The sequence below is a fragment of the Pinus tabuliformis genome, chromosome Q, assembly GCF_031772625.1.
Source record: "Pinus tabuliformis cultivar Carrire ecotype Pingquan chromosome Q, CPIR1, whole genome shotgun sequence".
NCBI lineage: Eukaryota > Viridiplantae > Streptophyta > Pinopsida > Pinales > Pinaceae > Pinus > Pinus tabuliformis.
The window spans coordinates 568969441-569113619 of record NC_142296.1 but is presented as its reverse complement, the minus strand read 5'-3'; the positions used below and the strand labels follow the sequence as shown (position 1 = coordinate 569113619).

General features: G+C 38.4%; 2 protein-coding genes and 1 pseudogene across 2 annotated transcripts; 1 reads left to right on the top strand and 2 right to left on the bottom strand.

The window, feature by feature from the left end:
* Positions 1-33343: 33343 nt before the first annotated feature.
* LOC149220728 (uncharacterized) lies at positions 33344-35356 on the bottom strand. The gene is made up of 2 exons (XM_089387180.1): positions 34328-35356; positions 33344-34090 (listed from the first exon to the last, which is right to left on the bottom strand). Exons 1-2 carry the CDS (start codon positions 35354-35356, stop codon positions 33344-33346), a joined length of 1776 nt encoding a protein of 591 aa, XP_089243306.1.
* Positions 35357-36708: 1352 nt separating this feature from the next.
* Positions 36709-37263, bottom strand: LOC149220727 (uncharacterized). The gene has a single exon (XM_089387179.1). The coding sequence runs from the start codon at positions 37261-37263 to the stop codon at positions 36709-36711; it is 555 nt and encodes a 184-aa protein (XP_089243305.1).
* Positions 37264-39420: 2157 nt separating this feature from the next.
* Positions 39421-130921, top strand: LOC149220726 (putative serine/threonine-protein kinase At1g01540; annotated as a pseudogene).
* The last annotated feature ends 13258 nt before the right edge of the window (positions 130922-144179 follow it).

Sequence of the window (144179 nt, the reverse complement as noted above, 5' to 3'; positions counted from 1 at the left end):
GATCTCACCGATTGATGGAGAACAAGATCTAAGGACAGATCGGGATCAAATGGTTTAAACTGTCTCTATATGATTGATTATGTTTATTCTAGATCTATATACTGACGCATGTAATGATCTGAACTGGGTTTAACTTAAGTCTGAAATCGCTGCAAGTCATGATTGAATATTTATAGATCTGTACGCGGGTTGGATTTGGTGTAAGCGTGTATGTACGTAGGTTGAGTTCATTGTAGTAGCGTATACCATTTGAGCTATGATGTCTGAAGTTACAGATGGTTCTGACTGTTGATGAGTTCTGATGGTGTCAGTATTCTGCATATCTTGTTTGGTTGATTGTGTTTAGCTTCAGAATAGATGGATGAGAACTAATATTGGATCATGATCATAATGACTCATATTTATGAGATCTGATGGACTAGATTTGGGTGCTAACACATATATTATCCTTGTATATGTAATGATCTGGTTATGTCTGAAGTCAGGAAGTGCAGCGAAGTTATGAAGAGGTAATTAATGACATATACGCTGGTTCACCTTGATGAAGTGCGTATACACGCAGGTTCGTCACTTCCAAGTAGCATATGCACTCTAATGCATAATTTTGATGGTACAGTTGGTTCTGATTGTTGTTGCAGAGTTCTGTTGTCTGCTCTGTGTTCTGGTGACTGTGTTGTTGACAGGGTTTCAGTGTTTCAGTGATTCAAAAATTGATGATGCTAGTAGTGATTGTTTTGAGCTTCAATGATAGTTATGGGTCCAGTATGAAAATTGGATGAAACGTGGCCTTTCAGATTATGTGTTGTGCTTCAGGAGTATCCAGTCTGAAAATGTATGAAACATGGTACCCGGAGGAGAGAAGATTGTAGGCCGGCGCCTACGTACTAGTATCTTAGCTAGTACAAGAGCAAAGGGGGTTGGAGCTCCCTTCCAGGAGAGTCTGGAGAACGAGAGAAGGTTGTAGCCTTCTGCAGGTTGTAGCCTGCGTGCTGGTAAAGGACTGCACCAGTACATTGTAAAAGAAGTTTCTTAATAAAGGAAGATAGAAACGAATTGCAGCAGGTGGTTTTCACCCACATTGGGTTTCCACCTTATATCATGGTGTTCATGTGTGTTGCTTATGTGTGTTGATCTATCTGTTTTACTGCTACAATTGACTATTAATATGGCTAATAATGTTCTGATGCATCCATTGAAGATCATGTAACTAAATCATGAGTTTAATGGTCATACGCTAGTTGCAATAGACACAGTCGCGTATATATGCGGGTATACTTAACTGAGGTAGCGTATATGAATCTGAGTATGAAAATGAACAATTTTATTGATTAGATAATATTGATTCACCCCCCCTCTCAGTATTATTTCCAACAATTGGTATCAGAGCAGATCCTTTGGTAGAGGCTTGATCGCTTAAAGGAGATGCGTGGAACAATGGGAAAGAAGCTTAAGAAGAAAGCACATAAGCAGAAGAAGACATCTCAGAAGAACTATGCCAGTGGGAGAATCGATTGGGGATTAGGTGTAAGAAGCTCTTCAGATTCAAAATCAGATTCAGAATCATTTCAGAATGAAGATGAACTATCAGGTATGAATTTGCTATCCTCTGATGTTCCAGCTATCTATCCATTTGGAAAAGATGAAAGTGATAGCGAAACAACTGAATTTTCTCTTATGGGTGAACAAGAAAGATATCAAATAGAGGCAGAATTTAAAAGGCTTTCAGACAAAATCAGAGATCAACAAGATCTATTGAACAAAAGGGAATGTGACTTCAAAGAAGAAGCTACCAAACTAAAAGCCCAACTAGAGGAAGGAAACAAGGTAAGGAAACTATTCAAGGACAAATATCAAAAATTGTAGGATGAAGTAACATCACTAAGAGATGAAGTCAATGAAAGAAGCACAAACATTAAGAAACTCAGAGATAGATCCAGTTACTATGAAAGTCTTGAAGCCACGATCCGCTCACTAAAGGAAGATCTTGAAGAATCAAAGAAGCAGAATAAAGATCTACTCCAAGCTATTGAAAAATAGGTAAACAAAGTTATCAGCTTAAAATCTCAGCTGGAATGTGCCTTCAGAATTCGTCAAATGCAACAGGATCTGAATGAAGAACAAGAAAAGGAGATTCTCAAACTAAGGCATCAGTTGGAAGAAGGAAGGAAAGCTGAAGAAGACATGAAGAAGCAATGTCTAGAAAAGGAAGAACAACTTTAAGTTGAGGTAAATATCTTGAAAGGTAAATTAGAAGAAAAGGATAAACTGTTACGATTTCAAGATAATACTAAAGCCTTGGATGATATTCTTAGTAGTCAAAGGTCTCCTGCTATCAAGACTGGTCTTGGTTTTCATGAATCTGTTGAAGGTGAACCTAGTTCACAAGGTGAGGCAAGGAACTCTAAAGAGGTATCTAAAATGATCAACAAGGAGATAAGAGAGATAAGAGGTCAACCCCATCAACAATCAAGGAAAGAGATTCTTCAAAGAAAATCTTTTGCTCCTAACTATGGAAGTAATAGTCAGCCATTTACTCAGATGAATAATATTGAATGTTATGAATGTCATAATTTTGGACATGTTGCAGCTAGATGTAGAAGAAGAATGGTTCAAGATCATCACACAGAAAGATCATCACATTTCAGGTACTTTAATGGATATTGTTTTTCTTGCAATATGTTTGGTCACAAAGCTACCGATTGCTACAGGAGGAATATGAAAGATGTAAGATGTTATGCATGTAACAAGTTTGGACATATAGCAAAGGAATGCAGGAACAAAGGACAGAAATCACACCAAAAGGAGAAAACATCATCACACTTGAAGATATGGAAGAAGAAGTAAGTACAATCAGAAATATGTTGCACAACACAATGCACTGAGACACAACACAACACAGACATAACAGACTCAGGGGGAGCTAAAAGTGTAAAACTTCAGTGTCCTGAATCTCATATGCAAGCTTCTTAAAGGGAAGTCGCGTATATACGCGAGTTAGACACTAAAAAGTCGCGTATATGTTAGTATGAGGAAAAGCAGTGGGGACTGGCTCAGAAAAAGGATCTGATATGATTCAGTCCATTATTTGCTCTATCGGTTAATAGTTACAGTCTGCTGAGGATGTGTGGAAATGTCTTGATTCTTGTAAGATGTTTAGAAGTATTTTGATCCTAACTTGTTGATGATGATGTCTTGATGCTTATTGCTGATATATGCATGATCAGATCTAACAATAAACAGATGGCACAGGTTGAGGGGGAGCATATGCCTTTAATAATTCATTGTTGGCATTATGGTTAATAGTCCTTGGTGATGATGCCTATATGGCTAAATGATATATCTTGCTATGATGTGGTTATGAGTTGTCCATGATATGATTCTTGTGGTTACATGGTTGATGTTCAGATCATATTTGTGGATTGATTCTTAGATGGTGCATATATGATGCTTACATGGTGATCTTCATAAGGATAAGGAGAAGTACAAAGCTTGACTTCATTACTTGATGATGAGTCAGCCATATGCTACAGTTATAATGTAGGATTCCTATAGTTCTTGGATGAGAAGAAGTCTTGACAAATGATCTTGAGCTCAAGATACATAGTGCTGGATACATGCAAAGTTGCATTGTTGGAGACATGATGATGATGAGTTCTACCTATATGATGATAGGTTGATACTTACATATGTTGATTGATGCAGATATTCCCAAGTGATGATGATCTTGTTGATAAGATGGCTATGGTGTTTTGCACATCTGATATAATGTGAATGATTTTATGATGATGAGTTGTTATCTATCTGCAGACATACCCTGTCATAGGACATTTACAGGTTGTTGATCTGGAATTGGTTGTACGCGAGTTTCATTAGGAGTATCCGCGTATATACGCGTGTTTCTGTGGATACAGTCGCGTATATGTTGATTTGAAGGAAATCAGTGAGGCCAAGCTCTGGTTGAAGAAAGTCTGATATGGGTCTAACAGAGACCATCTGGTACAGATGGAACAGGCACAGAGGGAGAACATGATTGCTGGTCTAGATGTTGTTGACAGATGCTTATGGAGCAGATCATACATTGTGTATGATAGTTGCTAATGACTATCATGGTCTTATTTAGATGGTTGGTCTCATGAAAAGGTCATATCAAGACTCATGATGTAATAGTGTGTCTCTATCTATTGTAGTCATTTGATGAAATCTCTTCGAGTCACATGATGTAATTTGAAACCCCTCTTTGCATAAGAAGGATGATGAAATATTTCAGTCATGTATTTTATGGTGTCAAGGTCATGTAACGGCCTATTTTGGTTTCCCCACTATGCCTGGGATGAAGATGTAATGTTCTTGTTTTATCATGTGTAAATTTTTGAAGTATCCCCACTTGGTTGGGTGGATGATCCCCACTTGGTTGGGTGATGGATGTATGTATTGAGTCTTTTTGGTGATAGGAAGGTCTTTTATGATGTATAGAGTCATGTTCTTCTTGAAGAACATCTTTTGCAGATCTTGCCTACAGTCAGGGGGAGCATGAACAACACATTTCAGCAAGAGCAGAGCTTTCAGCATGTAGCATGGACAGATTGGTACACCCTGGCATATACAAAGGGAGCTCATTCAAAGAGTTTAGTAGGTACTCAGGGGGAGTATGAAAAGCGGAATGCTTATCTTGGAAAGAGAATATCTTGGTTCACCCTTTGCCCTTGATGTCAAAGGGGGAGAGTGATTTGGTGTTGTTGCCATCAAGTCCAAAGGGGGAGATTGTTGGCATTATGATGCATGTGTTATACATGATGGCAACCCTCTCATAGCAGAACATCTCACTTACATATAACTAGATCAATCTACAGATGTGAATAAATGCATGGGATGCAGGACAGATCAAAGGAATAAGAAAATCAAGTTCTAAGTGTGACAAGTTAGCTTTGCCATCAAGTCCAAAGGGGGAGATTGTTGGCATTATAAGACAAGTGTTGTCCTTGATGGAAAATCACACAGATGACAAATCATAGTGCAGAAGGTTAGCAGCAAGGAATTGATGATCAGACTACAAGTATGAAGAGAAAATACATATACGCAGGTTCATTGTGACCAAACCGCGTATACACGCAGGTTAAACGTTACAAAGGCGCGTATGCGTATACACGCACTTTCATGCAAGGAAAAGCACGTATATGTTGGAGAACTTACTCTTGGTCCGTGGTAGTTAGTCCTCGGTATTTGAACCTATGGTTTTGGACCATGGTATCTCGACAAGTGTGTTGATCCCAAGTATTGGGCCCTTGGTATTGATTTATTATGGTTTTGGACCGTGGTATTGAGCAAGGCCTAAGACTATAAAACGAGAAGAAGATCATTAGGAAAAGATCATTTGAAAAGACTAGAATATCTGATGAAGTATGAGATCCAGTGTGCAGGTTATGGGTTGATGATGCATTGCTTGATCTGAGCTAAGGAGGGATCTCACCGATTGATGGAGAACAAGATCTAAGGATAGATCGGGATCAAATGGTTTAAACTGTCTCTATATGATTGATTATGTTTATTCTAGATCTATATACTGATGCATGTAATGATCTGAACTGGGTTTAACTTAAGTCTGAAATCGCTGCAAGTCATGATTGAATATTTATAGATCTGTACGCGGGTTGGCTTTGGTGTAAGCGCGTATGTACGCAGGTTGAGTTCATTGTAGTAGCGTATACCATTTGAGCTATGATGTCTGAAGTTACAGATGGTTCTGACTGTTGATGAGTTCTGATGGTGTCAGTATTCTGCATATCTTGTTTGGTTGATTGTGTTTAGCTTCAGAATAGATGGATGAGAACTAATATTGGATCAGGATCATAATGACTCATATTTATGAGATCTGATGGACTAGATCTGGGTGCTAACACATATATTATCCTTGTATATGTAATGATCTGGTTATGTCTGAAGTCAGGAAGTGCAGCGAAGTTATGAAGAGGTAATTAATGACATATACGCTGGTTCACCTTGATGAAGTTGCATATACACGCAGGTTCGGCACTTCCAAGTAGCGTATGCACTCTGATGCATAATTTTGATGGTACAGTTGGTTCTGATTGTTGTTGCAGAGTTCTGTTGTCTGCTATGTGTTCTGGTGACTATGTTGTTGACAGGGTTTCAGTGTTTCAGTGATTCAGAAATTGATGATGCTAGTAGTGATTGTTTTGAGCTTCAATGATAGTTATGGGTCCAGTATGAAAATTGGATGAAACGTGGCCTTTCAGATTATGTGTTGTGCTTCAGGAGTATCCAGTCTGAAAATGTATGAAACGTGGTACCCGGAGGAGAGAAGATTGTAGGCCGGCGCCTACGTACTAGTATCTTAGCTAATACAAGAGCAAAGGGGGTTGGAGCTCCCTTCCAGGAGAGTCTGGAGAACGAGAGAAGGTTGTAGCCTTCTGCAGGTTGTAGCTTGCGTGCTGGTAAAGGACTGCACCAGTACATTGTAAAAGAAGTTTCTTAATAAAGGAAGATAGAAACGAATTGCAACAGGTGGTTTTCACCCACATTGGGTTTCCACCTTATATCATGGTGTTCATGTGTGTTGCTTATGTGTGTTGATCTATCTATTTTACTACTACAGTTGACTGTTAATATGGCTAATAATGTTCTGATGCATCCATTGAAGATCACGTAACTAAATCATGAGTTTAATGGTCATACGCTAGTTGCAATAGACACAGTCACGTATATACACGGTTATACTTAACTGAGGTAGCGTATATGAATCTGAGTATGAAAATGAAAAGTTTTATTGGTTAGATAATATTGATTCACCCCCCCTCTCAGTATTATTTCCAACAGCCTCACATGTTTCCTGACTTGCAACCATGTACTATGCTTATGCTAAGTTGAGTGCCACAGATCTCTGCTTCTTGCTGTATCAAGAAACCATTGTTGACCCAACATTAAAAATTCCTCCTGATGTGCTCTTCCTTTCTGATGGACTCCCCACCGAATATGCATTTGTGAAGCCTTCCAGATTCACTCCCTCTATCTATTTATACCAAAGACCAAACTTAGTAGTGCCTCTAAGGTATCTGAACACATGTTTTGATGCCTTCTAATACAGTTTGGTCAGCTTAACCATTGCTTGACTAAGCTAGTTAATTGCATAACACATGTTTGGTATTGTGTTCACCAAATACATAAGTGAACCCACAAGCTTCCTGTAAATGGTAGCCTCAACTAATTCACCTAAAGAAGCATCCTCTTTCCTCCAGTTTCCCATTAGAGGAGTCTCCATGGGTTTGCACCTGTCCATGTAGAACCTCTAAAGTATCTCGTTGGCATAGTTGCCTTGAGAGACAAACAGTTCCCCATCACCTTTCGATACTTCCAACCCAAGGAAGTAGTGCATGAGGCCCATGTCCTTCATCTCGAACTCTCTTAAAAGGTCCTCCTTGCAAGATATGATTAGCTATGCATCACCAGTAAGGATCAAGTCATCAACATATAAAACAATAATCAATAATTTACCTTCTACCACAATGTTATAGATGTTTGCATCTACTTCACTTTTGGTGAATTCGTTGAGATAGCTATTGATATTGGTGTACCAAACACGGGGTGCTTTCTTGAGTCCATACAACGCTCACTTGAGTCTGCACACATGGGACTCTCTGTTGAAGGTCTCAAACCCATCCAGCTACTCAATATACACCTACTTCTCAATAAATCCATTAAGGAATGTTGTTTACACATCTATCTGGTGGATATTCCACCCCATATGTGTTGATAGTGCTAGGATTGACCTGATGGATGAGTACCTTGCTACTAGAGCAAAGGTATCCTCATAGTCAGTTCCCTCAACCTAAGAGAACCCCTTGGCCATAAATCTGGCCTTTTGTTTCTATATGCTTCCGTTTTCTTCATGATTTACCTTGTAAATCCATCTCAATGTTTGGTTGTGTTATATTCTTTCCACGACTAGCCCACGTAGTTAACCAGGGGGTTAGGAGGGTGGCAGAGCCCCCCCTTCATTGCGCCGATTGCGTAGCGGGGGGGTCATAGAGGGTTTGAGGGGTGCAGGTAACCCCACTCTATGGGGTCCGGGGCAGCGCCCTTGAAAATTTTGGTTTTGGACCCTATGTTAGGTTGGGTGGACCCACCTATGGTTTTGTACATGATTTTCACACATGGTTTTGGATGCGATGGTTTTCGGTCCATGGTTTTGGACACGATGGTTTTCAGGCCATGGTATTGGATTTTTCAGCATGTATAAATATGTATTGTAACATTGAAAGGAACATAATTAAAAATCAAGCTAGTAGTCTCGGTTTTGGGATCCAAGGGAAAATCTCTGTGTATATGTGTTTTATGTGTTATGCTCTCACATTGTTTATTTTCTGTGTTTTAGAATTCGTATGCAGGTAATTTATGTATGGGGTTAAAACCTACATTTGGTATCAGAGCTGTTTTGGCTTCAAGGGGATGCCTTTTTTGCTGAGGGGTTTCGCTCGGGCCTGTGGTAGACCCCGTTCAGTGGGAGATCTGCAGGATTGATTTGGTGGTGAAAGAAGATGGCGAGCAATGGAAAGATAGAGATCGATAAATTTAATTGTCATAGTTTTGAGTTGTGGAAACTCAAGATGGAGGATCTGTTGGTGGATAAAGATCAGTGGATCACGGTAGATCCGGGTACTAAACCAATAGGAGTGTCTGATGAAGAATGGAAGAATTTGGATCGAAAGGCAAAGAGCACAATACAATTGTGTGTCTCAGATTCAGTGTTGCTACTTGTATCAGGGGAAGCTACAACGAAGGCTTTTTGGGACAAGTTAGGGACTTTATACCAATCTAAGTCTTTGGTGAATAAACTATTCCTACGGAAAAAGCTTTATAACCCGAGGATGAAAGATGGAGACTCGGTGACAGAGCATTTGAATGAGTTTAATACTATGGTAAGTCAGTTATTGTCTATTGATATCAAAATTTCAGATGAAGATAAGTGCATTAGTTTGTTGTGTTCTCTACCAGATTCGTGGGATAGTCTGGTTATTGCAATAGGTAGCAACGCAACTACCTTGCAGTTTGATGAAATAGTCTCATCCTTGCTAATGGAGGAGATGAGACGGAAAAATATGGAGAGCCAGAATGGTGATGCCTTGTCTGTATGAGGACGGTCCCAGAACATAAACAAAAATAAGTCATCGAGTGGGAGATCTAAATCTAGAGGGAGATCTAAATCTCCAGGAAAACTTGTAAAAGTGGTGTGCTGGAAATGCGGAAAGGAAGGGCACTACAAAAGGGAATTTAAATCTAAAGCTCCTGATAAAGGAAAGGGATCTGATGATGCTCCTTCTATAGAGGTGAAAACCACCTCAGATGAAGGTGGGGATGTGTACTTGGCTTCTTCAAGTACACATGTAGATCATGAGGCATAGTTGATTGACTCAGGTGCATCCTTTCACTTCACTCCCCATAGAGAGTGGTTCTGTGAGTATGAGAAATATGATGGTGGTGATGTCTTTTTGGGGGATGACAGGAAGGCTAGAATCGTTGGTTGCGGAAAAGTAAAGTTGAAGTTGCAAGGTGGAAGGGTTAGAACACTTCCGGGTGTTCTGCATATTTCTGCATTGGCTAGAAATCTGATTTCTATAAGAAAGTTGGATAATGCAGGTGTAAAAACAATGTTCGAGAAGGATACCTGCAAGACGGTTCGGGGAGCACTGGTATTGATGTGGGGAGTTCAGATTGGAACTCTGTACAAGCTGCAAGGTAGCACGGTTGTTGATGGGTGCAATAGTTCTATGGTTCCTGAAAGTGGAGCAGAAAATCTTGTGGTCTCTGAAGAGAAGACCATGCTGTGGCGTCAAAGGCTTGGACATATTGGAGAGAAGGGCCTTCAAATACTTCATGGTAAAGGTATGGTAGAAGGTATGAGTAATAGCTCCTGGATTTTGATTTCTGTGAAAATTGTGTATATGGGAAGCAGAATCGGGTGAGTTTCCCCTCTGGTGGTAAGAGGGCAAAACAGATATTAGAGCTTGTGCACAGTGATGTGTTTCGACCTGTGAAGGTTCCATAACTAGGTAAGTCTGTGTACTATGTATCATTTATAGATGACTTCTCAAGGAATAGATGGATATATTTCCTTAAGAAGAAATCTGAAGTCTTTGACAGGTTTAAAGAATTTAAGGCTCTGGTGGAAAACCAGACAGAAAAGAAGATAAAGGTGTTGAGGATAGATAATGGTGGAGAGTTTTGCAGTAAGGAATTTGAAGAATTCTGTAAGAAGTGTGGTATAGCATGACAAAAGACTACTCCATATACACCTCAGCAACATGGAGTTGCAAAAAGAATGAACAAGACGTTGATGGAAAGGGCAAGAAGCATGCTCAGTGGTGTCAGGTTAGGACATGAATTTTGGGCAGAGGCCGTGGAGATTGCATGTTACCTGGTCAACAGGTCACCTTCATCAGCATTGGAGGATAAGACTCCACAAGGGGTATGGCCTTGTAAGAAACACTCTCTTTCACATTTGAGGGTATTTGGATTTGATGCATATGTACATGTTCCAAAGGAGAAATGAACCAAGTTGGATAGTAAATATGAAAAGTGCATCTTTATTGGATATAGGGATGGTTTAAAGGGTTATAAACTTTGGAACCCAGTAACAAGGAAGGTTGTGTACAGTCGAGATGTGGTGTTTAGAGAGGTGAAAGATGTTATTAAACATGAAGTCCAACCAAAGGAACCTGCGAAGATAGAGTTTGAGCTAAAAGAGGAAGAATCAGACTCTACTACAGAGGAGGAATCAGAAGATGAAGAGCCACAAACTCTGGGTGTGAGAAGATCAGTTCGAGAAAGAAGGCAACCAGAAAGGTATACTCCATCTACTTTCTGTTCAAATTTTGCTTTATCTATTATTGATGATGATCCCATAACTGTGAAGGAAGGAAACGCATTGGCAGCAAATGGGTGTTCAAGAAGAAGACAAATGCAGAAGGAAAGGTGGAGAAATACAAAGCTCGGTTGGTAGCAAAAGGTTATTCCTAGGTGCCGGGAATTGATTTTGGTGATATTTTTTCTCCTGTTACCAAGGTAGCTTCTATTAGATTACTTTTATTTGTTGTTGCTACTTTTGATTTTGAGGTAGAATAGATGGATGTGAAGAAAATATTTCTTCACGGGGATCTGGAAGAGGAGATCTACGTGAAGCAACCTGAAGGCTTTGCAGTGAAGGGTAAGAAAGAACTGGTATGCAAGTTAAAGAAGACTTTGTATGGGTTAAAACAATCACCAAGGATGTGGTATCAGAAATTTGATACATTTATACGGGGACTTGGCTTCACTATAAGCAAAGAAGATCACTGTGTGTATTTTAAATTAGTTGGTGACCGTGTCATTTATCTAGTCTTGTATGTGGATGATATGTTGCTGGTTGGAAATGACAAAGAAATTATCCAGGATTTGAAGACCCAATTGTCCTCCGAATTCGACATGAAATATATTGGTGCTACAAACTATATTTTGGGCATGGAAATTAAAAGAGATCAGGAAAATAGGAAGATCTGGTTAAACCAGAGGAAGTATGTTGAGACAATATTGCAGAGGTTTAATATGTAGGATAGTAAACCGGTGAAGGTTCCTATTCCTGTAGGTGTAAAGTTATTTGTTGAACAGTGTCCCAAGACACAAGAAGAGGGAGAGGATATGTCCTGTGTTCCATATGCAAGTGCAGTCAGTAGCCTGATGTATGAGATGGTCTGTACTAGACCAGACATTGCACATGTAGTGGGAGTACTGAGCAAGTTTATGTCAAAACCAGGGAAGGAAAATTGGACAACAGTGAAGTGGGTTTTCAGTTATTTGCATGGCACTAGTGATTATGGTTTGTGCTACCAAGGAAGACCAACATTGGATGGAGTTTTGGATATCTGTGGCTTTGTTGATGCGGACTGGGCTGGAGATATGGATCAGAGAAGATCTACAAGTGGGTATGTGTTTAACCTATTTGGAGGTGTAGTCAGTTGGATGAGTAAGAAACAATCTATAGTGGCACTATCAACTACAGAGGCAGAATACATGGCAACCACTCATGCAAGCGAGGAAGCAGTTTGGTTGCAGAGATCATGTTCAAGTATGGGGTTAGTACAGGGAGCTATAAGGATAGACTGTGACAACCAAAGTGCAATTTTCTTGGCAAAGAACCCTGCTTACCATTCAAAGAAAAAGCACATTGATGTTCTGTATCACTTTGTGAGGGATATGATAGAAGACAAAAAGGTGTTGTTGGTAAAGGTGGACACTTTGAAGAATACTGCAGATGCATTGAAAAATATGTGAGCTTTGAGAAGTTCTCTTGGTGTAGAGAAGCAATGGGTGTTGCAGGGATGGATAAATGACTAAGCTCTCTTGTGGCCCACTGTGGAAAGAAAACAACAAGTGGGAGAATGTTGGGTTGTGTTATATTCTTTCCACGACTAGCCCACGTAGTTAACCGGGGGTTAGGAGGGGGGCGGAGCCCCCCCTTCGTTGCGCCAATTACACATGGTTTTGGACGAGATGGTTTTCGGTCCATGGTTTTGGACGTGATGGTTTTCGGTCCATGGTATTGGATGCTTCAGCGTGTATAAATATGTATTGTAACATTGAAAGGAACATAATGAAAAATCAAGCTGGTAGTCCCGATTTTTGGATCCAGGGGAAATCTCTGCGTATATGTGTTTTATGTGTTATGATCTCGCATTGTTTATTTTCTGTGTTTTAGAATTCGTATGCAGGTAATTTCTGTACAGGGTTAAAACCTACACTCAAACCAACCAGTGATTATTCTACTAGTCTTGGGACCACTTCCCAAACACTGTTTTTGACAATGGTATCATATTCCTCTACCATAACATTAACCCATATTAATTTCTCTACAACTTCCTCGAATGAGGATGGCTCAGTCTCTACAAACTCACTCATCAGAGACATGTAGCCAGTGTACCGATCTGGTGACCTCCTCTGCCTACGCTGTGATGTGGAAGCTCCCACATTCTCTCTAGAATCCTGCAATAATATGTCAGCTTACTTGGTTTTCTTCCTTCCTTCTCTGGATTTCTTTGCTTGAGTGGATGTCTACACTCTTTCCTCCTCTACTTGTGGCTGCTCCAGAACTTCTTGAGGTTCTTCCTTTGGAGCCAAAAGTTCCTGATGAGGCTACAACTGAAGCTCCCTCTCAAGATAACACCTACATACTGTCTTTGGAGATTTATATTTACAACTCTTTACATCATTTACATATATTCACATGTCACACTTTCACAATTGCGTGCCAAACGACTAAGGTTTTTTAAAAGAGAATTGCAATAAGATCAACCACTTTTTGTGGCTATGTGCAATTTCCTGATGCTTTTGCCACAAAAAAATTGGGCTTGGATTCTTTCCTTTTTTCTAGAGGGTAATATGCTTTCAATATCCAATACTGTCTTTCTTTGCACTTCTATTCCATTAGCAAATAGTTCCTGGCTCATTACTTCTCGAAACAACCCCAATGTGCTTGTGATTCCAATCAATCATGTTCATGATCAAGAATCCCAACTCATTTTCCTTGATCATCCAAACTCATTTTCCAACCTTCCCTTCTTCTCAGTCCCTTAGGAAATATGGTTACCCCTCTCCGTGCAGTATTTCACCTTCCAAGTTCAGGCATCCCCTTCTCTACTTCTCACTCCCTCAGGTGATCCATCCCTTGGCAAGGCTTCCTCACATCAGAAGGAGTTCAAATTGAAGGCATGTCCTTGCCTTCAAAGTCACCATACAGTCATAGCATGCTTCATGGTATTCGATTGAAATCATTGGTTAGAGTGTATCACAATGGCCCCATTCTTGAAATTTTTAATAATTGTGCCACTACACATTTGATGTCTTTCAACTACACTAATTATCTTGCAGTCAAGTCCCTCCACCCAATTGGGTGATTTCATGATTTCCTACATCATAGTACATATGACTCTATAAGTTCCATGATTAAGGAAATGCAATAATTTTAAATCATACCTCATTAGTGGCTCATTTATAAGGTGAACTTGGAATTCTCCTTTAATTCCTATCATAGCAACCCAGGTTATCTCATGACCCAACCATCATAAATCATATTATTGAATTTAAATTCACAAACAAAATCTTGAAAATCATGAAGTATTGATACTTATCTTGGTTTACTTCTTGATGTTTGCTTTGCATACACTGAATCAATAACCAATTAGGCAAGCACCCAACCTTCTCTTCACTTTGATCACGTATGCACACAAGATCGATTGCCCGTCGGCAAGCACCCAATTCCTTCTCTTCACTTTGATCATGTACACACACCAGATTGGTTTTCCGTCGACAAGCATCCAATGCCTTCTCTTCACTTTGATCATGTACACACACTAGATCAGTTTCCCATTGACAAGCATCTAGTGCCTTCTCTTCACTTTGATCATGTACACACACCAGATCATTTTCCTGTAAGCAAGCATCCAGTGCCTTCTCTTCACTTTGATAATGTACAAACACCAGATTGGTTTCCCGTCGGCAAACATCTAGTGCCTTCTCTTCACTTTGATCACCTACACACAACATATTAGTTTCTCGTTAGCAAGCATCTAGTGCCTTCTCTTCACTTTGATCACGTACACACACCAGATCAGTTGGCCATCGACAAGCATCCAGTGCATTCTCTTCACTTTGATCATGTACACAAATTAGATCGGTTGCCCCTCAGTAAGCATCCAATGCCTTCTCTTCACTTTGATCACATACACACACCATATTGGTTGCCTGTCGGTAAGCATCTAGTGCTTTCTCTTCACTGACTTAAAATTTATTAAGTGACTCATCGACGTCGAGATGAGCACTTAAGCCCAATCATAATTTGACGATTACGGGCACTACCACCTGGATAGTCTTATGTCGACAAGAATATTGTGTAGACACAAGTAGTCCCATACCTTTTTGTGTGGAAATACACAATATAATGCCCCAGGCAGTCCCATACATGTCTGTTCCGAACACTTTTACACATACACAACACACAAGCCTAGACAGTCCCATACTTGCTTGTCCTGACACATAAAAAAAGCACACTAGCCCATACAGTCCCATACCTACCTGTCCTGAACACATTGCACATCACACACTTATACACATGGTATGACACAATGCACATAATACATCTTTACCCCATTCCCATGCACAACACATGCACATGTACAACAAAAACACATATACACATAACATATCACATTACACAATATCACAATAATCTAGAGACCACCTTATCTCTCATGGTGTATTACCATGTTTCTATTAATCCAGAGACCACCTTGTCTCTCATAGCATATTACCATGTTTCTATTAATCTAGAGACCACCTTGTCTCTATGAATGTGAAGTGGGCCATACTGCCTCATTTGTTCTTCCTATGTTCTTAAACTTGACATGGCAATGGCGTAAGAGATATAGTCACATGATTATAATTTATTAGAATTCTCTTTTCTTCCCAATAAATTCCTCATCACAGTGGGAATTTTTTTTGTGTCGTCCATGTTCGCATCAAACAGGTCTACATAGTCCTTCCACAAGAAGAGTCTTTGAAAAAACCTCGTTAGATAAAATGGCATTCCTATGGGTATAAACATATACATCAATCAAAATGAGCATGTACACCATATACCACCATCCATTAGCATAATCATGGATGCACCATACAAGTATCCATCAGCATAATCACATATGCAATATATAGGTATCCATCAGCATAATCGCATATGCAATATACAAGTATCTATCAACATAGCCATGTATGTAGTATATAAGTACCCATCAACATAATCACATATGAATGTATAAGTATCCACCAACATAATCATGTATGTAGTATATAAGTACCTGCGTAGATATAGTCAAGAGTTAAGGGAACTCCCTTCTTGCCATTTTCCTGGCTGCAAATATCTCTTTCCATTATTCGAATGGACCCAACTAGCCCATTAAGTTGTTAAATCACTTAATCATGGCCACAATAGCCATTAGATTATGCTAAATAGGTCCACGGTTTAGATGGTTCCCTGCTTGAATCTAAGTATTCACTATACAAACTTTTCACACTGCTATTGTTTTCATTCTTACTTGTTGTTCTCTTCATGACCATTTCCCTATAGAATTCCATTCTACTTGGAACTTCACTCGGCATGTTCTCCTTCATGCATATCGAGAACTACCCTCTTTCAGGATTTTGTGGCCTTCCTGCCACTCCAATCTCCTTATTCCAAGATCCACAAGCATGCGATTCAAAATTTAAAGATTGAAAACCAATGCAAGAGGAAAAAAAAGGAAATTATTGCAAAAGGACATGAAATTCACCATAAAAGTAGTTCACAAAACAACAGGTAAAACAATGTCGTAAATAGGACCAAGACCAACATGATAATCAAGACCAAAACCAACATGATAGCCAAAAACAAAAACCAACATTGGCATGCACAAGTCTAAAACAAAATGATATCAAATTGAGAAGCAAATTAAGCCATAACACACAAGCGTAAAATAAACAGTCCCCAAATTCACTCCATCTCCATGAGTCCAATATTCATGGCACTTCCAGCCAACATACACACTTATAAATTAGAGCAGCTCATGAATTCTTTACCAGGCTAGCAACAACCTTGAAGCCTTATGTTCCCCAAAAGTTCATAGGGAATATCCCAACACACACACACACATGAGTCAAGGAGTTTGAGGTAGTGCCCCCTTATCCTTCTTGACATATTGTATTGTTGTTGGGTGTCCTTGTGGCTCATGTTATCACCCTAAAATTTTTGTTTCTAAGCTTTGGAAAGTTTGCCTTGTTTCTAGTCATAGTCTTATAGGTTTTGAGTCATCTCATCTCAATAGGTGTCATTCTCTTTTCCAAAAAAATAAAATTTCATAGCCTCATTCCATGTCCTAAAAGCCTCACCATGTGTTTTGACATCACTAAGATGCCAAAGGATTGGTGTTAGTCTTGGTCTAGTCTTTCCATGGTCACTTTAGTGTCTAATATTTAGAAAAGAGTCTTGTTGGTATGGTCAAATAGGGTCAACACTCCGTTCTTGCCCATCACTGGTCCCACATCACCTAAAATTCCATGTGTCAAACTTGTGTCAAGGTTTTCATAGTGAAAAACCAAAAATTTGCATTGGCTGCGCTACGAAATCAGGCATTCTGAACTAGGAGTTTTCGTAGCGCGCTATAAAACCCCTGAAGCAGCCTGTAAAAATCTTTGTTTTCTGCTTTTACTAGTCAACTTCCAGAAGGTCTCTTGAGCAACTGAGAACTCAATTTCAAAAAATGAAAGAGGCTTTTCTTTATAACATACTAAAATATAAAAACCTCTTTCAGATTCTTCAAATTCATTCTGATGTGGGAGTAATTTATGGTTAAAATTGCGCTACAAAACTGCTGAAAGGCAAGCTTTGTCTTCTGGTTTTAGTAGTCTTTTTCAAGATCAGTTTCTAGTTACAGGAAAAATTATTTTCGAATTATTAGGGAGGTTTCTCTTCATCAACTCTCCAGCTACAATAACCTATCTCACTTTATTCATAAATGTTTTCAGTTTGGAGATACTAAACTTTGTTTGGAACCCTAATTTCAGAAAACGGATTTTCCCTGTTTTACATGTGTTTTCCAAGGACAGATTTTGGACAGCTGGAGAAGTTTTTTTAAAAAAAAAGAGAAGTTTTGTTCTAGACAGCATGGGATACAAAAACCTCCTTTAGTTTAATAAAATATTTCATGGATGAGAATATAAAGGCTCTGTACCACGTGCCAATTTTCATGGATCCTAAACCTAAAAACAGAGAAACATGTTCCCTAATTTCTAGGGGTTGTCATCAGCAGTAAGGTGACAACGTGGGAGGCTTCATCAAATTTGACTACATGAGGTTGCAGCTGTCAAATAATGCTTTCATTTTTAGATAAGGATGTTGTAATCATAATGAGGAGTTACACTCCTAATTGTATTATGACTCTAGGACTGCTAGTTAGCTATCATTTGTATTTAGTAGTTTGTTTTATGGTTAGAATAGGAGTCACTCATAGAAAATTCGAATTCTCTTGATGAGTGATGAGGGAATACATGTTGTAAATGCTTTATACAGAGCAAGAGGTTGAATTAGCAAAGGGTTGGAGACTTTTTGGCTCAGCTACTGCTCTATGTGCAGAATGTGTATATTTTTAACCTAATGCAAAATTTCTACTTAGACAACTCAAGATTCATGAAGAGTTCTTGTATGTTCTTGTTTTGATGGCATCTTCCAATACTTACATTGTAATGGTGTTTACTTATGATACTCAGAATTCATTAATGATGCTCTGACTTCCTTCATAGATAAACTAACTGTGTTTCACTGTTTTATATTTGCATTTCTGCACTTGAACTCTATAATGCCTTGACTTCCATGCTAGGTAGAATGTTTTGGCTTCACTACTCAGGATTCAAAGAGAGTTTTTAATGTCCTATTGTTTCATGGCTTTCCTATTTCACTTACTTGTAGTGGTATGAATACATGTTACTTAGAACTCATCAATGATGCTCTAACTTCCTTCATGTATTTATAAATTTTTTTTCCTTGCATTGTATCTTTGTTCTGTTGATGTATAAAAACTATTTATGCCCTGACTTCACGTTAAGCTGATCTTGCTGTGGTACTGAAACATACTTTGACTCCATAGCCCAATGGTAGCCAACCTTCATCTTTCAACCTATAAACATATACAATCACAAACCATAGAGTTAGCCATCTATCCATATCTTTAATCAAAATCATTAACCCTTTGAGAGAGCCCTCTCAGGCTGAGGAGGCTAAGCCTTAGCTAAAAGATTGGTTTGAAATAGTTACACTGAGATAGTCTAATCAACAGCCTATCTGGGTCCTATTTTGGTGATAACATTTTGGTGCGTCTATCGGGAGCCTGAAGTCTATTCATTCCCGAAATCAAGAAACTGAACTTCTAAAGGTAGCAGGAGCTCAGACATCTTTTTGAGGCTGCAAAACTACCTTGGCGACTCCACACATCAAATAACAAATTAGAAGGTGACTCCACTGCTAGAATATCAGTAGCTTGATGAAGTTTCAAAATGAGTTCCATTGCAAGAATGAATGCCAGGTATGCCCCTATGAATCAGTCTCATTTCCCTGGTTTTCCAAATCCTATGCCAAAGGTTGATTGGTTAGGTGATCTTCCAATATTCAAAGATGAAAAGAAAGACAATGCTACTCTTCATTTGGTTAGGTTCCATATGCATGTACGCAGTCTTAAGGTTCAGTTCCCTGAAGATTGTCTCATGAGGATGTTTATGACCACTTTAGAAGGAAAAGCATGGTCTTGGTATAAAAGCTTGGAAAATGGTTCATTATATTCTCTTGCTGATTTCCATGATGTATTCTATGACATGTATAAAGAGTGTCATCCCTCCTTATTGCCGGTAAAAGATTGTTGTAAACATTCTACGAGTTTTATTCAATATTTGGAGGATTGTTACGATGATGATGAGTTTATGGATGAAGAAATTTTGGAGGTTCTTCATAACAATACATTTCAACACCAAGAAGAAAGTATAACATCCCATGAAATGCAACATGAAAATTAGCAGGGGTTTACTTATGAAAATCATATTACATCCTCCGAGATTGATGTAGAGATGCAACAAACTTGCCAGTCTTTTGATCATAAAGAGTATGAAAATGATTACAAACACCAAGAAGAAATGCTGGAAGAAATTTTTTATAACCCTCAGGCAGAGGAAAAGGTTGTTCATTTTTGTAATTCCTTGCAGCAGCTTACATCAAAGAATGATCATAATAATGAGGAAAATTACATTGTTTGTGGGAATCATTCAGAAAAGCAGTTGGATAGCATATCAAATAAATGTTGTGTAGCTGAGGATCAGTTGTTTGAAGATATAGAATGTTATGAGAATCATCAAACTAACCATGTGTTTTTTGACCCTATAGCTGACTACATGGAAAAGATTTACTATTCAGGCTTCTAGTTATATTTTCATCTTGAAGAACAGTTACACCTCATGTTGCCTTGGTTATTTCAGTATATGGTTTATTTTTGCTTCAACCATAGTCAAGAGATTCAAGTGCCAGATTAGATCGACAACTGGCTTCATTGGAAGTTTCATGTTCCTTGAGCTACAAGTGGAGATTGTAGTTGATAGGGTCGGTAGGAATGTGCAAATAAGCTCAGGGTAGGTTGATTGAGCATCTGTTTCAGTAGCTACAATATTGAATTCTTCTTTTAGAAATCATGAAAGGTTTAAGGAGCAAATTGGGCAAAAGTTCAGAGTTTTATTCTAAAAGATGGATAGCGGCACTGGAGATACAAGTTCTTGATATACCACAAGGGCAAACTATCCCTAGTGGAGCCACTATTATCACCCTAAAATTTTTGTTTCTAAGATTTGGAAAGTTTTCCTTGTTTCTAGTCAGATTCTTATAGGTTTTGAGTCATCTCATCTCAATAGGTGTCATTCTCTTTTCCAAAAAAAATAAAATTTCACAGCCTCATTCCATGTCCTAAAAGCCTCACCATGTGTTTTGACATCACTAGGATTCTAAAGGATTGGTGTTAGTCTTGGTCTAGTCTTTCCATGGTCGCTTTAGTGTCTAAGATTTAGAAAAGAGTCTTGTTGGTATGGTCAAATAGGGTCAACACTCTGTTCTTGCCCATCACTGGTCCCACATCACCTAAAATTCCATGTGTCAAACTTGTGTCAAGGTTTTCATAGTGCAAAACTCACTCTAGGTGTTTTCGTAGCACAAAACCAAAAATTTTCACTGGCTGCGCTACGAGATCAGGGATTCTGAACTAGGAGTTTCGTAGCGCGCTATGAAACCCCTGAAGCAACCTGTAAAAATCTCTGTTTTCTGCTTTTACTAGTCAACTTCCAGAAGGTCTCTTGAGCAACTGAGAACTCAATTTCAAAAAATGAAAGAGGATTTTCTTCCTAACATACTAAAATACAAAAACCTCTTTCAGTTTCTTCAAATTAGTTCTGAGGTGGGAGAAATTTATGGTTAAACTTGCACTACGAAACTGCTGAAAGTCAAGCTTTGTCTTCTGGTTTTAGCAGTCTTTTTCAAGATCCGTTTCTAGTTACAGGAAAAGGTATTTTCGAATTCTGAGGGAGGTTTCTCTTCATCAACTCTCTAGCTACAATTTTCTATCTCACTTTCTTCATAGGTGTTTTCAGTTGGGAGATACTAAACCTTTTTTGGAACCGTAATTTCAGAAAACGGATTTTCCCTGTTTTACACGTGTTTTCCAAGGACAGATTCTGGACATCTGGAGAAGTTTTTTAAAAAACCAAGAGAGGGTTTTGTTCTAGACAGCATGGGCTACAAAAACCTCCTTCAATTTCGTAAAATATGTCATAGATAAGAAGATAAAGGCTCTGTACCACGTGCCAATTTTCAAGGATCCTAAACCTAAAAACAGAGAAATATGTTCCCTAATTTCTAGGGTTTGTCATCAGCAGCAAAGTGAAAACGTGGGAGGCTTCATCAAATTCGACTTCATGAGGTTGCAGCTGTCAAATAATGCTTTCATGTTTAGATAAGTTTGTTGTAATCATAATAAGGAGTTACACTCCTAATTGTATTAGGACTTTAGGACTGCTAGTTAGCTGTCAATTGTATTTAATAGTTTGTTTTATGGTTAGAATAGGTGTCACTCATAGCAAATTCGAATTCTCTTGATGAGTGATGAGAGAATACATGTTGTAAATGCTTTATATAGAGCAAGAGGTCGAATTAGAAAAGGGTTGGAGACTTTTTGGCTTAGCTGCTGCTCTATGTGCAGGCTGTGTATATTTTTAACCTAATGCAAAATTTCTACTTAGACAACTCAATATTCATGAAGAGTTCTCGTATGTTCTTATTTTGATGGCATCTTCCAATACTTACATTGCAATGGTGTTTACTTATGATACTCAGAATTCATCAATGATGCTCTGACTTCCTTCATATATAAACTAACTGTGTTTCACTGTTTTATATTTGCATTTCTGCACTTGAACTCTATAATGCCTTGACTTCCATGCTAGGTAGAATGTTTTGGCTTCACTACTCAGGATTCAAAGAGAATTGTTAATGTCCTATTGTCTCATGGCTTTCCTCTTTCACTTACTTGCAGTGGTATGAATACATGTTACTTAGAACTCATCAATGATGCTCTAACTTCCTTCATGTATTTATAAATTGTGTTTCCTTACATTGTATCTTTGTTTTGTTGATGTATAAAAACTCTTTATGCCCTGACTTCATGTTAAGCTGATCTTGCTATGGTACTAAAACATACTTTGACTCCACAGCCCAATGGTAGCCAGCCTTCATCTTTCAACCTATAAACATATACAATCACAAACCATAGAGTTAGCCATCTATCCATATCTTTAATCAAAATCATTAACCCTTTGAGAGAGCCCTCTCAGGCTGAGGAGGCTAAGCTTTAGCTAAAAGATTGGTTTGAAATAGTTACAATGAGATAGTCTGATCAACAGCCTATCAGGGTCCTATTTTGGTGATAACAACTCACAAGGGTCATTTTTTCTCTTTCTCTTCCCATGGGGATAGTCCCTTTTCCGATGCTCTTCTCCACAACACCAATAGGAGAGTGTTCCCTTCTCCTTTTCAACCTCACGAGGCCTCCTGCTACTACCATCTTTCCTTTTAGAGGATTCAACTTGGTATTTCATTTTCCACAACTGCTTTTGCAACTCATCATTCTGCTCAATCGGTTCTTGTTGTTTCCTGGTGATTTTTCTAAGTTTTGCCCTGCATATTTTTAGCTCATCTTCTAGGTCCTTGAGCTTGACCTCCAAATTTCTGAGGGTTATTTTATTTTGGAGGGATATCCCTCTTTCTTTTTCTCGATGGGCTTGGTTCATATCCTACTGCACCATGCCACGATACATGTTTCTTTTGCTGCCACTGAGTCTTGTTATGTGCTACCACATACACTCAGTTGTTAGTTCATAAAATAAATTAACAACACATATTTCGGTTGTCATCCTTACCATGTTAGGCCAAGGATGTAATTCTGTAGCTGTGACACATCCTTAATATCATCATCAACCACATGTCATAAACTAGGACACCAGTTATCACATTCATAAGCTTGTTTTCAAAACTTAGCAATACATGTGTATTAACATTGTTTATAATCATCATTATACCAAAGCAAAAGGTATATTTCAGTCAATACCATTTAAAATCATCCTCCCCACTGAGGCTAATTTATTGTTTTTAATCAAATTCTTAGACACAATAACAATTTTACCTTCTTATTAGGTTCAACAAAAGCCATGGCATCTGCAACTTCAAAGGATCGGTTAGAAAAATATCAGGTTATATTGAAATTTATCATACTTGTCATGGATGCATTTGTTAGGTCCCTATACTACTAGTGTCACCCCTTATTGTTATTAGTACAACCCCCTTATTATATTGTTGTGCCCATGTAGTCCCCATATTGTTATTATTGTGCCCCATAGAAGCCCACTATTGTTATTATTGTGCCCTTACATTATTATTGTTATGTCAGCTCTTATTTATTATGATCCCTTAGACTCATATATATAGAAAGGAGGTCTTGTCATTTGTATCATCCAAGAATTGTTCATTTGTGTAATGTAAAGGAGGTTGCCCCCTCGAAGAGGCTTATTTCTAAGGCATTGATCTATCTTTTCTATCTTTTTGTGAGTTGGTTTCATAACATTTGGTATCAGGGCTTTGGATTCTAGGGTTTCACTACTCCAAACAGGTCATCGTGGTATTTTCGCTATAACTATTTTTCTGCGATGTTTCAAAAGCTACAAAAAACCCCATTTGAGAAGAAATCTTGCTAAACCGTGCGTCTAAATTTCAGATCTTGTCTCGCTACATTTTTGGAGATATGATCTAAGGAAGTTAGCATTTTTGCAAGCTCCAGAATTTCATCTAAAACAGGTCATCATGGTATATTTTCTATAACCTTTTCACTACGAAGTTTCAGAAGCTAAAGAAAACACCCATTTGAGAAGAAAGCATTTTGAATCTCGAATCCGAATTTCATATCTTGTCTCGCTATATTTTCGGATATATGATATGAGGAAGTTAGGGTTTTTGCAGAATCCCAAATTACATCCTAAACAGGTGACCTTGGGAAAATCGTCATAACTTTCTCTCTGAGCAACAAATTGAAATTTCATCAGAAGTTACAGAAAGAGGACGGACTGTAGTTTTCTATGCATAGTTTTTAGATCCAAAGGTCGAAAAAATGACAAGTGACACTAGTAGTATAGGGACCTAACATGGCTGTTACATTATTATTGTTATGTCAGATCTGATTATATTATGACCCCTTAGACTCCTATATATAGAAAGGAGGTCTTGTCATTTGTATCATCGAAGAATTGTTCATTTGTGTAATGTAAAGGAGGTTGCCCCCTCGAACAGGCTTATTTATAAGTGTCGATCTATCTTTTCTATCTTTTTGTGAGCTGGTTTCATAACAACATTATAGAACTTGCATGCACTCAAGTCAGCATGCACTCTGCTTATGCAAATGTTCAATAACTAACCATGATCCTTGTTGCTATAATAAATACCTATAGCCAAGTATATATTAATCACGTGGCTTCCTGAATGTTGTGCAACAACATACCTTTGATATCTTGAGGCATCTATATCATATACGAGCCATTGGGTCTTCCCATCCACTCAGTGTATACACACACGCACACACATATACCCAATGGTGGTAACCATGCCATGAAGCTCAAAAAATCACAAAATCATGCAAACTTTCACATGTACACATGTCTCAATTAGCTAGCATACATAAATAAAAAATTTCATAAATACACATAATGCCAACAACATAGGGAGTTTTCCCAAGGTTCCTTACATCATATTAAGGGTCACATACATATTTGTCCAAGCATAGAAGGCTCAACAAATGACCAACAATGATGATGCACTAAACAGTCACATACTCAACCATGCCACACAACTAGAGTACAATGTGAATGCATCAATCATGCACGACATAATCATTTACAACCTTCTTTTAACACCTAAACATTTTTTTTATTAATTTTTTTTTTTAAAAGAATCAGTATAAGGCCCTCCCCCTCGGGGAGTCCCTACTGCTACGTGATCGTGATAGAGTCCAATGATGGCTCTGACTTCCTGCTAATAATAAGCCCATCCAAGCCTAGTGTTGAACTTGGATGCTCTGATACCACTCTGTAACCTACCCAACACCTTTTGTCACCTCAAGGGATGGGATAATATTTTTTTCTTCTTTCCTATCATTCCTCTCCATTCACCTAGATGATTATCCTATTTAACCCTTTGTGGGCTGAATTCCTTTTGCTAATCACGTTGCATCATCAGTCTCATTTCTACGTGAAATAACCATAGGCCAGACATAAGGCCAGAGCTCCCAAGCCTGACACTTTTCTGTTCCCTTTATTATTTCCACCACGCCCCCAGTACCATTCTTTGCGAAGTGACCAAAGGCCGTGTACAATTAATGTGTAGATTCAATATTGCTCATGAAATTTACTAAATCACAAAAATTGAAGCTACTCTACTCATATGCAGAAGTTAATTCACCATATCAAAACCCCATCCAATCCTGCATAGTGGTAAAAATGCTTCTACTTTTCATAGTACCAGTGTGTATGTGTTCACTAGTTTCATTTCATTCTACAACCAGATGTGGAAAGTGGTCCATGATACTAACTTCCCTATGACATAAAACAAGAATCACAAACATGCAAAAGGAAACATCACACATGCACATAGATTTATCTAGGGGAAAAAACTGCTCAAAACCGCTTACTATATGTATTGCATTAATTAGAGAATAAAGAAGAAATAAATGTTTTCTCAAGGTTAAGCACATCCTGCAAGTGTATAATCTGTCCCTTTGCCTGACTGACTCAACCTTGCCTGACACTTAGCCAATTTCAAGCCTTCCTAAAATCGTATTTCCTTGCATTGTTTCCTTGGGAAATTGTCTCTATTTTTTAGGAATTTCACACTAAGGACTTGCACAATAGCCTTAGGTCAATCTTTGACTACATGCACCACTTATACACGTGGGAATATGCTACAACTGATAGGACACTACCTTGGAATATCCATCTCAAATAGGTAACTCAAATTATTTGCATGAAACAATTATTTTGGGCTAATTGATCACTGAGTGTGGTAGAAGTTCCACTTCCACAACTTGACTTCCACTAGTTCTTCTGACAATTATAACTAGTTAAACTGAAAATAGCTCAAATTATCTGAATTAGAATGCTACAAATTAGCAATCAATCATGTAGAACTGAACTCAAGTGTCTCCAGCTCAAATTTACTAAGTTAATTGAGTGACAAGAGCCATGTTACCTAAGTTAACTACCTCCAAGTATTTTATTGAAATAGAATTTCAAATTTTAATCTAGTTTGACCAAGGAAAAGTAAAAACTATATTTTCTTGCTGCATTTTCAACACTCCCTCTCAGCAATAAATGGATTATTAACTACCCCTATCCCGCACATGGGGAACTCGAATTTGCCTCTTGGCAAAGCCTTTGTCAGAATATCCACATCTTGTTCCTTTGTTGGAATGTACTACAACAACATAATCTGCCTCTACACACAATCTCATAGATGGTGATACCAGATGTCGATATCCTTGGATTGATCATGAAATATAGGATTCTCAGAGAGTTTGATACAACTCTGATTATCACAACAAATCATAGTAGGATCCATCATTTGACCAAATAACCCAACAAGAATTTTTCTCATCCAGAAAGCCTCACATGTTGCTTGACTTGCAGCCATGTACTATGCTTATGCTAAGTTGAGTGCCACAGATCTCTGCTTCTTGTTGTATCAAGAAGCTGTTGTTGAACCAACACTAAAAATTCCTCCTAATGTGCTCTTCCTTTCCGATGGACTCCCCACCGAATATGCATCTGTGAAGCCTTCCAGATTCACTCCCTCTATCTATTTGTAACAAAGACCAAACTTAGTAGTGCCTCTGAGGTATCTGAACACATGTTTTGATGCCTTCTAATATATTTTGGTCGGCTTAACCATTGCTTGACTAAGCTAGTTAACTGCATAACACATGTTTGGTCTTGTGTTCACCTAATACATAAGTGAACCCACAAGCTGCCTGTAAATGGTAGCCTCAACTACTTCACCTAAAGAAGCATCCTCTTTACTCTAGTTTCCCACTAGAGGAGTCTCCATGGGTTTGCACCTGTCCATGCAGAACCTCTGAAGTATCTCGTTGGCATACTTGCCCTGAGAGACAAACAGTTCCCCATCACCTTTCGATACTTCCAACCCAAGGAAGTAGTGCATGAGGCTCATGTCCTTCATCTCGAACTCTCTTACAAGGTCCTCCTTGCAAGATCTAATCAGCTGCTCATCACCAGTAGGGATCAAGTCATCAACATATAAAAAAATAATCAATAATTTAGCTTCTACCACAATGTGATAGATGTTTGCATCTACTTCACTTTTGGTGAAGTCATTGAGATAGCTATTGATCTTGGTGTACCAAACACGAGGTGCTTTCTTGAGTCCATACAACGCTCACTTGAGTCTACACACATGGGACTCTTTGTCGAAGGTCTCAAACCCTTCCAGCTACTCAATATACACCTACTTCTCAATAAATCCACTAAGGAATGTTGTTTACACATATATCTAGTGGATCTTCCACCCCATATGTACTGATAGTGCTAGAATTGACCTGATGGATGAGTACCTTGCTACTAGAGCAAAGGTCGCCTCACAGTCAATTCCCTCAACCTAAGAGAACCCCTTGGCCACAAATCTAGCCTTTTGTTTCTCCATGCTTCCGTCTGCTACATGATTTACCTTGTAAATCCATCTTGAACCAACCATTGATTATTTTGCTGGTCTTGGGACCACTTCCCAAACATTGTTTCTGACAATGGAATCATATTCCTCTACCATAACATTAACCCATATTGGTTTCTCTACAGCTTCCTCGAATGAGGATGGATCAGTCTCTACAAACTCACTTATCACCTCCTCTACCTGCGCTGTGATGTGGGTGCTTACACATTCTCTCTAGCATCTTGCAATAATATGTCAACTTCCCTAGTTTTCTTCCTTCGTTCTCTGGATTTCTTTGCTTGAGTGGATGTCTACACTCTTTCCTCCTCTACTTGTGGCTGCTCCACAACTTCTTGAGGTTCTTCCTTTGGAGCCAAAAGTTCCTGATCAGGCTACAACTGAAGCTCCCTCTCAAGACAACACCTACATACTATCCTTGGAGATTTATATTTACAGCTCTTTAAATCATTTACATATATTCACATGTCACACTTTCATAGCCGCATTCCAAACGACTAAGCAATTTTAAAAGAGAATTTCAATAAGATCAACCACTTTTTGTGGCTATGTGAAATTTCCTAATGCTTTTGCCACAAAAAATTGGGCTTGGATTCTTTCCTTTGTTCTAGAGGGTAGTATGCTTTCAATATCCAATACTATCTTTCTTTGCACTTCTATTCCATCAGCAAATAGTTCCTGGCTCATTGCTTCTCGAAACAATCCCAATGCACTTCTGATTCCAATCAATCATGTTCATGATAAAGAATCCCAACTCATTTTGCAACCTTCCCTTCTCCTCAGTCCATTAGGAAATATGGTTACCCCTCTCCGTGAAGTATTTCACCTTCCAAGTTCAAGCATCCCCTTCTCTACTTCTCAGTCCCTCAGGCGATTCATCCCTTGGCAAGGCTTCCTCACATTAGAAGGAGTTCAAATTCAAGGCATGTCCTTGCCTTCAAAGTCACCATACGGTCATAGCATGCTTCATGGTAATCAATTGACATCATTGGTTAGAGTATATCACAATGGCCCCACTCTTGAACTTTTTAATCATTGTGCCACTACACATTTGATGTCTTTCAACTACACTAATTATCTTGTAGCCAAGTCCCTCCACCCATTTGGGTGATTTCATGCTTTCCTGCATCATAGTACATATGACTCCATAAGTTCCATCATTAAGGAAATGCAATAATTTTAAATCATACCTCATTAGTGGCTCATTTATAAGGTGAACTTGGAATTATCCTTTAATTCCTATCACAACAACCCAGGTTAGCTCATGGACCAACCATCATAAATCAAATTATTGAATTTAAATTCACAAACAAAATCTTGAAAATCATGAAGTATTGATACTTATCTTGGTTTACTTCTTGATGTTTGCTTTGCATACGCTGAATCAATAATTGATCATGCAAGCACCCAATTCCTTCTCTTCACTTTGATCATGTATGCACACAAGATCAATTGCCTGTTGGCAAGCACCCAGTGCCTTCTCTTCACTTTGATCACGTACACACACCAGATCGGTTTTCCATCGACAAGCATCCAATGCCTTCTCTTCACTTTGATCACATACACACACTAGATCAGTTTTCCATTGACAAGCATCTAGTGCCTTCTCCTCACTTTGATCACATACACACACCAGATCGTTTTCTTGTAAGCAAGCATCCAGTGCCTTCTCTTCACTTTGATCATGTGCAAACACCAAATTGGTTTCCCATCGGCAAACATATAGTGCCTCCTCTTCACTTTGATCACATACACACAACATATAGTTTCCCATCAGCAAGCATCTAATCCCTTCTCTTCACTTTGATCATGTACACACACCAGATCAGTTGGCCATTGACAAGCATCTAATGCATTCTCTTCACTTTGATCACGTACACACACCAGATTGGTTGCCCCTCAGTAAGCATCCAGTGCCTTCTCTTCACTTTGATCACATACACACACCATATTGGTTGCCTGTCAGCAAGCATCTAGTGCCTTCTCTTCACTTTTACTTAAAATTTATTAAGTGACTCATCGACCTCAAGATGAGCACTTAAGCCCAATCATAATCTGATGATTATGGGCACTACCACCTGGGTAGTCTTCTGTCGACAGGAATATTGTGTAGGCCCAGGTAGTCCCATACCTGTCTGTGTGGCACTACACAATATAAGGCCCCAGACAGTCCCATACCTGTCTGTTCTGAACACTTTTACACATACACAACACACAGGCCTAGACAGTCCCATACCTGCTTGTCATGACACATAAACAAAACACACTAGCCCATACAGTCCCATATCTACCTGTCCTAAACACATTGCACATCACACACTTATACACATGGTATGAAAAAATGCATGTAATACATCTTTACCCCATTTCCACACACAACACATGCACATGTACAACAAAATCACATCTACACATAACATATCACATTACACAATATCAAAATAATCCAAAGACCACCTTATCTCTAATGGCGTATTACCATGTTTCTATTAATCCAGAGACCACCCTATCTCTCATGGCGTATTACCATGTTTCTATTAATCTAGAGACCACCTTGTCTCTATGAATGTGAACTGGGCCATACTGCCTCATTTGTTCTTCCCACGTTCTTAAACTTGACATGGCAATGGCGTAAGAGATATAGTCACATGATTATAATTTAGTAGAATTCTCTTTTCTTCCCAATAAATTCCTCATCATAGTGGGAATTCTTTTCATGTCGTCCATGTTCGCATCAAATAGGTCTACATAGTCCTTCTTCCACAAGAAGAGTCCTTAGAAAAACCCTGTTAGACAAAATGGCATTCCCATGGGTATAAACATATACATCAATCAACATGAGCATGTACGCCATATACCACCATCCATTAGCATAATCATGGATGCACCATACAAGTATCCATCAACATAATCACATATGCAATATATAAGTATCCATCAACATAATCATGTATGCAATATATAAGTATCCATCAACATAATCATGTATGTAGTATATAAGTACCCATCAACATAATCACATATGAAATATATAAGTATCCATCAACATAATCATGTATGTAGTATATAAGTACCTGTGTAGGTATAGTCAAGGGTTAAGAGAACTCCCTTCTTGCCATTTTCTTGGCTGCAAATATCTCTATCCATTATTCTCATGGACCCAACTAGCCCATTAGGTTGTTACATCACTTAATCATGGCCACAATAGCCATTAGCTTATGCCAAATAGGTCTAGGGTTTAGATGGTTCCTTGCTTGAAGCCAAGTATGCACCATACAACCTTTTCATACTGCTATTGTTTTCATTCTTACTTGTTGTTCTGTTCATGTCCATTTCCCTATAGAATTCCATTCTACTTGGAACTTCACTCGGCATGTTCTCCTTCATGCCTATTGATCACTACCCTCTTTTAGGATTTTGTGTCCTTCTTGCCACTCCAATCTCCTTATTCTGAGATCCACAAGCATGTGATTCGAAATTTAAAGATTGAAAACCAATTTAAGATGAAAACAAAGGCAGTTATTGCAAAAGGACATGAAATTCACCATAGCAGTAGTTCACAAAATAACAAGTAAAACAATCTCGTAAATAGCACCAATACCAACATGATAATCAAGACCAAAACTAACATGATAGCCAAAAACAAAAACCAACATTGGCATGCACAAGTCTGAAACAAAATGATATCAAATTGAGAAGCAAATAAATCCATAACACACAAGCATAAAATAAGAAGTCCCCAAATTCACTCCATCTCCATGAGTCCAATATTCATGGCACTTCCAGCCAACATACACACTTATAAATTAGAGCAGCTCATGGATTCTTTACTAGGCTAGCAGCAAACTTGAAGCCTTATGTTCCCCAAAAGTTCACAAGGAATCTCCCAACACACACACACACACACACACAGATGAGTCAAGGAGTTTGAGGTAGTGCCCCCTCCTCCTTCTCGGCATCTTGCATTGTTGTTGGGTGTCCCTGTGGCTCACAGGGGTCATTTGTTCTCTTTCTCTTCCCATGGGGATAGTCCCTTTTCCGATGTTGTTTTCCACAACACCAACAAGAGGGTGTTTCCTTCTCCTTTTCATCATCACGAGGCCTCCTGCTACTACCATCTTTCCTTTTAGATGATTCAACTTGGTATTTCATTTTCCACAACTGCTTTTGTGACTCATCTTCTACTCAATCGGTTCTTGTGATTTCCTGGTGATTTTTCTAACTTTCGCCTGCATATTTTTAGCTCATCTTCTAGGTCCTTGAGCTTGACCTCCAAATTTATGAGGGTTCTTTTCTTTTGGAGGGATGTACCTCTTTCTTTTTCTCGATGGGCTTGGTTCATATCCTACTACACCATGCCACAATACATGTTTCTTTTGCTACCATTGAGTCTTGTTATGTGCTGCCACATACACTCAGTTGTTAGTTCATAAAATAAATTAACAATGCATATTTCGGTTGTCATCCTTACCATGTTAGAGGAAAAGGATTTACTTTTGTAGCTGTGGCACATCCTTAATATCATCATCAAATACATGTCATAAACTAGTACACCTTTATCACATTCATAAGCTTGTTTTCAAAACTTAGCAACACATGTGTATTAACATTGTTTATAATCATCATTATGCCAAAGCAAAAGGTAGATTTCAATCAATACTATTTAAAATCATCCTCCCCACTGAGGCCACATTATTGTTTTTAATCAACTTCTTAGACACAAGAAGAATTCGACCTTCTTATTAGGGTCAACAAAAACCATGGCATTTGCAACTTCAAAGGATTGGTTAGAAAAATATCAGGTTATATTGACATTTATCATACTTGTCATGGATGCATTATAGAACCTGCATGCACTCAAGTTAGCACATTTCGTAACACTATCCTAGTCAGCATGCACTCTGCTTATGCAAATGTTCAATAACTAACCGTGATACTTGTTGCTATAATAAATACCTATAGCCAAGTATATATTAATCACTTGGCTTCCTGAACGCTGTGCAACAACATACCTTTGATCTCTTGAGGCACCTATATCATATACGAGCCATTGGGTGTTCCCATCCACTCAGTGTATACACACACACACATATACTCAATGGTGGTAACCATGGCATGCAGCTCAAACAATCATGGAATCATGCCAACTTTCTTTTTTTTTCCCTGAAAGAAAATTCATAATTTCATTGGTGAAATTACATGTTGTAGATGCCCATTGGCATATGCTGTATCGTGGCTGTCTATCCACTGTTATAAACTAAATATTTACAATGAGACCCCAAAGGGTGTACTGTGCAGGTCCAAGACCACAATAAAAAGTTCAAAAATTCACCCTCGTGGGTGTGTATGTGCTGTCCATATTTACAATCATTTGCTCATAAATAAGAAAACTGTATCAAAATTTCAAAAATTTCAAAAAACAAAATGCTGATAATTAGGGGCTATTGCCCCTCTGTAATCTCCCGTCGATGTATGGCCTGTGGAAGTAGTGATAGGTTCTGCAGGTGTATGTTCAGCGATCATCCACTCTCCTAGAGGGCGATGTGTCGCTTCTTTCGATAGCTTGTCTGCAGTTTCATTTCGTTCCCTGTAAATATGAGAGCAAGAAATCTGATCAAAGAATGTTTTGAAAAAAACAATTTCTTCCATAATAGATCTCAGAGAGTATGCATTACAGATAGCTGTGTTGTTAAACCAATCAGTCACAATCTTTGAGTCCCCAAAAATTTGTATGTTTCTGCATTGTTGCAGAATGGCAAAGTAAATCAGGTGGCGAAGAGATATCAGTTCAACATGATTATTTGTGCCCTGTCCCAATCCCATGCTAATATGGAAATAGTGTGTTTCTGTAAGGTAAAAACATATGCCTCCCCCACAGCCATGCTGCTGAGCAGCACCATCAAAATAGGCCCAAGGTATTGATTTGTTTATCTGTTCCTGTCTAATATTCCTAGGTCTTTTTTGGCTCTCATCATTTGGTAGTTCTTCAAAAGCAGCACAGATTTTCGGAGGGAGTAGGTTCCAGTTAACCGGCTTGTCTTCAAATATTATGATGTTTCGCTTGAGCCAGATGTGCCATGAGACCAGAAGGGGGAGGTTTCTTGTTTTTTCCACAGCAATACCCCACCAGTTGTCCCATGCCGTTATGATATCAGCACCCTGCCAACTCATATTCAGATTTAGAGTTAGTAGAACTTGTATCCATATGTTCCTGGTGGTCGGACATGAGAGAAAGAGATGCTGGGTCGTTTCCTCCTCTTGGTGGCAGAGGACACACTAGGTAGGTCCCAAAAAGGCCCTCTTTTTTAAATAGGATCCAGTGGGGATCTTATTTTCTAGAATATTCCACATCAACAGTCTGGTGCGCAGTGGGGCTTTTAATTTCCAAATTGATACCCACCAACTCCTTAAGGCCTCCAGTTTTGTATCTGCAATAATGGTATCATAGCCCTGCTTTGAAGAGTAGTGTCCGGATTTTGAGTGTGCCCATATGAGTTCATCCGCTTCATTCTTTAGTCTAACATGTGATTCTGTGAGTGCCTGAATGTAGTTTTGCCATGTTCTGTTCCATTCATTGGGGATGTTCCAGTTTTGTCCAGTCAGCCATGCTTGTGTAAGAAAAGTGGTGTTCTGTTGATCTCCTATCTGTTCAATATACATAATGCCTCTATTGTTTAAGTGATTTATCAGCCCATTTGGAAGCTGATGAGAGTTTCCACTTCCAGTCCAGGGATCAATTCCAATGCGAACTGATGCTCCATTTCCAATTTTCCATAACAGTCCATCCTTGATAATGGGAAGAGTATTAAGTATGGCCCTCCAGATCACCGAGATGCCTTTTCTGTTCCAGGTTGGACTTCTAATCCAGTCTATGATAGTTGATGGCCAAATGTATTTATGTAGGATAACCTCAGACCATAGACTTTTTTGCTTTAGTAATAACCAGCTCTGTTTTGCAGCCAAGGCTTGTGCAAAAGCAGGAAGAAGTTTAAGGCCCCAACCTCCCCATTTTTTTGGAGTGGCTATTCTGTTCCATTTAACCCAGGCAAAAGGTTTTCCCTCCTTTCTTCCATTCCAAAGAAATTTGCAATAGATTTGTTGAATTCTGTGGAGAACCCCTCTTGGAATCCAGGCCAGTGACATCCAGTAAACCGGGGTGGCTTCTAGGACTGATTTGATAAGAATTAATCTTCCTGCCCTAGAGAGGAACCTGTGACACCAGTAGTTTATTCTTTTCTCCACTTTTGTGATAAGCCAGGTCCAATCAATAATTTTGTACCCATCTGGTTTTAGCCTGAAGCCCAGATATTTGAGCCCCTCCATCAGCTCAGTAGTATGAAATGGAAATTTTTGTAGGGAGAGCAGTGATTCCTGTTGTGTACAATCAGATAGAGAGATGGTGGATTTATCTCGGTTAATTTCCATTCCGTTGCTCTGTAGAAGAGATTTAGAATCTCATACATTGATGTGGTGTCCAGAACACCACCACTCAAGAATATTAATATGTCATCCACAAATAGTAGGTGTGTCAGATTGAAATGATCCATAATTTTTAGTCCTCTGAGACCCCCTCTTCTTTTTTCTGAATCAATCAGCCGGCTCAATCCTTCCATAACTAAGAGGAATAGTAATGGTGATAATGGGAAGCCTTGCCTTATCCCTCTGTCAATATTAAAGGATGTAGTGGCTGACCCATTGATGAGTATGGCAAATGATACAGAGGAGATGCAACCCATGATCCAGTTGTTGAGAGCCGGGGGAAAACCCAAATGAGTGATTATCATTTTGATATATAACCAACTCACTTTGTCGAAAGCCTTTGATAGATCAATTTTGAGGGTAAGTCCCTTGAGTTTTTTGAGCTTAATGGAGTGTAGGGCTTCCTGGGCTGAGCCAATAGCATCCTGAATGTGTCTATGGTGGAGGAAAGCAAATTTCTCCTGAGAGATATGGTTGGATAAAATGGGCTTAATGCGGTTGGCTATGATTTTGGAGATAATTTTATACAGGCAGTTGCAAAGTGATATAGGATGGAAGTCATTAAAAGAGGTTGGTGAGTCAGTTTTAGGGATCAAGGCCAAGTAGGTGAAGTTTAGGGGAGGGTGGATGTGCCTAGTAATTCTACTTTCTTCAATGACCGCCAGCAGGTCCTGTCCCAGAAGCTCCAGAAAAGCAGTGTAGAATTCAACCGGCCAGCCATCCAGACCGGGACTCTTGTCCTTCTTGAACCATTTGAGTGTGCCCTCCAATTCCTCCATAGTGACAGGTTGTATCAGGTCTTCCACATCATCCGGATCAACAAACCTAGGGAAGTGTCCAGCCAGGTTAATGATGTCCGGGAGGGTGATGGCTGCCGGAGCAGTGAATTGATTTTTGAAATGAGTATTCCCCAACCTGGCTAATTGTGGGTGGGTAGAGGCCCATCCATCTTGTTCACAAGGTAGCTGCCAAATGGTGTTAGAGGCCTTCCTGCCATTGGAAAAATTGTGGAAAAACTTAGTATTTCCATCTCCAGCTTGTAGCCATATAGCCCTACTTTTCAGCCTCCACTGTTCTTCCTTTTCAAGAAGAATCTTTGCCTTTTGGTTTTCCAGATTTATCAGTTGGAGTTTTGTGTCATCTATTAAGTACCCAAGCCCCAATTCATTCGTGAGCTAGGCTATCTGCAATTCGATGTCCTTTAGGTTCTGTTCATCTCTCAATTTTTTCTGCTTAGACCATTCCTCTATGATAGTCCTGAGTTTCTTAAGTCGACCACATAAATCTGCTGCCATTCTCTACTCCCTGAGAGGGGGTTGTGCTCGCCAATATTCTGTTACCAGATTGATGTATTCCAGGTCTTTTAGGAATCCAGTAAAGAATTTGAAGGGGGCACGAGGCTTTTTGGAGGGGCCAGAGATTTGTAGATATATGGGGAGGTGATCAGATAGGCCTCCAGTACCAACCCATTGCCTGTATAAGGGTAGGGTACGGAGAAGATCTTCGTGAATCAAAAAGCGATCCAGTCTCTGACCCAGGGCAGCCTCACCCATTCTCCTGTTATGCCATGTGGGCATTTTCTTGTTCATGGGAACATCAACAAGTTTAAAAGTATCCAGTAGTGTGCTCATCTGGTCCGATATAGAGTCGATCTGAGAGTGATGTCCCCAAGATTCCTCCATACCCAATGAAAAATTTAAGTCACCACCAATAATGGTGGTGCCCGGGACAAGATTATGATCCAATAAGTTGTGCCAAAACTCAAGTCTGTTCTGGTTAGGAGCATATATGTTTATCACTTTTAACTGGATCCCCAGCTCACTTGCAAATAAATCCATACCAATGAAGCCCATACCGCCCCAGGATGAAATATGCTTGACAGTTTTAGGGTTGATTCCTATAGCTAGACCCCCAGATCTGCCAAACGCATCCAAACCCTGAAAATACCAGCCCGGTAGGATAGAGTGAAGGGTTCTGGTAATGATGTCAGATGAGCCAAGGGTTTCCTGAAGGAGAAGGATGTCACAATTGGAGCTGTGTAAAAGACGTTTTAGAGCCAATCTCTTTTTGGGGTTGGCTAGTCCCCTGCAGTTGTAGGAGAGCCAGATCATGGGGAAACAGGGATAGAGGGCTCAATTGCTCTAAGTGCCCTTTCAATAGTGGATTGTCGACCCCTCGCTACATCAGCCACCGCCGTCCTGATGGTTGTTTTGATCTTGGATGGGCACCCTCTGGTGGGCTTATTTTTGGTCCTTCTGGGGGAGTGGCCCAAACCAAAATGAGGAGATAATTGTCGAGATCTGGATCTGAGGTTGTAGGGATGAGATCTCACCCCAGATGGGGAGGATGTATGAGAAGGAGGAGTAGAATAACCCCGGAGGGAGGTAGGTGTAGTAGAGAATGTGGGGGGAGGGGGGAAAATGGAGCAAGGGATGGTGGGGATAAAACAGGGGGAGGTGGTAGGGGGTGTCATTGGTGAAAGCAAAGAAGTAAACATAACATCTGATAAAAGTATAGAGGTTATGGGAATAGATTCATTACCCGGATGAGGAGTCGCTTCCGCAGTAGATTTGGAGCGAGTCAGAGGAGGAGAGGTTGGAGTCTTTTGTCAATTTTTTGCCTTCTGTGTAGTCTCAATTGCAGCCTCAGGTGGTGCCTGTCCTTGTTGCTGGTCTCCCTTGTTCGGCTCCTCTGAGATATGATGTTTAGTCCCCCATGAGGTCTCTGTTGTCGCCGGTGAAAGTAGTGGACAGTCCTTGTATAGGTGACCCACTTTGTGGCACCTCCTACATCGGAATGGGACTCCTTCATAGTCCAGGAGCTGTCTGCGAGAGAAATGTCTCCTGTGAAGTGTGATTTTTTCTTCAAGTCCCTCCCTGGTATCAAGATGGACCAAAATCCTTGCCATAGTCATAATTCCGGTCTTTTCATAGGACTGATCGTGCTCAAGGTAAGTCCCCAATGCGTCGCCAATACGTTTGAAGACCTGAGGGGTCCAGTACTGCATGGGCAAACCAGGAAGTCTGACCCAAATAGGTCTTGCTCCCAACTGTTCACGCTCCGGGTCGAAAAGAGGATCCCATCTCTTAAGTAGTACAGGAGCAAGCTCTATATGCCAGTAGCGCGATAGTATAAAGTCCGTATACTCCTCCCTATGAAAGCGGAGGGCAAACCAACCTCTAGCCAAAACCCTAATCACTGGAAGTTCTTTCAACAAAGAACCCCAAATCTCCATGGTCCATTGACGCAGACGCTCCACCGAATAGTTCCTGCCTCGAACTCGTCCAACAAGAACCTTCCTCGCCGTGTCCATAGCGTCAGCCATAGGGACGTCTTCTCCAAAGGTCAAATTTATGTCTGTGTCCACCGCTCTGAGGCACCTGCCCTTTTTGGGCTTGTCCGTGCGACGGCCCGTGGGATGTTCTCTAAGTAAACTTCTGCACGCTTTCGAGGAGCCTTGCTGGGTAGATAATGTAGGTCTAGGGTTTGGTATGGGTGAACTGAAGCACCCAGATCTTATCGGAGAGTGAGGGTTGTAACTACACGAGCCTGGATGTGCGAAGGATTGAGCAGGGTGCGAGGGGTTTGAAGGGCCAGCTAGAGCGAAAGAGTAGGAGGGAGGGTTCAGAGGCATGGAAAGGTGCAGAAGATGAGTCAGGGGAGAGTCAAAGGTGGGCGAGGCCTGAAGACTGGTGCCGAGCATATTCAATGTGGCCGGAGAGAGTGGAGGGCATTCCAAACCGGGGATGTCTTCAACGATGACAGCAGGGGGGGGCCGTTTTCCGGTGGAGGGCGGGTGTTGCGGCACCTGAAGTGCAACTGTCATCCGAGGTGATTTTATCTGCCAGGGGCCCATGTCGGGTCTAGCTTGATGTGCCCAAATCTCCTGTTCTGGCATCGGGTCCTCCTCGTAGTCCACGAGGTCTTCTTCTACCATTGCTAACTGATAGTTATCTGACCTCCGTATAACCAGGGAATGGTAGACTACTGTGAAAACGATGTTCGCTAAAATGACGGACGATATTCCAAAACAAAAGACAACAACCGACAAGTCTGTTGTTCACGAGGTCAAAACAAATATTGTATTCATAAAACGTGGTCAGACCCGTGTGGTAAAACCTCCAGCGAAAACCATTTCCATTGCTGCGGGTAACAGGTCCAGGTCTCCATGGTAACCTAGGGTTCCGCCATTACACATGTCTCAATTAGCTATAATACATAAATACAAAATTTCATAAATACACATAATGCCAACAACATAGGGAGTTTTCCCAAGGTTCCTTGAATCATATTAAGGGTCACATACATATTTGTCCAAGCATAGAAGGCTCACCAAATGACCAACAATGATGATGCACTAAACAATCACATACTCAACCATGCCACACAACTAGAGTACAATGTGAATGCATCAATCATGCACGACATAATCATTTACAACCTTCTTTTAACACCTAAACATTTGTTTTATTATTATTATTTTTTAAAAGAATTAGTATAAGGCCCTCCCCCTCGGGGAGTCCCTACTGCTACTTGATCATGATAGAGTCCAATGATGGCTCTGACTTCCTGCTTGTAATAAGCCCATCCAAGCCCAGTGTTGAACTTGGATGCTCTGATACCACTCTGTAACCTACCCAACACCTTTTGTCACCTCAAGTGATGGGATAATATTCTTTTTGTTCTTTCCTCTCGTTCCTCTTCATTCACCTAGATGATTATCCTGTTTAACCCTTTGCGGGCTGAATTCCTTTCGCTAATCACGCTGCATCATCAGTCTCGTTTCTATGTGAAATAACCATAGGCCAGACACAAGGCCAGAGCTCCCAAGCCTGACACTTTTCTATTCCCTTTATTATTTCCACCACGTCCCTAGTTCCATTCTTTGCAAAGTGACTAAAGGCTGTGTACAATTAATGTGTAGATTCAATATTGCTCATGAAATTTACTAAATCACAAAACTTGAAGCTAATATACTCATATGTAGAAGTTAATTCACCATATATAACAAGAATCATAGACATGCAAAAGGAAACATCACACATGCACATAGATTTATCTAAGGGGAAAAAACTACTCAAAACCGCTTACTATATGTATTGCATTAATTAGAGAATAAAGAAGAAATACAATGTTTTCTCAAGGTTAAGCACATCCTGCAAGTGTATAATCTGTCCCTCTGCCTGATTGAATCAACCTCACCTAACACTTAGCCAATTTCAAGCCTTCCCAAAATCCTATTTCCTTGCGTTGTTTCCTTGGGAATTTGTCTCTATTTTTTAGGAATTTCACACCAAGGACTTGCACAATAGCCTTAGGTCAATCTCTGACTACATGCACCACTTGTACAGATGGGAATATGCTACAACTAATAGGACACTACCTTGGAATATCCATCTCAAATAGGTAACTCAAATTATTTGCATGAAACAATTATTTTGGGCTGATTGATCACTGAGTGTGGTTGAAGTTCCACTTCCACAACTTGACCTCCACTAGTTCTTCTGACAGTTAGAACTAGTTAAATTGAAATTAGCTCAAATTAACTGAAATAGAATGCTACAAATTAGCAATCAATTAGGTAGAAATGAACTCAAGTGTCTCCAGCTCAAATTTACTAAGTTAATTGAGTGACAAGAGCCATGTCACCTCAGTTAACTACCTCCAAGTATTTTGCTAAAATAGAAATTTTTATTTTAATCTAGTTTGACCAAGGCAAAGTCAAAACTATATTTTCTTGCTGCATTTTCAACACTCCCTCTCAGCAAGAAAGGGATTATCAACCACCCTATCCTGCACATGGGGAACTTGAATTTTCCTCTTGACAAAGCCTTTGTCAAAATATCTACATCTTGTTCCTCTGTTGGAATGTACTGCAACAACATAATCTGCCTCTGCACACAATATCGTAGATGGTGATACCAGATGCCAATATCCTTGGATTGATCATAAAATATAGGATTCTCAGAGAGTTTGATACAACTCCGATTATCACAACAAATCACAGTAGGATCCATCTACTGACCAAATAACCCAACAAGAATCTTTCTCATCTAGATAGCCTCACATGTTGCTTGACTTGCATCCATGTACTATGCTATTGCTAAGTTGAGTGCCACAGATCTCTGCTTCTTGCTGTATCAAGAAACCGTTGTTGACCCAACGTTAAAAATTCCTCCTGATGTGCTCTTCCTTTCCAATGGACTCCCAACCCAATATGCATCTATGAAGCCTTCCAGATTCACTCCCTCTGTCTGTTTGTACCAAATACCAAACTTAGTAGTGCCTCTGAGGTATCTGAACACATGTTTTGATGCCTTCTAATACAGTTTGGTCGGCTTAACCATTGCTTGACTAAGCTAGTTAACTGCATAACACATGTTTGGTCTTGTGTTCACCAAATACATAAGTGAACCCGCAAGATTCCTGTAAATGGTATCCTCAACTACTTCACCTAAAGAAGCATCCTCTTTCCTCCAATTTCCCACTAGAGGAGTCTCCATGGGTTTGCACCTGTCCATGCAGAACCTCTGAAGTATCTCGTTGGCATACTTTCCCTGAGAGACAAACAGTTCCCCATCACGTTTCCATATGTCCAACCCAAGGAAGTAGTGCATGAGGCCCATGTCCTTCATCTCAAACTCTCTTAGGAGGTCCTCCTTGCAAGATCTGATTAGATTCTCATCATCAGTAAGGATCAAGTCATCAACATATAAAACAATAATCAACAATTTAGCTTCTACCACAATGTGATAGATGTTTGCATCTACTTCACTTTTGGTGGATTCATTGAGATAGCTATTGATCTTGGTGTACCAAACACGAGGTGCTTTCTTGAGTCCATACAACACTCACTTGAGTCTGCACACATGGGACTCTCTGTCGAAGGTCTCAAACCCCTCTAGCTTCTCAATATACACCTACTTCTCAATAAATCCATTAAGGAATGTTGTTTACACATCTATCTAGTGGATCTTCCACCCCATATGTACTAATAGTGATAGAATTGACCTGATGGATGAGTACCTTGCTACTGGAGCAAAGGTCTCCTCATAGTCAATTCCCTCAACCTAAGAGAACCCCTTGGCCACAAATCTAGCCTTTTGTTTCTCTATGCTTCCGTATGATGCATGCTTTACCTTGTAAATCCATCTCGAACCAACCACTGATTTTTTTACTGGTCTTGGGACCACTTCCCAAACACTGTTTTTGACAATGGAATCATATTCCTCTACCATAACATTAACCCATATTGGTTTCTCTACAGCTTCCTCGAATGAGGATGGCTCAGTCTCTACAAACTCACTCATCAGAGCCATGTAGCCATTGTACCGATCCGGTGACCTCCTCTGCCTGCATTGTGATGTGGGTGCTCCCACATTCTCTCTAGCATCCTGCAATAAGATGTCAGCTTCCCTCGTTTTCTTCCTTCCTTCTCTAGATTTCTTTGCTTAATTGGATGTCTACACTCTTTCCTCCTCTACTTGTGGCTTCTCCACAACTTCTTGAGGTTCTTCCTTTGGAGCCAAAAGTTTCTGATCAGGCTACAACTGAAGCTCCCTCTCAAGATAACACCTCATTGCCTTCTCCTCATCAAATTTCACATCCCTTCTGACCACTGTAATCCTGAAAGATGGCAAGTACACACGATATTTGTGAGGTGTTTTTTTTTTTCCCCACAAATATTCCCAACTCTGATGTCGACTCTAGCTTTTTCCTTACTTCCTTGGAAACATGATAGTAAACTGATGATCTAAAGATCCTGAAGTCTGAAACAACTGGTTTCTTCCCTGAAAAATCTTCCTCTGTTGTACTCATGCCAAGAATCTTGTGAGGACTCCTGTTCTACAAATAGACCACTGTGTTGCATGCTTCATCCTACAAGTGCAGTGGTAGGCCTTGGTCATGCAACATTACCCTTGTTGCTTCCATAACACTTATGTTCTTCCTCTCAATGACCCCATTATGTTATGTGTTAGGGGGTGTTGTTGACTCCTGTTGAATGCCTTCCCTTGCACATAAATTTGTAAACTCATTTGACATGTACTCACCTCCGTTATTGCTCTTAAGAGCCTTCGCTTTCTTGCTAGTTTATTTTTTGACAAGTGCTTTAAATTCAACAAATTTGGAGAATGTATGGTCTTTCTTATGCATGAAGTAGATCCAAAACTTATGTGAGAAATCATTTACAAAGATAACATAATACCTGTTCTTGGAAGTGGAGGTTTTAGAGAAAGGTCCACAAACATCGAAGTGGATCCTTTCAAGGACTACATGTGCCTTGTTGTCCAAATCATTGAAGGTGGATTTTGTGTACTTCCCCAACATACACCCTTTGCATGTATCTCGCTACTCTAGAGCTCCTTTGGGGAGGCCTGTAGAAATATGTTGCACGATCTTCAAAGTACCATGACGTAAATGACCAAGTCTTCTATGCCATAATTCACTGACATATCAGCTCTGCACTTTCTCTGCTTTTGTGCTCAATGTTGCACAATCTTCCACATCTGATTTGTAGAGGTTCTTCACTCAAACCCCAATCTTCTTCACTTGTACCATGGCGATGTATCTCAGTAAAGCTTTCCCTTTGTTGAATATCAAATCGTAGCCATGGTCTTCCAACATAGCTACGAAAATTAGATTCTTCTTCAGACCCGATACAAACATCACATCCTTGAGCTTGAGAGGGGAGCCAAAATCCCTCTTAAAAGTAACTATACCAATACCGATCACGCTATACTTTCCATCATCTCCCATCTCAATGTGCATCTAGAGATCCTTCTCCTCCAAGTTACTGGAAAATTCTTTGTTCCACGTCATATGGAATGAGGCACCACTCTCTAGATACCACACACTACCCATCAGTCTGCTTTCCTCTAGCGGTCTTCTTCCTTGCCTTCTTGTGTGGACACTTCATTGCATAGTGCCTGAATTCATGACAATGAAAGCACTTGATTCTCGAAGAGTGTTTCTTCTTGCCTTCTTGGCTTGAATATTCTTTGGATGGGATTTATTCCCTTTCTTTCCTTTCCAACCAAGGCACAATTATCCTCATCCTCAACCTTGGATGGGGTATCATCTATGGTGCTCCACCTTATCTCCTCTTGTACCAAATTAGACCAAAGGCGTTCCCAATTTGGTAGCTTCTCCCTCCCATTCACCGAATCATGGTAGTTGTGCCAACCCTTGAGAAGGCCTAGAAGGGCTAGAATCACCAAATAATCCTCTGCTACATTAACACCAAATTGACCAAGTTCATTACGACACTGTGTGAACCTGCTCAAGTAATGTGGAATGGTCTCATTCCTCTGCATCTTTATATTTCGAAGCTTGTCCTTGAGTGCCAATTTCCCGTGGTCACTACTATTTTGGAACAAATTTGTCAGTGTTTTCCAAATTGCATACAAAGTATCTTTCCCATGGAGATTGGAGACAATATGCTCTCGTACTCCCTCCAATATGATCATCATCGTCTTGGAAACACACTTCTTCTAATTTGCTAGATTCTGAGCATCCATTGCTGCTGGTCTCAGAATATCATTATTAATGAATTCCTTCAACCCATTATCCTCCAATACTGTCTCAATGTGGTCCTTCCATGCAACACAATTCAAGCTTCCCTCAAGGGCATATTGGAGCCTTAGTCCATTGAAAGCCATCTTGTCAGTCTGGAAGAAAACTTGCAGCCTGATCTGCAACCTCGAACCTCCTGCAATAGCAACTTCAAAATCTCTTCTCTGCAGTGATTCCAACTCTGATACCATGTAGAAACTAATATGCAGATTGAATACTGTTCATGAAAATTACTAAATCACAATACTTGAAGCTACTCTACTAATATGCAAAAGTTAATTCACCATCTAAATCAAGAATCAAATACATGCAAAAGGAAACATCACACATGCACACATATTTATCTAGGGGAAAGCAACTGCTCAAAACCCCTTACTATCTGTATTGCATTAATCACAAAATGGAGAAGAAATACAATGCTTGCTCAAGATTGAGCACACCCTACAAGTGTATAGTCTATCCCTCTACCTGATGTACTGAACCTAGCTCGACACTTAGACAATTTCAAGCCTTCTTAAGTTCCTATTTCCTTGCGTTGTTCCCTTGGAAATTACCCCTATTTTTTAGGAATTTCACACCAAGGAATTTCATAGTAGCCTTAGGTCAATCTTTGACTGCATGCACCACCTGTACACATGGGAATATGCTACAACTAAAATTACACTGCCTTGGAATCTCCATCTCATCTGGGTAACTCAAATTCTCTACATGCAACAATTATTTTGGGTTGATTGATCAGTTAACTAGTTGATCACTGAGTGTGGTTGAAGTTCAACTTCCACAACTTGACTCCACTAGTTCTTCTGACAGTTAGAACTAGTTAAACTAACAATAACTCAAATGAACTAAAATAGATTGCTACACATTAGAAATTAATCATGTAGAATTGAGCTCAAGTGTTTCCAACTCGAATTTACTAAGTTAACTGGGTGACAAGAGCCATTCCGCCTGAGTTAACTACCTCCAAGTATTCTGCTGAAATAGAAATTCGAATTTTAATCTAGTTTGACCAAGGCAAAGTCAAAACTAGATTTTCTTGCTACATTTTCAACACTCCCTCTCAACAAGAAAGGGATTATCAACCACCCCTATCCTGCACCTGTGGAACTCAAATTTTCCTCTTGACAAAGCCTTTGTCAAAATATATGCATCTTGTTCCTTTGTCAGAATGTACTGCAACAACATAATCCACCTTTGCACACAATCTCGTAGATGGTGATACTGGATGTCGATATGCTTGGATCGATCATGAAATACAAGATTCTTAGAGAGTTTGATACAACTTTGATTATCACAATAAATCACAGTAGGATCCATCATCTAACCAAATAACCCAACAAGAATCTTTCTCATCTAGATAGCCTCACATGTTGCTTGACTTTCAGCCATGTACTATGCTTATGCTTAGTTGAGTGCCACAGATCTCTGCTTCTTGCTGTACCAAGAAAACGTTGTTGACCCATCACTAAAAATTCCTCCTCATGTGCTCTTCCTGTCTGATGCAATCCCCACCCAATCTACATTTGTGAAGCCTTCCAAATTCATTTCCTCTGTCCATTTGTACCAAAGACCAAACTGAGTAGTGCCTCTGAGGTATCTCAACACATGTTTTTCTGTCTTCCAATATAGTTTGGTCGGCTTAACCATTTCATCACTAAGATGGTTAACTGCATAACACATGTTTAGTTGTGTGTTCACCAAATACATAAGTGATGCCACAAGCTTCATGTAAATGGTAGCCTCAACTACCTCACCTGAAGTAACATCCTCTTTCCTCTAGTTTCCTACTAGGGGAGTCTCCACGGGTTTGCCTGTCCATGTAGAACCTTTTAAATATCTTGTTGGCATACTTTCCCTAAGAGAGAAATGGTTCCCCATCACCTTGCCATACTTCTAACCCTAGGAAGTAGTGCATTAGGCCCATGTCCTTCATCTCGAACTCTCTTTTAAGGTCCTCCTTGCAATATTTGATCAATTGTTCATCACCACTAAGGATCAAGTCATCAACATATAAAACAATAATCAATAATTTACCTTCTAAAATACTATGATAGAGGTTTGCATCTTCTTCACTTTTGGTGAAGCAAAAACTTGTGATATAGCTATTGATCCTTGTTTACCAAACACGGGGTGCTTGCTTGAGTCCATAAAACACTCGCTTGAGTCCATACAACACTCGCTTGAGTCTTCACACACGCGACTCTCCGTCAAAGGTCTCAAACCCCTCCGACTGCTCAATATACACCTCCTCCTTAATAACTCCATCGAGGAATGTTGTCTTCACATCCATCTAGTGGGTCTTCCACCCCATCTATGCCGACAATGCTAGAATTGACCTGATGGATGAGTACCTTGCTACTAGAGCAAAGGTATCCTCATAGTCAATTTCCTCAACCCGAGAGAACCCCTTGGCCAAAAATTTTGCCTTGTGTTCCTCTATGCTTCCATATGCTACATGCGTTACCTTGTAAAGCCATCTCGAACCAACCACTGATTTGTCTGTTGGTCTTGGGACCACTTCCCAAACATTTCTCTCACAATGGAATCATATTGCTCTACCATAAAATCAACCCATACTGGTTTCTCTACAACTTCCTTGAATGACGATGGCTCAATCTCTACAAGCTCACTCATTATATCCATGTAGCCAGTGTACCGATTTGGTGAATTCATCTACTTGCACTGTAATGTGGGTGCTCCCACATTCTCTCTAGCATCTTACAATAATCTATCTGCTTCCTTGGTTCACTTCCTCCCTTATTTGGATGTCTATGATTGAGTGGGTCTCCACTCTCTCCTCCTCTACTTGTCGTGGCTTCACAACTTCTTGAGGTTCTTCCTTTGGAGCCAAAAGTTCTTGATCAGGCTCCAACTAAAGCTCCCTCTCAAGAGAACACCTCATTTCCTTCTCCTCTTAAAATTTCACATCCCTTCTGACCATTATCATCCTGAGAGATGGAAAGTACACACGATATTTGTGAGGTGTTTCTGTGTACCCCACAAATATGTTTAACTCTGCTGTCAGATCTAGATTTTTCCTTGTTTCCTTGGAAACATGATAGTAAACGAATGATCCAAAGATCTTGAAGTGTGACACATCTAGTTTCTTCCTTGAAAAAACTTTCTCTAGTGTACTCATGCCAAGAATCGTGATAGGACTCATCTTTCGAAAATAGACTGTTGTGTTGCATGCTTTAGCCCATAAGTGAAGTGGTAGGCCTTCATCATGCAAAATCACCCTTTCTTCTCCCACAATACTTCTTTTCTTCCTCTCAGCCACCGCATTCTGTTGTGGGTTATGGGGTGGTGTCAACTCCTGTTGAATAACTTCCTTTGCACATAAATTTTTAAACTTATTCGACACATACTCACCTCCGTTATCGCTCCATAGATCCTTCACTTTCTTTCCAGTTTCTTTCTCAACAAGTGCTTTAAATTCAAAAAATTTGGAGAATATATGGTCTTTCTTCTACTTGAAGTATATCCAACACTTTAGTGAGAATTCATTTACAAATATAACATAATACCTATGCTTGGCAGTGGAGGTTGCTGAGAAAGGTCCATAGACATTAGAGTGGATCCGTTCAAGGACTGCATGCGCCTTGCTATCCAGATCATTGAAGGTGGATTTTGTGTACTTCCCCAATGTACACCCTTTGCATGTATCTCGATGCTCTAGAGCTCATTTTTGGATGCCTGTAGAAATCTGTTGCATGATCTTCAAAGCGTCATGATGTAAATGTCCAAGTCTTCTATGCCATAATTCGTTGATATCTCGGCTTTGCACCTTATCTTATTTTGTGCTCAATGTTGCACAGTCTTCCACATCTAATTTGTAGAGGTTCTTCACTCGAACCTTGATCTTCTTCACTTGTCCCATGGCATTGTGTCTCAGGAAATCCTTCCCTTTGCTGAATATCACATCATAGCCACGGTCTTCCAACAAAGCTATGAAAACTACATTCTTCTTCAAACCTAGTACAAACATCACATCTTTGATCCTAAGAGGGGAGTCAGACTCCCTATAAAAATTAAATGGACTAATACCATTCACAATATACCTTCCATCATCTCCCATCTCAATGTGCATTTGGAGATCCTTCTCCTCCAAGTCACTGAAAATTTCTTTGTTCCCCATCATGTGGAATGAGGCACCACTATCCAGATACCACACACTACCCATCACTGTGCTTTCCATGCATGTAATGAGTGTAAAATCAAGTTCAAACTGTGAAGCCAAGGATTCACCCACTGCTCCTCCTACGGTCTTCTTTCTTTCCTTCTTGCGTGGACACTTCATTGCATAGTGCCTGAATTCATGACAATGAAAGCAATTGATTCTGGACAAGTCTTTCTTCTTTCCCCCTTGACTCGAATATGCATTGGATTGGGATTTATTCCCTTTCCATTGATTTTCCTTTCCATCCAAGGCATACTTCTCCTCATCCTCACCCTTAGATGAGGTCCTGTCTTTGCTTCTCCACCTTGTCTCCTCCTGTACCAAATCGGACCAAAGGCGTTCCCAATTTGGTAGCTTCTCCATCCCTTTCACCGAATCTTGGTAGCTATGCCAACCCTTGGGAAGGCTTAGAAGGGCCAGGATCACCAAATCATCCTCTACTACAATAACATCAACTTGACCAAGTTCATCACAACACTGTGTTAACCTACTCAGGTACTATGGAATGGTTTCGTTCCTCTGCATCTTGATATTTCGAAGCTTGTCCTTGAGTGGCAATTTCCCATGGTCACTACTATTCTGGAACAAATATGTCAGTGCTTGCCAGATTACATATAGAGTCTCTTTCTCATGGATATTGGAGACAATATCATCTCATACTCCCTCCAATATGATCCTCCTCACCTTGGAAATACACTTCTTCCAATATATTAGATTCTGAGCATCAGCTGCTCCTAGTTTCGGAATATCATAATCAATGAATTCCTTCAACCCATTATCCTCTAGTACTTCCTCCATGCAGTCCTTCCATGCAACATAATTTGAGCTTCCCTTGAGGGCGTACTCAAGCCTTAGTCCATTGAAATCCATCTTTTTAATCCTGAAGAAAACCTCAACCTGATCTGCAACCTAAAACCTTCTGCAATGACAACTTTGAAATCTCTACTCTACAATGATTCCAACTCTGATACCAAGTAGAAATTAATGTGTAGATTCAATACTACTCATGAAATTTAATAAATCACAAGACTTGAAGCTACTCTACTCATTTGTGAAAGTTAATTCACCATCTAAAACAAGAATCCTAGACATGCAAAAAGAAACATCACACATGCACATATATTTTCTAGGGGAAAAAACTGCTCAAAACCCCTTACTATATGTATTGCATTAATTAGAGAATAGAGAATAAATACAATGCTTTCTCAAGCTTGAGCACACCCTAAAAGTGTATAGTCTATCCCTCTACCTTCTGAATAAACCTAGCCCAACACTTAGCCAATTTCAAGCCTTCCAAAGCTCCTATCTCCTTGCGCTGTTCCCTTGGGAAATTTCCCTTATTTTTTAGGAATTTCACACCAAGGAATTGTGCAATAGCCTTAGGTCAATCTCTGACTGCATGCACCACCTGTACACATGGGAATATGCTACAACTGATAGTACACTGCCTTAGAATCTCCATCTCAACTGGGTAACTCAAATTCTCTACATGAAACAATTATTTTGGGCTAATTGATCAATTAATTGGTTTATCACTGAGTGTGGTTGAAGTTCCACTTCCACAACTTGACCTCCACTAGTTCTTCTAATAGCTAGAACTAGTTAAACTGACAATAACTCAAATTAACTGAAATAGATTGCTACAAATTAGAAATCAATCATGTAGAATTGAACTCAAGTGTCTCTAAATCAAATTAATTGAGTTAACTGAGTGACAAGATCCATGCCACCTTAGTTAACTACCTCCAAGTATTCTGCTGAAATAGAAATTCGAATTTTAATCTAGTTTTACCAAGGCACAATCAAAACTAGATTTTCTTGTTGCATTTTCAATAGGTCGGGCTTAACTCCTAGTCCCTTACATCCTAGTGCCATCCTTCATTCCTCCTTTATAACTCGTCAGGGTCAATCTTCCATGCCACGTAGTCATATGACATCCCTTCCCATTAGCCTGTCCTCCTGCTCGTGTCCGACAATGCATCCATTTCCATAAGTGTATCACCGTGTGGCGAGACCCCATGTTATCCTTCCAACCTACCTTCTTGACGATTGCGATTAAATCCCCACTTTATTCCTCTAGGATAAACCCATTAGGTTGACTTGGTGGGTGGTCCAACTCTCGACCAATAACGTCGTAGTATTAAGGCAGTTCCTGCCATGCAACCACTTGCATCATCCCACCGGGCCTTACCTGGCGCCTTTGACTCTTCCACACCAATAAACTTCTAGGTTAAATTTAGCGGGCCGATGTGGTATGTGGGCCAGTCTCCATCTAATGGAACCACCACAACGGAGTGGGATCGACCACGTATACCTCTGATGTCATACCACTAGGCTTTGCCTGATTCTTTCACATGCACACCACTAACAACTTGTCGAGCTCTTCCTCCTGGGATGATTTGTCTTGTGGGCCTTGCCTAGTACCGTTTCCATTGGTTGTCACTTTGTTCACTTCCATTTTGTACCAACGCCTTGCACCCAACACATTTTCTTTGCGCTTGTTTATTAACTGCTAGGGTCATACCTCTAGGTAATGATGTCTGCTGATGTCATTCTCTAAAGCCATTCGGGCCAATCAGTTTATGCCACCTATCCTATTGGAGGAGAGACAGAGATTCATTCGACGCCTTGTCTTGCAATCAACCTCCACTATAAAAAAAACCCACATGGTTCCAAAGTCCGGTTCTGGTACCACTCCTAAGTGGATTGTGATTTTGGAAGGGGTGCCCTTGGAGTAGCTCTTCGTCGTTGATATGCATAATCAATTAGGTAGAAAGCCACTTTCCGGACCTCAAGCCCCATCTATTTGACTGCCTATAGCACCATCGGAATGCCTCCGTGTGGCCTGGTGCTTTCTATTGTGCCTTCTTCTCATCCCTCCAGGCTATGTGTCTAGGATTATGTGGGTTGTGGGCCAACCCACCCACCAATAGTAGAATTGTCGCGCACACGTCATTTGCTGCGTCATTCCCATGATTCAACGCTGAATATCTATTTCTTGCACCTTCAGAAAGGTTCTGGGGTTAAACCTCCTTACCACGTTAATACTCTCATAACCAAACGAGTTACAGGGGAATATGGTGCATCAATGAGAAGCCTCCATGACTAGGGTTCTACTTCTACAAGGGATAAGGTCACCCAACCTTTTCTATAAGGTTAAGGCTTCTCTCCTTTGTGCCACAATGACTCCTTTTTCCTTAGCATTATGCTATGGCTCGATTGAGGAACTTCGACTCTGCCTCATGCAATGTCTTGGACAAAGATATCTATTATCTCCTCGAAGACAAGCTCTACCATTGCGTAGGCTTCCTCGAGCTAGTCATCTCAACTGCAGCTCTGACCTAGAGGTCTAGTTGACCTCAATATCTACATCAATGGTTCACCACTCTGCAAGCATCAGACTAAAGCATTCTATGGCGTTACCCCTCTTGAGTTTGGGTGGAATCCACTCCATTGAGTTCCCGTACTTTAGGTATTCCTTGTTTAAGGACAGGGAATTCCACGCATTTTGATGCTAGAAAATTTTTGGCCACCCTCTACTAAGGAGTTATAGTGGGCTCCTGAAGCGACTTCATATCTCCAACCACACACCAGGGGTTCCATGCTCCAAAGCAAGCATGTAAGTGGCTCCATAGTGCCACTAAGGGGCTTCCAGGACATTTAGCTATTGGTAGGGACATGTAGCCCTCATAGCCAAAGCCCCTGTGGCAAGAATGGAGGCTACTACAAATTCAAGGTTGAGGAGCCTATAATGGTTCTTGGTGGCCCTATAGCTTAGAACACATCCACCAGCTACACTGTGGTTCTTGTCAAAGACCACGAGGGAATTCGGCCCCAAGGCATGGTACAAACAATGGTGTCCATCATAAGGTGGTTCACCAATAGCACCAATGAAATAGCAGTACCTGCCATTCAGAATGCAAGGATGAGGAAGCCCTTGCTGCAAGGTCATGGGTCATTATATTTAAAATAGGAATGATTCCTCCACATGAGCACGACACCTTAGAGTTTGAAGCACAGGCTTATAGTCAATATGTGTATATGTATATTTATACATCTAAATGTGTATTCAAAGACCCTGTTGACACATGAATTTCCAATGTAACCATTATCTAGTAATAAAAGAGGATTTTTATGCCAATCTTATCATGTTTTTAGTTCAGATCTTTGTAGATCTTGGTAAACACCTTCAAGGCTTCACTGTATGTGTTATTTATTAATGTGTTTCTCTCAAAACCATTAAGTACTGCATTTAGATTAAGGTTCAACTCAATGTCGTAGCTTAGTCCTTATTATCATGTGGTTTGTTACACATTTTGTGCATCACGTATTCTATGATCAACATCAACAAACTATTCACACAACACTTTTATTTCTAGTTCAAAAGCACACACTTAGTTTACTTAACAATATCATTCATTTTAGAGAAGCACACACATTCAATATATTTAACATACCAATCATTACTATCTCTGAATAAAGGTGCATCGACATGTTCAAACATTAACAACACAACATGGAACCAAGTTATTCAAACCTTAAAAATTACCCCACTGGCTTCACGGGGCAAGCATTTCACTAGTGCAATCCAAATGTTAGTACCAGTGAACCCAACATGTAGTATAAGGTTAGCATAAAGCCATCGATCCTATGAAACATTCATGCTTATTGATACATCCCCATATGGGCCATAAGATATCCGTTAGCATATTTACACAATGACTCAAGACTTATCATGAAAACCACCAACTTACCGGTCATTCACCTTTTACGCTGGAACCATACAAGGATTACCCATGAGAAATACTTATTTTGAATTTATAATGGAGATGGGAAACTGAGTTCGGGACTTCAACTCTCCACCCAACCATAGAAAAACTATAGGAAAGCTACTTGCAGATGTAACCCCCAAGCAAAATTCTAAGGATCTGAGGTGGTCACGCTCAAGGGAATACACACCAATCCTCCAACTAAAAACAGAGACTCAGGAGTCTCCTCCTTCCTCCACCCACCAACTGATCAACCATTCACTAATGCACAGGGAGTTCCGAGATTAGCTGCCTCACCCTATAGTTATCCAATGAAGTACAACATCACTTCAGTGAAAACCAGAGGCTTGCTACTCTCCTGCAACTCGACTCTCCTTCTTCAGAGTTTTGAGCCCCCTCCCTCTACCCACTTAATTCTGCCAATTAGTCTTGTGTCTTCCTCTATCACCCCAAATGAGTCTCTCATGTTTTCTTCTACTCCATAGTTTCCTGCCATCACCCCTATCTCTCATTAATTTTTCTTGTCCTTTTACTATTTGTTTTAGAGGCTTGCTAATCTCCTGAAACTCGTCTCTCCTTCAGAGTTTTGAGCCCCCTCCCTTTGCACACTAAAGTCTGAGTTCTAGTTCTCTCCTCTCTTTTTTTCCAATTAGTCTTGTGTCTTCCTCTATCCCCCCAAATGAATCTACTCTCCTATTTTCTGCTACTGCACAGTTCCCTACCAACACCCCTATCTCTCATTAATTTTTCTTGTCCTTTTACAGTTTGTTTTTCCTTGTTGTGGTTTCCAATATAGCATGGGCTTGTCACTGGTATTGCAACCCAATTAATTTACAACAACAATCCTATCCTGTGCACTTAAATCTCAACAACTAGCCTTTAATGGTTGTCATATAGTTCAAATTTTCCTTCCTTCGTCAAGCAAGCTGAGTTTCATGAGTAATTTGACCTCCCCAGACCTCTTGGAATCTGTGTCCCTTACTCAACCCATTTAATATTTGATAATTCAATTACATTATGAGATTACATGGTCAAATCAAGCCATTCATGGCTGGGCTATTACAAAAAAATTCAGCGACATGGACACTTTTGATAGATTATTTGGTAGTTTTGGCCAAATATCGCATTCACCAAAGTTGGAACTACAACTAAAGTCCTAGCTAAACCATGTAATGTGCCAGAATAGATGAAAATAGAAGTTTAATTCAAAAATTAAGTTTTAAATGACAGAGAAGTATTTGAAGACCTGCATATCATATCTAAAAGAGATAGTTGAAGCAGGAGAAATCCAAAAATAAGGGATTCATGCAATGATTAAACTAAAGAAAACTAAAAAATCAAGAAGCCTTGTTACACAGTAATTTGTCACCATTGATCACCGTCCCTGTTACCCCTGTTTCCGTACATTGGAGGACGCATTCCGGGACCTGTGAACAGTGACATAACCTAAAAACACTTGCATTATGTTCCCCTGAGTATGTACTTCATGTTCCCTGAAGACACCTTCTGCAAAATATCCCTGAAAAGTTCCCTTTTCCCATTAGCGCGGGTCCACAATGTCTTACCCGCGCCAATCACTGAGATCCTCAAAAGAGGGTGCGACCATTGGCGCTCTGTCTCAGAACAACACCCGCGCCAACCAAGTTTGGTAATGATTTTTGACAAACGCGCGCCCAGATGTTTTTTCCCTTCAGATCACGAAGTCTTTTGAGGATAAAGTTTATCTGATAGAGGTCGAGAGTCATCATCTATCCTTGACATCTATCCACAGAGGCTTTTTGGAGATAATGCCAATCCACAATGGGTGTCCTGATGCATTGTATCTTCCTCCCTTCTCCATCTATAAAAGTCTGTCCTCATGCATTAGACAAGCTAGTTTTTTGAGTAATGCTAGTTGTGATTATGCTTGTCTTGAGTGATAGTAAGAGTCTTGAAGCATAGGGAGGTTATGCTGCCGGAAGTCTGAGAGAGAGAAGGTCTATTGCAAGATATACATAGCTGCTCGCCCAGCCAGAGGAAAGGTTCAACGTCAGAACCTTGGTTGTATCTTTCTCTGTTGATTATTCATTAATAAACGACTACTGTTATGGTTCCAATCTCATTGTTCATCATGATAATGTTTGATTTATTTCCTTTTTGACTGAAATATAGTTGTATTTTAGTGGATTTTATGCTTGTATTCGCTTCGTTCTTTGCATGTGCAGGTATCCATACGTGGGGATCGTAAGGATTGTGACCTGCCGGAGCAAGGGAACGAGAGTATCAACTCTTCTTTGACATTAGCGTTGGACTCCAGGTTGGTTCTCATAATCCACTTTCAGTATGCAACTAGGAACTTGCATAGTAGCGTGATTTGATTGTTGCTAGACCCATTTTGGGCTAGTCGGATCGCCTCTGTCCGCAGAGGGGATTTACCTCTCCAACAATTTGGCGACTCCACTGGGGAGGAGCTATTTGTTGTTTGATTCATAAACCTTGGACGAAATCTGAAGCACGGCCAGGCAGCCTTTGAAACGCTATTGCTTTGCATTAGCGGAGTAGATCAACGCCACTTCAGTCAATCTCCGGTTTGGTTTATGAACCGAATGACTTGGAGTTTGTCTTGCATGTTAGTTTTCTCTTGCTTGCTTGCATAAATGAGCTTTTTGGGTCAGCTTTAAAGTTGTTTCTTGCTGTTAGATCTGTCTGAGTACTGTTGACCAGACCCTGGGCTGTTTTCTTTATTTTTTGGGCCAGCAAACTGTGTTGGCGTGTTTTTCTCTCTGACAGTCGCGCCAGTTGGCGCATGTTGCACAACAGCAACTCGCGCCAATTCCTTAATAGCGCAAGTTTCAGGCTGACAGTCGCGCCAGTCCTGTGAATTTTGCCAGTCTGTTTGTTGGAAGCTCTTTAAACTCAGATTTTTGTCTTTTTATATCCTTTGCAGCCTCTGGAAGTGTGTTGGACCTCTGTTTGACAGGGTTTTACCTTTATCCTTCAGTTGTTTGCTTATTTCTATCGATTTTGTATCTTAGCCCTAGAGTACCTAGTGGCTTTGCATGTCGAGCCTTCTGTGGGAAGTTTTAGTTTTTGATTGTCCAGTCAACTTTTTGGTTGTTTTCCGCACCTGTCTAGTGGTTGTTAAAGCTTGTTATTCTGTGCTTCGAGAAATTCACCTCTAGCTTGTTTGGATTTTGCTTGACTTCATTTGGACTTAGATCACATGGTTCATTGAAGGTCTTTGCGCTTTTCCTTGTTTTGACAGTTCATCTTGGTGTTTCAGAGTTGGTTCTATTTGCATTGAGTGAATTTTGTTTGTTCATGCTTGTTAATATCTCTTAAGATTTGTTTAGATGCATTATGCCATTTTAAAAGAAGAAAAACAAAAGATCTTTTTGCATTATATTAGTTAGCATTTAATGTTATTTGTTGCTTTTAAAAAGAAAAGAAAAGAAAAAGTTTCATTTCTTGTTATTAGCTGCATTAGGATCTTTGTTGAGTGTTTATTGTTCATTTTGTTTGTTTGAAAATCTCAACTCTCCTGTAGTTAGAATTCATTGAACGAAATGGTATAATTTTGGCATATAGTTTGCATTTAGGAAGTTTTGAGAGATCACATACGGTAGGACCAAAAAACTGAAACTTAATTGAAGATCAACTGTAAAATAAACCGAATGAATCTAACAACGCATTGGAACCTAACGCACATATTCTAGAGGTCTAGGCTAGAGACGTGTTCCGGCGTCGTAAAACCTGGTAACTATTGCCTCACTGATGGTTGGGTGATTCCTCCTGAGAGACAATAAGTACTAGTACGGACTGAGCTCCCACGTACCGTCGCGTATATACGGGAGACCCCACTAGGTTATCATCCTTTATCCATAGGAAGCCGAGTCTGCCGCCCTACAAGCTGTAATGCACTGAACACAGCATTCGGGAAGATTGACTGCCGTACGGGAAGTCCTTGGTTTTCATCTGATTGCCAAGGTGTATAAGCAGTTTTACGGATTGTTTGGTAAACCTTTTGCCTAGTTCTCCAGAGTAGTCACTTTTGATCCTTTTCGGACTCCTTAAAAGAAAAGGTGCCAGTGAGCGTCTTGTCACTTCGTGCTCATTAAATATTCGAAGGAGACTAGAGTCATCTTTTAGTCCTTTTCTCGACTCTTAAAACATGAAAAGGTCAAGTTCAGTTCCTTTGTCTTAAAATTTATTCGGCCACGATTCACATTTACCCAGTTAGATCTTGTTTGCGTTAGCTTGAGTAGGGTTCTTTCTCGTTTTCAATGGCATCCTTCCCTGAATCTACCGGCCGAGGTGTTCCCCCGAATGGAAACCCTAGTCCATTTCCTTCTTTTGGAAATGCCGGTGCTCCGTATATGGCAACTTTGTCTTTGCTTGGGTTAACCATCGGTTTGCCCGTATGGTTGTTTTCAACCTCGGTGGTCCCGAGTGTGATGACTCCTGTTCCACCGTCTCCTCCACCCGAACAACATCATGTTGATTCCAAGGTGGAGCTCTCCCCTTCTTCGCCTATTTCTGCATCCTCATCTTCTACTTCGCCTGGCGAAAGTCTGGATTCAAGTCACTAGGTGGCTAAGAAGAAGAAGAAGAAGACGAAGAAGAAGAAGACTCCTAAGTGAGAGGTTAAAAGTACAACTCAAGTCGGGCCACCTTCTGCTCCTCCGCGAAAGGTCAAATTTCCTTGTAGGTTGTGCAAGGAGGACCATCTTCTTCGCGATTGTCCTGGCCTTCCCAAGGTCTTAGAAGTAATTTGTCACCATTGGTCACCGTCCCTATTACCCCTGTTTCCATACTTTGGAGGACTCATTCTGGGACCTGTGAGCAGTGACATAACCTGAAAACACTTGCATTATGTTCCCCTAAGTATGTACTTCATATTCCCTGAAGACACCTCCTGCAAAATATCCCTGAAAACTGCCCTTTTTCCATTAGCACGGGTCCACAATGTCCTACCCGCGCCAATCAATGAGATCCTCAAAAGAGGGTGCGACCATTAGCGCTCTGTCTTGGAACAACACCCGCGCCAACCAAGTTTGGTAATGATTTTTGACAAACGCGCGCCCAGATGTTTTTTCCCTTCAAGTCACGAAGTCTTTTGAGGATAAAGCTCATCTTCTATATGTCGAAGAGTCATCATCTATCCTTGACATCTATCCATATCGGCTTTTCGAAGATAATGCCAATCCACAATGGGTGTCCTGATGCATTGTATCTTCCTCCCTTCTCCATCTATAAAAGTCTGTCCTCATGCATTTGACAAGCTAGTTTTTGAGTAATGCTAGTTGTGATTATGCTTGTCTTGAGTGATAGTGAGAGTCTTGAAGCATAGGGAGGTTATGCTGCCGGAAGTCTAAGAGAGAGAAGGTCTATTGCAAGATATACATAGCTGCTCACCCAGCCAGAGGAGAGGTTCAACGTCAGAACCTTGGTTGTATCTTTCTCTGTTGATTATTCATTAATAAACGACTACGGTTATGGTTCCAATCTCATTGTTCATCATGATAATGTTTGATTTATTTCCTTTCTGACTGAAATATAGTTGTATTTTAGTGGATTTTATGCTTGTATTCGCTTCATTCTTTGCATGTGCAGGTATCCATACGCGGGGATCGCAAGGATTGTGACCTGCCGGAGCAAAGGAAGGGGAGTATCAACTCTTCTTCGACATTAGCGTTGGAATCCAGGTTGGTTCTCGTAATCCACTTTCAATATGCAACTAGGAACTTGCATAGTAGCGTGATTTGATTGTTGCTAGACCCATTTTGGGCTAGTGGGATCGCCTCTGTCCGCAGAGGGGATTTACCTCTCCAACAATTTGGCGACTCCACTGGGGAGGAGCTATTTGTTGTTTGATTCATAAACCTTGGACGGAGTCTGAAGCACGGCCAGGCAGCCTTTGAAACGCTATTGCTTTGCATTAGCGGAGTAGATCAACGCCACTTCAGTCAATCTCCGGTTTGGTTTATGAACCAAACGGCTTGGAGTTTGTCTTGCATGTTAGTTTTCTCTTGCTTGCTTGCATAAATGAGCTTTTTGGGTTAGCTTTAAAGTTGTTTCTTACTGTTAGATCTGTCTGAGTACTGTTGACCAGACCCTGGGTTGTTTTATTTATTTTTTGGGCCAGCAAACTGTGTTGGCGTGTTTTTCTCTCTGACAGTCGCGCCAGTTGGCGCATGTTGCACAGCAGCAACTCGCGCCAATTCCTTAATAGCGCAAGTTTCAGGCTGACAGTCGCGCCAGTCCTGTGAATTTTTCCATTCTGTTTGTTGGAAGCTCTTTAAACTCAGATTTTTGTCTTTTTATATCCTTTGCAGTCTCTGGAAGTGTGTTGGGCCTCTGTTTGACTGGGTTTTACCTTTATCCTTCAGTTGTTTGCTTATTTCTATCGATTTTGTATCTTAGCCCTAGAGTACCTAGTGGCTTTGCATGTCGAGCCTTCTGTGGGAAGTTTTAGTTTTTGATTGTCCAGTCAACTTTTTGGTTGTTTTCCGCACCTGTCTAGTGGTTGTTAAAGCTTGTTATTCTGTGCTTCGAGCAATTCACCTCTAGCTTGTTTGGATTTTTCTTGACTTCATTTGGACTTAGATCACATGGTTCATTGAAGGTCTTTGCGCTTTTCCTTGTTTTGACAGTTCATCTTGGTGTTTCAGAGTTGGTTCTATTTGCATTGAGTGAATTTTGTTTGTTCATGCTTGTTAATATCTCTTAAGATTTGTTTAGATGCATTATGCCATTTTAAAAGAAGAAAAACAAAAGATCTTTTTGCATTATATTAGTTAGCATTTAATGTTATTTGTTGCTTTTAAAAAGAAAAGAAAAGAAAAAGTTTCATTTCTTGTTATTAGCTGAATTAGGATCTTTGTTGATTGTTTATTGTTCATTTTGTTTGTTTGAAAATCTCAACCCTCCTGTAGTTAGAATTCATTGAACGAAATGATATAATTTTGGCATATAGTTTGCATTTAGGAAGTTTTGAGAGATCACATACGGTAGGACCAAAAAACTGAAACTTAATTGAAGATCAACTGTAAAATAAACCGAATGAATCTAACAACGCATTGGAACCTAACGCACATATTCTAGAGGTCTAGGCTAGAGACGTGTTTCGGCGTCGTAAAACCTGGTAACTATTGCCTCATTGATGGTTGGGTGATTCCTCCTGAGAGACAATAAGTACCAGTACGGACTGAGCTCCCACGTACCGTCGCGTATATACGGGAGACCCCACTAGGTTATCATCCTTTATCCATAGGAAGCCGAGTCTGCCGCCTTACAAGCCGTAATGCACTGAACACAGCATTCGGGAAGATTGACTACCGTACGGGAAGTCCTTGGTTTTCATCTGATTGCCAAGGTGTATAAGCAGTTTTACGGATTGTTTGGTAAACCTTTTGCCTAGTTCTCCAGAGTAGTCACTTTTGATCCTTTTCGGACTCCTTAAAAGAAAAGGTGCTAGTGAGCGTCTTGTCACTTCGTGCTCATTAAATATTCGAAGGAGACTAGAGTCATCTTTTTGTTCTTTTCTCGACTCTTAAAACATGAAAAGGTCAAGTTCAGTTCCTTTGTCTTAAAATTTATTCGGCCACGATTCACATTTACCTAGTTAGATCTTGTTTGCGTTAGCTTGAGTAGGGTTCTTTCTCGTTTTCAATGGAATCCTTCCCTGAATCTACCGGCCAAGGTGTTCCCCCGGATGGAAACCCTAGTCCATTTCCTTCTTTTGGAAATGTCAGTGCTCCATATATGGCAACTTTGTCTTTGCCTGGGTTAACCATCGATTTGCCCGTATGGTTGTTTTCAACCTCGGTGGTCCCGAGTGTGATGACTCCCGTTCCACCGTCTCCTCCACCCGAACAACATCATGTTGATTCCAAGGTGGACCTCTCCCCTTCTTCGCCTATTTCTGCGTCCTCATCTTCTACTTCGCCTGGCGAAAGTATGGATTCAAGTCACCAGGTGGCTAAGAAGAAGAAGAAGAAGACGAAGAAGAAGAAGACTCCTAAGCGAGAGGTTAAAAGTACAACTCAAGTCGGGCCACCTTCTGCTCCTCCGCGGAAGGTCAAATTTCCTTGTAGGTTGTGCAAGGAGGACCATCTTCTTCGCGATTGTCCTGGCCTTCCCAAGGTCTTAGAAGTATGGTCTCGTGATCCGGCCCGCCCCTCATCGTCCTCTGAATCTCACGGTGATGCTACTCTATCAGCTAGAAATGGTAAGGGAAAAGGGAAGATTCGAATCCCTTGTAGACTTTGTGAAGGCAATCATTCCCTTCACCTTTGTCCGCTCATGGATAAAGCCTCTGTTGTCTTGGAAAGTCTTACAGCTCCCTCACCCCAATTTCCCGTTGGTTATCAACGTCTCTCTGCAGCCGCAGATCGTTGCCCTGCTGACAAAGAGATCGACCAAGATTCGTCTCTTGTCCAGCCTCCTCTTCCTGAACTTGGCTCTGCCAAGCCTGTTCCAAACCAACCATTGGTCAGAAAGAGTGTCGACTCGAGTTCACCACCCGATCACTCTGTTTTGGAAGAGCATAATTCCCATGTTCTTCTCATCTCCTCAGATTCTCCTGAGTCCGTAAATGACTCTCCTATCCCAGCTGTTCCCGAGAGTCCTGCTTCGGTCCCTTTGGAGCAGGGGGGCAATCATACGATTCCCCCACTAAGTAGTTCAGTCGTTTCCTTCGACTGGAGTCGTTTGACCACCTCCCGCCTTCCATCCCATGTGCCTTTCTGGGTTACGGTACACACCTATAATAAGGCGATACCTGGCACTGTTTTGGATGAGGGTGCATCTGTCAGTCTTATGCCTGCCACTGCTTGGCAAGCTTTGGGTTCCCCACAGCTTGTGCCAGTCGCGCCGAATCTGACGTCTTTTAACGGAGGAACTAGTCAACCATTAGGGATCCTTCCAAAGTTCCCTATTACTTTGGGAGTCAAAACCGTCTATATAGACGTACCGGTCACCCAAGGTGCTTTAGATTTCAGTCTTCTCCTTGGCCGTGACTATGTTTATGCGATGGGGGCCCTTGTCTCTTCACTTTTCCGTGTGGTTTGCTTTCCACACGATGGAAGAATTGTGACTATCGATCAATTATAGTTCGTTCGTCCACGGGTCCCTCCTATGCAGTCGTCATCCCCTCCTGGTTTTCATCCACCAGTTGCATCTTCCCCACCACAGATCAACTACGTGGCCACCTATCCCGTTCCTGTATCCAGCAATGCCGCCGTCGTGCACAGTGTCCTGGGGGCATTGGGTCCTGACTTCCGAGATGTTACCCTTCCACCCAGATTGGCACTCTTGGAAGCCCCGACTTCCTATTCATTATGATGAAGTTTGGTCAGAGCATAGTTCCTTTCCTGTGTCAAGCTCCTTAAAAAAATGAAACTGGTACTAGTCGGAGCATAGTTCGTTTTCCTATGTCAAGCTCCTTAAAAAATGAAACTAGGTCTGGCCGAGGATAGTTTTGATCTTGTGGCGACCTCGTTTAAAAATGAAACAAAGGTTATGAGGATAGTTCTTTTCCTCTGTCAACCTCATTAAAAAATGAAACAACTCCCTTTCCAAATCGAGTCTTTTGATTAAGATCTCGTAAAATACAAAGTCGAGTCTTTCATAGATCTCGAGAGTGAACCTTCATTCCATCCACTTTGTTGAATGCAATGAAGCTTGGGGGGCATGTACCTCGATTTGCGTTATTATGCTGGGGGCATGCGAACTTATAACAAGCATAGTTTTTCGTTTCAAGCTTGTGTAAACATGAAACCGAATCTAAGCAGAGTTCTCCATGGTTCAAGCTTATGTAAAAATGAACCCATACCTGATTTACATCTCGTGATTGCCTTTTATCTACTAAATTCTGTTAGATGAGCCTTGGTTGTTTCATTCCATCGCCACCATCTCTTTGGCTGATCATATGCTTTCACTTGGTTGTTTATCCTTTCCTGAGGAACCACAGTGATGAGTGGTTTTATTAGCCAGCCTCTTGACCATTATATGTTTTGAGTAGTTCCACCATTACCGGAACCAATTGCTACCCTTTATACCACTCGTTCCTCTAGGACGAGTCTCCTTTTAAGCTCTTTTCTGACTCGTAAAAAATGAAAAGATTGCCAAGTATTTTTCCCTTTTTGACTCGTTAAAGAGAATAAAAATGAAGGTCTGCTTTCAGCTCTTTTCTGACCGTTTAAAGAGGAAAAGATTGCCGAGTTACTCCTCTTGACTGGTTAAACGTTAATAAGGGGCGGTTGTTTTAAGTTCTTTTTGTCGACCGTTAAAACATGAAAAGATTACCGGGTTTTTGTCGTTTCAAGATCGTTAATGGTTACGAAACGACGTGGTTTTGATCGCTTTTTTACTTTTTCAGGTCGAAATCACTATTTATGAAAAGTACTCCTCGATCATAATGGTCGGGCGGTTCTTTCGAGCATTGTTTTATACTTTTTCGGGCTCGAGAGACACAACTTTACGAAAAAGGACACCCCTGGAGTTTCCTTTTCTGCTGTCTTTTCAAACTCTCTAAACATGAAAAGACGCCACGTTCTTCCTTTGTCAGACTCGTTAAAACCTGATGACATCGGATTTTGTCAAGTTGATGCACCACAAGCATATGCTATCCCCATCAAGCTTGTTAAAAATAATTGGGGTACTCGCCAGAAATGGCGGGGGAAAAAAAGGAACCATAATTACCGTCGTGTCGGCAGTATGTCGCTCTTGAACATGGAACTTCTCTGCTTTCGTGTCTGGGTGGGGATATCTCATCTCATTTTTCACTTGCCTCCATGGATTTGGGTAATCCTGTTTGACCGCTCATCTGCTCATTGCCTCGTCACCATGAACTCTGATACGTTGATGTCAAATACTGCCAATTCCACTGTCGTGCCGCCGATATGTTCAAGAGAAGTTGACCTCTGCAAAGAAACAACCTCCCTCTGATAGCTCACACAATCTTGATTCACAACATTATCTCTCTGTCTCGTGTCGATGATGTGGGAAACATTATGGCCCACCTTCAATCAAGGTCACTTCCTGTCGACTTTAGCTCATTATCCAAGAAGTTGATCTAGAGACTCCCTTCCGGTGCCTTGGAGCCTGCATGCCTCAATGGCAGGTTCTTCGTGTTTGACGTGAGGTTTTCATCATTGGCCTCCGATCGAATGATTGTACGGGTGTTCGACGTCAGATCACTAATTCGCACGCTGTAGATTGTACCCATAGTACCTTGAGGGCCATTGTCATTATTGGTGGTACCTCTCGCGTCTGTTAACAGTTTCCAATATTGACTGGTAATCAGACGATGTTCATGCATGTTCGACTTCAGCTCATATATTCGCATGCTTGAACTTGTACTTTTGTTCGGGTCGAGATGGAGCGCAAGACCCTGGATTGTGTCTGTTGTAATCCAGGCGTGATTCTTGATACATGACTCATTCACTGGATGGCTGCGACCATACCTGAGTCGATTCATTGATCCTAACCAGATGGCTGCGTCCATACTATGGATCTAGATTATCATGTACTCTCTTATGGATGGCTGCGACCATACCACATACATCATGTATTTGAGCTATCAGTTGTATCTCTCAATGCAGATTCTCGGCGGCAGCTACATGTGTTCTTGTAAAGTATTTCACCCCTCTCTCTCTCTCGGGCCTCATACTTCAGGGGGCATATGTTACACAGTAATTTGTCACCATTTATCACCGTCCCTGTTACCCCTGTTTCCGTACATTGGAGGACGCATTCCGGGACCTGTGAACAGTGACATAACCTAAAAACACTTGCATTATGTTCCCCTGAGTATGTACTTCATGTTCCCTGAAGACACCTTCTGCAAAATATCCCTGAAAAGTGCCCTTTTCCCATTAGCGCGGGTCCACAATGTCTTACCCGCACCAATCATTGAGATCCTCAAAAGAGGGTGCGACCATTGGCGCTCTGTCTCAGAACAACACCCGCGCCAACCAAGTTTGGTAGTGATTTTTGACAAACGCGCGCCCAGATGTTTTTTCCCTTCAGATCACGAAGTCTTTTGAGGATAAAGTTTATCTGATAGAGGTCGAGAGTCATCATCTATCCTTGACATCTATCCACAGAGGCTTTTCGGAGATAATGCCAATCCACAATGGGTGTCCTGATGCATTGTACCTTCCTCCCTTCTCCATCTATAAAAGTCTGTCCTCATGCATTAGACAAGCTAGTTTTTTGAGTAATGCTAGTTGTGATTATGCTTGTCTTGAGTGATAGTAAGAGTCTTGAAGCATAGGGAGGTTATGCTACCGGAAGTTTGAGAGAGAGAAGGTCTATTGCAAGATATACATAGCTGCTCGCCCAGCCAGAGGAGAGGTTCAACGTCAGAACCTTGGTTGTATCTTTCTCTGTTGATTATTCATTAATAAACGACTACTGTTATGGTTCCAATCTCATTGTTCATCATGATAATGTTTGATTTATTTCCTTTCTGACTGAAATATAGTTGTATTTTAGTGGATTTTATGCTTGTATTCGCTTCGTTCTTTGCATGTGCAGGTATCCATACACGGGGATCGCAAGGATTGTGACCTGCCAGAGCAAGGGAATGAGAGTATCAACTCTTCTTCGACATTAGCGTTGGACTCCAGGTTGGTTCTCGTAATCCACTTTCAGTATGCAACTAGGAACTTGCATAGTAGCGTGATTTGATTGTTGCTAGACCCATTTTGGGCTAGTGGGATCGCCTCTGTCCGCAGAGGGGATTTACCTCTCCAACAAGCCTAATTTGAGAAAGGAATTTTTTTTTTTATAATTAGAATTGATTGAGGAATCCCAAAAAAGTGTGAGCATTGTGGTGTGTGCGAGTTGGATTGAGGTTGCTAGTGTGGATGGTGGATTTCTCAGTAATATGTGATTGTTGAAGGTGATGGTGGAAAAATTGTTTTATTTTGAAAAAGGATTTTGGATTCATAGTTCTAGTTTTAAAATGGATGAAAGATGAATCATTGATGTCAAGCAAATTGTAGCTTGCATATTAGGGGTTGTAGCTCCTTTCAATGGGTGCATAATTCTTTTGAAGAATCTATGTGTACTATTTGTGCTAGTTATGTTGATTCTTGTCATGCTCATATAAATTAATTGTTGAAGTATATCTTTGTGTCCTAATATCCTTGCAAGTGAAAGAAAGTTTATAAAATTCCTACAATATTGATTCACCCCCCCTTTGAGTATTGTCCTGGTTTTTGACAATTGGTATCAAAGACTGGTTACTTCATATCTATTTAACAGCTGAAAGAAAGATAAAGGACCATGGAAAACCATGAAGGATGATTTACTAATAGGGCACCTATGTTGAATGGAACAAATTATGTGTTTTGGAAAGTAAGGATGAAGACCTACATTCAATCACTTGGAGTTGATGTATGGGATGTTGTGGAAGAAGAATATCAAAAGCCTCCAACAATAATTACTAAATATCAAAAGATGGAGTTCACATGCAATGCTAAAGCCATGAATGCCTTGCTTGTTGGCCTACTTGAATCAGAACTTGTCAAAGTGATGGACTACACATCTACCAAAGCTATATGAGATAAGATGAGTAATTGCTATGAAGGTGACAACAAGGTAAAGCAAGCTAAAATTCAAGGTTTTAGAATGCAATTCAAGTCTTTGAAGATGCATGGTGATGAATATATTGTAAAATATTTTTTAAGAGTTAATGAGGTTGTGAACACTATAATAGGTCTTGATGAGAGATTAGAAGAATATGCAGTAGTTCCAAAGGTGTTGAGATTTCTCCCTTAGAGATTTAGTCCCATTGCTTCAACCATTGAAGAGATGATTAATCTAAATACTCTCACTCTAGATCAACTACTTGGCACACTTATTGCTTATGAGATGAGAATTTCCAATGACAAGCCTGCCATAAAAGAGTTAGCCTTAAAAGCAGATAAGAAGCCCAAGCAAAAGCATGATGATTGATGTTGTGAATCACATGAAGAAGAAACCAAGTTTGTGAGGAAGCTCAAGAGAGGCTTAGGTAAATATAAAATGAAGTTAGCTTTTAAGTGTTTTTATTGTGGCAAATTTGGTCACTATGCTTCAAAGTGTCCTAAAAAAAGAAGAAGGACTATTATCCAAGAGAGAAATTTAGGAAAGTACAAAAAGAGAGAAAGAAGGCTAAGAAGAGGAGTCTCTATATCTAATATGTTAGAAAATCATAAAGGCAGAAAGATTTTCTTATTCTTGATAATTACTTGTGATGTTTCTTATTATTATGATTATTTATATATTCTTTCCTTGAGTTCATCAAGTAATTACCAAAGCAACATCACATTAAATAATAGACACCATATGTAGGCACTATGCCAGGGAAAAACCCCCCTTGAGGGGAAAACCAAGTCAAAAAAGAAGAAAAAAAAAAGAAAAAAAAAGAAAAAATAAATTCTTCCTTTCAATACTACTCTTTGAGACTCTTCACCTTAGACCAAGAAAATACCTTCCCTCCATATTAAGTTAATCTCCCAAAATTTCTACCCCTTTCCAATAACTTCAACTAGGCAACAACTTTCGGCAACTGGCAGCTTCCAGGAACAAAGAAACTTGGAATACTTCGATCTCCCAATCCAGGACATGAAACTGAGAGAGAGGCACCAAAATTTCAATTTTCCCTTTCTCCTTAGACTTCCCCAAACTCGCATTCACTTCGGCTTCCCAAAAATAGACTTCGCACTTTTCCCAGCTACAAGAGATATCAAACTTCTTGTGAGTGAGTGATGCTCCAAATGAATTCGATGAGCTTATATCTATATGCCCCATGTGAGGTCGAATAGGGTCCTTAGGCCAACTTGATCTTATTCTATGCCGACATGGTTTGGAGGATACATAAATCATATTTGACTCAATACTTAAGCTTTTCACATGATTCAAAATCCCAAGAAGGGTCTCTTTAAAAGTACAATGATTCTATTGACTCAGAATAAATCCTAGGAGTCCTCAATGGGGATTTGACCTACAACATGGTGACCCAAGCATGAAAACCATGCTTTAATAGGTCACAATAATAATAATAATAAAATATTTTCTTTATTCTTTTGACAAGTACATTACATGATGACTCAAATACATTAAATGAAGACCGAACCTAGTTACATTTTCCACCACTCCCTCTTAACTAGGGAGGTATTCATCATATACAAGTACAATGGAATATCTCAAACTATATGAACCTATAGATATTTAGGCACCACAATGCCATAGACTAGATTCCTAACCAGGGAAATTTATCCATTGGTCTCTCAACAATTTAGGCACCACAATGCCACAGAATAGATTCCTAACCAGGGAAATCTATCCATTGGTCTCTCAACAATTTAGGCACTACAATGCCATGGACTAGATTCTTGACCAAGGAAATCTATCCAAATGGGAATAAGGTGGAATCAAGCATTCAACCTATCTAGGTACCATTAGGGTTACTTGCTAACCACCAACCCAAAGATCCATGTGTGTATCCAAAAACATAGCTCAATAACCAACACCACCTTTCCAACTTCGAGACATAATCACAAAGTGCCAGCTAGATGTCCTCCCAGGAAATGCTTCACCCACAAAGCCCCAACATCCCTTGATTCAACAAATCAAGGATGACCAATCTCTCCCAATCAAACTGATTGGTAACCAACATGATATCCAAACCTTCGAGAGATTCACCTATTAAAACACAACCCCAATCAATAATATATATGTACATATTCAAATACAAACCTTCGGGGTCATCCAGACAACTTGATGTTGCTTCTCAACTTTTCATAATAGGACTATCAACTGAATATTTGACAGAAGTTTCCTCAATCATATACTTTTCTTTCCTACTTCTCATGTAACAACATATACTCCAAAATTCATTCTATGATTAAAACCAAGCTATGCCCTCCCTCTTAACCAGGAAGCACCTCTTCATCCAGACTCCCTCTTAATATTAGGGAGATATCTTCTATTTGGGCTTCCTTAGGGAGATCTTCTTCTTCTTTTTATTATCAGAGAATCTTTTGTGGCTTCCAACCATTTCATCAGAGTTATCCTCATCATGCTTATCACATCAACGAGAATCTTCATTATATTGAAGATTGTGTACCTGCACAACTTAGATAGCAAGTACAACCAAATCTACAGAAGCATGAAGGTTAGCAATATCAGAAGCATTTCAACTTTATACATATAATATACCCAGACTTAATTACAAACAAGATACATATACTCTTCAACATCTTTCTAGGGACTTTGTCATAAACCCTAGACGACATTATAACAATTTCCATTCCATCTAGGGTTTCAATGTTTTTTCCAAAGGTATGACATACCTTACTTCAACATATAGCAAACCCTAGAAACAATTCAAACAAATATAGATCTACAAATAATATAACAACTTTTCAAAATTCATATGTCAGACTTTTCACTAGGGTTTCATACAAATCCTAGATTTCATACAAAAGAGTCAATCAAAACCAATCACATCTTAGTCATTAACATGACTAGCTTCCACTAGGGTTAGTTGCAAACCCTAGATTTTTGATCAACCATCAATCCCAACAAAAACTTGGAGTTCAACAATCTTACACAAATATAAAATTATCATATTGTCTTCATACATCAGATATTTTTACTGCTACTAAGATTCAACTCCAAAACCCTAGAATTCCATTTTAACAATCTCAACAATCATCAAATAAGTAGATCTCATATTGTTATATCACACATACTAGACAATTTAACTACTACTAGGTTTTAGCTGCAAAATCCTAGATTTGCAAATGTTATCATCCTAGAAACTCAGACAAGGACTTCCATTAAATCCTAAAACTTATGACCATCAATAACCAGGTCAACACACATATCTAAGAATCCATTATCATTCATAAGCATATCATATGTCTGACAAAATTAATACATCTAGCCTAGACCAAGCTAGGGTTTCAACCAAAAAGGACATATCTATATATGCCTAGATTTCATCATCATGAAAATACATTTTGTATCATGTGTTTGTCAAACCCAACTTCACAAAACTATCAAATAAGAGTTAGAGATACAAACTTGATTAGAATAGGGTTTGATCAGACAAACACACCCATTCCAAGGAAATCATTCCAAAGACATTGAAAGGGTCTTGCTAATGAGTTAGGGTTTCAAAGTAGAAACATAGCAAGCCCAACATTACCAAAACTTCAAAGGTTCGGGATTTTAGACCTTATCATTCAACCCTAACAAGTTAGGTTTTCCTGATCATATAAAAATCCCAAACATGACATCATTAATAAAAATACAAACATTATTTTATAATATCCCTAAGCAGTTTAGGGTTTCAAACATCCACATTAGCATACCCTTTGGTTAGGGTTTTCTAGAACCTGTCTAGGGTTCTACACAATCAATTAAGAATATGAGTGGGGTGGGTAGATTTATCAAGTGATGAATCACCCAAAACAAGAATCACTATGATTCAATATAGCTAGACATAACAATGTTAGTAATAGATTGTCAAATGAATAATCCTTTCAATATAAAGAAATCAATGTATTTAAAGCATACCTTTGTTCCTTGACCAACCTTGTCTTGAGAGGTCCTCCTTCATACTTTTTGCATATGCTTTTCCTAATAAGGAAAATAGAGGGAGAATGGTGATTAATATTTAATATAATAAAAACTAAATGAATACATGAAACCAAAAACTGAAAATAAATGAGATGCTTATCTGAGGGAGTTGTTTTGGGCTCCCTCCAAAGCTTGAGGGAGACCTACAAACTTATAAAAACAATAAAATTTTCCAAAATATGTTAAAAACCTATAAATTATAAAGCATATAAAACAATATATCTATAGCTACAAGAAAAGGACTTAGTAGTGTAAGTCCCTAATGTCATTTTCTTTAGGCTTGCCTTCATTTGAGTCTCCTTCCTCAACAAAGTTAGCATGATATCTATCTCTCTTCTTATTCTTTGGATTATCATGACAGTCACTCTTATAGTGGCCCTTCTTCTGGCATTGATAACATTCTATCTTAGACATGTCAACTTTATTCCTTAGTCCTTTCGATTTCTTACCTTTATGTTGAGCAATGTAGGCATTTGATACTCCTTCAGGATTGGCAACTAGTGAGCTCCTTAATTCTTCTTCACTACAAGTAGTCCATAGTTCTTCAAAAGTGGGAGCTTCCTTCCAACTGTTAAGACCTGAAGCAAATGCATCCCAAGAGGATGGAAATCCTAATAGAGTAGTCACGAGTTCTTTGTCTGAAACAATTTCATCAATGGCCAAGAGATAATCTACGATTCTAGCTATCTTCACAAAGAAGGATGCCACAATGTCTTCCTTAGTCATCTTTGTGAGCCTTAGCTCATTCTTCAAACTTGCTACTTGAACAATGTTCTTAATGGTAAATAACTTTGATAAGGCTTCATACATTTCCTAAGCATGATCAATGTTAGCTATGAATGGGACAAGGTTGTCCTTTATTCCTTCTACCATCGGAGTCATGGCCGCCAATTCTAATTCCTTGTATTTCACTTTGTCAGCATCACTGGAATTCTCTGTAGGCTTCTTTACTTTTCCTTTAATCAAGTCCAATACCTTGTTATTTTTAAGGATTAGGTGAATCCTCTTCTTTGAGGACCTACTTTTAGAGGTCCCTTCAATTTTGTTCTCTCCCTTGATTGTGTTGGAAAACTTCCTTGAATATAGTAGACTCCTTCCCTTCGATAGTTCTTTTGAATGGTTCCTTGATCAAGTGCTTGAGACTGCCTTTTACTTCCTTCTTCACCAATGCTCTGATACCATGTTATAAAATCAGAAAGGCATGCATTTTTTATTATTCTTGATAATCACTTGTGATGTTTCTTATTATTACGGTTCTTTATATCTTCTTTCCTTTAGTTCATCATGTAGAATTTCCTACAAATTCTCTACAAATATACCTATGAGATCTATGTAGAAAATCTGACTGTAGATTAACTCGATAATGCAATATACCAAAGCAAAATACTATAATCTACTTCTACTATCAAACTTGCGGAAGCTTAAAGATCAAGCTGAATTAGAGATGAACACATATAACCAGAAGAAGAAGAATCAATACACATGAAACACAAAAAAAGCTTAGGGGAAAGCCTCAGCTAAAAACGCCACTATCTGTATTATCATACAAGGTGGAAATACATCAGAATTACACAAAGCATTAGCTTTCATAGCTAGCCAACTCTCAGTACAATCCTCCTGGATGCTCACAAGCAAACAAAGCTTCTCACAAGACTTCTCCTCTGCCCTCCAAGCTCCTATTTCCTTGTGCAATTTCTCTTAGGTGATCCTCCTGTTACCAAGTGTAACATTGATCTCTCACACTGATCTCACACCCTGTAAAACTGCACAATCCTCGTGTGCATTAATCCTTCTGCATGCATGAGTTTACTTTATAGGAGAAAACATGCAACTGATAGTACACTGTCCTTGAAATTTAGCTCAACTGGGTCTTTCTCAGAACAAGCATGAATGAGTTTCTGATGAGTGAATCTTCAGTTATCTGGAGTACACTGGTTGAGTGCATGCATGCATCAACTGACTGATAACTCACAATTAGTTCCTCAAACAATTTGGAACTAATTTAACTGGACTTAACTCAGTAAACTAAGCTAACTAATTACAACTCAAATATAACTCAATCTTATCTCCTTAATTAAGGGATAATCTCCTTAATTTAAGGGATAACTGTTGCATGACTTCAGAAAGACTTCTAACTTGAATTTCTCCAACTAATTAACTCAAGATGAATTAATTAATTATTTTTCAAGTAGCTGGTGAGACTAAATTCGAATTTTAATTCTAGGACAAATTAAAATTGGAAATTTCTTGTTGCCACATTTCAACATTCCCTCTCAACAAGAAAGGGATTATCTGCCACCTCGATCTTGTCTCTACGGAACTCGAATTTACATTTTGACATGCCTTTGTCAAAATGTCAGCATCTTGCTCCTCTGTCGAAATATACTGCAGCAACATGATCTTCCTTGCCACACAGTCTCTGAGATGATGATATCGGATGTCAATGTGCTTGGACCTATCATGAAATACTGGATTCTCAGAGAGTTTGATACAACTCTGATTATCACAATAGATCACAGTTGGATCCATCCTCTTATCAAACAAACCAACTAGGATTTTCCGCATCCATATGGCCTCACATGTTGTTTGACTTGCAGCCATGTATTCAGCTTCTACCGAGCTGAGTGCAACCGACCTCTATTTCCTGCTCTACCAAGAAACTGTCGCTGACCCAAGGTTGAAAATCCCTCCTGATGTGCTCTTCCGATCTGATGGACTCCCTGCCCAATCTGCATCAGTGAAGCCCTATAGCTTCACTCCCTCTGTTCGTCTGTACCATAATCCATACAAAGATGTGCCTTTGAGGTATCTCAATACATGCCTTGCCGCCTTCCAAAACATCTTGGTAGGCTGAACCATCGCTTGACTCATCTGGTTCACTGCATAGCACAAATCTAGTCATGTGTTCAGTAAGTATATCAGTGAACCCACAAGTTGCCTGTACACAATGGCCTCTACTACTTCTCTTGAAGTAGCATCCTCCTGCCTCCAGTTACTTGCTAGAAGAGTCTGCATGGGCTTGCACTTCTCCATGTGGAATCTCCTAAGTATCTTGTTGGCATACTTGCCTTTAGACACAAACAACTCTCCATCTTTCTGCCACACTTCTATGCCAAGGAATTAATGCATGAGACCCATGTCTTTCATCTCAGATTCTCTTGCAAGGTCCTCTTTGAAAGACACAATCAACTGATCATCACCAAAAAATATGAGATCATCAACATAAAGAATGATGATCAACAACTTACCTTCCACCATGATGTTGTACAGGTTAGCATCCGCTTCACTCTTTGTGAAGCACAACCCGGTGAAGTAGTTGTCTATCCTGGTGTACCAAGCATGAGGTGCTTACTTTAGCCCATACAACGCTCTCTTGAGTCAGCACACATGCGACTCATGATCGAAAGTCTCAAAACCTTCCGGCTGCTCTATGTACACCTCTTTCTCAATCTCACCATTGAGGAATGCATTCTTCACATCCATATGATGGATCTTCCAACCCATCTGTGCTGATAGTACCAACATAGATTTGATAGATGAGTACCTTGCGTAGGTAAAAAATTATCATCATAGTCAATCCCCTCGACCTGTGAAAAGCCACATGAAACAAATCTTGCCTTATGCTTCTCCACACTACCATCAGCAACTTGCTTTACCTTGTAAAGCCAACAGGAACTCACAATTGACTTGTTCTCCGGTCTTGGAACCACGTCCCAAACACTGTTATGAACTATGGAGTCATACTCCTCCACCATAGCATCAATCCAAATTGGATGTTACACTGCTTCCTCAAAGGAAGATGGCTCGGTCTCAACACATTCCCTAGCAAGGGCCATGTATCCAGTGTACCTCTCAGGTGACCTCCTCTGTCTGCACTGAGAAGATGGTGCTCCCACATTCTCTCTCGCATCCTGCAACAATCTGTCACCTTCTTTTGTGTGCTTCCGTCCATCTCTGGAAGAATATGCTTGAGTGGATGTCTCCACTCCTGGAACCTCTGCATGCGACTGCTCCACACCAGTCTAAGGCTCCTCCTCCTTAGGAACCACCAGTTACTCCACAGCCTGTAGTCAGAACTCCCTCTCAAGGGAAACTCGCATGGCCTTCTTCTCATCAAACTTGAGATCTATGTGAACCACTGTCCTCTGACTGGTAGGCAAGTACCCCTGATAGTTGTGAGGTGTATTAGTGTACCCCACAAGTATCCCCAACTCTGCTGTTGGCTGAAGCTTCTTCTGTGCATCCTTTGTCACATGGCAATATACCGATGAGCCAAAGATCTTAAAGTGACCCACATTTGATCTCTTACGGGAGAAATCTTCCTCTGGTGTCTTCATCCCAAGTATGTGATGCGGGCTTCTATTCTACAAATAGACTGCTATGTTGCATGCCTCAGCCCACAAGTGAAGTGGTAGGCCTTGGTCATGCAGCATCGCCCGTGCTACCCCTACAATAGATATGTTCTTCCTCTCAACCACCCCATTTTGCTGTGGGTTATGAGGTGGCGTCAACTCTCGTTTAATTCCTTCCGCTACACATAAGTCTTTAAACTCTCGAGAGACATATTCTCCACCGTTGTCACTTCTCAATGCCTTGATCTTCTTCCCTGACTCTTTCTCGACCAAAGATTTGAACTCACAAAACTTTGAGAAGGTTTGGTCCTTCTTCTGCATGAAATAAATCCAGCATTTATGAGAAAAATCATCAATGAAAATCACATAATACCTTTGATTCGTGTGGATTCCATCGAGAATGGTCCACACACATTAGTATGAACTTGCTCTAAGATAACCTTTGCTTGACTGTCTCGATAATGAAAGGAAGACTTGGTGTACTTTCCCAAGGTACAACCTTTGCATGTGTCAACTTACTCAAGTTTACCTTTGGGAAGTCCTCTAAATATCTATTGCATTATCTTCAAAGCCCCATGATGCAAATGGCCCAACCGCCTATGCCACAACTCATCAATGTCTTGGCTTTGCACCAATTCTTCTTTCGTACTCAATGCTACACAATCATCTACCTCTATTTTATAGAGATTCTTCACCTGAATCCCTATCCTCTTGGTCTGACCTGTGTCTGTGTGTCTTAGGAACACCTTTCCTTTAATCAAGACAACATCATAGCCTTTGTCCTCCAACATCGTGACCGATACCAAGTTCTTCTTCGGTCTAAGCACATACATCACATTTTTCAAGAAGAGAGGAGCTCCATGCCCCCTCTGAAAAGCAACCGTGCCCACTCCTGAAACACTATACTTCCCGTCGTCACCCATCTCTATGCGCATCTTGAGGTCTTTCTCCTCCAAGGCACTGAATAAAATTTTATCGCCAGTCATGTGGAATGAGGCTCCACTGTCAATATACCAGACACAACCCATCATCAATGACACCATGCATGAAATGAGGGTAAAGTCCATTTTGAACTGAGAGGCTAATGCCTCACCTTCCGATCCTACTGAGGATCCCTTCTTGGACTTATCCGATGGGTAATTAGTCGCATAATGTCCCATCTCAATTTGAAGCATGATATGAATTCGATTTGCACCTGCAACCTCGAACTTTAAACTTCAAATTCTCTTCTCAGTATACTGTTCACAACTTCGATAAACCTGGCTCTGATACCATGTAGAATTTCCTGCAAATTCTCTACAAATCTACCTCTACGATCTATGTAGAAAATCTAACTGTAGATTGACTCGATAATGCAATATACCAAAGAAAAATACTATAATCTACTTCTACGATCAAACTTGCGGAAGCTTAAAGATCAAGCTGAATCAGAGCTGAACACATATAACCAGAAGAAGAAGAATCAATAAACATGAAACACAGAAAATACTAAGGGGAAAGCCTCAGCTAAAAACCCCACTATCTGTATTATCTTACAAGGTGGAAATACATCAGAATTACACAAAGCATTAGCTCTCACAGCTATCCATCTCTCAATACAATCCTCTCGGATGCTCACAGGCAAACAAATCTTCTCACAAGCCTTCGCCTCTGCCCTCCAAGCTCCTATTTCCTTGCGCAGTTTTTCCTGGGTGATCCTCTTGTTACCAAGTGTAACAATGATCTCTCACACTAATCTCACACCTTGTAAACTGTCCAATCCTCCTATGCATTAATCCTTCTGCATGCATGAGTTTCCTTTATAGGAGAAAACATGCAATTGATAGTACACTGTCCTTGACATTTAGCTCAATTGGGTCTTTCTCAGAATAGATATGCATGAGTTTCTGATGAGTGAATCTTCAGTTATCTGGAGTACACTGGTTGAGTGCATGCATGCATCAACTGAATGATAACTCACAATTAGTTCCTCAAATAGTTTGGAACTAATTTAACTGGACTTAACTCAGTAAACTAAGCTAACTAATTACAACTCAAATATAACTCAATCTTATCTCCTTAATTAAGGGATAATATCCTTAATTTAAGGGATAACTGTTGCATGACTTTAGAAAGACTTATCCAACTAATTAACTCAAGATGAATTAATTAATTATTTTTCAAGCAACTGGTGAGACTAAATTCGAATTTTAATTCAAGGACAAATTAAAATTGGAATATTCTTGTTGTCACATTTCAACACATCAAGCAATTACCAAAGCAACATCACATGAAAAAAATAGACACCATATGTAGGTACTATGGCAGGGAAAAACCCTCCTCGAGGGGAAAAGCCAGTCAAGGAATTCTTACTTTTAATAGTATTCTTTGAGGCTCTTCACCCTAGACCAAGAAAATACCTTCCTTCTATACCAAGTCAGCCTCCCAGAATTTCGACCCCTTTCTAGCAACTTTGACTAGGCAGCAGCTTCCGACAACTGGCAGCTTCCAGCAAGAGAGAAACTTGGAGGACTTTGATCTCCCAATCCATGACATGAAACTGAGAAAGAGAGGCACCAAAATTTTGATTTTTCCTTTCTCCTTAGACTTCCCCAAACTCGCATTCACTTCGGCTTCTCGGCAACAGACTTCACACTTTTCCTAGCTACAAGAGATATCAAACTTCTTGTGAGTGACTGATGCTCTAAATGAATTTTATGAGCTTGTATTTATAGGCTCCATGTGAAGTCGAATAGAGTCCTTAGGTTGAATTGATCTTCTTCTAGGCCGACATGGTGTGGAGGATACATAAATCATATTTGAATCAATACTTAACCTTTTTACATGATTCAAAATCCCAAGAAGGGTCTCTTTAAAAGCACAATGATTCTATTGACTCAAAATAAATCCTAGAAGTCCTCAATGGGGACTTTTACCTAAAACATGGTGACCCAAAAATGAAACCCATGCTTTATAAGTAACAATAATAATAATAAATATTTTCTTTATTCTTTTGACAAGTAATACATGATGACTCAAATACATTAAATGAAGACTGAACCTAGTTACATTTTCCAACACAAGAAACCATCTTTTCTAAAAGTGAAGTTAGCCAATCTCAGATGAGGGCAGAGATGATGAAAGTCCAAAAGAATTAATGCTTATGGATATAGACAATTTGCAAGTTGAATCCATTAATTCTGATGAAGATGAGGAAAACTATGCTGAAGTGGATCTAGAAGGAGAGATGGTGAGTGCACTTGAAGAAAGTGAAAGGTTGATAAAGAAAAATAAAGCCTAGAAGGAGTCACTAAACAAGGAAAAGGCTGAAGTTATTGAACCATTTCTCCTACAAATTTAAGAGTGAAATAATATGCAATAATCTTTAAATCAAAAACTAAGTGAGAAAATAAAGCTTGTGAAAGGCTAGAGGGTGAAATTCTATTAATGAGAAAAGAATTAGAAAAGGCAAAAACCTAGCCAAGCTTCAATTAGAAGTTTGGAAAAGGAACTGATAATTTAAAATGAGCGTTTGGAAGCACAAAGAGTCTCCAAAGATCGAAGTGGTCTATGATTTGAGGCTGAATCCAACATAACAACAAAATCAAAGGGTAAGAAATCAATCTCCTTTATACCAACAACATAAGGAGAGATTTCACAGAAACAAAAAGGAAAAGACACCACGTAACCTAATAGTTAAAGAATGATCAACAACATAAAATTAAATAGAATTTTTTTTCACATAACAACACTGGTCAGGCAAATCGAAAAAGTTAGAACTCAGCGCAGCCAAATAATATAAGACTGTTTTCCAGGTATGCTGATATTTTTCTATGTTATTGTTTTGCTATACCAATTATGGCCATAAAGCAACAAATTGTAGAGTGAATTTACCCAACGGACAACTTAGAGTAAGAAGAAGAAATCAACAAATTAGACAAAGGAAAATAAGACCCAGTTACACCAATTATTTTTCTCCTTTGAAAAATCAGATTCAATGTAATTAATGTCAAAATTTTGGGCATAGAGAAACCGATTGCAAACTTATGGAAACGAGGCCTGAATCGATAATTAAGAAAATTAGTCAAGAGCCCAAGGTTTGGAAAACAAAGGAGAGCACATAACAACATGATACCATTTTGTATTCTTAGAATGAAGAAAATCATTAGTATATGGATAGTGGTTGTTCCAGGCACATGTCAGGAGACAAAAGCAAATTCTTGACATGTAAACTAATTGAAAAGGGTAATGTAACCTTTGGAAACAATGCACCTCATAAGATTGTTGGAAAAGGAGTTGTTAGTTTGTCAAATGGTAGAGTTAAAGCCAAGAACATATTGTATGTTGATGGGATGAAGCACAATATTCTTAGTGTGTCTCAGATGTGTGATCAAGGATATGATGTGATTTTTAAGGCTAAAAATTGTCAAATCAAGTCTACAGGCACATGTGAAATAGTAGTTGAAGCTGTGAGAACAAACAATAATGTTTATGTTCTAAAAGGGAAAACAGAAAGGTGTTGGTTATCAAATATTGATGAGAGATTTCTGTCATATAGGAGACTTGGGCATCTAAATTTTGATCAGATAGCAAAACTGAGCAAGAAAAATGTTGTCGAAGACTTACCTAAGCTGTCAAAACTATAGAATACAATTTGTAAATCTTGTCAATTAGGTAAGAAAACTCGAGTTCCATTCAAGTCTAAGGAAATCTCATCATCAAAGCCACTTTAGCTAGTGTACATGGACTTGTGTGGACCATCAAGAACACAATCAGCCACATGTAAATTGTATTTCATGCTTATAGTTGATGATTTCAACAAGATGATGTGGGTTGCTTTTCTTATAGAGAAATATGAATCTTTTGAGAAGTTCAAAGATTTCAAAGCTATGGATGAAAATGAAACTGATTGTAAAATCAAGAGCATAAGATCTAATAATGGAGGTGAGTTTACTTCAAAAGAGTTTGATGAATTTTGCAAGAAGCATGGCATCAAGAGGTAGTTCACTATAACTGAGATTCCATAGTAGAAAGGTGTAATAGAGAGAGAAAACATATATGTACAATGACTAGCTAAAGATATGATGGATGAAAGGAAAGTTTAACAGAGGTTTTGGGTCAAAGCCATTCACACAGTAGTAGTGATACTCAACAAATCTCATTTCAAACTAAACAATGACAAAACCCCCTATGAGCTTTGGTATGGCAGACCTGCAACAGTAAAGCATTTTCGAGTTTTTGGTAGCAGATGTTACATCAAGAGGAATGATGAAAATCTTGGTAAGTTCGATGCAAGGGTTGATGAAGGTATTTTTCTTGGATATTCTCAAAGAAACAAAGGATATAAATGTTATAATAAGAATACCAAGAGGATTGTTGATTGTATTAATGTCAAAGTGGATGAATATGTTGAACTTGAAGTCAAACAACTAGTAAATATCATATATAATTAACCAGTCAATGATAATAGGAGGACCATGAGCCACTTTCAGAAGAAGACAATGAAGAACCCTCCAGTCCTCAAGCCAAATATCCTTCAAGGTATGTGCAAAAATACCACCCAGTTGATCAAATTGTTGGTGAATTAAATTCAGGTGTGTAGACAAGAAGGAATTTTCTCAACCCCCCTGCGGAAGCACATGTAGCCCTTCTTTCCATGTAGGAACCAAAGGATGTGGCATAATCTAGTCAAGAAGAAAATTGGTTAAAAGCTATGCATGAATAATTAGACCAAATCACGAAAAATCAGACATGGGAATTGGTTCCAACACTAGCAAACAAGAATGTCATTAGATCTAAGAGGGTCTTCAGGAATAAGTTGAATGACCGCTGTGAAGTGGTGAGAAGTAAGGTAAAATTGATATGAAAAGGTTATGCTCAAATCGAAGGTATGGATTTTGATGAAACTCTGCTCTTGTTGCTAGATTAAAGGCAATTGAATTTTTTTTCACATTTCCTTGTTTCAAGAAGTTCAAAATATATCAAATGGATGTCAACTCTGGCTTTCTAAATGGAGAGTTGTACGAGGAAGTTTACATAGAATGGATAGATGGTTTTCAACTGATAGATAAGCATAATTATGTTTGGAAACTGAAGAAGACCTTGTATGGTCTCAAGCTTCCAAGTTGGATAACTACCTGCTCAAGTGTGGATTCAAAATAGGAGCAACTGATATCAGTTTATACATTAAATTTAATGATGACAAGCTCATAGTGGTGGTTGTTTATGTTGATGCCATTATTTTTTCTAGCGATTCAAATTTGTTAACATGCCAATTGGAACATATATGAAGGCCAACTTTGAGATGTCTATGCTTGGATTGCTTTCTTATTTCCTTCGATTGTAGATTGTAAAAACTCCTAAAGGGATTTTTATCTCACAAGGAAAATATATCAAGGAAGTATTGAAGAAGTTTGGCATGGAGGAATTCTCTTTAGTGAGCACACCAATGGTTACAAGTTGCAAGCTTAGCAATACTGATGAATCACTAGAAGTGGACTAGACTTTATACAAATCCATCATTGGAAACCTATTGTATTTGACAACTTCAAGACCAGAAATTATGCAAGCCGATGGTGTTGTTGGAAGATTTCAAGCAGCCATAGACAGAGCCATCTTTTAGCAGCCAAGATGATTCTCAGATATATCAGATCCACAATGGACTATGGACTTATTGTAGCAGCTGCAACACCCTCCAAAGTTTTGGCCTGTACTCAAATTTCAGAGCCTGTTGTGGATTCTATGATCAATCTTTCCTTAGTAACTTATCGGTAAGCTGATGGCCTCAAGATCCCCTTTTCAATTTTAAGAGTCATTCATGATTTTGTCTTTCTACAATATGTGTCATCTTTGGGGGATGGGGATTATCAACTGTTATGCAAAGGGAAGTTTGTTTTTCTTCAAGGGAAAATCTACTCAGCCTCCCTTAGCATTCAAAAATGCATAGTGGTTTCCTCTAGTGTCCTTCCCTTAGTCGAAACCCACTGTCTCCAGAAACTGCACAATGTTGTCCCTCAACTAACCAATATGCCTTGCATCCTGAAACTGCATAGTGTTATCCCTCAGCTGCCCAATATGCCTTTCATTATGAAGCTATGAAGATGTGTCCTCTGAGGGCCTCATCCTAGCATCAGTCACTTCCCACTGAAACTACGCAGATGTATCTCTCAGTGACCACAAAGAAGGATGACATGCTAGATGACTCTCAAGGAGCTAAGGAGAAACATAACCAGACCAAGTAACCCAAGGTATGATAGAAGATCAGGACTACATGAAGACTCCATTTGATGCGTAACCCTATAGAGGGTAGGTATGGAAAACAAAACACATCTTTTGAAATACACCTTCAGTGTAGCTTGAAGGACTGCTTATCATTGTCATATCGTTATGCCTTCAATGACACTCATAGTTGCAAGCACTGAAATTCATTCCATGTGTTTCCTCTACGTGTCTTTCTCCCTTTGGTTGCTTAACCAACTGTTGTCTTTTAGCATGTTGATTGCTTTTCCGTGCTTGCGATCTTGTTATGATGATTTCAAAGGTTTGTCTTTGTGTGTTTGGGTTGTCTTAGCTATGTGAACATCAGTCACACTCACACACAAAGTTGTAAGCACTGTCACACAAGTGTTGTCACAGTCGTCTGAAGGCCTATTCCAAGTGTCACACTTGTTGCTTCTAGCTCTAGATAGTCCCACAAAGGGTCATGATTTTCTATATTGTCCCAGTGGTCATTTTCATCGTGTTTTCGAAGTATGCTAAGTGTGTGATCACATTTTCGAGTCATCACAAGTTCACTTGCCTCTCACACTTAGCCATTTTCCTGAAAATCTCTTGACGAAACAACTTCACCTCCCCGGATCCTGACTGAGTTGCACTGCACAGTGTCTACGCTCAGTGGTGCTGCTATGTTTTCTGGAACTGCACAATGCTTGAGGTTGTCCTCCCAATCAGTTGCATTGCGCAATCCCAGAAGTGAGCAGCCTGTCTTCCTTCCCAGAACTGTGTAGAAACTACCTCAAAGCCCGACCTAAACTATGCAATTCGCAAGATCAGTTATCAAGCCTCCTTCCCGCTTGCTGGAAACCCACATCCCACAGAGACTTGAGCCTACACTGCTCCTAGAAACTATGCAATTGTGTTCTCCTAGTGACCTCCCTTAGTTGGGACTCACTACTCTAAAAAACTACACAGAATTGTCCTCTAGTCTCTTTGTTGTCCTACCTTGTCTTCCTCTGGAAACTGCACAGAGGTGTCCCTTAGGGTCCCACCTTGTAGTTGTCACTAGTGACCTCAACTACACAATCCTGCCTCCCATTGACCACTACGCAATTTTCCTTGACAGTGAAGACTATGCCCCAGAGTTTCCACCCAAGCATGAGTTGCACTCTATGCAAACTCAGTGACCAATCCACCTCCTGTCACCTAGAACTGCACATTGCGCATTTGCTGGGCCCTCTTCCTAGTCTATAATCTGCCTTGGGCCCGGACCAAGGAAAACAATGCATGCTTCTTAGAGTAGGAGGTTTTGGATTTGATGTCATCCCGTCGTGAGTGAATTGCAGTAACATGTACACTGATGGATCATGGTGAGACGATGAATGAGATAAAGAAGGAGCACACATGTTAGAAGACTTACTTGCAGCTATATGGATGAGAGAAGCACATCCAAGAGTAAGCGAAAGGAGCACATGCATACAACCATCATGCAAGACTAAGACCGTTGAAGACCCCGCAACATCAAGCCATGTGTAGGAGAAGAAAAAGCACACTCGAGAGTACATCCATCACTTAGAAGTACAACAACTTGTCATGGAAACCACAGACAACCAGTACACGTCAGTAATGTCATGTCAAGTTGTGTCACACATTGTCAATGCCACATCACCATTATGGGCCATATCTGTTATAACCAAATGTAATGTGAAGTGGATGTCCAATAGACACACATATGAAGATGAAGAGTCATTTTAGTTTAAAAGTCATAGGAAGTTGAACAATCATGAGGGTAGTCCAAGAGTCATAAGGGTCAAGCATCATCCTTGGCTATATATACCCCTCCCATTATATGAGCAAGGACTTTTCACCTTGGCTCCTCTCACATAGCCTTGAGAGTAAACAGTTAGTTCTTTGAGGAGCGAGGAGTGGCTCCAACATCCCACTACTGGGACTAGTGATGTATGGTGTATAGACCTGTCTTGGGAATTTTGCTTAATTCAGAAGCTTGTTAAGGCAAACAAATTTTCATGCATGTTTTGTGGAGGTTTGTAAGACTATTCTTTCAGCATTTGTAATGCATGTTTGTTTCACTAGTACTAAGATAGTTGAACTACTTTGATTGTTTTAGTACTTACATTATTGGGAATGTGCTACATTGGTTGTCACTGCTGTCTCACCCCTGTGGACTACTCAGTGGGATACTTTATAGACCACCTTTGTGTATTGGTTATCACCGCTATCACGTCATTGTGGACTACTCTACGGGATACTTGACTGACCATCTTTGTTTTATAGCTATAGTGACTGTCACATCCATGTGGACTACTCCTTTGGATGGTGTACATGTTGTCCCCTTCACTTCGGTTTTAACAACTGTCACATCCGCATGGACTACTTCGCTGGGTGGTGTACGTGTTGTCCCCTTCACTTCAGTTTTAACGACTGCCACATTCGCTGTGGACTATTTCACTAGACGTTGGATAGACCTTTCTGGTTCTCGTGTGTCTCTTCTTGGGTGGTACTATTACCTCTCACTTATAGGATCACTTTACTCTCCCCCTTTGCAGTAAGAGAGTTGAGACACAAGTTACATTACACATTCACTAGACACACTTACCTTGCTGTTTGAAGATACCAACACAACACTCTCATTTGATGAAAACTAGAGCCAAGGCATATCTCTAAGTATATGGAAACTGAGACTTTATACTGGATGGGACTCCTACACCAAACAATGTGAGGTCTATATGGGACTTCATATCGAGGAGATCCCCCAAATGTTGGCAGGACCAACACTGTCAACATTTATGGTGGTAGAAGCAAGGCCAGATGACAGGCTACGCCCGTAGATTCTGGATTGAATCTCTTATTTAAAATGGCTCTTCTTGAAATCATAATCCTGGGATGTTTTTCTAAAAATCCTAACTGTACCATCCCTGCGGAAGTTATTCACGACCTGTCCAAGCTCAAGTTCAATGGTGAAGGTGAACAGTCTTTTCGTGTGCATGTGATTCAATTTATGACTCTTTGCAATCATCACCAAATAAAGTCCTAAGATGTCTGGGTTGTACTACTCATCCTCAGATTCAAAGGTCATGCTCAATGCTAGTGTCATACATTACCCCTTGCCTCTATTGATTCATTCAGTCAGCTTGGCGCGATGATGATTAAAACGTTTGATGAGTATAGCCACCGGGATCTCTGTAAAAAAAATGTAGTTTAAGAATGGAGCTTGACGAATCAGTTGAGGACTTTGCTGATCACTTCCTTCACCTCTGTTGCGAAATTCCTGAACAACTTTTGAACTCATATTTCTTGAGACAAGAGTTTAGACGCTTGGTTCATGTTTCCCAATATGGTGAACCCCCTGATTTCCCTTCCTCCCCAACTCTTGTGGATCATGAGGCACCTCATATTGTAGAGGAGGATCCCACCACCCCATTTGTTCCTTGTCCTCCTCCTTTTCTGGTCTTGATGTGGGTTCCCCCTTGCGATGATTACGAAACTAAGAAATCTACGCAGCATGTCCCCAACCCATCTCCTCATCCATCTCCTGCTTCAATGGAGGAAATTCCAGAATGGATCAGGAAGCCTGTAGCGAAGACTCACTCCTCCATTCTGCAAGAGGATGTCACCATTCATAGCATATGTCTCGAATATGATCTGCATCTCTACCATCCTCTATCATCTACAAGCCATGACTCCTTGTACCACAACTCGCTTAATCAATCTGCTTCACCAACTAGTTGTTCACATTCTCTTGACTCTCAAGCTGTTGGCTCAAATTGCGATTAGGCGCAAGGAAGTCACGTTACACAGATAGAGGAGTAGAAAGGTGAGGACACTATCAATGTTCCCTCTCTGTTTCAAAATTGTTTGCATCAAAACCATGAGCTTCCATTCTTGAACGATTCTCAATTTGCTAATCTTGATGGAACATCCTATACAATCAATTCTTTCAATCAACCCCCAGCCTTGGTTAGTCATCACTCCCATGCTTCCATATGCCATGAAAAATGCCCAAGCACATCATCTGATCTTCCATTTTTTCATGAATATTCTAACTTATATCTAGAACATGCTTTGGTCAAAGAAGACGTCTGTATCAAAACTTCCTCTTCACCTCGCTTTCCCTTATGTCCTACCATTCACAATGCATCTACATGCAGTAGAGATACTCTAGGCTCTTTTGTTTCTCCATCTGATGAGCTATCTCCTCGATTAACACAAGGTGGTGAGGTTGTCCATGATAAAATTGAAAACCATCTAATCATAGAGTGTCCTTCCCATTTCCCGTCATCCCTTATTTTGCATGAAGACAACTCTTCAAATCAGCTTAATGAAGCTGGAAAATTTGGTGAAATCTGTGACATAGATGGATGCCATCCAGAGAGCAGTTTTGAAATTAGCAACAACAACCACCCTCAAGTCATGCATAATATGGTTCAAGCTTAAAAATAAAATTATGCAATTCTCGAAAGTTCTAGGACGTACCAGGGAGTCGAGGCATTACAACATCCTTTGATGGTTATGTTAGGAATTCGTGACTCTGGTAAGCCCCTCGAACCAAATCAGATCTGGTTTTTCATGCACAATCCATCTATCTACATGGTTTCATTCGGTGTGGATCCTTGTGTAAAAAATGTTTGGTATTCCAGGTGTGATCTTTCAAATGTTAAAAATTTCACTTATGACCAAATCCACGAATTTGTTACAACACATCCATCTTCGTGCAAATCTCTTACGTCAAACTCGAGTTGGGAATGTCCGTCTCTCATGAAGTCATGGAATTGGGAAGTTGATCATCACAAGGACTATCTTTGCCCATAATCATACTTATTGAATTTTTCCCTTCATGGTCATCTCCTTGGTTTTCTTGTGAATATTTTACTGCAAATCTGTCTACTCATCACATCAGAAATCCCCCTGTGTGATGATGAATGCACAAGCTATCACACGAATCAAGTTCCTCTCCATTCACCACACTCCAACTGGTTTCATGCATTCACGGTGATAACATCCTTGTTAAATTCTTGTGATGACTATGATGCTTGCCTAATTTTTCACCAGTTGCAGGGAGGTGGTCTGTCATGTCTAGCTCACAATGAACTTGGTTCCATTATTCAGAGCGTTCACAAGATTGTTCAAATATATCTTTCTTTGTTCATTACAAACTCGGAATTTGACGTCTCAATTATCTCATTTGATCATTGTTCTTTCTTGGGTAACTGTCATTTAGATTATCATTTTCCCATCAGCACATTTGATGACAGTGGCTTAACGCTCTCTAATCTTCACCATTTAACATCTCTCTCTTCAGACTTCTGTCAAGCAGGTGAGGCACTTCAGCCCTTGCTGATGGTTGTGGTAGGTCCTCACTGTCTTGGCATGACCGTCGAGGATGATCAAATCTATTTTTCTTTACAAGATTCCCATTATGATCCTACTTCTTCAATCGAAAATTCATCTTTTCAGAGATCACGAGGCTTTTAAGACGACCATCATGAATTTTATGATTCGATCGCTAAATGGATGGAACAATCCTACTTGGAAAGCTCTGTTGTGGGCAACAAGTTTTAATCCTTCTTCTCACTTGCTAAGAAGCTCGGTGCAGATAAGGACGCACCAACAAGAGGCTTCAGAGGTTTGTTGAAAAGTGTTATCCATTAAAGAGGTAAGCGTGTGCATTGGATAAAAGTAGTGGTTGTGACATGTATTTCTGCCCACAAGCAATACCTTCCTTCCCATGTGAAAAATTTTCAAGTTTCTGTATTTTCTGTTGCACATCACCTTTTATCTATTTTAATCGTTCATATATTTGTGGATGTAGGTCGGGAATGACTATGGTGGCTTCACTGGAAATTTCATTACACGTAACCCTAAACATCTATCTATTAGGATAGGAGTAGGATTAATTGCATCTTAGTTTTCATTTCCTTGCACTCGTTCCTGGTAGTTCATTTTGGCTTTCTTATTCCGGTTTTAAATCATGTTTGCTTTAGTCATTTTGTTCTCTCGTCTTTTGATTTTGGTTGACTGGTTTTGTGTCTTCCTTCCTTTTGATTTTTTTCCATTTGTTTCACTACGTGAATAAGTGTTGTGCCTGGACCTGCATATTGACTTCTGAATGTGTATGTGGCTAATGTTCAAAGAGTCTTTTGACATTGCAGCCCTTGGCTAGTCCTGTGCCTGTATTCTTTGTGTTTGGTTGTAACTTTTAGTCGATGAATTCTTGATGGAAAATATGATCCGTCCGTAAGGAGAGATTTGGTTGAACCATGAACCTATGTCCAATCTAGGAACCTCATGCCTATACTCATTTTTCTACTTTGGTGTGTTCAAGCTTATCCAACTAGTACAAATGAAGAAGGGGAAATATATAAACGAGCAAACCTAAATCAGAGGTCTTTACATGCTTCTATGAAGGAACAACCTCTCCTGCTTACAATAAGTCAGGATCCCTCTTCCGACCTAAAAATAAATAAGTGCCTATGCACATTTCTGTTTCAAAAATAACAAAGGTGAAAGAAGAGAAAGGATTCCTGTGCAGAGAGGTGATGCAAGAAACTCCACTGGGGTATTGTTCAGGCTCGCTGGTAGTGGAGAAATGCTTGTGTTCCTGCATGACTCTATCAGGGTACTGTCCAGGCCTACTGGCAATGGAGAAACACCAAAGATGAAGAAATACACTCTGAAAATATTAAGCTCGTGAGTAAAACTACCCTTCCCAATTTGAAACACTGTGATCTGGCAGAATCTTGTGTTGTGTTCAACTAAGTTGGTACAAGGCGAACCATGTCTGTCCATGGGGTAAGTGGGGAAGTCGAAGTAATCTATACTATGAATCAATACTTCTTGATGGACCAAGGCCCTTCACTGGATGAACCAAGACAAAGAAGTTGGAATTCAACCAATGTGTCACCAAGTCTTGTAGTGGCTGCAATACCCTCCAAAATTTTGGTCTGTACTCAAATTTCAGAGCCTACTGTGGATCCTATGATCAATTGTTCCTTAGTCACTTATTGGTAAGCTGATGACCTCAATCTCCCCTTTTCGATCTTAAGAGTCATTCATGCTTTTATCTTTCTACAATATGTATCATCTTTGGGGGATGGGGATTATCACCTGTTATGTAGAGGGAAGTTTGTTTTCTCCACTGGGGGATGGGGATTATCTACCCATCCTCCCTTAGCATTCAAAAAGGTGCAATGGTTTCCTCCAATTTCCTTCCCTCAGATGGAACCCACTATCTCCAAAAACTGTGCAGTATTGTCCCTCAGCTGCCCAGTCTTCCTTGCATCCTGAAACTAGGCAGATGTGTCCTCCCAGGATCTCATCCCATAGCAATGTCTTGCATCCTGAAATTTCGCAGTGTTTTCCCTTAGCTACCCAGTCTGCCTTGCATTCTGAAACTATGCAGATGTGTCCTCCCAAGGCCTCATCCCAACAACAGTCATTGCCCACTGAAACTGCGCAAATGTATCTCTTAGTGACTACAAAGAAGGATGACATGCTAGATCACTCTCAAGGATCTAAGGAACTGAGGAGAAAGATAAGCAGTCCAAGGAACCCAAGGTATGATAGAATATCAGGACTGCATGAAGACTCCATCTAATGCGTAACCCTTTGGAGGGTAGGTATGAAAACATAGCACACATATTGAAATACACATTTAGTGTAGCTTGAAGGAATGCTTATCATTTTCATATCATTTTGTCTTCAATGACATGCATAGTTGCAAGCACTGAAAATCATTCCATGTGTTTCCTCCACGTGTCTTTCTCCCTCTTACTTTCTTAACCAACTGTCATCTTTTGGCATGTTGATTTCTTTTCCATGCTTGTGTTCTTGTTCTGATGCATGCGAAGGTTTGTCTTTGTGTGTTTGGGTTGTCCTAGCTATGTGAATATCAGTCACACTCACACACAAAGTTGTAAGCACTGTTGTGTAAGTGTCATCATGGTTGTCTGAAGGTCTATCCCAAGTGTCGCACTTGCTTCTTCCAGTTATAGACAGTCCCACAAAGGGTCATGCTTTGCTATGTTGTCTCGATGGTCAATGTCGTCATGTTGTCGAAGTATGTTAAGTGTGTGATCACATTGTCAAGTCCTCAAAAGTTCACTTGCCTCTCACACTTAGCCATTTTCCTAAAAATCTCTCGACGGAACAACTTCACATCCCCAAACCTTGATTGAGATGCATTATGAAGTCTTAGCCCTCAATGGTTTTGCTCTATTGTCTGGAACTACACAGTGCTAGAGGTTGTCCTCCCAGTCAGTTGCATTGCGTAATCCCAGAAGTGAGCAACTTGTCTTCTTTCCCAAAACTGCACAAAAACTTCCTCAAAGCTCGACCTGAATTGCGCACTTCACAAGATCAGTTATAAAGCCTCCTTCCCACTTGATGGAACCCCACATCCCACAGGAGACCTGAGCCTACAATGCTCCTAGAAACTGTGTAGAGGTGTCCTCTCAGTGACCTCCCTCAGTGGGGACTCACTGCTCTCAAAAACTGCACAGAACTGTCCTCTGGTCTCTCTATTGTCCAACCTTGTCTTCCCTCTGGAAACTGTGCAGATGTGTCCCTTAGGGTCCCACCTTGCAGCTATCACTGGTGACCTAAACTATGAAATCCTACCTCCCAGTGACCATTGCGTTGTTTTCCCTGATAGTGAAGACTGTGCCTCGGAGTTCCCATCTAAGCCTGATCTACGCTCTGCACAGACTCAGTGACTGGTCCACCTCCCTGTCACCTGGAACTATGCATTGCGCAGTTTCTAGGCCCTATTCTGGGCCTGTCATATGTCCCAACTCCAGACCATGGAAAGGAATGCATGCATCTTAAACTAGGAGGTTTTGGATTCGATGTCAACCTGTCATGAGTGAATTACAGGAAAATGTACACTGATGGATCATGGTGAGACGAAGAATGGGATAAAGGAGTGCACATGTTAGAAGACTTGTAGCTGGATGGATGGGATAAGAACATTCAAGGGCAAGCAAAAGGAACACATACATAAAACTATCATACAAGACCAAGACCATTGAAGACCTCACAACATCAAGCCATGCGGAGGAGAAGAAAAAGCACAACGGAGAGTACATCCATCACTTAGCAGTGCAACAACTTGACATGGACCCCACATCCAACCAATACATGTTAACAATGTGATGTCAAGTTGTGTCATGAGTTGTCAAGGCCACATCACCACTATGGGCCATATCTGTTATAACTGAATGTAATGTAAAGTGGACATCTAATGGACACACACATGAAGATGAAGAGTCATGTCAGTTGAAAATTCATAGGAAGATGAATAGTCATGAGGGTAGTTCAAGAGTCATAAGGGTCAAACATCACCGTTGGCTACATATACCCCTCCCATTGTATGAGCAAGGACTTTTCACCTTGGCTCCACCCACATAGCCTTGAGAGTAGATAGTCAGTACTTTGAGGAGTGAGGAGTGGATCCAACATCCCACTACTGGGACTAGTGATGTATGGTGTACATATGTGTCTTGGGACTTTTTCTCAATTCAGAATCTTGTTAATGCCAACACATTTCCATGCATGTTTTGTAAATGTTTGTAAAACTATTCTTTCAGCATTTGTAATGCATGTTTGTTTCACCTGTACTAAGATAGTTGAACTACTTCGGTTGTTTTAGTACTTACATTGTTGGTATTATGCTGTATTGGTTGTCACTATTGTCTCACCCCTGTGGACTACTCTACAGGATACTAGACAGACCACCTTTTTGTATTGGTTATCACCCCTGTCACATCCTTGTGGACTACTCTGCAGGATACTCGACTAACCATCTTTGTTTTCTGGCTATAACGACTGTCACATCCGTGTGGACTACTCCGTTGGATGGTTGACCTATTGTCCCCTTCACTTTGGTTTTAACGACCATCACATCTGTGTGGACTACTCCATTGGGTGTATGTATTGTCCCCTTCACTTTGGTTTTAATGACTGCCGCATCTGCTATGGACTATTTCGCTGGATGATGGACAAATTTTTTTGGTTCGCATGTGTCTCTTCATGGGTGGTACTATTACCTCTCACTTAGAGGCTCACTTTACTCTCCCCCTTCATAGTAAGAGAATCGAGACACAAGTTACATTACACACTCACTAGACACACATACCTTGTTGTTTGAAGATACCAGTGCAACACACTCATGTGCTGATAGCTAGAGCCAAGGCATATCTCTAAGTATATGGCAATAGGGCCTTTATATTGGATGGGACTCCTACACCAAACGATGTGAGTTCTAGTTGGGACTTCATACTGGGGAGATACCCCAAATGTTGATGGGTCCAGCACCGTCAATAGGATTGTTGTACCCCACTTGACAACTCATCTTGACAAGAGTAGCCTAGAAGTTTTTAAAGAGGGCACAAAAGCGGTGTCCTAGATGACACAAGCGAGATGATGCAGTCCCTGTGGGTGGCTAGAGTTAAATGGTGGGCATGTCAAGTGGTGGATTGGGCCCCACACATCCCACCGATGCATCAGAGATAGTTCTGACAGGTCAATGTGTGGAGGCTTTAACACACAAGGGGGTGTCAAAATGGGTGGTTTTCCAATACTACCAATCTCATGATTAATGATGGAGATTGATTTCGAAAACCTCCCCCTTATATACCACAAACTGTGAAAAGGGGTGTTGGAATGGGTGGTTTGGCCAATTCAAAACACAAATGGTTTTTAAATCAAGCTCAGGCGACATGGCACAAAGAGAAGAGGCAACGCAGTAAATGGTATGGACCCATAGAAAATTTTATAAAGGAAATTGGCGCAAAACCAAGGCTCTGAGAACCTTTCTCTGTCCTCTTTGACAAGGCATGTGACAACTTCTAGTTGGTCGAAATGATGTTAACACAGGTGATGTGGTAGTATGGACTGGAGGACACATGGCATGCAAATTCAGTTTTTTTGGGTACCCAAATGGGCCATTTCATGGTGACATGTGGACTAATCATAGAGTGCCATGTGGAACTGATGACGTGAGCATGACATCATCCCATATGTTCGATCCTAAAAGGTTTGATTAGAGGGAAAATTTTAAGAACCCCCCCAAATTTATAAATATAATAAATGGGCGAATCTCCATGGTATATAGGAAAAATGGAAGGCGATTTTATCAATAATATAATATGTATATATAATTTTTTGGTGAATCTCTCACCAGGCATGGCGAATATTTTACTCAATTATAAAATCTTGTAAGATCTTGGCGAGTCTTTCACTAAATAATAAAACTTTGTAAAGTCCTAGTGAATCTTAGCATAGGCTACATGCTGGTTTAATTCCCCCATTTAAATAGGCTACATTCTAGGTGAATACCATGGGTCAATACCATGTGCCATTTTTATTTTTATTAATTCTAATATTAGGGTTAATAATGGTTTGTTGCATGGTATTAATAACAATCTAGTCCATGGTATTTGTCCCATAGTATTTTGGCCATAGGTTTCACCTAAATATAACCCATTTTTTGAGTGTTCGTAAATATAAGGTGACTTATGGAGTAAATATAAAAAAATGTTTTATTTGTTTACCATACCTCTCGTTTATTTACATTTTTATTAATTTACCATACCTCTTTTACAAATATGGTATTTGGCCCATAGGATTCACTTAAATAAAACCTCTTTCTTGAGCCTTCATAAATAGAACGAGGGTTATGGACTAAATATAAAAAGAGGTTTTATTTATTTACGATACGTCTAGTTTATTTATATTTTTATTTATTTACCATACCTTTTGAGTAAGTATAAAAAGACGTTTTATTTATTTACCATACCTCCACTTTACTTATATTTTTATTTGTTTACACCCTTACATGTATATATAAGGTGACTTATGGAGTAAATATAAAAAATGTTTTATTTATTTACCATACCTCTCATTTATTTATATTTTTATTAATTTACCATACCTCTTTTATAAATATGGTATTTGGCCCATAGGATTCACTTAAATAAAACCTATTCTTGAAAATGGGTGAATGGATTCACTTAAATAAAACCTATTCTTGAGAATGGGTGAATGGAAGGTTGTAAGTCCTAATTTCAAGGGCTAAATTTACCTTTTTTACCCTCTCCCTTAAAATAAGGTGGGCTATTTGAGGTGATTTGTAAAAATGTACTATGATACAAAATATTCGCCCACTAAAAATTTAAAACCCCTTAATTTCACCAAAGGGCGAACATTCGCCCCTAAAATTATCCTTGTTTGAGTAGTTCATGCGAAGGGTTCGTTGGGATAACTGTGCAATGGGAAACATGGCATTTGTCAGAGACAACTCAGCCTGGACAAGAAGTTCATTCACTCGCAAGTGGAGTGGTGGACCTATTGGGAAAAAAACATCCCTGAAGGCATGTTGTTGGGAAAAGTATCTATTCAGAACGCCCCTATCCCACTCTAAGATGTGACAGTGCCTTAGCAACAAACAAGGAAAACTACTTGTGTATTCTTCTTTATGAAATGTAAACGAAGAGGAAGGATAAACTAACCTGTGTCTTGCGCTAGTTTGTTGATCCAATCGCTCTTCTCTTCAATAGCTCCCAGCTCCCTGCTCCCTTATCGGCCTAGCTTCACCAAATTCCTGCAAGATCACAGAAGAGAGAAACTACACGAAGATATAGATTTACATTCATAAAAAGCTTAGGATCAGATTAAGCTAAACATGCAAATATAACAAAACATCATTGATATACAAGCATGTAGAAGAAACTCAAATAGTTTTATTAATGCAATAAGAAGATCCAGGAAGAGATACAACCAAGTGAGTCCCGATCCAGCATCTACCTCCCAGCAAAGGAATCCCTTCCTCACCTCCAACAAAGCATAAATCACCCAATGTACTAATCTCAATCTCAAACCAACAGCAATTCTCTACAAAGTACAAAATTCCAGCCTCTGGATCTCTAGGATGAGGGATCCATATATAGATGTAAGCAGAGAGGATGAGTCAGCTTATGTTTTGACTTGTGGCTTCTCTCTATCAGTTCTTGCTTCCACTTGGAGACTAAGAGCCTCTTACTCATCACTGGTCGAATTCAGTGAGGCAAGTGTCATTGGAGAAGATTCTGGAAGCTTCCATTGTCTCTCCACCTCGTTGAATGACTCTGCCACTTGTCATTTCCCGCTCAACGCACCTGGGTAGTGCATTCAAGTGCGTTGCAACGCACCTGGACAGTGTATTTGGGTGCTTTGCAACGCAGGCAGCTAGTGGAGCATCTGAATTGATCTTGATTTGACTAGTTCTGAGTAGTTTTTGGTGGAGAACTTCTGGGAGAAGCTGTCATTGGTTAACCTTGTTTCTTTAGGAGCTGGAACAACATCTTTAGGGACTTAGGATCCCTTGATTTATGGAAATTTCATGCTTATAGCTGTAAGGCACAAAAATTTCTATAACAAGGCAGACCCTAGAAGGTTTTGAGCGGTAGTAGAGGAGAACGACGGGTTGATAAGACTAGGACATGGTGATATACAATTAGTAGCAGTGTCCAATGAAAAGGCAACAGGTGGACCCACTGACTGTTCATCCCACATGGAGGACCCTGAAAGGAAATCAAAGGCATAATAAAATAATATCGAGATAAAGGCACCAAGAGCCAAGACACAAGCGCCACCACTTGGTCATGTACAATGAGAATGCTAAGGGTTCAGAGGAAATTTGTAAATAAAACAAGCCCTCTGGGCTTAAAGGTGTAAAGGGCCCACGAAGTTTAAAGTTAAGCGCCCATGAACTAAAATCGTGGTCATAGTGCTTGGTATTATGGGTGACAAAAGGCCAATTCCATAGCACCAAGGGCTTACGGACAAATTCTATGGCATGGACACTTTGATGGCTTATTTAGTAGTTTTGGCCAAATATAACACTCGTCAAAGCTGGAATTGCAACTAAAGTCCTAGCTAAACCCTGTAATGTGCTAGAATAGCTGAAATTAGCAGTTTAACTCAAAAATTGAGCTTTAAACAACAAAGAAATGTTTGAATACCTACAAATCATATTCAAAAGAGTCAGTTGAAGCAGGAGAAATCCAAAAATAAGGGATTCATGCAAATATTAAAGTGAAGATAACTCAAAAAGCAAGAAGCCTAATTTGAGCAAGGAAATTTTCTTTATAAGCATAAATGATTGAAAAAATATGAAAGAGTGTGAGCATTATGGTGTGTGCAAGTTGGATTGAGGCTACTAGTGTGGATGGTGGTTTATTAGTAATCAAAGATTTCTGAAGGTGACGGTGGAAAAATTGTTTTATTTTGAAAAAGGATTTGGCATTCATAGTTCTAGTTTGAAAATGGATGAAAGATTATTCATTGATATCAAGCAAGTTGTAGCTTGCATATTAGGGGTTGTAGCTCCTTCCAGTGGGTGTTGGTATACAATTAGGGGTTGTATCTCCTTTGAGTTGTAGTTGATAAATTAGGAAGTAGTTGTTTCTTATTGGTTGTATCTAGATAAGTTTGTAACAACAAGTTGTAGTTTGCCTTGTGAAGAAATTGCATTTTTTTGTTGAAGAACCTATGTATACTATTTGTGCTAGTTATGTTGATTCTTGTCATGCTCATCTAAATTAATTGTTGAAGTATTTATTGGTGATCTAATATCATTGCAAGTGAAAGAAATTTTATAAAATTCCTATAATACTGATTCACCCCCCCTCTCAGTATTGTCCTGGTTTCTAATAGATTGGTAGAGCCATAGTATGTAATTTTTATTTATAAAACAACATGAAAAACCCTGACATAAATGCTTTATTAAAATACATATACATATAGTAGCACCAATTACACACTAGATTCAATTTAGTACGTTAGAACTAAATACTCAATTTTCCATATACCACTATGTCTTTTACTTATCTACATATAGCTCAGAGAGATACAAAATGATTAGGAACTATAGAAAAACACCAATCACTTAAGCATTTACATAGGCTACGCAAACTTCTTCCTTTGGTATGAGGAACCCCTACTTTTAATATCCTCAATAAGGCATGTCAAAATCTATATTAAATCTTAATATAGTTAGTTCATCCACATTAAACTCATCATTTTCAAGTTCATCCTCTACCATCATTCTTCTTTGATATTTACCCCATTTAACTCATCCTCCACTTTACCACTCTGTTGTGGCCAGCAACAACCCCCCCTTTTTTCATTTAAGTGTTATCCAAAATACTAAATGAATGGGGACCCTTAGTTAAAATTCAGGGAAAGCAGGAATTTCCTTTCTTCAGAATAAGGTTACCAACATAAACTTAGGAAGACCTTTTGAATACTTTAAAACCTAAGTCTATGATAAGGGAAAAATCTTTAAAACCGCGTTGCAAAAAAGATAGGAAGTTGCCTCCATTTCGCTATAATATCGGTATGCACAAGATTCTCGTGCTAAGCAATATATCGCATCGCAATAAGGTAATGCCAATGAGAAAAACTTCAAGATTTACCAATCTGCGATAACACCGATCGCAAGATCGCATATCGCAGAAAATGAGCTGACAAGATTTGGCAAGCATAAAACTTCTGCGATCTGTGATGTTGCGATATCGCGATAAAATGATGGTTGCGATATTAAGCCAGACCAACGCTGCGATGTTATATTCGTGTGTTTGCGCGATCTGCGATGGTGCAATTTGCGATGGCGCGATCTGCGATGTTACGTAAGCAAATCATAAAATCACTTCATCACGAATCCTTCGGGCACGCTATTCAAGAAAAGCCACTTACCATAATCTGACTCAAGATCATGCGCTTTTAATGATAGTAAAGGAATTAGTTGTCAGCTATTAAATGAAATGTAGATGCGTGCTTCTATAAAGAATTACTTCACGTAAGGTGGCATATTTGATATATCTGTTGCATTTAAAACTCTCCCATCACCTTTCTTGATCAGTCATTTCCATTTCACTTGTGAGCTGCAGGAACGAAGAACGAAGGACGATTCAAAGCCAAACACAGGAAGAAATGGGAAAGAAAAATAAAGCTCAGGGCTCTGAGGCGAAGGAGAAGGCGAAGGAAATGGCACCTTTGCATACAGACACAACATGCAACAGAGACGTAGGGATATCGACGTGGGAAAGCATGTACAAACTACTTGAAGAAGAGAATCCCAGAATAATGAAGGTTAATGTTGTCGCGAGCTCACAGCGCTCTTCCGAAGTGTCCTTAGAAGAACTAGCATGCTCATTTCTTCATCGGATAGCAGCAAGGCCCAAAATTCTACTATACACAGATATGATCAAGTGGATACTTGATAATGCAGAGATGAACAACAGACAATTCAAGATTCAAGGACATGGGCTCATCGAATCATTCACTGCACAAGACTTAAAGCTTATGTATCATCTTCCTGAACCGCAGGCAACTTACAATGCACAATTCGTTAAGAAATTTGTGGCGGAGAACCCAAACTTATCAGAGACCATCAAAGATTGGTCCAGAAAAGAGGAACCACTCAAGAAAGACAAAAACGGTATGTACAGCACTGGTTCCCTCACCTCTCCGTATTGTTTTGCTGCGGCCATGCTTTGTAGATTATTTGGGATGCCAGATATCAATAAGTTTTCGTCTGAATGGTTACCATTAATAGATGCTGCCACAAATGCCGATATTATGGATTGGGCCAAGATCTTTTCTGATAATCTATACACGGCTATTATCAATTACTGGTCTAAGAGATCCTTCTCTCAAAGGATCTATCCTCCTTTTTATCTATCCGCATATGTTATGGATTCTATTTGTTATGTGTCTAAATTTCCCATTATGGGTTGGAAATGGACTACCTAGGACCCATTACCTATCCATGTTTATCATAAGATATTATGGGATTCTCAGTTCATCCCACATTTCTACCAGATTTGTCACGGGCTTATCTTACCCTTGTATAGAATGATGTATGATGAAGAACCCCCGAGGTGCTCACCCGAGGCACAGATAGATATCATCCCCATCGCAAGATGGTTCGGGGAAGAATGGTTCACCTATATTAGAGTATTTGGAAGCACCGTCCCTCCTCATGTCCTGCCTTTGTATATTCCTGACAAACTATTGGCTCGAGAAATTGCATATCAAACCTGTTCAGAAGGCGGCCTAACTAAAGACCTAAAAGACAAAAAGAAGGCCATATGGCCTCAGTTTCCTGTAGCTTGTGGGGCCTTTGCATTGTTCGATGTAGGTCACGCATTCACCGAAGTGGAGAACATGACGTGTCTGCAATTATTTAAATTCCCGGCAAGGCCATTTGACCCAAATGAAGTTGCCCAAGAGTTCACAACGAACGTCAAAATAAAAGTATTCGTTGGAAAGAAAGATTTATTTGATGATTTATTTCAGAATAAAAGCTCACTCCAGGAAATTTTACGGGAAGCTCAGTTGAAATTGTCTCCATATGACCTCCAAAGATTCATGTTATACAGGGAAAGAAGACTAGCCAGTGTTCCTCTAGAAAAGCTGCGACTGCCTGACAGAGAACCAACTCCAAGCGTTAGCCTCAGTGGGAACTCAAGCACTTCCAGATCTAAATCTAACACTGCGCAAGGAGTACCTGAACATTCTAAAGGGTCTGGAAGCGACCAAGGAAAGAACGAAGAAACAGCTAAGGACACGGCTCAGTCAAGTGCAATGTCGCAACAACAGGTTATCGCCTCCCCGCCAAGAGATGTCCCCCCTCTCGTCATTAAAGCACCACCCGTCACGACAGAATTAGACAAAGAATGGGAAACCTTCAACGAGCTGATCAATCTTGAAGGGCAAGCCCCAAGAACGCCTGTGAGCAATACACAGGTAGCACAAGAAGTGGTTTCGACCATAGTCAGCAGTGTCACAGAAACGGAGCACATTCCTATCGCTCCACCTTCTGAGCTTCTACTTAATGTAGAAGAAATTCCCCCACTGGACGTATTCTATAGTCCCCAACATAAAGCAGTTGTAAGAAGATAGAGAAAGAAAAGAAAACTAGAAAATACACTGTCACAAGATGCTGAACAATTGGACGTCTTATGGAAAGACCCCAATAATAACCCAACTGAAAATCTCACTAAATTGTCTCAGATCGCAGGAGCATATGCTTCTGCAACTATTGACAAGGCATCGGAAGTTCAACAACTATTGAAAGAACAAGAAGATCAAATACAGCTACTACAACGACAATTGCAACAAGCCAATGCTAATATTGAAGTTCACAAACAACTCGAGAAGTTGCAGGAAGACTTTCAGTAGATGCAGATAGGCTATCAAAGAAGTTTAGACGAGAAAGGAAAACAATTACAAATTTTACAAGAAATGCACAAAGATGAGCCTAAGCTTACAGAATTTATTTCAGAGTCTATTAGCTTAAATGAACAACTACTGCAGCAACAGGAAGAGTTGGGACAAAAGATATCACAGTGGAGTCATTATTGCGAGCTGAGTGATAAAATCACCAATCAAGTGGTAGACTTGCGAGCTGACTATGATCAGATTGACAAACGAGTGACGGAGTACTTGGCTTGGCAGGATGAAGACAAGGGAAAAAGAGCAAGTGCACCCAGAATAAACGAGAGTCATAAAGAGCTGCTCTTTAACAGGTGGGACGATCAGATCAGAGAGGCGGAACAAGCAGCGGAAACAACGGCCACACAAGCAAGCATTCTTATCGACTGTGTAAATGAAAATTTGCACAGAGCAAATTTAATCGAAGAGACCACCCCGGGGTATCTACCAAATAAACTACGACTGGAAGCAGAATGGAAGCAGAAGGCGCGGGAAAAGGGAAAAGCGATCCAAGCACTAAACAGGTTAGATTGGGAGTGTTACTGGACATACTTAGTGAAGCCGCATAGTCAACAGATGACTGTGAAATGTATCATAAATGCGGCCGAGAAAGTAGTGCCAGCTCTCATAGATTCTGTTTTCTCAGCCCAACTCAAAGCAGAAGTCAGCCAGCCGACTCTCCTCAAGTCCATGATGAACACTTGCAGCTTTAAAGATCAGATTCAGAAATAGCCTTATTTAGAATGTTGTTTTTTCTTAAATGGTTAGATTAGAAAAAGGACGGTCATTTGAAAACCACATCCTAAAATTTTGTAAATAAACTATTATTAGAATTAGGAAGTAGTATTTTAACCCTTCTCATGCATTTAGAGAAGGGTCCAGAAATTTGTCAAAAACTTGTCCTCAGAACATGCACTTTTGCACCCTCAGAGGAGGTTTTGATGAATGGATGGATCGAGGTTTATTGATGTTTGCATTTGATATCTGCTACTGATGTTGCACTTCTGTACTCTTAATAGATGTTAGAACAAGTAGAGATAAATCATTTTTGCTTGAAGCTTATGAGTAGGACCAGTCATAAATGGTACTTTTATCTCTTAGCCATTTCTGCTTATATTCTTAAAGTGATATACAAATTTAGTTGTTTATATGTTGTTGCATGAATGTCTGAGTTACCATTTGGCACTTTTGTACGGTGGAATCATTTATTTATGTTTGATATATGAATAACTTATTATGCGATATGTTGTTCACAACTGTTTTGCCTAACTTTTTATGCAAAGTGGTTCATCTTAAATTGATTTCCATTCTTATGATAGCTGAATGATCTTTATTACCGGTTATTGTCTGAAATATTTTTAGATCACATAATAGAAGAAATACACCCCGGGTTAGCATAGATTAGATGTGCTGTTTCTCATTAGATTACAATAGCATAGAGTTAGTTTAAAAGTTTGAATTAGATTAGCTTTAAGTATTCTTAGACCAGAAAACATCCAACTCTGCACACACACACACACCCTTAGATTGGGAAACTGGTCCCATTATCCCCAGTCGGACCCACTATACCAAATGGATAAGGAGCTGCCAACCAAGGTCCGGACCGGGTGGGTATCCCCCTTGTTGTCGACACGATTTTTGGGGCTTCAACACACTCATGATGGTTTCACCCCCTCCACCTAGGATGTCATTCAAAACTAAATTAAATCTCTTATATTAGGTAAAGTCATTAATGATCATATCCTACATGACTTATCTTGGCCACCCATGACGACCAAGTTATCCTCTAGCATTCTGAAATTTGAGGGTTGACCAAAAGAGGATCCATATAATAATGTCATGAGATTTCATTTTATTGATCCTCTAATAACATCACAACCTATTCTATTCTACGTAGGTTATTCCAACATACCTTTGTGGGGGTAATTTATAAATGGTATAATGAAAAACTTATTGGGTCCCAACTTGATCCACACCACCCTTGAGTCCATAGCTAAAAACTTATTGAATTTCCAATTACTATTTCATTAGAATAATAGGGTTGAAATTAAAACAAATTTTCTTCAAGCCATGTCAATGCATATTGTGGATCACATCATTAAAGGGATAGATATTGTAGCTTGCATAAAATAGAAATCAAACATAACCTCCTTTTAGTTTGTTCCTGGAAATCTATTATCACTACCACTAAAGATAAAGCAACTACCATGAAATAGTAAGAAGAATAAGCCATTCACAAGGTGAAACACTTTGACCTCATATATGCCCAATCAAGGTATTTATACTATGTGATCCTTGATGCACCTATTTATTGTTATTTTGAGAAACATAGGGCAAAGGAATATCATACCATTAATGGTATCATAGGGTCCCTTGTAAACACCACTTATGGGTTTGGTCAAATGAACTTAGCCCTTGAAACTAGCATGTATGAAAATCACTATACTAGGGATAGCACTTCATATGACCAAACCCCCACATCCTATGGTCAAACTAGCACATTATCTTCAACCAAGTATGCCATATAGCTAAACCTTAAATCAACATTACAATATCCCTTATTCCAATCTCAACTATCTCTATGATGGATCACAACCCACCCATTTCAATACCAATATGTCCCACTCAAGGACTTAAGCTTCCCATCATGTGCAGGTCTCGTAATGCAATCATCAAAACACAAGTAATAGTGCATCCACACCATATAGTCCTCTCACCTCTTATGGAACCCTCCACCTCAAAATTCTTATAAGCCATTCCTTTTTCTTTTGTTAGGGCCTCATTCCCCAAAAAATCCCTTACCTCCAACTAAGAGTCATTTTGTTCAACCTCCTTCTTCCTAATAGACTTAATATTTTTCCAATATACATGTTTAATCCCAAAACTTCATAGATTCACATGGGAAAATATAAGAAGGGAAACCAAAAACAAAATAAACCTTAGGGATGAAGGGGAAATCCCCCCAATTAGGTTACTCATGTTGGGGGAAACCTTAACATCACAACCAAGATCACCATCCAAAACCCTATAATAATTAGAAGCAAGGAATGAACAACCAAATTTCAAAAACCTTTCCTTGAACACTTTGTGGTGTTTATGGGCATTACACTCACCATTTCTGTAGAACCACTTACTTTCTTATAATAGGAGATGTTAATAGGTAGTCCACCCCTAATCCCCCATAAGGGAATAATATGACTCAATAAAGGGAATCTACTTATTCATAATCAATAATGCTACAAAACCATTTCCCCTAATGGGGAGTAGTCTCCCACTGGCATGACGCCCCACCCCATCTCACTCATCTAGCTCTTACTAGTTTCCTAGTTATTCCCAACCAATAGATCCATCATATCAATATAAATATAAATATAAATATATATATATATCTATATATATATGAGCATGATCTATGTACAAATGTAGAATCATGATAGAGCATATGGCATGCTTGAAACCAATGCCTAGCCCCCCATTAGCAATCCCTTGTGAATCTTATGACCTAATGGTGATCGTACACCCTGTGTACGCAAGGAACCTTTATGCCATATTACTCATAACTAAAATGTGAGGATCATGTATAACTATAATATCATTTATGACTTTTTTGGTAAGATTAAGGATATTGTATTAATTCAAAAGAGACAAAATTACAACATAAATGTTTGTTACTGGTTTGCTAAACTATACCAATAACACAGACTGAGAAGTTTTAGGTTGACTATGTTTTTATAATATGTTGATACGAGGATGTAAACTAAGAAAAAAAAAACAAAATTACATGAATTGTAGTGTTAAGTATGAGAAACAAAAACATATTGATAGAAGAAAAGTAGGACATGGTCTGCAATCTCTAGAGAGTCATGCTTCAAGATTCTGCGACTTGCCTAGATACTATGGAGTGGCTCTCGTGGTGAGAGTGGGTGATTTAGAACCAATTAAGTGCTTGAACAAAAGATTAATGTTCCTATTGACAGTTTCCATTATTTTTATTAATTTTCCTATGCAGATAATGAGCTTTTGGTGAGCATCTGCTCAATCTGCAAGGACCCAACCCATAAGTGTTTTGAAATTCCAATACACATTTATAATTTTCATATAGGTAGTATCCCTGGTCCTAGTCGAGTTTCCAGTATTGGGTGTAAAACTGTTATGAGGACAAATCGAAGGTGCGGACATAAGCACTCTCCCTAGGTTTCAAAGAACCCTAGTAACAAACAAATAATCAAGCTAATTCCTTCCCTGAATCTATCTTTTCATAAATCATAAGATAACAAGGTGAGAAAAGAAAATTCATACCTTATTACGACATACTTGATGAAGATCCCCCTTTGTGCTTCAATGCAACTCCTCTATGCTTGAATCTAGACCTGCACACATGGAAACAACAGAGGATCAAAGGCATATGAAACATAAATGATTCAATAATTCAAACTAGTGATCAAGGAGACTAGTGACAAACATCATTCTAATGGAAAAATATAAATAACATAAACCATCCATGAAATTCCTTAATTAATCCATTAAACAATGCAGTGATAAGAAACGCTTTGTATTAATTTTAGAAACATAAAAGAGCTACAAAACCTATATCGTGATGTTGTGAATCTCCTCCCATTGATCTCAATCCTCTCAAAGAATGATAAGCTATCCAACCTAATTCCTCCAGCATAAACTTACTCTTAGCCGCCTCCCTAAACTCCCCCACAAATGGCTTGATTAATAGGCAAAAAGGAAGTAGTTTGAGATCCTTAGTCCAAGGATGAGATCCACTAAAAGAGGGATGAGGGCTCCTTGAAGAATGGGGATTAACTCCATATAAAATGAGGTTAGGCTTGAATAAACATGAGTTTGATGCTTTCTATTGGGAATGATTCTCACAACAATGCTTCTAGATCTCACTTTTTATTTTTACTTTTTATTGAGTCATGTGTGCACTTTTTAGTGGAAGACAGTGCGTAGATCTGCGCAGTTTATAGTGGAAGAAACTACACATGTGCGAATAATGTTCAAAAAATTGTGTAGATGCTCAAAAATAGGGTTTTGTACCATGAGATCCATAAATTTCACTTTATTTAGGGTATATACGTTTTTGACTTGCAAGGGAGTGCTTCATGACACTTGGATGGATGGCGAGAGATCCAATTTTGATGATTATTTGACATGGTGACAAAATGAAGTGTAACAGAATGCCCCCTAATGTGCAAAGTTAGAAAAGTTTGAGGACTGAAGTACTTTATCATATCAAGGATTGGATTAGAGATCATGGTTGGAAACCTGCAACAATCAATCAAGGATTACAATGTAATATAATAATCATCATTGAGTTAGGCATTCCCATACTCATAACATAAAAGTCTCAAAGCACAGTACGCAAATACATTGTTATGCTCTTGACCTGTGAGAAATTCCAGAATACCAAATATGCAAAGAAATACAACCCAGAACACAAAATAAAATGAGAAAAGCATCAAGTATTTTATTATTCAGATATGAAAGTAATGTTCACTTACCTCTTCGAGGGGGCAACCTCCAGCAGAGCAGATGTTAGGTCCCTATAATACTAGTGATTCCCCCATGACTATTGTCATTGTATCCCTTATTGTTATTATTGTGCCCCATAGAATCCCACTATTGTTATTTTTGTGCCTTTATATTATTATTGTTAGGTCGACTTGGTTATATTGTGACCCCTTAGACTCCTATATAAAGAAAGGAGGTTTTGTCATTTGTATCATCCAAGAATTGTTAATTTGTGTAATGTAAAGGAGTTTTCCCCCTCAAAGAGGCTGAAATATAAGGCGTTGATCTATCTTTTCTATCTTTTTGTGCACTGGTTTCATGGCATTTGGTATCAGAGCTTTGGATTCTAGGGTTTTGCTACTCCAAACAGGTCATCGTGGAATTTTTGCTATAAAGTTTTTTCTGCAACGTTTCAAAAGAAAAACAAAACCCATTTGATATGAATCTTGCTGAACCTCGGGTCCAAATTTCATATCTTTTCTCGCTATATTTTTGGATATATGATCTGAGGAAGTTAGGATTTTTGCAAGCTCTAGAATTTCATCTACAACAGGTCATCGTGGAATGTTCGCTATAATTCTTTCTATATGAAGTTTCAGAAGCTAACAAAAAAACCCATTTGAGAAGAAATCAGTCTGAACCTTGGCTCCAAATTTCAGATCCTGTCTCGCTATATTTTCGGAGATATAATCTGAGGAAGTTAGGGTTTTTGTAGACCCCCGAATTACATTCCAAACAGGTCACCTTGGGAAAATCGTCATAACTTTCTCTCTGAGCATCAGATTGAATTTTCGTAAGAAGTTGTAGAAAGAGGACAGACTGTAGTTTTTTGGGTACCATTTTTAGAACCTAAGGTTGAAACAATGACCTGCAGCATGTCGTACAAGTTCGCTCTACTGAACAAGTTTATACTCAGGTCATCGTGGGAGATTTGGCATAACTCTTCATTGGAGAATCCAATCTTGATCAGACTTGTGGAGTTAGAAATATTACTCAGAGGGTTACCGCAGGAAGAAATTTCAGACCTTGGAGATCCAAAATTACAGAAATACATCAGATTCAATATCAAGCTCCTACAAAGTGAAAAAAAAGGTGTGTAGTTTTTTTTAAATTTTTGCATAAGCTTGGTTTGAAAAATTAGTTTGAAGGAATTCAAAGGGCATAGTGAAGCATTATTATCGGTAATTGATGCCTCGAAGAAAGAAAATGGAAACACCTAGTAAGCAACCTGAAAGCTCTAGCATGACTCATGAAGAAGAGGAAGAAATGCAACATGATATATCAAAATTATGAGACCAAGTGAAACAAATGTCACTCGCACAAAAAGTAACAGAATCTAAGATGGATGGTTTAAAGAAAGACGTAGAAGCTAAGATGTATGGTGTGGAAGCTAAGATGGATGGTTTAAAGAAAGGCGTGGAAGCTAAGATGGATGGTTTAAAGAAAGGCGTAGAAGCTAAGATGAATGACGTGGAAGCTAAGATGGACGGCATGGAAGCTAAGATGGACGGTGTGGAAGCTAAGATGGACGGCGTGGAAGCTAAGATGGATGATTTGAAGATAGATTTGAAGACAAGCATGGAAGATTTGAAGATAGATTTGAAGATAGACTTGAAGACAAATTTGACAAAGTTTCTACAAGAAATGCTTACAAATGGTGAAAGGGTAGTAAAGAAAATCGATGATGAGAACAAAATAAATGTTAATCATGATTTCGTAGACTCTAACGTTGGATCAAAGAACCACCATGTTCCAAAGATCGATATGAGGAAGTTTGATGGCAAGGATCCCAGAACATGGATACTACAGATGGAGCAATTTTTCGATCTCCATAATGTGCAAAACACACAAAAGGTACGCATTACAACTTTATATTTGGAACCAAATCAGTTTGTATGGTATCGATGGCTTTGCTCTCGTAAACAAATTGTCACTTGGGCTATTTTTATGGATGAAATGATATCAAATTATGAGGATACAAAAAGCAACACTTTTTTTTAGCCAATTGATAAATCTCAAACAAAAGGGTTCAATGATGGAGCACATTGAGGACTTCCAAAAATTGAATATAAGGGTAAAAGATACTCCATAGGAGCATAGGATTGGTGTTCATAGGGACTTTAAAAGATAACATCCAACATGAGATTTGCCTTTGGGAACCAGATTCATTGGAGAAGGCATTCAGGTTGGCAAGAAAAATGGAAAGAAAAATTATGGCAACAAGGAAGCCTACCACTCACAATCATAAAGATGGAAGTGTTTCTGCCCCTAGCCATCCACAACCTACAAGGTTGACACCACAACAATTGGAAGAAAAAATAGCAAAAGGGATTTGTTACAGTTGTGATAGCAAATACACTAAAGGTCATAAGTGTGTCGAGAAGAAATTATTTTACATAGATTGTGAAGAGGAGGAAGAAAAAGAATAAGAAACATCAAAAGAAGAGGATATACACCAGGAAAAAACTCTAGAAAAAGAAGAAATGAATATGACCATATCTTGTAATGCATTGGCTGGAATTACCACTCCTCAAACTATCAAAATAGAAGGGCATATCAAGAATAAAAAGGTAATAGTTTGGATTGATTCAGGAAGTACCCATAATTTTATTCATTGTAAGATACCCAAGGAATTGAATTGCTTCCTATATCCAACACCAGAGTGTCAACTGATAGTTGCAAGTGGAGGAACCATAAATTGCTTAGGAAAGTTCCATAATATGAAGTTATCCATGGGAGAATATGTATTGAATAGTCCAATGCTTTCCATTCCAATGGGTGGTGCTGATGTTGTGCTAGGAGTCCAATGGCTACAATCCTTGGGTACAATAGCTTTTAATTTTCAAGAACTTTTCATGAAATTCTCTGCAGAAGGAAAGGAAGTTGAATTAAGGGGTATCGTAGGGAAACCGGGAAAGATAATCAGATCTAACGGAATGACAAAGCTTCTAAAGAAATAAAAACGAGGCATAATTGCACAATTATGTTCACTAGAGGTTCCCACATCGAAATCATCCATTTCTCCAAACCTCCAAAAAGTCTTGGACAATCATTCCAAGGTATTTGAGACTCCCTGATGAGCCTCATAAATGGGTAATTATATGGGCTCATTTTACCTCCTAGCCTAGTCAAATCAACCATTCTCTTTGCTTATTACATGATTTTCTGATTATATTTATGCTTATAGAATGAGTTGAGTTAGTTATTGTGCCATGTGGTCTAACATGTATTTAATGCAGATTATTGATGGATTTCGAGGTCAAAGTCAAGGATCCAGTGGACAAATGGCAGCAATAACTCGAAGTGGACAGAGGAGAGGACTTATAGGAGGGAATCCCCCTCATTTATTACTCCTCACTTCGAATTCCCCTTCATTTAGCTCGGAGTACAAGCAGCCGAATCATGCACTAGAAGGCAACCGAGCAAGTGGAGGATGACTGATGATTATCTCGAGTTTTGGGAGCCAAGCCTCCCTGATTTTAAGGAATCTATTGGTAGCTTCATTTGTATAAGTAGAGAGGCCTAGGGCCTCACTAGGGTCAGATTTTTGCTTATGTAAACTCTGCTCAAATTTCGAGCTTATTATTTTTGTGACAGTTTCATGTAATCTTGCTATTGTTTTGAAAATAAAGATGGAATCCTTTTTGAGCTAGCACTGAGTTACCTCAGAGGGCTGAAGCTCTTGGGTTAGGGCCCAATCCAAGCAGCCAAGCTCCTCTTTACTTGTATTTGTATGCTTTGTTTCAATTTGTAGATTAGTTTGCTGGTAGATGTGTTTCTCTTATGGTTAAGAATAGGTTGCTTTTGATGATTTAGTAGTTTGCTTCCATTTGTGCTTTCTGTAGCAGGTTAAGTAGTGACCAAAAAAGATTCAAAAGGCTAGAAATAGTGCCTTGGCCTCTCTTCATCCTTCTGGGACCATGATTTGAGGCAAAGACTCTCTTGCTGCCCCAAAAACACAGATTTTCCTCATTCATAGGACTTCTAGTGTTTGCAGCTTTTTATTAGATTAATAAGTCCAGCTTTGCTTTTCTTTAGATCTTCTTCATCATGCTCACTTCCTGATTTACAATAGTCTTCTTTCATGCTTTCCTTCCCTACAACATTTCTCAACATTTCCTTTCATAGCTCATAGCTTAGATCATTTTTATGCAAAACTCTGTTTTTCCTAAATGCATTCATTTCACTTGTTGCTTGATTTCCTTGGTTGACTATTAGTTTCTATGTAGCATATCTCTTCCAGTAGTAGGCCAAATTATAAGAAATCACACCCTCCATATGATCCATGCCCTATAGGTCTCCCAATTCTCACCTCAATTCTACCCTAGTTTCCTGCATTTTTCCATAGAACTTCTTCCTCTCTCCTTGAGCAAATCCAATCATCTCTCTCTCTCCTAGTGATTCATGGTAGACCTTAGGTGCCCTAAAACCTCATTCCAACCTTCATCCACCTTTTTCACCCACTCTCACACCCTAAAAACAGTGAAAACTGCTCTCGGCCTCCTCCTGTAGGCCTCCTATAGTTCCCCGTTTTCCTCCTGTAGATTTCCTGTGTCCTCCTATATATTTTCTTGTAGGCTTTCTTTTGAAGGCCAAGTGTGGAAAAGCCTCCAGAAGACCACCAGAGACCTCCTAGGGCCCATCCACACCATCCTACATCCTCTCAAGTCCAAAAACTGCCCTTCAACACCACCTATTCGCTGCCACACTCACACATAATAAATTACATGCATGACAAATTCACATAAAAATCCAAAAATATGTTTTTTGTTTATTTACTTCCAGGAATAGCATAGTTAGATGTTGTTTACTTCCTTGAGTAGGTAATGGCATTCCTTTCATGGTTTTCATAGTGATTTCTACAAAAGTAGAATTAATTGGTTAATTAGGGTTTACTAGGTTTACTTTACATTTTAGTCTTTCTCCTTTCTGCAATTAGAATAGCATCTGTAGAGTAATCTTTCTTTTCTTTCATCACATATAAGAGCTTCTTTTGGAATCCATAGAAGTTGGCTTGAGCTCCTAGTGATCTTGCATCGGCTGACCAAGTGACAACCTGTAGTGAGAACTAGTACTTGTGCATACAACACCGATGCTTCCAAGTTTGTTACGAACTACCGGGTTGACAAGAGTAAGGTAGGCAGCCCTAGAGTTGCAGCATTATTGCCGCAATACTGGCGCTCACCACTTTTTGGCGCCGTTGCTAGGGAAGCATCAGAGTATTCTGTGATTACTTCTTTCTTCTATTTCCTATTGCAACATTCTGCTAATAGTTCATTTCAGCAAAATTAGACTAGTCATTTCTTTTTCCTTTCAAGTTCTACATTTCCTTGCTTTTCTTTCCAATTCTGCAAATTTCCATTTTAGCAAGTTCATTTAATTCAGTTTCAATTTGTTTTGTTCAATCAATTTCAGTTTTGCAGGTACTATCAGTGCAGAGAAAAAAGAAACAAAAAACCAACCAAAAATATTTCCTTTCATGCCTTGTAGGAATAGAGATAACTTAGGAAAATTTTTGCCCAATACCCCCACTGCTTCACACAGCCAACCTTCTCTCTTCTTCAGTGGCTGTGATCAGGAAGAACCCTTAGGTGAATAGCCAGACATATTTGAAGAACCTATAAGGGAAGAAGAAGAAGAAAACATTCCTTTGGAGCCAATGGCGGAAAACAAAAATGCTAAGGGGAATGGAGAGAGGATAGAGGGTACCTTTCCCATTCAGGAGACCAATGGCGAAACCAAAATGAAGAATATAAGCCCTTCCGCCCTACCTCATTTCCATGGTCTGACTATAGAAGATCCTGACACCTTCTTGTTTGAGTTTGTTGTCATTTGTCGAACTTATGACTGTGCAGAAGATGAGCAAAAGTTGAAACTGTTCCCTTCTACTCTCAAGGATGTAGCACTGTGCTGGTTCATGGGATTACCTGGGAATAGCATCACAACTTGGGCTCAAATGTAGCAGGCATTTAACAATAAGTATCGAGACTATTGTAGGTCAAAAGATACTAAAGAATAAATCTTCCGAATGACCATAGGAAGTGATGAGTCCCTGGAAGACTATGAAGAAAGGTTCCAGCTCAGTTACAAAAGGGCCGAGTGTACACTTGACCCTGAGTCTCTGAAGTTGGTCCTGCTCAGGGGAATTCAGGAAGACCTTTTAGACACCCTCCATCTACTGGCTGGGGGAGACATCTACCAACTATCCTATGAGGACATAAAGACTGTTTTTAGAAACCATTCTAGAGCAGCCAGAAAGAAAGGTAGGGGAGTCAACCCATAGCCAGTACCTCTTCCTCCAACTCATCCATTAAAGGTGAAATTGGAAACATGTTGGAATACTTCAAGAGTGAGATGCTACAGACTCTTGCCATGCAAATGGATACCTTACATATCAAGAGAAAATAAGAGGAAGCAAAGAGGGCTTCGACCATTTTTTGCCCTAGATGCACCAGGAGGCATCCTAGGAATGAATGCCCATTGAACTCTATAGAGGTTTGTTCAGTCTGTGAAGAAAATAATTCTACAGATAAGTGCCCTTCCTTGCCCAGACTTAAAGCTATATATCAAGGGGCTGAGGGAGTCACTGAACAACTCTATTACATAAACCAAAGAAGGCTGCATGGACCTAGACCATACCAGCAGGGGATGCAAGGGACATCTCAGGCATACTACAACCCCAACCAAGTTCCCTCCATACCTTCTTGGGGTCCGCATGCTTATCCTTCTTGGTCCACACCACCTCCTTGGTCCTCCACATCTTAATATCATGCCCAACCAGCCACCCATTCATTTCAATCCTATGCTCAGCCGCAGCCTCAGTGGAATGCATCTCATCAGGGGTGGAGGCCCCAATACAACTCTCTTCCCGCTCTTATGCCTCCACCACCTGCCCAACCACAACCGTTACCTTTTGCTCCACCAAGGCAACCCCAAATGCCTGCCCAGCCAAATCTGAACCCGAACAACAGACAGGCTCAACAAGTGTATAGTGGGGAACCATCATGCCCAACTTATGTTGTGGAGATTCAAGAAATTAACTTGAGATTTGGGAAAGTCCTCCCAGATAGCCAGCCTCCACCCAGGGAGGTTGAGGAAGATAAAGAGGAAAGAAAACCTAAAGAAAATCCACCCTTTCCTGAGAGACTATCCGCGACAATCCAGCCTACCCCAGAAGAGACTGAACTCCTGGGAGAATTGAAACATTTATGTGTGAAGATACCACTTCTCCAAGCCATAAAAGATGTGCCTATCTACAATAGGTTGATCAAAGAGAAGTGCTTTAGGCATCTAGGAAGGCACAAGAGAGATGCCCCAACCATCAATGTCATAGGACAATTGTTTGACCTGATGTTGGGGCAGGTAATCTGTCCAAAATATTTGGACCCTGGAAGCCCAATAGTTGATGTCCACATCAATGGCACAATGATCCTGCATACCTTGATTGATCTGGGAGCTGCCATTAATGTGATGACAAAGGACACAATGCTCAAACTTAACCTCCAGGGCTCCTTGAGGAAGACCACGACAGTGCTACAACTAGCAGACCGCTCCACCATGACCCCTGAGGGGATTGTGGAAGATGTGATGGTCTCCATTGATTCTTGGGAGTACCCTGCTGATTTCCTAGTTCTCTAGCCAAAGGCAAAGCTCACCGGGTATCCCCTCATTCTGGGAAGACCTTGGTTGGCTACAACCGATGCCTACATTAGTTGTCGAGCTGGGAACATGACCATAAAGAATGAGCACATGTCCAAGCAGTTAATCCTATATCCTCCTACCCAACCCTTTCTAGAACATGATCTACCTCTCTGGTTGGAGGAGGAAGATGAGGATGAAGTTTATTCTGCACCACTTTGTGCATTAGAAATTGCCATGGGGGAAAAACAACAAGATGAGGATGATATGATTGAAAATTTGATTCAGAATCCACCTCCTAGTGTATCACCATTAGAAGACATAGTAAGAGAAACCCAAAACAACCCCTCAACTGATCTCTGTGTGGCCGATCCTACTTCTCCTCATGTCAAAAATATAGAGTTCGGCCCAGAAAGAACATTGAAAATCAATCCATCCCTATCTACTTCCCAAGAGAAGGAACTGTGCAGCCTACTGAGAAAACATCTAGATGCCTTCGCCTAGAATTATAAGGAAATGAAGGGAGTGCACCCTTCAGTATGTAGTCATCATATATACATCAAGGAAGATTGAAAACCAGTCAGGCAGCCTCAAAGGAGGATGAATCCAACACTTAAAGATATTGCTAAGGAAGAACTGCAGAAATTGCTTGATGCAAGATTCATCTATCCCATCTCTGACAGGATGGGTTTAGCGGGTTCAATCAGATTCAAATCAGCCCGGAAGACCAAGATAAGACCACTTTCACTTGTCCTTGGGGTACCTTTGCATACCGGGTCCTTCCTTTTGGTTTGTGCAATGCTCCAGCCACATTCCAAAGAGCGGTATTGAGTATATTTTCTGAACTGGTTCATGATGCAGTAGAAGTATACATGGATGATTTTAATCCTTATGGCTCTGACTTTCAGGAAGCTTTATCTAACCTAGGAAAACTTCTAGACAAGTGTATTGAGATGAACCTATCCCTCAGTCTACAAAAATGTGAATTTTTGATGACTAAAGGGACCGTGTTAGGTCATGCAATATCTCAGCAAGGACTGCAGGTGGACCCCAACAAAATCACCATCATCTAAAGGGTCCCACCTCCTCAAAAGGTGAGAGATGTCAGAAGTTTCCTAGGCTTAGCTGGATATTACAGAATATTCATTAAAGATTTCAGCAAGTTAGCCTTTCCTTTGTTTAGCCTCCTAGGCAAAGATGTTGAGTTCATATGGTCAGAAAACTATCAAGAAGCCTTAGATACCTTGAAGAGCAAGCTAGTAATTGCCCCAATTCTCAGAGGCCCAAACTGGGCCCTACCTTTCCACATTCACACAGATGCCTCGAATAAAGCAATAGGAGCAGCCTTAGGACAAATTGATGAAAAGTTACCTTATGCCATATACTTTATAAGCAAAAACTTGTCAAAGGCAGAGTTAAACCATACAGTGACCGAGAAGGAGCTCCTAGCTATCATGCATTCCTTAAACAAATTCAGACATTATATCACAGGCTATCAAACCTTTGTGCACACTGATCATGCTGCAATTAGATATTTAATGAACAAACCAGATGTAAATGCTCGCATTATTAGATTGTTGCTTTTACTGCAGTAGTTTGACTTGACAATTATTGATAAGATTGGTAAAGTTTGCCTCTAGGTGAAGAAGGAATGGTGGATGACCAAATGCCAGATGATCACCTATTTTCTATATTAGTACTCTCTCCATGGTTTGATGATATAGCAAACTACTTGGTTTCAACACAGTTCCCGCCACACCTATCCTCAAAAGAGAAGAGTAGGATAGTAAGGAAAAACACCCTTTCACCTGGATTGGGGGAAATCTCTTCAAACTTGGCCCAGATCAGATCTTGAGAAGATGTGTCAGGGAGGAGTAAGTCTTTGAAATCCTCTTGACCTGTCATGATGGGCCTTGTGGAGGTCATTTTGCAGAAAAAAGAACTGCCTTCAAGATATTGCAAGCAGGCTAATACTGGCCCACTCTTCATCAGGATGTGAGGAGATATACAAGCCAATGTGATTGGTGTCAGAGGATGGGGAAACCTACTCCAAAGGATGAGATGCCCATGCAACCTCAAGTGACCTTTGAGCCATTTGAGAAGTGGGGCATGGACTTTGTGGGGCCTATCAACCCTCCTTCAAAGCAAAAACAATACATCATTGTATGCATCGACTACCTAAAAAAGTGGGTAGAGACAAAAGCAATCAAAGCAGCAACAGAGGAAAAAGTAGCTGAGTTTTTGAGAGAAAACATATTCTACAAGTTTGGGTATCCAAGAGAGTTGGTCACAGATCAAGGCAGTCAGTTCACTTCCAACCTAATTGAAGACCTGCTCACACATCATAAGATCAAGCACAAGGCTTCCACCCCTTACCATCCACAAGCCAATGGGCAAGTGGAGGTCACCAACAGAGCATTGGAAGGGATCCTAACCAAGGTAGTGAGCAGCAGCAGAAAAGACTGGGCGGACAGATTAGTTGAGGCCACTTAGGCCTACAACACAACATGGAAGACCACCACCGGGTTCACACCCTATGAACTGGTCTATGGGAAGAAGGCTTTGCTGTTAATAGAATTTGAGTTCAATACACTAAGGATGGCAGCTCAGCTGGACCTAGACCTCAGCCATGCACAGAAGGAGAGATTACTTCAGCTCAATGAATTGGATGAATATGGATTGCAAGCCCTTCTCCATACAGAGGTAGTTCAGCTTTAGAGAAAGATATGGCATGAAAAAAATATCAAGGAGAAGAAATTCCAAGACGGAGATTGGGCACTACTCTATGATTCAAGATACAAGGATTTCAAAGGCAAGCTGAGGACAAGATGGCTGGGACCCTACACTATGGAGAAATTCAATGGCAATGGTTCAGTTCTGTTTAGAACCATTGATGATGAAGCCATCCCCATGCTTGTCAATGGACATCGGTTGAAAGTCTACAAGAAACCCCTCTCCAAGCGAGAGTTTATTGAAGATCTGAATAAAACTGTGATGGTATTGGAGCATGTCTTAGCTTCCACTTCACGCACTCACTGAAGAAAAGCAAATAATAATAATAATAATAATAATAAGGACTCAAGTGAAAACCTCCATGAGGCGGTTGAGTCCCATCATCGGGTTGAAAACCTCTTCTGAGGCGACCCAGTGATGTCAAAAAAAGAGAGAGAAAAAAGAATAAGATCCCTGGGTGAAAACCTCCCTTGGAGGTGCCCAGGGCAGGAAATTAGGGTGAAAACCTCTCTGAGGCACCCTAGTTGTTTTTCAAAAAAAAAAAGAAGAAGAAAGAAAATGATTTTTTTTGTTGCATTGCAGGTTTGCAGGAGGACTACATGGAGCAGAAGAAGGTGCCAAGGGGACCCTGACATTCATACCAGCACCCATCTCATCTTCTCCACACCTTCCTCCATCATTTTTGGCATTTCTTTCACCCCACTGTACCTCTTTTTCAAAAACTGTGTTTTCTACAAGAGGCTTTGTGTTTTCTACAGGAGGCTCTTGTAGGAATTACAGAGAGCCAGAAGTGGCTACAGAAGGCAGTTTGAGGGTAAGATGCTTCATGAAGAACCTATAAGCCCTCCTACAATCTTCAAACCTCCTTGCCATCATCTCCAAACCTGCATCACACCCCAAGCATCATTTTTCTTCCTGTACAAGAAAAACATAGAAAAATAGTTTTTCAGTTTTTTTAGAAAAAAACAAAAAATGAGAGGAAAAAGCACCATCAACCTCACCTGAAGCCTACCTACTACCTCTCCATCTTTATCTACACCTCTTGCATCATCCTCGAGCTCCAAGCACAGAAAGAATCTAATGTTTCAAGGGGAGAAGCAGCTACATGAGCTCCTGTAGGAATTCTTGTAGCAGCTGATCTCATAGAAATCTAGCACCAACAGCAAGAGAGTGCAAACATGAAGGTTGAACAAGCACCTGAAGCTCAGATCCAGCCAGAGAAGAACCTGCACAAGCACACAATCACACGTCATCAAGTAGAGAGAGCATGCAAAAAGGGAAATAAAAGCATGCAATAGAGAAAACCACAACACCCCACAGCAAATACATTCGGATCACAGGTAAGTAACTAAGTCACTCCTCTGTTTGCATTTGTGTAATTATAAGTCATGCAAAATCAATGAGATGGTTGAGGTTGAATGAGGGAAAGGTGGCCGGTTAACTTGGCCACCTTCATCTATTTGAATCCACTCATCCGAGATGTCACCCACACGTGCGCACAGTCAACTCCAGCACAAGATGCCAAGGACAAGTAGTGGAGGAAGTGTGAACTCCGATGTAATAATGAGGGATGATTATGAGGAGGGGCCATGATGACAAGGCAGGTGGGGACCAACGGTCTGAATATGGCCAACGTATACCTTGCCAGCTCAGCACTCATCACCAAAAATATCCATAAAGGGTAATAAGTACTCCTCCCCGAGCATTCTCACCACCTTTTCCTTCATTCTCTCCTCGTAACTCAGCTACAACAGTCTCCTTGTGCCCCCACAACCTCGTAACCACTGTCCTCCATCGATCTCTCCCATATTCTTGCTCTCGACATTTTCTACAGGAGCACCTACAGGTTCTACAAGAGCACCTACAAGAAAACTATAGGAGGGACATCAGGCTTCTACAAGATGGGCAGTGAGTTGTTTTGAAGGGAGAAAACACGATTTGTAGCACGATTTTTGGTCTGAAGAGGTAGGATGATTGATGGTCTTGCTTCCTAGATATAGATTCCTATTTTGAGTGTTAATATCGTTTATGACTTAACCTAGTCACTTGTCACTATTTTAATCCTTGATTTCCACCAAATTTATCTTTCACAATGGACGACCTTACTATTAACCTTGGCTAATATAAATCTATTTGATTCAATCTAATTTGGGATGTATATGAAATTAAATGAAAGGAAAGAGAATAAATGGAATATGCACATAAAGAAGAACAAAACAATATAGTGAAAGCATAACTTCCATTAATGAATAAGATAACAAAATGATGTAGAACCCAAAATTGCTAGAATGGTGGTAGCTTATCTATAAAGAGAGAGATATGTCAAGTACACTCATTTAGAAAAGTTATTACAAGAGGATAAAATAATGGAATTTAAACATAAAACAAGAACCCTAAAATTATAAAATCCTAACTCTAGGAGGCAAACTGCCAAAAGGTTTGTAGGCCCTGAAGTGTTTAGTTGATGCATCAACTTCCCAAGGGCACACATTTTGTAGACAATCTCTATTTAGGGTGCATAGTAGCTTATTGAAAATATATTACTATGAAATGCAATTTTTTGCAAGGCCCAGGTGTGTCGAAGTCAAATGTAGGCCCTTGAATTTCTCAAAAAACATCATTTAGTGGCACAAAAAAATATCAGAAGTTTAGGATCCAAAAAATCAAACAAATATGCTAAGATGAAGAAATGTGTTGACTCAGTGGAATAGGTTGGTGGAAATTAATAACCACCCAGATTAGTCGTCTTCGCTTGAAGAAATTCTCCCTATTACATCAAGTTTGCATAGGAGATGGGGAACTTTTTTATAATTTTGAAACTTGATGAGTTACTTGCTTGACTAAAGAAGTTGGCCTAATTTGACAATTTGATAGAGTCATATGTTTTGTTGTTCAGGTACACTTCATTTTGATGTCAATGATTCTATCTAATCTAGCTTGCTCATTGTAGTTGAGATTGAGTTATGTAGGGGCCAATTTCTTAACCACCTTTGAGGTGTCCAATAGAGGTGGTAAAGATGGGTGAAGTAGCTCCAGATTTAATACCGGTTGTAATCCAAGGAATGGAGGACTATTCAATGGAAAGCCATTTTCACCCATAACATTTATGATGTTGTAATTTCCGTAATAGAGTGGTATAAGTTTCTTGTAGGGGTCTGTGAGGCGTTCTTTCTATAAATGTAACCACACCTTATCACCTACCAAAAAATTGAGTGGAACCTGATTCTAATCACATCAATACTAGTACTTGGCATTGGACTTTTACAAGATATCATGACCTTATTTTTGGAGATGTTGGATCCATTTGAAAAAAATGGTTACTTCATATACCTTATTCTAGGAATGGGAGGTATCTATCAATGAATATGCAATGGTTAGAGCTACATCAATGGGGGCTAATGGATGGAACACCAAGCATACCTAAAAAATACTACGGCCAATAGAGTCATGGAGAGATCTCTCATAGATATTTTGAACATATGGAAAGATCTCATCCCATGTACGTGGAATCTTGGATTTGTACATGTGCAAGATGTGCACAATCATCTTGTTGAAAACTTTCATTTGTCCATTTGTTTGGGGATGGAAGGCAATCAATTTTGTTGACTTGGTTTCCATTAGAGACCATAGAATAGACAAAGAGGTACCAAGAAGCTTGTTTTCCCTATAAAAATTAATGGTCAATGACAGTGTAAAATGAACCCAAAAATGCTCAAAGATGAGTTTAGCATCGACCTTGGTTATGATAGTCTTGTTATAGGGTGCCAAATTGGCCACCTTAAATAACTAATTGGCAAACAAAATTACACAATTATGACCATGTTTGGTGGAGGGAAATACTGACGTGTAATCCATGGAGATTGACCCTTAAGGCTTATTTGGGGTAGGTAGAGCAGTGCACATCCCCTATTTATTTATGGCCATTTTAGTGTATAGAGAATGCACGATCGGATGTTTTTGTTGACTTCATGCTATTGCTTTGAGCAATATAAATATTTTAAAGTAATACTATAGTCTTCTCCACACTAAAGTGCCCTTCCACTTGACTCTAATGTTCCTCCCAAATAGTCTTTGAATGATTTCTTAAAGGAATACAAAAACTCCCCAGATAGCATAAGAGTGTGTCTTGGAGGTGGAAGTATAGAATTTTTTTTCCTATGCTTAGTGTCTGATAATTAGCTGATAAGTAGTAGTGAAGTTAAAGTCTTGCTTGTATAATTATGGTCACTCAAAGGTCTTCTGCCCAAAATAGTTAAGAAATATGGTTAGCACCACAACTGAGGGATAACTAAGGAAGTATAAAACATCATTGGTGGTGCTCTTCTTGTATTTAATATTAAAATGAAATTGTTATAGATATGCGGACCAATTTTGATGGTGGTAATTTTATAACTTCCCTTGGTATGAATTGCAAAGCCTTGTGATAAATGTGGATGATTTTCTCATTTCCCATAATATAATTCTTATAATGATGCTATGTTTATATAATAAAAAACATATTCTTATAATCAGTGGGATATTTGTAATCAACATCTAATAATGATTCACTACTATAGGCTACCACATGTCCTTACTGATTGAGGAATAGAATAATAACATAGTTAGAGACATATATTCACAAATGGTTATTAGAGGTTTAGTAGTGTGAGGAATGGTTCAAAGCAAAAGCAATGCTTAAGATATTGGAATGCTTTTTGCCATGAATTAGGCTAAGTGAACTTGACCTTAGCTCCATCCTTGGTCACTTGACTAAAGGGCCAAGAAATATGAAATAACCCCAAAATGAACCTATGTTAGAAGTTGACAAAGCATAAGAAGTTGTGGAGCTTTGTTAGAGTTATCAAGGTCGGATAATCACAAAATACTTGCATTTTGTCTAGATCCACATGCACCCCATGTTCATCCACATTGTATCCAAAATATTTAATCTACTACATGCTAAATATAGATTTCTCCATTTTGGCATATAAATTATGTTTTTGCAAGGGGCTCATGACCTATTGGATGTCCTACAAATGTTTTTCCCAGGTCTAATTGAAGATGAGGATGTCATACAAATATATGATCATAAAAGAGTTTGTGAATAGCTAAAATATATCATGTATTAGTAGTCACTGAAGGATATTGGTAAAATTAAAGGATTATTTTTAAAGGTTCATTCGTTACCATTAGTAGTCATTAAAGGATCTAGGAAAAGGATTCCTTCAACTTGTTCATATTTCGTGCGAGGGATCTCTCGAGCAACAACTTGATAGGATATCCTACTCTATAATACCTATTTCTTCCACAATGGGATGCCAGTTGGGCAAGTGAGAGTAATAATTCCCAAGTGAAACTAGCTTAAGACCCAACTCTCTATACCCTAACCTCATGGAACATGCAAGGAGAAACAACATGGATCATATTTATATGATATTGTTGATCTATGTGTACAAGGAATGAAATGAAAGGTATGAGAGGAAATGGAGCACACACAGACAAACATTTAGTAGAGAACACAATACTATAATGAAAACCCAATTTATGTTAATGAATAAAATAGAAAAATGTTGTAGAACAAAAAATTGGCTAGAATGGTGGTAGGTTATCTCTAAAGATAGAGATGTCAGCTACACTCATTCATAGAAACTATTTCAAGAGCATGAAAAGAACATAAATTTTAACATAAACAATAACTCTAAAGGTTTCTAACCATAACCCTAGGAGGTGAAGTGCCAAAAGTTTTATGGCCCTTGAGGTTGTTAGTTGATACATCAACTTCATTGGGGTGCAAATTTTTTTGCATACAATATCTATTTGGGACATATAATATCCAATTGGAAAGCTCTTACTAAGAAATATAATTGTGTGAAAGTCTTGGGTGTGTCGAATACAAACCTAAGCCCCTAAATCTCCCAAAAAATATTGTTTAGGGCCTTAAAAACACCTTAGAAGTTTATGACCTGAAATATCATAACAAAATTGGCAAGATGAAACACCTTGTTGATTTAGTGGAAGACATGGATCACCATTAGTATCCACTTGGATCATATGCTTATTAACCTTCAACTTAGACAAACTTAAAATGAGGATCCCTTATCTATTGCATTTTAAATTCTTTTCAAAATCAAAAGCCTAATGCTATGCAATTTTGTCTAATCAATACCCTAATCATAAAGTTGAGAAACGGGCCACATATGCAAATTTTCAAATATGATTTTGAGAATATTACCTAACGTAGTTCAATATGTTTCCTTAGATGCCTAAAAATTTCATAGTTTGAAACTTGTCTTGAAGAATGTTACAAGTAACATACTAAGATGGCTTTTGAAATTGAATTTTGAATTATCACAAAATCTAAATTCCACATACTATATATAAGAAAGTGTAATGAATAAGAAAATGAAACTACTATCCCACGTACCTCACTATCTAATCTCAGTCACCAAAAAAATTCACTATCTGAAACATCCCAAATAAAATGTTATAGTGAAAATAAAAATATAATTCATTTGAGACTAATTTATGGATTAGTCATGAACCCTAACTTCCGTAGGACATATCTATGAAAATGTAATGAATTGGAATCTGAAAAATTTAATCACTTGTACTTCACTATTTTTCCTCTCTTTCCTCAAAATTTCAATTTATGAAAACTTCCCATAAAGAATGTTATAGCTAAAATTCTAATATGACTCATTTGAAGCAACAAAACCCTAGGATCATATCCTCTAATACCAAATGTTTTGATCCAAATAATGAAAATACCATAATAAACCAAAGATACGCACCACATAAACCAATGTGAGCATGGAACAAAACTCCAATATAAATAAGATAAATAAGTTACATAACAACTCCTTAAAAATTTGAGTACCTCCTCCAAATATCCAAATACATCCATACATTCAAATTATATGTCTTCAATCATGACTATATAATCTCTCTATATATATCTATTTACACATTATACATGTGGCCCCTTTCTTATTATGCTGACCCTATTACACACATATTAACCCTATTGCATATATATATTTATAAATTACATGTACATATAATCCCATATATGCAACCCTTGGGATCATATAAAAAATTCCCCATTAAACTAGGGCTACAACAATCTTAATCGATGTAGAGATTTTAAATACCCCACTCAACCATAAAATTATCTTTGGGTGTAGTTATATGTACATGATAAAGTTGGTTTCCTCAGTCTTCCATAGTATGATGTTTCACAATGAGGGAAAGGTTGGTGTTTCAAAATAAATTATGTACTATGAATCTAAGCCACCTACCAACATTGACGATGCCTTATCCACCCTTGGGGATCACCAACACATCCCATCTTATACTAATAACAACCTCAATGTATTTAATACTATAATTGAGGTGTACAACCCCTAACCCTCCGATGAAAGCATCTTCCATGTGCATTGTCACATCATCCAATGAGACACAACTATTGGATACATCTTGTGTCCTACCCATGATATTTCACTTTAATGCCTCAAGGATCCATATCCCTCTTTTTCTCCCTCATCATCATCATCTGAGAGTAACCCAGCCCCTAACTAGACTCCACCTTTAGAGAATGTCCATCTAGGAAACCCCATTGACCATATCCCCTACATTATCTCTTTTATCCAAAGGAGAAAAATCGTAATTTTATTTCAACTTTTGAAAAAAGGAACAAAATCACATTTTGTAGATGTTATCTGCATTCATTGAGAGTAGCCTCTCGACTTATATTCATAAGAAAATTTGAAAAATGCAAAAGAAACCTGAGAAGTTAAGTATGATACTAATCATTTAACTTCTCTTTCTTTCCTTTCTTTTTGTGGACCTTCTACCATCCCCCTTAGTGGGGTCAACTAGAACCATTTCCAAATTGCTCATAGTTATCTCTAATGGGCATTCATTTTTTGAATCTAAACTTTTTGAAACATGAAATCTCTTTGTGCTCACTATCCCATCCTTTTTGTGTGGCTTTTTTTATTGTTCTAGTTCATGGATCACTTAATATGATTTTGTATTGTTTTTCTTGTGGGTTGCATTTCCAACATGTACTTGGGTACTCCCTTTTTCTTGGTTTGATGGGTTCTCTGTGATTTCCCGTTATTCTTCCTCTGTGAGGTAGGGATTAGAAGGCTACCATCCTTTTTTTTGCAAGCCTTCCCTTTTTTTTTTGGGTACTTTTTTTCCTGAGGGAATGTGCCCTATAAGTGTCTTGTTTGGTAAAATGAGTGACATCAGAATGTTGTATTTTCATAATCTAGAATTTGGGTGTGTTGAAAGGTTTAGGTTTCAATTGAATATGGTTAGGTAGATCCTTACTTGGGTTTATTTCTACACAGATTTTGGCGAAGGTAAATAAACCTTTCTCCATTCTTTTGACATCCGTCTTTTTAAATGACTCCAAAATGTTTCTAATATCCTTGAGAACCTTATGATGCGGAAGAGAAAAAGGAATATTTGTTAGCTTCATTTTTGAGACTACCATTGTTGTGAAATCAAAATCAAGAAATTTAATTTCTAATTGAGTACTAATTTCAAACTAAGTTGATATTAAATAAAAAGATTTAGTAAGAATTTCTAATTATAATTTCTAAAATATATTTTTAATCTTTTTCTATAAATTAATAGATAAGGAAAAAATGATTTTTTTAATTTAATTTTACAAATTCAATTCTATTTCATTCATTGAAAAAATATTATAAAAAAAAGTTAAAACAAACACTTTCACCTTTATTTACATTGTTACGCACATTTGTATATACATTTTGGCTATGGAAATATCTTAATTAATATCAAGATATGAATAACTTTTAAAAAATAAAAATTTAATAACACTAATGCCAACATTAATGGGGTTAGTTTCCGCACAACATGGTAAAACCAACCACAAATGAAGCCACAAAAATGGTAATATATGGAAATCACAAACATAGTCGTGCGGTGCATGAAATTACTAAATTGTAGTAATATATGGAAATCACAAACATAGTCGTGCAGTGAATGAAATTACTAAATTGTAATAAATATGGTGAGAAAAACCTTGAAGCTATTGCCCAAGTGAAAACCCTGAAACCTTAAAGATTGAATAAATCTTTGACATCAATGGATAGATTCTTATTTAAGATTGAATAAATCTTTGACATCAATGGATATATTCTTATTTATGGCAACTTTAACAACCATAATTTCCAGAGTTTAGTATCATCATGGTCACACAAGGAAGAAAACGAGACTCTCAAAGAACCTCCATAGGGGAGTGATAAATAAAGTAAATTTGTTTATATTCAATAAAATTAGTCAATAATATTTTTTTTGTTGTTATAAATTAAGTAAATTGATTTATATTCAATAAAATTAGTTAATTATATATATATATATATATATATATATATATATATATATATATATGCCAAAGTTTAGCAAGACTACATTTTCATCATGTTTAATTTTTTACCTCTATCAAGAGATAACACAAGATTTGAACCCAAAGCTTATGGTTCGACAAGACTTCATTTCCATAGCCATTACCAATTGAGCAATCCCAAACATATTTTTGGGCAAATTTTAAGTTATACAGAGATATACATATTTTTTTCATAAAAGAAAATGTACTTTTGCTATTTTATTAAAAATAAAAAATACAATCTTTTGGCTATCAGGCAACTCCCTTAGGTGCATGAATAGCATATGTAATTAGTTCAATTAATTATACAAGAATTTCTACTCAATATAGAGAGAGTAGAATAATAATAAAAAAAAAATCTAAAACATCAATACAAAATTTTGAAATAAAAATTATTAATCATCTAAAAAGTAATATTTACTTTGATAGCTTGTTGCTATGAAATTATTCTCCCCAAATACATGCAACACCTAAATGTCATTGAATTGCTCCTTTGGTTGGTGAATCTTCCTCTGCCATGCTTGCCATGCCTCCAAATGAAGAATTCTCAAATCAACCTTCATCATCACTTAGTTGCAAATGCATGATAAGAAAATAATTATTTATTATTTAAAAATAAGTTAAATTAATAATTTATTGATGATTTATAAAATGTACATATTTTTATTCATAAATATAATTTTGAGTTTTAAGCCATTACAATATTTATTTACATATAAAAAGACGAATTAATCATTTTTTTTAAATTTTATTGCAGATTAAATAAAAAAATTTAATATAAATAATATTCCAACAAATTTAATAACATTTCAATGAATTTATTAATAAAAAATAATTTCAAAATAATAATTTTTTGTAACATATATAACATTCTACAAGAAATTGGTTAATAACTCACTAGCTTAAATCTATCTTAATTTCGGATCTATCAAGGTTGAGAGGGATCAACTTAAGGGATTTGATCCCTCTCAATGTTTGGTAGTTACAATGTTAAGATGGATCTAGGATGGTTTAATTTGCCTCCTTAAATAGGCTATATTCCACATGAATACCATGGGTTTTCAACATCATGGGTCATTTTTTTATTATTATTTTATTTTATAGGGTTATTTTTATTTTGTTATTTTATTTGATTTTGACTAAGTTAAAATGTTTACATGATATTACATTGCGCATTACATTACATCATACTATACCTGGCACAATTATAAACAAAATGATTTAATTAAAATAAAATTATATTAAAAAATAAAGGAAAAAACAACCAACTCCAAGGGTTAATTTGGTTCAATCCCTATAGTTAAAGCACCTCTACTATTGAGAGGTCTCAACGCTCTTGGGGTTAGGTCAAATAGATCTACTAAATACAATTATTGCGTATGTGTAGCAATTATTGATCTACAAAAACCATAAACCACATTTTTAAAAAATTACAAAAAAACCAGCTTTCACATTATTATTTAAAAAAACAACAACAACAAAAAAAAATGCCTCGATACTAAAACCCTTCGATACTTTTTTTTTCAATGTAATCACATTACATAAATAATTAATAACATTTCAAATATATTTAACACATATTATATTAAAAAATAGTCAATAATATTATAATATGTTTTATATCGATTATAATTTTTTAGTTCAATTTCTCATCTTACAAAAAAAAAATTTGAATTCAAATTCATTTTTCCAATTTTTTAATTAATTATAATTTAAACCCTTAAAAAGTTCATAATAATAATAATTAACATCAAATATCCTCTCATTATTTAACTTTTATCATTCATCATTAATTAATTATGACAAATATTTATTTTGGAAAAAATTATTCACTATTAAACATTCAATTCCTTAAAAAAACACCTAACCAAAAGTCATGAAATACTTCAAATAGTGGTTTGAATACTAATTAGATATCAAACATATTCAAATCCAATTAAATCCCCTAAATAAAACACACTATCCCCACAAACTTTAAACGAAGAATCCTCAATCCATTTTCAACTACCATTAAAAAGTCCATCACATCAGTCCATTGAATTTCTTGGAATGCCTCTAGTACCATTAAATAAACATGCCATTAAATACACACTTTAATCACCATAAATATATCTGCATCTTTAAAAGCATTCATGCTGACAACTTTTTACCTGTTTTTACCATTTAAAGAGACACATTTCTCGCTCTAAGCAACAACTATTCAAGATTTTAACATTTGATTTTTGTGTTACAATGTAATGGAAGACTATATAACAAACACATAAAACATGGTTTAAAATAAATAAATCCGCAGTCTTCATTAGTCTTGTTCGTTTTCTTGGGTATTGTGTTGCACACAGGTTTGTCACATCCAGATGGATCAATCTATTTGTTGGGTATACTCTTAATCATGGGAATCCATTGCTTGTAAAATTATTTGATAATGTAGCCTATGGGTTTTAATGATTCATAACTAGGATTTTTATATATGATTTCGTTGACAATGGAAACCTGGAACAATGGCTTCATGGAGACGTAGGGCCTGTTAGTCCACTGACATGGGAAATCCGGATGAAAATTATTCTTGGAATTTCCAAAGGGTAATTAACGTGAACATATGAATTTGTCAGCTTTTCTTGATGCATAAGGCCCATAATGCAAGCATTCTAGATAGATGTTGTTGTTACTGATTTAGAATCATGGATGTGTGCAGGTTAGCATATTTACATGAAGGGTTGGATCACAAGGTTGTTCATAGAGATATAAAATCTAGCAACATTCTCCTGGATAAGCAATGGAATGCCAAGGTTTTAGATTTTGGGTTGTCTAAGCTCCTTGGATCTAAGAAACGCTATGTGAGAACCCGGGTAATGGCCCTTTTGGGTAAATACATGATCCCTATCATGCTATCTGGTTTCAAGGCCCAGTATTTGGTACTGAACCTCAAAAATGTTTTTTCATTTTGCTGGATTACTGGCCTACAAATAGAAGGAATCATTAGCTTTGGTGCAGGAAAAAATCAAGTTTATGCAAGATTTTCCCTTTTATCATTCGGTTAGAGCATGCCAATCTATGGGACTGGGAAAAACTTTAAACTTGTTGAGATATAGTCGGGGTATTAGGGGTCTTTGTTATTACTCATATTGCTAGCAGTTGTTGATGGTGTTTTGTGATTCTGTTTTGATTGAATGTTTTTGCATTTTACTGGATTAATGGCCTAGGAACCAAAGAAAATCATTAGCTTTAGTGAAGAAAAGAATCATGTTTGTGTAATGTTTTTCTTCTATTTTGCAGTTAGACCGTAGCAATCCATGGGACTCAGAACTTAATAGTATATTGGGTATTCGAGATCTTTGTTATTAGATTGATGGTGTTTTATGGTGCCCTATCTATTCAGCTATGTTGCACCGGAGTATGCCAGCACATGAACGCCGAATTTTGGAGTACTTATCATAGAAATTATTTCGGGAAGAAGCCGTGTTGATTATGGCAAACCTACTGGGGAGGTTAGAATATACAATTCCCTTCAATCCATTGCTAAATTTCTTCAATACTTTCATGTAATAAAGGCATATCTTTAAGGTCTTCAATCCCTTGGTGAATTTCTTCATTAATTTAATTTAAATTAATAGAGGCATAACTTTAAGTTCTGAAAGAGGAATGAATCTTTTTGAATATAAACTTTTGCTGGTAAACTTGGTAGAATGGCTAAAAATGATGGTTCTGAGCCGAAGTTCTGAGGAAGTGGTAGATCCATTGCTTGAGGTTAAGCCCACATCATTCCTTTGCATGGATATAAATGTTTCCAAGAGGCCAAAGATAGGCCATGCCATACATGTGCTGGAGGCAGATGAATTCCCCTTTCGTGGTGTATGTTTTTTCTTTGAAACAATAACCACGTCATTGTAGAGTATCAATTCCAGTATAAGATTATATATAAATGAGCAAAGTATCATTCACAATGTTTGTTTATATATAAACCAACTGATATATATGTATACACAAATATTTAAACGGTGTATACAATATATCTATACTCTGTTTACTTGTATTAATACTCTGTTGCCCAATGCTTATTATTGTCATTAGAGGCATGTCATAGTAATACAATCTGAAACCTGGATTTTGCAGGATCGTCGCCTAGGGCGTGAGGCTGCTGCCCAAGCACGTCGTGAGAATCCAGCTAATGACAGAATCTCGAACCCAAATGGTGACAACACTAGTGAAGGTGAAGTCAACAGCCCCAATCACAGAACGAGGTGGAGATTGTGATGACGATCATGGGATTTTTTCTTATTTTCACCGCAGATTCTGTTGGGCCTCATGTGCCTATGCTCCCTCAAAAGTAGACCTAGAAAATTTGTTGATCATAGCCAACTGATATATTATATCATAATTATGGTGCTCATTTGTTATTTGAAGGCCCTGTAACATATGACCGATTGCTGAGAGCACTTAGCATCTGTTTCTGTTAGTGTTTGTCAGTGAAATTTTACAATTATAAAGAAGAATCCTCTCAATTAATTACGCCTGTAGTCTTGTGATTAAGACATGCCATTTTCATGATCAGACCCAGGTTCAAACCTCCACAGACATAAATCCCTGAAATTAACTTGTTAACTAGATTTGACAACCATTCATATGTTCTAGGTAAGAAACTTAGTATCCCCAACTTTGTTGGAGAACATCTGAGTGACTGAAGGCATAAATATGTGCACATTGAGCTCCAATGCTCAAACAAAATATTTGTAAAAGGTAATTGACTGGTCTATGGATGAAGCAAGCATTTGGAGCCTAATTCCTAAGCATTTGGAGCCTAATTCCTAAAGCTAATCCAAGAACTTAAGGCTGAAAAATGATGCCCTAACCCGACACCCACTAGGGCACAAATGATGGGTTTATTTTGAATCCTCTTAAGGACATTTGGAAGGTAGATTTGTGAGAATGCTTGACACATTTTTAAGGTTAAATTCATGGCATAATTCTTAGGGTAAGTCCGAAGAGTTGTTGCAAACAAATACAAAGATCTGAACTTACAAATCTGAGGCAACTTCTGTGAGTTCGCAATGTCTAATCTTTCAACTATCCCTTTGTATGAGATTCTATGTGCAAAATTTAAGCTTATCCAAGACAAACAGTCCAACACTGATCTGCATCCTTTCTTGAGGATACTGTGGAAGATTTGTTCTACAAAACTACATCATACTTACAGATTGTGGTCCAGGTGTTAACAATGAGCACTAAAGTTATTTTAGTTAGAATGAGTAATGATAGGACAGACAACCTTGTATAGAAATTGCAATGAGATTTTGCTTAAAGGTGACTTAATTGTATCACATTGATTTTGACATGACAACATCAGTAAAATTATATAAGTCGTTGCAACTGGTACACCTATGTTTGGTGCATTAATCACTGTATGAGATTGAAGGAATTTGGTGGCATTCTCGATCAGAACTATTGCTTGATTGGCAACAACATGAACATTGTTTTGTACAACATTTGTATTGACTGTGAAGGATTTAAGGAGCAGTAACGTTGTTTTTGCTGATCCTAGCAAGGATTATCAAATAGACTATTTATTGGTCCTTGTGGTATACATTGTTTGGATCTTGTTTTTTCCCTTAATTGTAAGTGCATAAAGATATTAGATTCATAGGACATGGTACCATTAATCATGTGATCTCTTGGACATTTTTTGATTGAATTCTTCAAAACTTATCATTTTCCATTTGATCTTCCACCTTACATTCTTTTTGTGGATATGTGTAAGCAATATGCTCTTCCAATTTATGATGTTTATGATATTAATCATGTATTTGAGCATGTAGATTTATGATATTATGTTGGGAAATTGAGTGCTTGCTGGATTTTCCTTACCTTATATTTTGTATCATTGAGCAACGTACTATACCCACAGTTTAGTGTGATCGATTTAACTTTATATCTATTTATGACAAGTCCTTTTGACATAAGATCGTGGCTTTACCCAAGCAAGATGTAGTTAAACTATTGACCAAGGCTGACATCTCTTGGACACTTACCACTAGGATATCATTCTTAGATCAGAAACATACATCACCGATGGTACCACCTTGTGCCAAATGTCTTTTAGAATAATAGAATACACTATATAGTCTAAAATTCATATTTTTTTGACTTAATAAATTTAAACTTTAAATCTTATTTTTTACGTCATATTTATCAACTCTACAATTCATATTAAATAAACCATATAAATTTTAATTCTTGTATATTTCTCATGATTTATGTTTATGTTTTATAACAATGAATGGAGATATAGCTAAAGAGTGACCTAGATTTTAGACCAGACACTCCCAAATCTTCTACAGAAATATTGCAAATCAAAGCCTAGATGGCAACACTTCATTCGATAGTACAAAACTTAGATGGAAGCATTTCATTTGATAATACAAAACTGAGATGGCAACATTTCATTTAATGACACAAACTTAGAAGGTAGCATTTCATTTAGTCAAGGCACATGCTTCTATATGGTTTATTGAATATATTTTCTCAACATTTCTTCAACATGTGAAGCCTTTGGTGAGGCGAATCTAATCAGTGAAAATTGTTCAAAAGAGAAGAATTAAATTTCATATAACGCTCAGGCTGAAATTGAAGATAGCACCAGTGAATGACTTATCATTAGAATGCAGAGAGAGGTATTGGCACCTTATTTACAACAAAAACTGAACATTGTGGATGAGAATGTGGTTAGGTAGTAATTTGGGAAAGGAATCCAAACTCCAAAGTACCAAGTTCCATACTCACTATCACTGAACAAATTGTCAAATAAGTTGTTCAAATCTCCTGCTACATGTCCCAAGTCACCCCACTTATTAACTCCTATCTTGTTGAGTGCACTACATGAAGCCATGCTATCTGGATTGAAAATATTCTGAAATTATAGTTCAACAAACCAGACAATGTGTTTTGGGTTGTAGTTTAGTGATTAAGATGGGCCATTGGCATGATCAGACCCAAGTTCAAACCTCAGCAGACTTAAATCCCTGAAAATTAACTTGTTAATTGGATTTGACAACCATTCATATGTTCCATGTAAGAAACTCAATAGCCCCAACTTTGTTAGAGAACATCTCAGTGACTAAAGGCATAAATCTGTGCAGATTGAGATCCAATGCTTAAACAAAATATTGGTAAAAGGTAATTGACTCGTCTATGGATGAAGCAGGCATTTGGAGCCTAATTCTAGAAGCTAATCCAAGTATTTAAGGCTGAACAATGATGACCTAACCAAACGCCCATTAGGGCACAATTGATGGGTTATTTTGAACCCTTTTAAGGACATTTGGAAGGTATGAACATATGGATTTATCAGCTTTGTTTGATGCATAAGGCCCATAATGCAAGCATTCTAGATAGATGTTGTTGTCACTTATTTAGAATCATGGATGTGTGTAGGTTAGCATATTTACATGAAGGGTTGGAGCCCAAGGTTGTTCATAGAGATATAAAATCTAGCAACATTCTCCTAGATAAGCAATGGAATGCCAAGGTTTCATATTTTTTGTCGATAGAATATTGGTATTGTCGAATCAAGTTCATACATTTACAAATTGGTTGGCCTCCTTCATTTTCAGATTTTGTAAATTGATATCCTATCAATAAAGTGTTTTGTGTTTGAACATGAAATGGTACTATTTCTCAAATTGAGATGGCATGTTGCCCTGTTCTTAGTCATCTTATGAGCATACATTTTGTAATTATTGTTTGTACCCTATGGATACAAGAGTAAAGATAAAATATAATACCCTTTCTATCTTTTCAATCAATGGGTCTTTCTTTGTGCTACACAAATCCCATTTTTAGGGACAATATTATCTATTTATAAAGCATCTACTATGCATTCTGGATTAGTCAAATAAATGGAATGAATGTGATAGGGATAGGACCTTGAAGCTTTCAAACATGGCTGAGGTGATATATTTTTCTGAGTGACATTTTAGAATTTTTGTTTTATTTAATATTTTAATTTGACAAAATTCCTGTTGTGTGCAATTATATTGCATTGAAGTAAATAAAATATATAATGTTGTGGGAAGTTATAATAATTTGTTATTTATTTGGTGGGCATGAAAGGAAATGCACTTCATTATATATATAAAATGGTGAGCCAGGTTTGTTTGTCATGAATATTTTCCAGTTGCCTTACTGTGATGTAAGGCAACTGGAAAATATTCATGACAAACAAACATCAAACAAGCTATTAAATGATATGGTACAAGCTATTGGGCTATAAAATCAAATTCATACATTTACAAATTGGTTGGCCTTCTTGTGTTGAATCCAATCAATCAATCAATACAACTACCTGTATTTTTAATAATTAGAGTGAACCATTGCCACAGTTGTTCTAGACTCAAAGTCTTACTGCTCTATACTACTTTGGATAATATTTAAACTCCTCATCAAATTAATACACTCTAATATTGCTATGGAACTGTGCAACGAATTCAAAAACTCAAATATTTTTCATAACCCAGGAAGATTTCAAAAGCTTATATTAACAAACTCAAGTGAAATCATGGGCTACTTGCAATGATTGGAGAGAAAATGCCCCTTTAGCTCCTCCTTCATATCATGTACGAATGTTGGGTTTGACACATACTCTGCCAACTTCACCAATCCAAAAAATCAATCCAACTTTGGATCAATTGTTTGCGGTTGTGAATGTGATTAGTTTCCTACAAGAAAAGCATGAACATGTTTGTTGAATTCAATCCAGCTGCATCCTGGTTTCTTTTCTACCCCATTGTCTATCATCATCTTTCACAATCTTGGAATTTCATCCCACTTACCGGTTGCTTCAGTCTGCGTTGATGTGGTTTCTCACACTCAAAAAATTCAAACAGTAAGTAGACATTTCCTGAGGTTGCATCACAACTGCAAACATGTTTTTCACAATGTGTGCACAAATCTGAACTTGGGCCCAAATACTCTGATACAGTTGAATCATCTGCTATGGTAGGCTTTGGAAAAAGAGTTGAAAGGATAGGAAGGTTTCCATACATAGTGTTCCTAACCATTTCTACACTATTTTGAACACCCATGAAATTTGTTGATGAGGCTGTTGAGAAGCCATATAATTGCATCCCTGATAAAAAGGGTATAAAGTAGGCACAAAACAGATCTCTGTCAATTCCCAACCTTGTTGAATGTTCCAGATCTCAGGCCTTTACTTCTAGACCATAGTTACTAGGTTCCTCATACCACTGCCAAATACTTTTCAATGGAATGTTAGGGATCTGGCAGTTACATATTAAACTTTTATTCAGTGAAGTACTATCAGAGTTGTAAGTTTGTTTATCAGGGACTTGCACAACAACAGGAGACATGGCATCTAGAACCTTCTCAAACTCGACTATGGGGCTGCCAATCTCTTGTGCAATATGTTTTGAAATCATTTGATACTCATATGAAGAATCAATAGACTTTAAAATGGAATGAGCCTTCTTGTTTGATTCATCAAGAAAGTGTGAGTCATTCCCAATCCTCATGCAACCAACATCGAAATCTAATATAGTTTCTAAAACTACATGCTCTATATGGTCACTATTACTTGTATCAGTTTCCTTCAGTGCATTATGTGGACATCTTAATATCTTAGATTGTGTATGTGATTGACTGTCCCTAAATGTCATTCCAGGTGCATTTGTCTTGGCACTAGAAGCTAATCCAAGAATTTAAGGTTGAACAATGATGCACTAACGAGACACACACTAGGACACAAACGATGGGTTTATTTTGAATCCTCCTAAGGACATTTGGAAGGTATGAACATATGAATTTATAAGCTTTTCTTGATGTATAAGGCCCATAATGAAAGCATTCTAGATAGATGTTGTTGTTACTGATACAGAATAATGGATGTTTGCATGTTAGCATATTTACATGAAGGGTTGGAGCCCAAGGTTGTTCATAGAGATATAATATCTAGCAACATTCTCCTGGATAGTATTTTGTTTGTTGGCCTGTGGTTTAGTGGTTGAGATAGGGCATCACCATGTTAATGACCCAAAGTCAAACATAGAGATCAGAGCCCTGAATTATAAGTTGGTTGAATTTTATGAGATTTATATGTAATATTAATTCAATAATTAATAAAAAATATAGTCTTAGGCACCCTAAATCAACTTTAGTTCATACATCTTCATAATTTCATTTCTGCTACATCTCTGCATCTTATTTAGATTTTCTCATTCCCATGTTGCAATTGTTCCTCAATTTATGCCTTACGATGTTTCCTTTGCAACATCTATTGCAAATGCTAGTTATTTCCTATATTGGGTTGGAGAGTCTCTCTCGACGCAATTAGTGAAGAATACCATGGGAAAAAAAACCAACTTTCACATTATTATTAAAAAAAAAAAAAAATCTCCATACAAAAGCACCTAATAATTTTTTCAAGTGTAATCACATTGGATAAATATTCAACAACATTTGAAATATGTTTAATGCATATTATATTATAGAAATAGTCAATAATATTATAATATATTTTATATTGCCATATAATATTTTGTGTCTATAGCCCGCATCAAAATAAATGGCTTGAATGAACAAAGTAACAAAATTCCATTACTTCCCATTGATAGAGAACCTAAGAATGAGATAATAAAAGCACACTACTCCTATGGAAAATTCCTTTAGGAAAAAACCACAATGCATAATACATGAATTGAAAACCTGCAAAACCATATCCTATGGAGAATCACGCATAAAAATCCTAGGATGGAAGCTACCTCAAGAAAAGTCATAAACTACTTACAGTCAAAGCCTTAATAATAATCTTTCCAAGAACCAAAAAACTGCAAAGGGTATTACTTCAATTTTATTTTAATTATTTATTTAATTATTTATTTTATCTCATTTTTTAAATTTTATTTTATTCTTATTTTTATGTAATTTGAAAAAGTAAAAATGTTTACATAACATAATAGGTTATGGCATTACAACATCTTTTCTATACTAGGTTGGAAATTCCCTCTCGACATAATTACATAAGAATGCCATGGGAAAATCAACGGGTTGTTACAATATGGAGCTAAAATACTACAAACAATGACTAACTTACCTCAATTTTATTTTAATTATCAATTTAATTTTTTAATTTTATCTTATTTTTATGTAATTTTACTGAGTCAAAATGACATTACAACGTCTCTTCCATACTGGGTTGGAGAGTGCCTGTCAGCACAAAAAAATAATAATAATTTTTTATTCCAAAACGAATAAACAATTTTAACACCAACGACATCCCAATATGATTTGTGTTAACTTTAATGATCCTTTTCTCCATATAATTAATTGTAAAGTTCAGAGTGAAAAACTGTCTACTTTGAAAGAGATGTGAGAGGTTACCAATCTAAGTCTCAATTTAATTTAAAAGACTTTTCGTAGTTGATCCTTTTTGTATGCTTTATGTTATGATTTTGTCTTTTTATGTCACTTAAGTGACGCATAGGGACTACTCGACCATATTATTTGCATCATACATCCACTACAAGGAAAATACCTTCTAGCGAAGGTTATAACATAGGTTTTTAGTCTTACAAAATTGGTAAAAATCATCAAAAAAACCTCCAGTACAACATCCATTTGTGGTAAAAGATGTTTTAATGGAGATGATAATGAAACTTCAACATAACTAAAAAAAATTGGGCAGCCAAAGGTTTTAGTAGATGTTTTCTTAGCGTTGTGCTACCAATATAAAAGCATAAACGATGTAAATTTAAATAAATCACTATGACTGGAAACAAATGTTTAGAGCACGAGTGTGTTAACTTGAAAAAAACACTGGTGATTTAATAATAAAAATGCATCGACTTGTATAATCTATGATACCATGCACTAGGACATTGAATGAAAACAACATTGGTGCCTAAAAAGTGCACCGCCCCATGCTTGTCTTCTAAAAATGCCCCGGGTAGTTCAGGAAGGGTACAGGGGCAGGCAAAAAAACATTTCAAGCCCAGTGCTTTATCTTCTCCAATGCACGGGCTAGTTATGTGTAACAATGCACCAATGTTGATGAGTTGTATAAACAACATCGGTGCTTGAAAATTATAATGCCCTGTGCTTATGCATTTCCAAAAGTTCCAATGTTGTACTTTTCACAAAAGGCAATGGGGCAGGCAAAACAAGTCTTACAGTAATGGTGATTTTACGTAATCTAACTCATCAGTGCGTTAAAGGTAACAATGCATTGGTGCATTAAAGGTGAATCATACCGATGCATCAAATGTATATCTTCCCGATGCATATTCATTTTACAAATGCACCAGGCTTTTGTATATACAAACACATCGGGATACCATTTTTTATTATTATAAATATCATTGTTGAAAAACTCATATTCAAGCCAATGCACATTAATATACAATGTCCCGATATCCATTTTCTATTTTTTTGAAACATCGATCTGTGACAGTGCAATTATTGTGATTTTTAAATCTATTATTCATAACAAATTGACATATATCTTATAAAAATATTCATATAAATTAAATTTTGATTAATGAATTTGTATATGATGTTTGGATTAGTTTGTTTTATCATCAGATTTCACATCTCTTCATTATAATATTTAATCATCCACATATTTCATTAGTGGTGTAACATTTCACAATGACATTGGACAACACAATAGAATAAATTAAAGTATATTTTATTATATATGAAAAAGAGGCTCTTTGTCATACAAAATGAAATAGTTATTGGTAACTCCTTGTCTTTCAATTGGGACACTATGCCTATTACATTAAACAAAATGTCTTATTTTCACAGACAATTATTTCAAAAAATACAACAACTTGCATTGATATCCAAATAGATCATCATTCTTCACTGGAACTGCTGTCAGTGCCCGAGCTACTTCCATGAATTGGCCTATTTGGATGAATGTTTTGTTGATTGCATAATTTTTTTTTGCCTTCTTAAAGTTTCATCTACAAAAAAAAAAAAAAAAGTGTAATGAGTGTATCTACATTGGTGAGAATAATGAAAATTGAAATTGATAATATACATCAATGTAATCGAAAAACAATGTACCATAGCAAGAACTGAGTCTTGAACTATATACATATTATTTCAAAACCAAATCTCATGTCTTCTTTCAACAACTATTTTGTTGGCACATTTCCATACTTTGTTTCCTGCAAGTTTCGTACCCCATAATAAAACATAGATTTAATATAAAGGATTTTTCGGTCTATTAATTATAAACTCAGAGAAGTAAAACAACATAGATACTTATAAATTTCATAATTAATTTTTGATATCCCAACATACACTCACAACCCATATTTAACCCAATGTCAATCAATTCTTCTGATGACTTTTCTTTGTATGTTAGCACCTATTTGAAGACATTCAAGGATGGTTGTTGTAAAACAAGTTAAAATATACAAAAATAAAATATTAAATTGTTATAAGAAAATATTAACAATTACTCACAAACTTTGATATCAACCCTTTTCTTCATTGTCATCTTGTTTTATGTGCTGAATGAATTCCATTTTGTTTTCTTTTTCTGCAAGAAAATACTTGAAACTTAATACTTAATGCTAAATTATTTGCTTATATGCACCTAATAGAAAAAATCAATGATTACACGCATTTGAAGCACATTGTTGTTTAGATGGCTCCTCCCGTGATGCAATTATGTTCATTTCTTTGACCATCTCCTTGTACATTTTTTCGAATATTCTTGATGACATGTTTCAGATATCAATTTAGTGATCCTTTGGAATTTTCATAATCTTCCTAAAAAAATACTAAACTATTTTTATATTGATATATGAAAACTAAATATAACAAAATTGATATTAATAAATGAATGCTTTGTAGTAATATATACATATAGTTTTAGAAAAACATTTTAATTAGGAATATTACTTTTTGAATGATTATTTTTTGTTATTATATTTTTTTTTTCTATTGCAAGTTTGACAAGTCTCATTGACCATTGCTCTTAAAACACTTCTTATAGTTTAAATATAACTTGTTCTTGGAATCATTATATTGATTTCTGTATTGTAAGTGGAAAATACATCTATATGTTCGTTCCACTATATCCCTCATAGTTTTGTAAAAATTCCCCACCTTTCATTAGCCTCTAACACCACTCCAGATGAGCTAAGGACCAATTTATCGTTATTTACATGTTCTATAATTTTTATTTTCTTAGAACACCATTCTTTCCCTTCGTTGTTGGTACCTGTAGAACATTAAACATATGTGAACTAATATATTGTTTGAAACATGTTATCTAATATTCTTAAGCATATTATTAATGAAAATTCAAATAAAAAATTCATATTAAATAGTATTTTTTCATTCACTTGACTCATCCTTTTGCAATTTTTCCATTAGGCTTTTATGCTCTTCTACACTTAGAAGAGAAAGAATCTTATTGAGTTTCCTCATTTTGTGGTTCTGCATGACACACACTAACCAATACATATTAGTTAAACTTACATATAGTTCAAACACATTAAGTTTGTAAAGAATTTACAAAGAACTTGCATTTTCTGATTTTTTGCAGACATTTTGTTTATCAATACACAAGCTATACCACTCAATACATAAGCCATTAAATATATTTTATAAATAAATCACATAATTTTAAGCTAAAAATAGGTTTGGTAACTGATGTGCTTATGTGCATAAACACACTAAGGCGTTCAATTGTTTAGCATCGGTAGCGAAAATTATTTTTTTTAAATAACTTTAAATTATGACGGTGCAATATGTAACGATAAAAGCACCGCCATCATAGTAAAAAATGAAAACATAAAAACTTAAATACAAGTTTTTTGGATTTAATGGTGCTATTTGGCAGAGGCACACCGATGAGTTATATTACATGGGGTACATCGATAAACAAATTCCGTTAAAAAAAACCCAGACAGGGCTGACAGGGTTTGGATTTGATTCAATAAGTAGTTCGTCTTATTTACATGTCAAACACCTTATATATATTAACACAAACCCATTAAATCTAAAATGCCTAAAATGAAAAACCCTAATTGTGAAGTAGTAAATGGAGTTAAACCCTAACGTGAAATTTGTAGTCACATAAGCAAGAAGAAGCAAGGGTTTAAGGTAAGTATTGAATCTTTTTGTTTTTTTTCTGAATTTTAATTAAATCTAAATAGGAACAAAGATTGTAAAAAAATTTATTAGTAAAATCAATAGTAAATTTTTTACTATGCAGGGTTTTTATTTTTTTCTAAATTTTAATTAAGTCTAACAAAAATTGTAAAAAAAATTATTTGTAAAATGAACAGTGAAATTTAAAATTTTTACCATGCATGGTTTTGAGTGAATCATCATACCTTTCAAATTATGATCTTATGAATAGTTATGATGTTCCAAAGTATTCTGTTGCTCCCAATATGTCTCTCTTGCAAATCTCTCCCTTGAAATTTTGGAAAAAATAATGAAATAGTGAATAACTTTTTACTATTTAAAATACTTTATGAAATTAGATTTCGAAAAATTATTTGCCACTCTTTTTTCAATTTGAAAAAAACAAAGTTTCAGTTATATATATATATATATATATATATATATATATATATATATATATATAGTTCGGAACATTGGTGCGTTTCTTAGTAAAAAGCACCAATGCGTTTACTAGTAATGAACACCGATTAAGATAACTTATCAGTGTGTTAATTTTTTTTAACACATAGATATGATAGAATTATTTTTCTTTTTAAAATTTTGAAATCTTGGAAACCAATGCGATTATTCTTTTAGCACATCAGTGTGATTATTATTTAAACACATTGGTGCGATTAGTTTTACAAGAGCACCAATATGCTTTAAAAGTTATTCAAATTTTTTATTTTCACATAAATGAAATATTCATCTCAAATTATCCTTTAAGATGCATCCACATGAGTTACAATAGTTCATAGTATACATTTTCTGCTTAAAGTCACCTTATTCTTGAAAAATGGTTTGAAAACTATATTGAAATTTAGATTGTGGTTATATGGCTCTTGAAATTAATTTTCGGTATGTAGACAAAAAATTATTGCTGATTTTTTCAAGTGGTCAATTCTTCAAATTCTATCTCATTCCATATTTCTTAAAGTCCTTCACGAAGTTCTCATTTTCCATCTCTAGTAAGTTCAAATTTTATTTATATTTCAATTATCTAATTGATTTTTTTAATCCATGTCAATTTGAATAAAAATGTATCCAAATTTGCAGGATCTCGATTCAGAATATTGTTCAGATGTATAAAATATTCGACTAGTTCAAAAACGACAGAAGCTCTTATAAGGAGAAACATACCACAAGAAGTTTGTAGATGAAAATGGACAACCACTTTACCCTGTCAATTGTAACATGCCATATTCCAACCACAATCCCAGGTCAAAGATGGTAATAATTGTTTGGTATAATGTAATTTCAAAAAACCAATTGCATTCTGCTTACTAATATCATTGATGTACTAATGTTCAATATTTTTTGAAATTATGATTCTAGTGATGATGAGCGGCCCACCTACCATCTTCCAGTGCACCCCGCTACAATGTCAAATCATAAGAAGGTTGTATTAAGAGAAAAAAACCAGAGATGATGCATACCAAGAATGGTTGAATTAAAACCATCTATTCAATTCCCACTATGTCTAGATTGACCAATTAGGAATGGATACAACAATAGTAGTTCTTCATCACAAGTTGGCAATGGAGGCAATCAAATAGAGGTTGGTATGGATGATTACTTACGAGATACGACTTCCATGGAGACAATGTTGTTAGATGCATTACAAAACAACAAGCTAGGGGATGCTGCTCATATCATTGATACCTTTTTCGAAAGCCTGAAATATGCTTCCACCACCCCACTCTTTGGAATTGGTGGCCAATAAAAGTCTACCTAGCTGGGGACAATGATGTTATTGTATAATTTGAAACAAATTTTGGCATGTTGAATGCATGTTTCTCGACAATATTGAGGTAATTGACCATGATCAAGTCCCTTATATTTTGATAAATCTTATCACACAATCAACATTAAAAATGGTCAATTTTATGAATGTTAAATATTGACATTGTACATTCATATTTCCCACCAACTATAGGTTATTCAAAGATAAGGTTCTTCTGAGTGATATTGTCTTGCCTAGTAGTTGCGAAAAGGCAAAGTAGTTGTTTAAAATGTTGGGTGTTGAGTACATATCATATCATATGTGTTTGAATGATTGTATCCTATATAGAGGATAATATGCAGATAAAGATAAATGTTTGAAATGTGGGCATGACAGGCACCATAAATAAAAAAAGGGTAAGTCCACATGGTTCTCCTCATAAGATATTGAGGCACATGCCTATAATCCTAAGGATTCAAAGGATCTTTCGTTGCAAAGAATTAGCCATGTTGCAAGGATGGCATGCCTCACACATAAGTGATTCGGGAGTTATGGGAATCCCAACAGATTCAATAACCATGAAGCACATAA

What these genes read in the sequence shown, in the direction of transcription:
- LOC149220728 (XM_089387180.1), bottom strand. Translation starts at nt 35,356, where the DNA reads ATGGAAATTAACCGAGATAAATCCACCATCTCTCTATCTGATTGTACA. An exon ending in AGGCCTTAAGGAGTTGGTGG is followed by an intron (nt 34,091 to 34,327) that starts GTATCAATTTGG and finishes ATGAGTTGGCAG; the next exon opens with GGTGCTGATATCATAACGGC.
- LOC149220727 (XM_089387179.1), bottom strand. Translation starts at nt 37,263, where the DNA reads ATGGGCTTCATTGGTATGGATTTATTTGCAAGTGAGCTGGGGATCCAG.